Raw genomic sequence first — 144,179 nt, 5'->3', positions numbered from 1 at the left:
TATCGAGGTTTCTTGTCATTTCCATGGTCATTTTGGTTCTAGTGGGTCTTTTCTCTTATTCCTCCCCATAACTTCCTCTTCACGCCTCAAAATCCTCTCAATATTAGAAGCCTTAGCATAAGCTTCCTGAAAAGTTGCAGAAGTTGCCCCCAAGTCTGGTCTGAATTCTAAATGCTAACCATCCTCAAACTTTTGAGCCTTAGCTCTCTCATCTGGCACAACATTAGGGCAAAATCTAGCTAACTCATTGAACTTTTGGGCTACTCTTGCACAGACATAGTACCTCCCTGGTTAAATCTAGTGAACTCATTGTATTTCTGCCCCTAATATGTTCAGGGAAAAATCTATCCTTAATAGAAACCTTAAAAGCATTCCAATTAAAGTTGACCTGAGCTCTAACTATAGGACCTTGACTCTCCCACCAAGTGTGATCTGCATCCTCCCTAAATACAAGGTAGCTTGGTCTACTTTTTGAGCTTCAGGTGTCACGATAGCAGTGAATAACTTATCAAAGTCTCTTAACTAGTTCTCTAAGAGTAAGGGGTCTTCCTTTCTACAAAGATTGGAGGTTTAAGGGTTGCTAACTTCTTTGCCATAGCAGCTTGTGGGTCCTCTCCACCATTTTTCCTAATTGGTTTTGTAACACTAAACCCATACGTTGCGAAAGTTGTTCAAGAGATCTCAATCTCTCAAGTAGTTGTTCAGGGTTTCAGCCATTTGTTCAAAAGTCCTCCTACGAGATCTAGTGTATACTTGATAGGTTTGCATAAATTCCTGCACATCAGCATTGGTATTACTACATCTATTCACCCATACATGGTCTTGCACATCGTTTTATTTACTCAATACAAACTTTCATCATAAGAAAATTATCATGACTCAACCAAACTATATTTCATCATAACATTTCAAGACAACCTTTGCATGCTTCACTAACATCAATTTGACAAGAACAATCAATTATAACAAGAACTTAAACTCAATCAACTCAAATAGTCAAGTAATAAGATTCTAATTAAAACACATAAATAGGAACTTAGAGAATTTTCAATACTACTAAATAACTTCGTATACGGACCTTAATATAAATCTCTAAATCCTATGGTCGGTATCCGAGCACAACATTTTCTTGTAGTTACAACATCTAAACATACAAGAACGAAATAAACAATTAATAAGCACCTGAAATAAGTGCTTTCACATTAAGGCACATAAACCCTTTTCGATCCCACTCTCACAATTTATTTTAATGTTTATCTTAATTTAATCTTAGACCTTAATTATTTAAAAATTTTATTAACTCCTAATTTATATTTATTTATTATAACCTAAGCTCTGAATACAATTTGTAACACCCAAAACTTTGATTCTAAACTTTATAAAATATCACTTTTCATTAAAATATCTACCAAACCTTTAGGGTGTTACCGCCGCATCTATTGTTCAAAATAAATGCAAGGCTAATTATTAGAAATGAAAAAAATAGAAATTTAACTTACAAACCAAAGTATCAAAATAACCAAACTAAGTTGTCTAATTTAAACCAAACCAAAACTAAACAATCTCAAATGACAGTACTGTTATTAAACTAGGTGAACTTAAAAACTATAAATTCACTCATTCCTGCAACGTAGTCCCTTTCACCAACCTGTACAAAATAAATATGGAACAGAACAAAGAAAACAAAACACAAAAATTAGCGAAAGCTAAGTAATTACAACTCCATCCCGTAAAATAATAATAATAATAATAGTTATATTTTAAAAATAATTTTTATAACATACATACAAATATAATACAATGCAGACAAGTATAACATAATACAGACAAGTATATAATATGATTAACCATTTCAATTATTCAAGTTTATATGAGTCATACACAACAATTTTATTTATTAGAAGGGAATTGAACGTCAGTAGGCCGGGACTAATCCCAGTAACCACCTACTTCAACATGGGTCGTCACCTAGGTAAATTAAGAGTATTGGCCAATATCGTTTTGCAGAACGTCCCTAGTGTGCACACCCCTCACTAATCTAATGGGTATCCGCAATGCGCACAATAGTATTAGGAGGAAGACAATAAAGAGTTGTAACATAATAAAATCAAGTACTGTTCATCACCTATGGAGGATCCAATCCACAGGATAATTCCCTCTAATTTCCACTTTACGTGATTAATAGATTTTTAAAAGTTGTGACACATCAAACATCACATTAACATTACAGGAACATCTTTAGTTCAAATAATATTTTTCACAACTTAGCCACTTAATAAAATTATACTAATCAACGTCCATATTCTAGTAACCAATATATCCATCATTAGAGCCTCATAGATTACAATAATATGTCAACTTATAATACCGTTCGCTACTCATTAACACATAGTTATACCCATTAAGTACATTGTCAATATTAGCATAATTTTAATACGATGGTATAATTAGGTACATTAAAAAAATCCAAATTCATAACAACAATACAGTAGATACATATATATTATACGCAGGGATAATAGTATATATATAAGTAATAATAATAATTTTAGTCTAGAAAGTACTATACTATTCCTGTCACATAATATACATCTAACATAAACATAGAATCACATACCACATGTATTACACATAGCACATACAATTCCTAACGAGATTCTAGTTGTTGATGGACATTGTGAATTACCTCAAACGCTTCCCAAGTATAGCAATATCAACTAAAAGTCGCCTTCTACGAAATTTCCGTCTACAACAAATAGTATCACCTCAAGTTAGTCACTTAATATAATATCCCGGAAATAATTAACCAAAATTTTACAAGTAATAATAGCCAAAATCCGAAAACCAAGAAGAAAGAAGAAATTTTTAAAAGGAATTTACTTAAAAAAAAATGTGACCTTGCTTTGAAAGGAAACACAAAAATTGTACAACTTTATATAAGGAATGACAGCAAAGTCACACACGTGACTTGCTGCACCTTTTCCCCCTTTTTGTTTCTTTTTAAAACAAAAGATGAACAATTTTTGTTTTTTTGGTGTCTGGGCACGCAAGAACCAGAAGAAAGAGGAAGAGAAGAAAGAAAAGAGAAGAAGAAGAAAGAAGAAGAAGACGCCGGCATCGGACTCCGGCCAATCGTCGAAATCGCGGTGTCGGGTTTTAAAAAAATATTTTTTTTTTCTGGTTGAAACCTTCAAACCACAACAATGGTGATTTTAGAACTGAAATTTATAACTTACCAAAAGATGAAGAAAGAGTATTACGTGGAGATTTTTGGGTGTGTGTGGTATATATATGTATGTAAATCTAGGGTTTCACTAAAAGATAAGTATTTACAAAAATCTAATCCTTTTCCAAAACCAACTCAAATTATAATTTCAGAATTTTTTTTCTCTCTATTTTTCTTTTTGGACGAAAATATCTGATTTGAAAAAAAAAAATCTGATTTCGAATTTTTTTTTTTTTATAAAAGATAAAATCTGATTTAATAAATAAAAACAGTTTCATAAAAATCTGATTATTATGATTTTACTTGATTTTTCAGAATTTTATATTTATAAATCTTATTATAACAAAATAATTTTATAAAATAGTTACAAAAATTTGGGATTACAGTGTGTGTGTTGTGTGTGTGTGTGTGTGTTTGTGTGTGTGTGTGTGTGTGTTGTGTGTTGTGTGTGTGTGTGTGTGTGTGTGTGTTGTGTGTGTGTGTGTGTGTGTGTGTCTATATATATATAGTGGTACAACCCTAAGGGGTAATAGGGGTTGCAATAGCTTTTACTAATAGGCGTTGTAATAGCCTAACTGTCGCATAATCTACATAAAATCAATGACTCACTTAGCCGTTGCATAAAAGATTGGTCTTGAGCAACAGTTCATCTAGTCGTTGCAATAGGTCCCAAAAGTCGTTGCACTAGACCTATTGCAACGCCACCAAATGCGACGGTTCAAAATCGTTGCAATAGATCTATTGCAACGAATTTTGGGCGTATTGCAATGGTTTTCATGTGTTGCCTTTGCTCTTTAATGTAGTAGTGAGTGGGGTGAGAGTTGTGGGAGATGACAGGAAGAGCAGGGAAAGAGAAAGGAGGAGGTGGGGTGGCTGGTGCTGCGACTTTGCGGCACTGTGGTAGTGTAGGTGGTGTTCGCCGATGGGGTGGTAGTCAGGTGGCGGTGCAGGTGGTGAATGGGGTTGTTTTGGGTACTGGAAAAAAGAGAGGTAGGATGGTGAGAGGCAAGAGAGAAATTTTTGAGGTTAAACATGTCACAAATTGGGGATGGTGGGAGGAGAGAGAAAAGTTGGAGGTTCATCAACGGAGGATGGTGGGAAGATAGAGAGAAAATGTGGGGAGTGAAAGGGGAAAACCTAACGGCATTAAGGTTTCATCCATATAAGGGTATTTAGACCCAAACACAAACCTTAGGGGTATTTGAGGATTTCTCTAAATGTGAGTGGTAATTTGGGAATGACGTCAAACCTTAGGGATACCTGAGGAATTTTTCCATATTATTTTTATGGACTTTTTAATTGATGGAAAGAAAATAAATTCTAAGGAAATTCTGCTATAGGAACAAGCTATGTTAATTATCAACATTCTTTATATCATGCATGTTTCTATAACTTAGGAACAATAAGGGGAGTATTCTTTGACCTTTGTGAGTAACTTTATTCCTTTGAATCCATGTTTATGTTTTGAATATATTAATTTGCAATGGTCTTAGGCAATTAATCACATTCACTTAATATCACATAGAGTAAGATAAATCAATTCTGACATGGGTGATTGAAAAAGGAACAATTAATTAAGTTTTATTAAACCTAACTCAAGCCTTAATTTTTCATATCTATCTCTTTGTAGAGGCTTGGTTAGTTTATCATCAATTTGATTTTCAGTTAGACAAAACTCAAGTTTAATCAAATATTTTTCCACATTTTCTTTTAGAAAGCGATATCTGATATGTATATCCTTATCTCTTGAATGATGCACTCGATCTTTTGAAATACTAATGGCACTTGTATTATCACAATAAATAGGAACACAATTAAAGATTATTCCATAGTCACAAAGTTGTTTTATCCAAAGCATTTGAGAGCAACATGCAGCGGCAAACCACATATTCTACTTCAACAGTGGATAAAGCAACTGTGTTTTGTTTCTTGGTGCTCCAAGAAACTAAACTATGACTAAGAAATTAAACCATACCTGAGGTGCTTTTCCTATTTATAAGATCTCCAACATCGTCAGCATCATCATATCCTCTTACCTCGAATGTATCACTTTTTGGATAGAAAAGTCCAAGATCATCTATTCCTTTCAGATATCTAAGAATTCTCTTCACAACAGTTAGATGAGACTCCATGGGATTTGCTTGAAATCTAGGACACAAACCGATACTAAAAGCTATGTTTGGACAATGAGAAGTTAGATACAAAAGTTAACCAAACATGCCTCTATAATTTATTTGATCAACACTTATTCCTATGGAATCTTCATCTAATCTAGTTGAAGTTCCCATAGGATTGTGATTTATCTTTGAATTTTCGAGACCATATTTCTTTAACAGTTCCTTTATGTATTTTTATTGGTGAATGATTATTCTTTTTTGAGTTTGCTTAATTTGTAACCCAAGAAATAAATTTAACTCACCCATCATTCTCATCTCAAATTCATTGCTCATAAGTTTTGAGAATTCTTTGCATAATGATTCATTAGTTGCTCCAAAAATAATGTCATCAACATATATTTGAACAAGAAGTATGTCAGTTCCTTTAGATTTTAGAAACAAAGTTTTATCCACTTTTGTTCTTTTAAAGTTGTTCTCTAAAAGGAACCTAGGTAATCTTTAATTCATACCATGACCTAGGCGCTTGCTTTAGCCCATAGAGAGCCTTGTCAAGCTTGTAGACATGGTTTGGGAGATCATTTCTTTCAAATCCAGGGGTCTTTCAACATATACATCTTCATTTAAATAGCCACTAAAAAACGCACATTTGACATCCATTTGATACAGTTTAAATCTCATATAAGCAGCAAATGCAAATTAGTATTCTAATGGCCTCAAGTCTAGCAACAGGATCAAAGGTTTTTTCATAGTCAATTCCTTCTTGTTGTTTATAATCTTTTACTATAAGTTTAGCTTTGTTCCTTACAATTATTCCATACTCATCTAGTTTGTTTCTAAGCACCCATTTTAAGCCAATCACTTTTTGTTGTTTAGAAGAGGGAACTGGATGCCATATCTTATTTCTTTCGAACTCATTTAACTCAACTTGTATAGCAGTAATCCAATCAGAATCAGTTAGGGATTCTTCATGATTTCTTGGTTCCATCATTGATAGGAACACATGAAATGCAAAAAAATTCCTTAAGTGATATCTAATTTGTATACCTTTGGATATGTCACTTATTATGAGTTCCACTGGATATGATTTTTGATGTCTCCAAGGTTTAGGTTAAAACTCCCTTATAGGAACAGGTTGTTCCTCTTTAGTTCCAGTTTGTATACTTTCGGATATGTCACTTATTATAAGTTCCACTACATGTGATTTTTGATGTCTCCAAGATTTAGGTTGAAACTCCCTTATAGGAACAGGTTGTTCCTCTTGAGTTGTTCTTCACGATTTCTTGGTTCCATCATTGATAGGAACGCATGAAATGCACAAAAATTCCTTAACTGAAATCTAGTTTGTGTATCTTTGGATATGTCACTTATTATGAGTTCTAGATGTGATTTTTGATGTCTCCAAGGTTTAGGTTGAAACTCCCTTATAGGAACAGGTTGTTCCTTTTGACTTTCATGAGAGGATGAGGAGCCTTGTTCATTTGTGCCTCTTTCAGCTATTGTTGAATCAATTCCTTCATTTTCGTTCTTAGCCGAAACAGTTTCAACTCCATCATCTTGAGGAACAAGAACATCATTCTTATGAATGTTTTCATCTTCTTCATTCCTTTCCTATTTTATTCCTTCTTCCTCAATTGAAGCTGCATCTTTATCATTTGATCGAACCAAGCATATTTCAAAGTCATCAACCTGTTTTCTTGGATTAAAATCGTAGATTCACCAAAGATTATATGAACACTTTCTTCGATGCACATAATTATTTTATTATAAACTCTATAAGTCTGACTATGGAGAACGGTTCATATTGATTGATTAGTAAATCAATTTTAGATCTCTCGACTTTATTAGTTCCTTCATGGGTTACTTTTGCTAAATCCCATATTTGCTTTGCGAATTTGCATACCATGATCATATTGTGTTCATGGGGTCCAAGTCCACAATGCAACATTTTAACAACCATAGCATTAACTTCCATTATTTTTTCGAAATCAGCTTTGTCATATTCATAGAAGGGTTTAGGAATTATCTCATTCTTGTCATTAGTAGTTGTGACCACAAAATAACCAACTTCAATGACTCTCTATATCTGGTAGTTTTCGGCCTTGATATATATCTCTAATTTGTTTTTCTAGTAGGAATAGAACTTCCCATTGAACATAGGAGGTCTTTGTGCAGAGTAACCTTCCTTAAGTTTCTCGGTAGTCTTTGTTGTTCCTTGGATATTTTTCTCAATAGGGTTTCCTATTTTTTTGAGTTCTAGCTCTGATACCAATTGTTATTTTACTAGGAACAATACAAGAGGGAATGAATTCTATGTGTAGAAATAAACGTAAATTTTTGTGAATTTTTTAAAACTTAAACAAAGAAACAAACTAAAGGAACACAAGGGATTTTTACGAAGAAAAACTTCTTGGGCCCAACAAGAAGAAATAACCTCGACCACTAGGGATTTTGAACTCAAATCTTTCACTGATTAGGCCAAACAACTTTGTTACAACCTGATTCTACTCACGGACCACGCCTTGATTTCCTAAACTCAAGTTCCTGAATAATTGTTCTCTTAATAGTTGTTCCTCTGAACTTCACTTGAGGTTTTCTCACTTTAACTCGCTTCACCCAAAGCTTCTCTCTTACATACAGAATTTCACTCAAAGTCCTCTTATCTCAAAAATCAAAATATAATTATTGATCAATAATAGCTTAGTGTTAGAGTAAGTAGATGAGGAACAAATGGCTTTTATGAGATAATGAAGGTACTAACACTTTGTTTAGTCAAACTCACTAAATCACTTGGTCAGACACAAATTGGAACTTAATTAGACACTAGTATTTATAGTGGTAATAACTTGATACGTGAGATTAAAATATTGTTAGTGATAAAATCATAATCCCATGATGTTCCTTACCCGGAGGAACACGTTCCTCCTTAAACCCATGATCTCCATGATCACTGTTAAACGTGGGAGATAAATAAGTTACTGCTCCCTCAAATTTTAGCAACCACTTAAAGCATTATCCATGATCACTGTTAAACGTGGGAGATAAACATGTTACTGCTCCCTCAATTTTAGCAACCACTTGAAGTAGTAATTCTAAAATTTGATTTAATTAAAAAGTATTTTAATGAATAAAACCAAAATAAAATCCTTTTACCAAAAATATTATCTTCAAAATTATTTTTTATACAATCGAAAAGGATATTTATGTTCTTTATAAAAATAAAATATTTTCCTTAAAATCATATTTTTACTAAAATAAAACGGTTACCTAGAATCTAAGCATTAATTTCTCAATAGACATAATTAAACCATTGTAGTGCGTGCTTCATCCCAAGTCTAATTCCTTTTAATAGTTAGTTCCTTTAACTGATTATGACAACGCTAGTTCGTCTGTTTCTTATAAAGGACCAAACCCTTATTCTCATTTTAAATTGCCATAGTTTCTTACCATTCTTACTCGTTCATTTACATAGGAACTAGAAACAAAAAGTCTCACTTTGGTCTTCTTGCTCCAATGCTTCTCCAGTATCAAATCTTTGAACATCTTGACTTAGTCTTCAAAATCCAAACTTGGTTTCTTCTTTGACTTACTATTCTCTTTGTTCATTTCATTGATACCTTGAAATTCATTCACTTAAACAACTTGTTAGTCCAATACTTACTTTGCATCTTTATTCCTTTGTCATCATCAAAACTAGGGTTCAACGTACACATAATATCAACTTTTTAGATTTTTTGTCTATAAGGAATTGAAGATATCATCGGTCAAATGTCTATCTTGGTTCTTGGATACCGTGTAAAAAAGAATCAAGCACTATATTATGGGACGAAGAGAGTAATATATATCAGTTGGAACAGATAGAAAAGCATTTTATTATTTAGAATCTTGTCAAAAAATCCCGTATATTCCCCTTGGATTTCCTAAATCTCCTCATTATAATTAATAATAATTAAAGATATGGAACCCCTATAATTCGACTCCAACAAAGTAACTTAAAACGTTTTCGTTCTTATCAATTTCTTTCTTTTTCCAACCCTCAAAGCATCCATGACAACTTCTTACTCCAACCTTCTCCTTCATTGGAATACTTTATTTACATCTCTTGGACATCCTCGATTAACCTCGCCAATGACGATATAGAGATTATGTTTTACATCGCCTGATGTGAAAGATTTTGCATTTTTCTTGAAGAACATAAATTATGTAATTCAAAATTCGTAACTGAAAATTGAGGTAATTCACTCCCTACCTTACACTTACATTACCCCTAAGTATTGAAATGACATTAATACTTTAAAATTTGTAATTGAAAATTTAGGTATTTCACTCCCTATCTTATACCTTCTCATTACCCCCAAATTATTGAAATTAATATTGAATAACATAGCTATCTTGAATTACTTAAAAGTACTCGAAAAAAATCACAGGTCAATAAACTAGTTTTCTTTTAAAAAGCATTTGATATCTCTAGAATGGTTTTGTTTTAATTATAACACAAACTGGATTCACTTACAAGAGTTGGCTCAAATGATAAGCTGCTTGATACTGTTTAAAGAAGGTATTTAATTCAAGTCTCACCCTAGGCGGAGACTCATAGGTTGTGATATGATGAAAAGAAAAATACAAACAAGATTCGGTTAGAAGAACAAATGACATGTCCAAAACAATTTCTTTTCTACTTGTATCTAGTGGTGTCACAAACAGATTTGACCGTTGGGTCAACTTGATATTGACATGACTTGAACTTGGTTTGACCTATGAGGGTCATTCTCCAGACCGTACTTAAACATGACTTGGTAGTACCCAGACCTAATCGGCACCTTGCAAGATTATATTTTGACTTGACCACACAGATTTGATGCATTCAAACCCGAACCCGGTCGTATCTCAACCAAATATTAACCCATAACTCGATTAGGCCCATTAAATACCCAATTCAGTCCGATTGTTTATGACTGACTCGAATTCAACAAATTCAATTGAATCGGATAAAATAAAATTTGTCTTATTTGATCCAATTTTTCAAACGAACTTATTTTGGAAAAGTAAACCCCACAAATTATTATATAATTTGGTACCACCTCGGAAATATTTATTTGATAACATAATCTTTTAGAATATTGCAATTGATACATAAAAAATCTGTATGATAATTGATATATTGAGAAAGAGAGACAAGTGAGTTTCCTTCACTCTTCGTCTATTAATAATTGACATTACAACATAATTCTAACTCAAACATTCCAACTCAATTCCAACACACATACAAGGATCTAAATCAAAATAAATATTATTTTCTTTTTGTCAAATAAATCCAAATAAATGTGAAACTAAACATTACACTTATTAATAAACAAAAATTATAAAGCACAATTACACAATTAAATCCAAAAATCCCAAAAAAAAAAAAACATATGTACTACTGCTGCTAGATGTGGTCCCACCACCATGAAAGTGGTGGTCTGAATTGGGGAGGTATTGATTCTGAATTTCTGATGCAAGAAATTATGAGGATTAGGATTTGAGGACAATGCAAGAGGAATAAAGAAGTTTGGCATTTAAATGAAAAATTCATGAACCAAAACTTCAGATCTTATCAACATTGCAGACTTCCTCTTAACGGGATCTAAATACCATAATATGTAGGTAGCGATATATTATCTCCATAGCAAAACAACAACCGTGGTACATTTTGTTAGTTATATGTAGCAAAAACAGGGGTTAAAAGTTAGAATTGAGAATTGAAGAGGCATAAAGAAAGACCCAGATGGTCCATATGGTGATAAGATATTTACAGCTACTTCTATCAATAAGGTCATACACTATACCTAAATAATGCAATTATGTTGAGAAATGAGTAGAAAGAATGCAGTAAAACTAACCAAAACTCACATGTTTTTTTTATGGATTTGAAAAGTTATTATTTAGACACAAAACTAGAAGTATATAACAAGTTCTTGTTTTCAACTCAATTTCATGCATAAATTCAACTGAAAATTTTAGTAACTCGGTTGATACTTTCCAATTCATGACAAAGACTGTTGCATAAAGAGTCACTTGATAGTTTCCCCATTAATTCAGAAGTAATTCAAGGAAAAAATCACAACATTATACATTTGACAAATCTAACAAAAACAACTACAAAAATAAAAATCGAAAATCATTCAAGATTTGGAATGAAAAGAGAGATACAAAACCCAAGCTTGACCGGAGCTTCGAGTTTCATTGGAGCTTCGGAAAATCGTAGCTTAACATCGGCGAATACGAGAGGGTGTTGGTGCGAAAGCACAACAGCTTTAGGTGGAGACGAACATGGTGTTTGAGTCTTCGATAAAGATGGTGGTTCAGTCTTCGACGAGCGAGAATGAGGGTGGTGGTCGAGAGTGTGGCAAGAGAGTAGTGGATGGTCGAGGGGATGGTAGGCTGAGGAGAAGGAATGGGGATTAGGATTTTAGAGAGGAGTGATGGAGAGAGGATGGAAGTGGGAAAGATGGGTTTGAGATATTGATGGTTAGATTTTGATCCTTCTCAAATCAAGGGTTCTAATTCATGATCCATAATATTATTCTTTGGCCAATAGGAAAAGAGAATGACATATGGATTGATGACCTAGCACATGATTAGTAATCTTATATTCCTATAATCTTACTAATTCTTATCTTGGTTTAGTAACTTTTACTAACTTTAATTATTAGTTAATTATTTTATTATAATTTGAAATTTTGGTTAGTTTTATTGAAATTGTTATGATTAGTATTTAAGTATAACTATCATGTATTAATTAGCATATTATAACCATTACTATTATAATAATAATTATTATTTAATTAGGGTTATGAATTGAGTTTCTAAATTATAATTAGATCTTATAGCGTTACTCATACAACTATCAGTCTATAACTCAATCAAGTAATAGTGTGATTATATCTATTTAAGTGAACTTATATGTAATATTACACTGACTTAGATTATCGACTTACAATGATACATTCATTGATCTCGTCAAATAACAACTTGTTTCAATTCAAATACATGTTAATAGTGTCGAAATGCATTTCATATACTTTTGGTAAAAAAGTGTATTATTATCTTGAATTAGCTATATTATATATTGATACATTCTTTTCTTTTTTTGGCAATTCAAATTTTTTATTGGCTACCAAAAAAATAGTATACACACCAAACTACAATACTATCTTTTTCATCTCAACAAGAGAGAAAGAAAGCAAGCAACATCATCTAGAGGAGTAACAACTCTCTATCTCTAGTATCACTCCTAATAGAGACTTTGAACACAATGTCTTTGATTACATGATTCGAAGGCAGACAAGTTCCTCTAAACAATTTATTGTTACGTTGCAGCCATATCATATAAACTGTTTCTGTGAACAGAAGAACATATAGTCTAGATTTTTTTGCTCCTGCATGTTATGCGCTTTCGAAGCTGCAATTTATCTTTTAACTTGAAATCCCTGACTTTGGCGATTTATCCCCCAACAGATGTAATAGAGGCCTCCATATACTGTCAGCACAATCACATTCTAAGAACAAGTGATTCACTAATTCCAGTGCTCTATCACATAGATAGCAACTTCTGTTACATTGGATATTTCATTGAATCAATCTGTCAGTAGTATATAATCTGTTTTGGAAAGTAAGCCACAATATAATTTGGAGTAGCCTTGTTGTTGCATATAAGACTTCTCCACTTTACTGGTTCTGATGTTCCCAAGATCATATTATAGACTTTTTTAATGCTATACTGTCCCTGCAATAGCACATTATCCCAGCCTCCTAGATCATTCACAAGCTCTCTGCTGTCTATAATCTTCCTAAGGAATCATGAAGTGTTACTTTTGATAGCAACACTATTTATAGAACCCCTTTTGATGTAGTATACATTAACCCATCTAACCCATAGCTTGTCAGTTTTGAGAGCCAAGGCCCACAAGAGCTTCAAAATAGCTGCCTTGTTCCAAATCTTCGTATCTATCAAACTCCAACCCCGAGCTTTTTTTGGTTTCTAAAATTGTACCCAGGCCACAGGAGCTTTGTGAGATGTATTAACACCCCCTGTCCACAAAAATCTGCAACAAATACTCTCAACAGCCTTAATTATTTTTTTTGATAGAGGAAAGATATGCCCCCAGTAGTTTTGCATACTACTCAAAATTGTTCTTATAACCTGCAATCTTCCAGCATAAGAGAGAAGATGAGACATCCAACTCTGAGCTCTCTCTGTAATTTTCTCAATCAAAGGTCTACATTGAGCAAAATTTAACTTCCTAGGAGTGAGAGGGATACATAGGTATTTAAAAGGGAGCACACCTATTGGCAATTGTACAACATCTGCTAAATTAGCAGCTTCATCCTAAGAAACCCCAGCCAAATAGATACTACTTTTCTCCACACTTGCAGCAAGACCAGAATCTTGAGAGAAGGACTGGAAAGCATTCATGATTTTTACTATGGAGCTTATATCAGCTCTAGCAGAAAGTAGGAGATCGTTAGCAAACATCAAATGAGTTAGGTGGATTTTTTCACACTTAGGGTGAAAGTTAAAGTCATGATTTAACTTGAGTCTCCCCAAGCACCTACTCACGTATTTCATGCATAAAGCAAAGAGAAAAGGAGATAGGGGATCTCCCTGTCTCAAACTTTTTTTTGCTTTGAAAGCCTTAGTGGGGATACCATTGATTAACACTGAATATGAGACACTTCTCACACAGGCCATAATCCATCTGATGCACTTGTGAGGGAAGCCTAGCTCCATTAACATGGTCTCAAGGAATGACCACTCCACAGAATCATTGGCTTTCCTAATATCCACCTTAATTACACATCTTGGGGATATATGAGCTCTCCCATACCCTCTGATTAGCTTAGTAGCTAAGACAATATTGTCTGCAATGTGTCTCCCTGGAATGAACCCAGACTGAGCTTGATTAACAACATCTCCTATTATCTTGTTAAGTCTATGAGTAATGACTTTTGAGATGATTTTATACAAAGTAGTGCAACAGGCTATAGGTCTATAGTCCATGGCATATTTGCCTTCTTTGGCACCAAAGTAACAACAATGATGTTCACAGGACAATGTAAGTAAGCCTTTTGAAAGAACTCATTAACAGCATCATAAATGTCTTGTTTTATAATTTGCCAGCTTTTTTAAAAAAAAACAAGGCATTGAAGCCATCCAATCGAGGATCCTTAGAATCATCTATAGCCCAGAGAGCTCTCTCAATCTCTTGCTCACTAATAGGTTGGCTCAACATATCCTGAGCTTTAGGGCTTAAAGTAGGACCATCCCTAACTCTAGGTAGATCAATACCAGGAAGCTCCATAGCACAAGTACCCAGTAAATTTTCATAAAATCCCACCAACTCCTGCTGATCAATACCAGGAAGCTCCATAGCACAAGTACCCAGCAAATTTTCATAAAATCCCACCAACTCCTGGTTTCTCTAGATGTTAAAGGAACATCATTTTCAGTGTACACTATAGCCAATTTATTCCTAGCCCTTCTAATTTTCACTGCAGTAAAAAAGAGCTTTGAATTGGAATCTTCTGCTGCTAGCCAATGAATTCTAGCCTTCTGTCTCACTATGCTTTCATCAACTCTTGACCAATATGTCAACTTCTCATAGCATTCCTTTTCCTCCTGTTGCAGGCTCACATCATCTTGTAAGTGGGGCAAAGCCTATAATTCAGTGAGTTTTATTCTGAAATCCTCTATTTTAAGATGAGCTTGAGCAAAATGAGATGTATGAAGGCTTTTAAGGGCTCTCTTCACCTTCTTGAGCTTCATCCAAACTAACTTCATCTTAAATCTCTCATTACCTTCCATCCAGGCATCCCTCACCGTATCTTCAAAATCCTGGTGCTCACAAAGAATATTATTAAATTTGAAAGGCCTACTTCCTTCATCCCTATAAGGGTCCATGTCAAACACCAGAGGGGAGTGATCAGAAACTCCACGAGGGAGATAGTTAACCTTCAGTTCTGCAAATCTTTCCATCCAAAGAGAATTGGCAAAAGCTCTGTCAATTCTACTAGCAATTCTATTATCTCCCAAACCTTTATTGGTCTAAGAATAATACAAACCCATACTTGCAGCTTCAATTACATTTCCATTCAAAATAAAATTAGCCATATCTTGAGTCTCAGCTTCACTAACAGGATTACCATTTATTCTATCATCCACTTGAAACATAGACTTGAAGTCTCCTATTATGATGAAAGGTTTATGGCAAGAACTTGTCACTGAAAGTAATTCTCTCCACATATCTTTTCTATCATTGATAGTGTGAAGACCTAGACACTTATCAGAATGAGATCCACAATAGCATTTAAGCTACTAAACTCGGTAACTATCAATTGCTCAGACTGCTTCATCACATTCAAATTGACTTTATATGGTTGCCAACCCATCCAAATTCTACCTCTAGGAGAGTGGGTATAGTTACAACACAACTTCTAATTAACTCCAAACTTTCTATGAATCTTAGCCACATTGTGCACTCTTACTCTAGTCTCCAATAAAGCACACACTGTGACTTTCTGCTCACATAAGAAATGTTTAATTTCTTTTATTTTAAAGGGGTCATTCATGCCCCTTACATTCCATGACACAACTATCATCATGAAAGATAAGGGTTTGGTCCCTTAGCACTGCCAGTTCTCCCTGGGTCTTGTGAAGCACTATACTCTATCATTTTTTAGGCTTGCACCACCTGTTTACCTTTATCTTTTGTCTTCCTAGTCACCACTTTCCAAGCTCCTTATTCCTCTACTTCCTTATTCTGATCACACTCAGGTGTTCCCACATGAGTTTGAGTAGGAGTGATCAAGTTGCCATGATCTACCTCAATGACGGGTTCCCCACCTAATTCAGGATCAACTGCCAATGATGGACCACCTGCTTCAAAATCATCCTTTGAAATCTCATTAACTTCCTATGTTGGAGGCACCTTATCCATCTTCTTTACCCATTTTTGTTGTGGGGCTTTCTGCACAACTCTCTGCACGGATTTATTCTCACAATTATGCCCCTAGAGCATTACATTTCTTTTAAAATGGTGGTAGCCAATCATAGATCACTTGCTGAGTGATAGTCTTGCCATTTGGATCAACTATTTTCACCACTTTCTTGATATTGATACATTCATTAATCTTATCTAGTAATAACTTATTCTATGAAATAAGTACTTATTAACTTATTAGCTTATGGTAGATTAACTTTGTTAACATAACTTATTGATTTTGATTTTTAACAAGTTAGAATTTTAGGAAGAATTGAAGAAGTTGGGATTTAGCAAGATAAACTTGTAACGGAATGTTCACATAAGTTGATTTGACTTAATCGTTTGATGATTGATCATTATTGACTGTAATGTATATTGTTTAATTATATACTCCGTTGGAGTAACGCATAAATGCAATAAGCCCTTAGCCTAGTTTAGTAACTTTACTCATTTATATAAATTGTTGTTATGTTTATTATTGTTGTACAACATATGAACCCTCATTATAATCACTTAGGCCTCATATGAACCATATTTATACACATATGATTGTCATTTGTTATAATATCTATACAAATATATTAAAAGACATGCGAAAAAAAGCCTATGTGCCACGTGACACTCTCCTCAAATTTCTAGTGCAAATGTTTTATGTCTTTGTGTACTCCTCACTTTTAAAAAAATTTACAAGTGCAAGGTATCGAACATGTGACCTTTGAAATGAAAAGTAAGAGCTTAACCTTCATTACACTATGACTTTGTTGTTTAATGTTTCAATAAAATGTGATGAGTCTTTTAATAATTATAATTAACTAAAATACTTAACTTACAAGAGAATATTGATGTCATATTCTTTTACCATAATTTCTTTTAAGGTATTGTTTTCAAACTCAAGCCTTTCAAATTTTTTTTTTTTTACTTATCACATCGTGACGTGAATTTTTTAATTTTTTAATGGACAAAAAATACGAAAAGTAGCAAAATTAAAAATAATAACATATTTGTTTATTGTAACTGACCCGAGGCATCACCCGGGCAAAAGAAAACTAGTTATAACATATCAAGAGTCGTTATACTAATTAATAATCAATAGAGTATTAGATTGGTTTTGCGATTATTTTGATACCAATTTTATACTAAAATGTTTAAACATATTGATAAAATAGTTTGTTAATACTTTATCATATATAGTCACAACATAATACATATATACTGCGTTATGTTTGTTATTCTTATTGCTATTATTAGCATTATTGTTACTATTAGTATTTATATTATTATTGTTATTGTTATTGTTAGTATTTCTATTCTTAGCTTATTTGTATTACTATTTCTATTGTTAGCATTGTTATTATTATTCTTATTACTTGTGTTATTATTATTATTATATAATTGTTATTATTATCATCATTGCTTTATTATTATTATTATTATTATTATTATTATTATTATTATTGTTGTTGTTGTTGTTGCTGTTGTTATCATTATCATCATAAATATTTACAAACTTGTATATCAATCGTAATGCTTATAATAATAAATCATTTATATAAACCTTGAAATTGATTGTCTAGTCGTTATTATTGGATTTGGTTATAATATATAATATTATAACATATGAAGAGTCGTCTGTTATCATCCATATATTTATCGCGCATACACATATGTATACATATGTCGATCTTAATACTTTTAATAATATGTTCGTTTACAAAATCCATAACAAAAGCAAAATGACACGACTAGGAGTTAACCGAAGTTGAACTGACGCTCAATAGCTAATGAACTCGATGCTTCACAATGATTGAACTAAGGTCATTAGCGATTCAACCCGAGTATACTAGACTCTATCCAAGCGTACATGAAATCCAAATATGGCCAATACAAACCCGGTTAAAAAATGTCCACGGGTGATCATACTCGGAGAAGGATTGACTTGTAAATGGAAAGCTCAGACCTGTCCGACACCCAACATTTCCATGATTCAAATATGATCGACCCTGTTGAACAAAACTTGACCAATCACAATCTAAAATACTGACTTTCATAATCCTTATCGGTCCAAATCTGACCTAATTCACCATAAGTATATCGAGAACCAGATTGAGAACCAGTTTTCACACCATTACTTAGTATCAAAAACAAGTTCACTTTTGTGTTGCCAAGTTTGACTTTAATCGCCTCCGAGTAAACGCGTCTAGTATTGTCCTTTCCCTTTGTGATCCCTTAAAAAATCAAATAATCACAACTTCAAAATTCAATATCCAGTCAACCAAATTCCAATTTCTTTCACCAAAAAAAAAAAAAAATTCCGATTTCAAACATCTCAATCTCTCTCTCTTCAATGGATGCCATAGACTCAGTCGTCGATCCTCTCAGAGAATTTTCCAGGGACAGCATTCGCCTTGTTAAACGGTGCCACAAACCCGATCAAAAAGGTACAATTTGCTTAATTTTTTCATGGAAAATTCACTAAATTTTAGGGTTCAAATCTCCAATTTTGCGCTAATGTTGTAAGCGGATTTTTGTATCAGAGTTTTCTAAGGTTGCATTCCGTACGGCAGTCGGGTTTGTAGTGATGGGGTTTGTTGGATTTTTCGTGAAGCTCGTCTTCATCCCTATCAATAATATCATCGTTGGCTCTGTTTAGGTGTATATTCTTTCTATCTAAGTTCTTGCATGTTGCTAATTATGAATATATCTGTGATATTTGATATTTTGGCGATTATAAATGGATTATTTTTGCAGTTTTAAGAGATAAAATCATTGTTTTATGCTCATTTTTCAACTTCATATATATGGTTTAGAACGAAATTTTGACATATGTTTCAATACAAGGAAATAGTTAAAGTTTAAAAGGACAGTATGAAATAGTCAAAATTTTGAACTGAAATATGAAATAGTTAAAGTTATAATGAAATAGTTATAGTTGTCTCATGCATGAGACAGTAATAGAGGAGAGTTGTTGATGTTTCAAAGCATAGCATCTATTTTACTAGTAGGTTTTGAAGTTGTTGAATATAGTTACATCTTGGTGCCTAGGTTCATCAGATTTTATATGGTGCCTGGGTTTTACTGAAACGTGTTCTTAGTCTTGTATTAATTAGATTATGCAATGTATAAATGCTGATTGCACGAGTTGTTGTTCGTGAGGAATTTGCAAGATGAAGAACATGTTTTTTTTAAAAAAAAAAAGGTGCCCTTAGTTCTTACTTGTAATTAGATTGGTATGTACTTCATTCTTTACCACCAGGGGAGGTAATTTTTATGATGTTTTATCTATGTCAAATACTAGTATAAAGACGAGCAGTAGGAAATTCAGTAACTTGTGCTTAAACATCGTTTATCAATCCAAGCTCAAGCTCTCAGGCTCCTAGCTCGAACTAGATTTCGAGCTTGAGATGAGCTTGAGTTCAAACTCAGTAACATCAAACCAAAACCGATCAGAATCATGTTAGTGTTTGGCTTGGCTCTTGAGTCTTGGCCAGCCCTACTTATCATCGACCAATTGCAAACTTTAGGAATTTCAATTATTTTCACACGTTTTTTCTTGCACATAATGTTTCTATGGATGAGTGGATCCAAATAGCCTATAAATTAAGGATGAACCTAGTCGCCTCTTCTTTTGGTCCAAATGTCATTTAGAATGCTTCATGCTATCAATATAAGGTCTTTTTAATGATTCATTTACTAGAAATCAACAATATTTACGTGATATATTTGCTTTATTCCTCATTAATCGCTGTAATTTCCTTCATTTTTATCAAAGTTTACTATTAATCACTACTCCCTCCGTTTCTTAAAGATCTTCCCACTTACTGTTCCTACAGATACCAAGGAAAATCAAGTTGTGTGGGGAATGATGTGAGTAAAGTAGGAGAGATAAAGGGGTTAAGATAAATAAACAAATAAAAGGGGTTAAAGTAGGAGAGAGAAAGAGGGTAAAATTGAATTAATAATGGTGGACCATGTGATAGTGACATGAGAGGGTAAATAGGGAAATTTGTTTTGCCAAATAAGGAATAAAGCAAAAGAGGGAAGATCTTTTGGAAACACCCTTAAACGGAAAGAGGGAAGATCTTTAGAAAACGGAGGGAGTATATACCTATTTTTAGTAACTTAACCTCTCACAAATGTTCTTTACACATGGTATTCAGGATCAGTTATCTTCCACATGTCTCTACTTTTCTCACTGCCTGAATATGTGTGCCCAAGGGGTATGAGTGGTTAATTAAGAACGCAAGAAGTATGAGATAACTAATTCATTAAATGACAATTTTGTGCTAGTTGAGTAGATTATATTTAGCTGACAGTGAACAAATGCACATATGTCAAAGGTTATGTACTCAAAGAGATTTAACAGTTCTTTTTTGCGTTAAAAAATATGTAACATTTGTTTGTCACTTTGGATATTTGATGATCATATTAGAAAAGAAAGGGATACGAGACAGACATATTGGAATTGGATATAAATGTGTAATGTTACTGCTGTTCAAATTAAAATTTGCGGTTTATTGGTTTTTCATTCTTAGTAGTTTGGTGTATTTTTCATAGAGATCTTGTGATCTATATTGTGAACAAAGGCTTTATGTTTTGTTTTTATAATCATTGATTTCTTTTTTATGTTCTTTTAAGAAAATAAAACTGAGTTTTATCTTAGGAAAAATTTGTATCATCGATACCACACTCTAGCCAATTTGCTTTAGGAATTCTGAACTTTTGGTTATAATCTCAACTTTGTGTGGTAATTTCCGAAAATTGGCCCCACCTTAGATCGATTTGCTAAATTTATTAAAAGGGCCAATTGGCATGATTGTTTTTGGTCCTCCGATTTCAATTTGTCACTCATTTATGGGTGGTTGGGCTGGCTAAGTGAGGTGGAGAGAGTGAGGTAGGGATTAAGTTTTCAAAATAGATAATCAAAAGGGCAATAAAGCTGTGTCACATGATACCTTAGTCGAATTAGCATGTGAAATTAGGTTAAGGATCGTTTCAGAAGATACCATGCGGAATTGGGACCTCAAAATTGTGATGGTTTTTAAGCTAATCAAAAGTTGAGATCTTTTAAAGTCGAGTGACCATCATTGGAGCTGATGGTGTTAATCTAATTCAAAAACCAAATTGAGCATATACTCTTTGAAATTTTTACAATCCCATGTCTTTGTTATGTGCTAATGGTAGTCTTTGTACAAACAGTTGGTTAATCTATATAATCTTAGTGCAGATTTTAGTTAAAGATGAAGTCTTGAAGAGGAGAGAGGCAACTCAACGGAATATACATTGCTCTTTTTTTGGTATGTTTAGCTGATAGGATTTTTGTAGATTAATTTTCTACCAGGGTTATCTTTTCTCTGTAGATGTATGTATGGATCATTTGCAATGAAGTAAGATTGGAATTGTGTGAGATATCTACAATTTGGATTGATTCTTTTTTCTCCTTTATTTGCCTTGCTTGTACCATTGAGTTGGCACGTTTTGTTCTTCTTTTGGTTACCTTTATCAGAATAAACGATGTACACCTTTTAAACCGACCTAAATTTCCCCTCCCTCCCCCTCCCCCGAAAAAGAATAACATAGAGAGAAAGAGAGATGGAAAGTGAAAGCCTGAAAGGGCATAATTCATGATTCATGAACATATGGCTTTTCTCATGCCATAAAAAATTTGTAAAGCTTCGAGCATTTGATGCTTTGGATAGATGGTTTGCCATTCATCTCTTGAGTTCTCTTTATCTCCATCTTTATTATATGGGTTCCTCTAATTATCTCTCTATATTTATCTCCTTTCCTTGGTTCTTGTCTCTCTCTCCATGTTATAAAAAAAAGCTCCAATTAGATAAGGTAGATACACGTTGGGGTCTGATAAAGCCTTATAATATCATCGAAACTAGCGCGTGCGAATCATTATATCTATATGTGTGCTTTCTGGGGTTGCAGGATATACTGGAGACTTGCAGCATAAGCTTGTTTTACTACCTTATTCATTGGCTCTATTTGGTAATACTACTTGAAATGTAGCTTAAACGTATAAGGTAGCTGAAATTGATAAGTTATATATGAAATTGATAATGTAGCTGAAACTGAAAAGGTACATGTTTAGTTTAACTGTTTGGCAAAACTAGTTGCATAAGTCAATTCATTATTTAAATTTTGTAATTTTTTGTGATATATATTTCAACACTAATTGTTTTCAATGTCTTTAAAACAATAAAATAACAATATAAATATTTGAAATTATAGATTACTTGAACAAAATTACTTACATTAGGAAATTTCACTACTTCTCTATAAGTAATTATGAAATGAATTTATTTAAATTTATACTATCATATTATGCGGAGAAGCCATGATGATACAAAAAAAAAAAATACTATACTTATAAAATATAATAACAAATCATTTTCTACTCTATATCTAACTAGCAATATGGTCAAGAACCAAATCCATCTCTTTAGAAGTCCTTGAAGTTCCGCTAAATTCTGTGATTAACTTCTATGATTTTTTCGTATGGCATATAATTCAGATTATTATTGAACATATGAAACATAAGGTCATTTATTGAATTTTTTTCGTATGTAGTTATGTAAGACAAAAGTAGTCATTATGACATCAATCGGACCATTAAAATTGGGTATCCTTCTATTTTTTTCGGTTTTTGAGTTATCAAAAACAACCAAGTTCTTTCACAAAGTTGTTTGAATCAATCCAAATTTCACATAAGTGCTATATACAGCAAAAAAAAAAAGGCTAAATACAGCAAAAAAGAATAAAAAACTAACCTATTCCTCATGGGAGGGTTATGATCATACTAAACATGATAGGGGGTTATTCATAACAAATGACCCCCTCGTAGGGGGGTCTTTTATGTACGACAAATGACCCCCTAATTCGGAAAAGAAAAAAAAATGATCTCCTACTATATTTTGAATAGACAATAAATTTGAAATTATCACAATTGAGTACTCACCGGACTACTGTTATTATTTTTATTGTCATCTGGAAAAAAAAATGATCGGCTAATATTGTAATATGCTTTGCTTTGTTGGTAATCTCATATAATTCTGTTATACTATAATGGGTACTCAGAAAATAAATAAGAAGTTATAAAAGCATTTCATGTTTCGTTTAATTATATAAAAAAAGGTAAATTTAATCATGGTTAAATTCTATAAAATATTAGATGTTGTATTTCGCCTTTTTTTTACGTTGTATTTAGCATACTTCGTTTCGAAAACCTTCCATAATATCCTTTACCCATAGACAAATCATTAATGTAAATAACTCAATCCAACCCCCAATTGAAATTCATATTATTGGAGACTCAAGCCTCCTGAACTCTCGTGTTTTCGACTTTTCGCCATAACTGCTCGCCGGAAGTGAATGTCTAAGCCTCAAAGGTATGGTTGGTGGTGCCGGATTACATACTCTTATATTGCTCCAATGCTGCTTGTGCTTGATGTTCAAGGCTCTCAATAAGAAATATATATATATATATATAATATAATATAGAGAATTTCACTGGTTGAAATTCAGACGCTACTTTAAGTAGCGTTTCAATTTCAGTCAGTTTTAGGGGCTGAAATTGTATTTTGGTTGTATTCCAAATAAGTCTAATCATTTAAACTAGCTTAAAACCCTAATACCTGTTCATTTAAGCCATGTTAAATAACTTGTCAAACAAAGCCATTGTTTGGTCTAAATTAATAACTTTATGTCTTGTGGTTTGTGAGAGATTTTACCATTAACTATGATATGGTAGATAATTGCATATTAAGATGATAAATTTTGTACTTCAGAGAAATTGATAGATATTTTGTAGGAATCAGATTAATTGTGATTACTTTTTAATTTCACCAAGTTTTGATATGTTAGGCAGGGGAGGGGGGTTTTAGAGGGGGTGCAGGGAAGGAGGGGGGTTTCTAAGGGGTGGGGGAAGGGTGGCAGTTTTGGGTTGAGGAGGGGATGGTAGCCTGGTAGGGGTCTAGGGGAGGGGGTTCTTGAAGGGTGTGAGTTTTGAGGGTGGGAGAGGGGAGAGGTGGACGATCCACTAGAGAAGAGAGAAAATGAAAATTGTGAATAAAAAATAAAAGAAAATTCATTTTACCAGTTATAGTAGGTTATGACCCGTTGGACTCATTTTATTAAAAAACATACATTGTAACGCCCCGAAAATTCATAACCTTAATTAAACACAATTGCTCATACTTAGCAGCGGAAATGGAACTTAAGCTTGTGGGATATGGCCCACTAATACAATGCAACCTTAAATAGTCCTTGATAACTATACATAAATACTCGACCCAAATAATAATAATAATAATTTCTCCTACACCAGATATCGCACACTTTCCCTTGAACATGTTCCTTATTAACAGCACTTGCAATGGCTATGCTTATACCTAAAACAGAAAACAAAACATCATGAGCCGAAGCTCAGTAACATACTACCCTAACAGCGTAAATTCATTTCAATTCATTTTATTTGCAAACAGGGAGGAGAAAATATAGTAAAACATATTTCAAATTCGTAATGAAATAATAGCAAAGTAAACATTTATGAATAGCATCTCGATACTTCATAAGTTCCCATTATCTTTTCATCTTTTAGCTTGGTAACTGGCGAGTATACCATGTGATGACCCTCAAGGAGCCCAGCTCCCTTTTTGGGTACACCACTGTGATGATCCTCAAGGAGCCCAACTCCCTTTTTGGATACATCACCATGCGGTAATCCTCAAGAAGCCCCGTTCCCTTTTTGGATACACCGCTCGCACCAAAATAGCATGCGGTACCCCTCAAGGAGCTCAGCTCCCTTTTCGGATGTACGACGGGTGCGAAGGTACGTGCACGACCATAAAGTAGATAAGCGTAACATTATACTGCCAGAACCTCTTTCGCTTTTATTTATCATGTTTCGTTTGTTTTGCATTCATCGGCATAAGCCATAGATCTTTCATGAATCATACTTGAGCATCAATAACTCATAAGATCATCATTTACGAAACTCATTCGAAAACAATTTAATCCCACAATCCATATAAGATTCACATTGCAAAATCCTTAACATAATTATAAACATCATTTCATAAACACATTTCGAAGGGGATCATGGGTGTTAGCAATAGATGTTACCTGGATTCCTGCTTAATAACCTTGAAAGCCGGGGGAGGCTGTAACATCCTTTTCGTTTAATCTAATCAATTAAGAGATTAATAAAAAGACTTGTTAATATTTTATTCTAAATTTAAGTTCCTTGATCCATTTCCATCATGTGTCCAATTTAGGAGGTGTGTAGGAGTTTTTATATATTAACTTCTTTGGTGGTTGATATAAAGTCGTAGGCTCCCTTTTTCACTTAACAACTTATAAGTGTCTAAGTCGTAATTCATTATTTGTGAGCATGAACGTCTTTGTTATAACCATTTCGTATTTTATAAATTGAACATTAAGATCATGTTATACTCTTGTTAACCTTTAATTCGAAACTTCGTTCCACTAGTCATAGGGTCCCTTTAAACATATTCGTCATTTTATAAATTAAAACAGTGGTCGTTGGTGATGTTACGAAGATTCATTATTTCAACTTTTATAATTAACTTTACTTACGTTACTATAATTAATAGAATTATAATTTAACTTATCATATGTTTATACTACTAGGTATCTTATTCAATTTAATAAGTAATTATTAGTTTCAACAAGTTCTATAATAATTTAAGTTATCGTAGCCTAACTAATCATAAATTACTAATATTCATTTATTATTATTTTCAGATTACAAGAGTAAATTGATAATTACTAAGTGACGTTATTGTTAAGTTTTCTTGTCAATTCGTAATATTATATGTTTATTATCATAAATAGTTGTCGTAAATTTAATATATTAACTTAAGTAAGTCTAACAATTTCATATTACAAAATAAGGTGAATTATTGGTGATAATTATCTAAGTTAGTTTAGTTCTTGTTGCTTGATTAGAACAACTAATAAAGTAACCTAATTAATTAGCCCATTAAAGTTATTAGGTTGATGAATATTGTAGATTAGCTTTAATTGAAAACAAAAATCAGCTTGTTGGCCCAATCTAATATATTTGGGCTTAATTTATTTAAACCAAAACAAGCATCAAAACAAAGAGAGGTATGTTTATTCATACCTCTGCTCAACTGAGCAAGACCGAAAACAGAGGAGGGGGGAAAAGGAGGCTGGCGACGTGGTGGAGCTCCGGCAGCAGGGTAGCGTTGGTAGTAGCTCGTCGGCGCGGAATCCAGCGGTGGGCTTAGCTTCGTCGGAACAGGGAGGGGAGTGAGGGAACACGAGAGAGAGATGGGGCGCGAGAGAGAAGAAAGAGGAAGGCGAGAGAAGGAGGGGACGAGCGAGTGGCGGTGAGGTGTTGTGGTGGTGGCGCACAGGAGGCGCGGCAGAGATTCGGTGGTGCGTGGGTGGTGGTGGCCGGAAGAAATGAAAACAGAGGAAAGAGTGAAGGTTGCGAAAAATAGGGGTTTTGTTGGTGGTTTTTGGTGACGTTTTTTCCGGCGATGGTTGGTAGTTTTCCGGCGAGTGTTTAGGATTGTGAATGGGTGATAATGGTGAAGCAACCATGGGTATTTATAGCCACTATTGGGGGTTGAATTTTCTGAATTTGATGGGTGGATTTGATGAAGAAAATTGAAATTCGGGTGGGTTTGAATTGATAAATATTAGATTTTTAGGTGGGTTTGGATTGAATTGAAGTTTTTAATTGTAGAATTGATTGTTTGTGTATAAGAATCCGTAAGTGGAGTTAAAACTCCATTGTTGGGTATCTGGGTTGGTTTGTGAAGAAAATATGAAATTGGGTTGAAACATTGATGAAAGTATTCTGTTGTTGAGTTCCAAATCTTACCCAATTGGATTGATGAATTGAATGAGAGTAAAATGGGTTATTGGGTTGAGAAATGAATTTTATTTGAAGATGAATTTGATTTTGTGCAAGAAACCCATTTTGGATTTAGAAATCCATGGGTGGGTTTTTTTTTTTTTTTTTTTTGAAGAAGACAACCGACATGGAGCAAGGGAGAAGGAAACTTACTGTTTCCATTTTCATTTTTTTATTTTGTTTTTCCTTTATTTTATTTTCATTAATCTTTATTTCTTTTTACTTTTCTTTTCTTTTCCTTTTTACTAACAACACCAATTTGACTCAACTTGTAAGGTTCAAGTAATTGTTTTGCTTATTATTTTGTTTTCTTACTAATGTAATTATTTAATCTAACATGATTTGTTATTATTTGTAACTCTTAACCATAATGTGTATATATATTTAACGAACTATTTATCCATTACTTAGCCATAAAATAACGAAGTTTCGATTATAACTTATTATTAAATGAAAATAATTAGCCACTAATTATTATTATATAATTTAAGGAAGTTTAAATTTTCGGGATATTACATACATAGTTTGGAACTGCTCAGAAATAATCATTAGTTGGAACTGATAATGATAAAACGCGTATAATTAAAACTGTTCATGTTATTTCAATAATTTTAGCAACAATATCTCTATTATATAAGGAAAGGGGGGAGCAATGGTGTTCTCTTTTGAAATGCCTATTTTGCCCCCCTTCCCATTTTAAATTAGAAATTCACTTACAAATTAAAGAGGATACCAAAAATATAATTATAACAATCACTCACAAGTCAACTAAAATCATAAAATTGCATAATTTACGTTATGCAAATCACTAAAATGAGGAAACTTTTTAAAAACTTAAAAATTCACTTACAAACTACAACCTATAAAAATTGACTTAAAATTAAAATGTCCACTTTCTTTACAATTATTTATGAAGTACTGTACTTAATTCAAAAATAAACTAAAAAACTATAATATTAGAAATCATAAATAAAATCAATAGAATTTCTATTTTGTTCATAGAATTTAACTTTGAAAAGTAAAAAAAAAAAAAAAAAAAAAAAAAAAAAAAAAAAAAAACAAAAGAATGGTGAGAGACTTGAGTGACATAAACTAAACCGATCAAATTTTACAACTAAAAACAATTATACTTCATATGTCTAATGTTCAAATTCTGACTCTTATGTCGAAGAAAATCGAGTTTCTGTTTGGAAAAACAATTCAAGCACGCATCGCGTGCAAAAAATTCTAGTATTATATATAGCCAAAATTGTCAACAACTACCTAATAAATATCACTTTTCATAAACAACTGCCTAATATAAAACTTTTTTAATTCAATTACCTAATATAGCTATTCCGTCAACATAACACTACCAAAACCGTTAACTTTTGAATTTTCCGTCAACTTTTAGAAAATCCTCAATTACATGAACACTAATTTCAATCATTTCAAGAAACCCCATGTTGATGAACCTTAATTTCATCAATTTTTCCACAAATTCCAATTTATAAACCCAGATTTCATTAATTCCCCAAAATCTCAATTTTTAAACCCTTATTAAATCAAGGGATCATAAATCCCACCTAAAAAAATGCTCAAAACCCCCAAAAATCTGGGATTACTTTGAAAGATTCAGTTAAACTTTCACTGCATGGAGGAAGCTCAAATATGTATTTTCATCCATGAATTTTGATGGAGCATTTCTACTTAAGGAAAATTAATGAAATCCCCAATTACTTAACAAATAAGGGTTTAGAAATTGGGGTTTTTGGGAAATTAATGAAATATGGGTTTATAAATTGGGATTTGGGGGAAAATTGATGAAATTAAGATTTATTAAAATGGTGTTTGAAATGGTTAAAGTTAGGGTTCATGTAATTGGGGATTTTCGAAAAGTTAACGGTAAATTCAAAAATTAACGGTTTTGATAGTGTTATGTTAACGGAACAGCTGTATTAGGTAGCTGAATTAAAAAAGTTTTATATAAAATAATTGTTTATAAAAAGCGATATATATTAGGTAGTTGTTGACAATTTTAGCTTATATATATCTTCTTAAGTAAGTTCAGACTTATATCACAACTTAGGTATACGATAGAGCAAATCTTATTTGGCAACTATCCACGGATTGGGAAATCACATATTACTATCTTGGAGATGACTTTAAAAAGAATAAGAAAATCTTGTAGATTTCTATTAGATCCACACGATCCAAACTCCCACAAGAAATCAAGAGATACTTGAACGTGTTGTGCGCTTGAAGACGCTAAAACAAGATTTTTTTTTGTTTTGTTTACGTAGTCGTAAGACAATTGAACGACAGTTGGTCTAGTAGAGAGTGCTTATTTTTTATTTAAAATTAGGCAACGATTCAAGTTTAATTTTAAAAGAATGAATCATTTTTTTAATATAGTAATTAGTTTAATTTATTTAGTGACCAGTATAATCTATTTAGTTATCACATTCTTTACTCTATTTAATAACAGGTTTAATTCCTTTAATAACTAATTAATTTAATCCATTCGCTAAGAGTAAGACAACCTGATTAGTTTTTAAAATTGTTTGTTCTAATTCGAGATTTAAAGGAAACAAAGGAAGTAGAAGAGAAGGGGCCACTAAATTGGTGCCAGATATCTAGGCATATTTTTGGGTCAGAATGAGATGGATGAACTTGTTAGGAGAATACAGGGTTGGATTGGTCTAATTTTATGTTATTATTACACCGCTTATTCTAATAATTTGTGATTGAAGCAATCAAACAAGCTTGAATGATAAACGTATTTGCATCAATATTGATTTAATGGAATTATTTTATAATTAGAGAATATCTTATTTGTTACAATATTTAAAAAACACTATTTTTGTTTATAAACACTTTATATTAGAATATCTACATTGTCCTATATTAAGGTAAAAGGTCAAACTTCGTGTTAGTGATGGTCCCTAATGTGTTCTCTTCACCTTAAAAAAAAGTTTCAGGTCTAAGAAATTTAGATCAGGTCTGATAAGGTTTTTAGCAAGTTTTATTAGGTTTAACACAATACTCAAAGATAAGTTTTAATAAGAATTAATCAAGTAATAAGTTCAGCTCAAATTAGATCATATTTTTTCCAATGAAAAAACGCACCTTAAATCTCTTCACCTCTCTTTGTGAAAAAGTCATACACATCTAAATAGTTTCTTTTTCCCTAAATCCAACGCAGAAAGGAGGAAAAACAAAGAATCTATGATTATAAGTTTACATATATCTTGATAAAACGTACTTCTAATATACTGACAATATAATATTTCATCATAAAATTTAAATTAGAATGTAAGAATCAAATGCCCCTTCAAAAAATAAACGAACCAAATGCTGTCACGTGATCACTTTGTGATGCTTAATCCAATCTCATAATTCGGTTCTTATTAATTATGTAAGGTTATAAAATGAGATTAATAAAGTAAAGAATTATTAATGAAGACTCTGACTTAACCTCCCAAGTATACTTAACACAAAACTTAAGTTTAACAAAGTTAAGAATATGTTAACTAAAGTTTAGCTTATTGAATCGAGGATTACAACATGTAGTAACTTAGGCTATTAGTAACGTTATTATTAGTCTTAACTAACATAGCATTAATACTAAAATAAACAAAAGAAATAGAGGTTGCTTACCTCTACTCAATGAGGCACCGAGGATAGGGTGTCGTTGGAGGCGGGAGTTCAGGTGGGCGGCGGCGGCATGCAGCAGCAGGGGGAAGGGGGGCTCAAGTAGCCAGATGGGGTAGCACTGCAACAGTGGAGGAAAAAAGAGAGCAGCGAGCAAGAGATGGAAGGGAGAGGAGGGGCTGAGGGGTGGAGAGGGTGGTGGTACTGGCGGTAGGCGTTGGTAGTGCGGGTCTGGGCGCGAAGACGGGGTGGTAGGCTAGTGGTGGTGGCCGGAAATAATGGAGGTTGGTTGTTAAATACTTAAATGTTCATTATACCGTAAATGGGATTTAAGCACTAATAGTTGAGTCATCATAAATTGCTTTCTTTCTTCCCCTCTCGTTTCTCTCTTCTTTACACGCCACCCCACCGGCAGCAACACTATAATAATTTTCATTTATTGATTATTATTAAATATAAACGTAAAATGATAGTATATTGAAAGAAATTTGTCAAGGATAGGAGTTAGCTCAAGTGGGCAGAGCGCTCCCCCTTGGCCCCTGAGGTCAAGGGTTCGATCCTTACCCCTAGCATTATGCTGCAATATTTCCTTAGCATGCTATGCATGCTTTACCAGCCAATGTGTTGATGTTTTCTATAGGCTAGTAGCCTTGTAGGGGATAGTCCTTGGGCTGACTTAATTTCCTTATCAAAAAAAAAAAATTTTGAAAGAAATTTGTCGTATAAGGTATTTTTTTGAAAGAAATTTTTTATAAGGTAGTATTTTGAAAAAAGTTGGTTATAAAAAGTAACTTTTTTGAAATTTTCTCTTTTCAGATTTTTAGTGGGTAAAGGATGGTGAATTTAGACCACTATTTATAGAAATTTTAGGAAAGGAAAACATCATCATTTAGTAATTAGAAGCTTAATGATGAAATATGCTTGCGGATTAAGGTTTTCTAGAAGCCTTGGGAAGCAAGAGAAAGAGCTTGAGGAAGAAGATGAAGTGGGTGGCCATGTTGATTTTTCGTTTTTGGTATTTTTCTAATTCTTTTACTATTACTAAAGTTAGCAATTTTCCCTACTTTCTTTTAATCTACAACCAAACTAACTTAGCTTATTTTAATAAACACTTGATTTCTTTTATTTTAATAAATTAAAGGAGTAATTAAGTTTTATAATAACGTTAAACATAAATTTTAAATATTTTAATTAGCTTATTATTATTGTTCATCAAGCTTAAATTTTCGGGATATACACCACATCCGATTGCAGAAGTTTTGGGATAGAGTGCCACCCAATGCCAGAGGGGCTCCTCAAATTCCCTCTACTTACAAGGGATTTCATCAACTTATCTTGCTAAAAAAAGTAACCAACTTTTATCATACATTTATGATATATCTATTTTATATAGAGTTTTTACCCCCGTCCCTCATGATTTATTGGTCTTAATTGCGCTCTTCGGAGCCCATTTTTAGTACTAATGTGCTCCTTGTAGTGTGTTTGTACACTCCGATTGATTATTGTAGGAATTAGCATGTTTTGGTGCATTTCCTATTCTTTTATACCACTACAAGAGACGATGTATTTTTGGGAGCACGATCACTTTGCATGAGTTGGATTCTATGGTTCAAGAGCTTTTCAAGAAGTGGTCATTTGCTTAATTCTGACAAATAACGCAGAAGTTATGATATTTTGAAGATCGGAGTTTGGGCGTCAAAAGCTGATGACGGCCCGGCCGGGCGACATCCGCCCGGGTTAGTCGGGAGACTTGACTTAGCCAAATTCAGAGACTTGAAAGAAGATGATGACGGCCCGACCGAGCGAAATCCACGCAGTTTGGTTGGCGAGACGAGAACAAGTGAAATGAAGAAGCTGGAATCCGCCCGGTCAGGAGCAACGAAGAAATTGAACACCTGATGACCGCCTGGTTGGGCGAAATCTGCTCGGGTTAGTCGGGCGGGGGCTTTCAAGTCACTTTTTGAGCGTGTGTTGCCCCAGTTTTTGATGGATATATAAATACTTGTCTTTTCGGAATTAAAAGACTATGTTTTATTATTAGAGTTTCGACTTTTAGTTTCTACGCACTTTTTATTTACCTAAGAACCCTAGTATTACTTTTCCTCATTTTTTCAATGAACTTTCAATAGAAGTAGGGATTTATCAAGATTGTTTCTACAATTGGTATTCTTTCTCTTCCCTTATTATTCTTGTTTAGTTCTTGATTGTTTATTCATCATATTTACTTATTTCACTATGAGTATGGTTGTTTCAAATATGATTGAGTAGTCTATTTCTAGGGTTTAGAGGATCCATGATCAATTATGAAGGCATGTTTATAGAGTATTGATACTTGCTTGATGATGTTTGTTGATTCCTATTGAATGTATTATCTCTATTCAATCTAATTTGGCCAGATTTGATTGTTATAGTATTGCAATATTAGGCTATGCGCCGAGAGGTATAAACTTGATATTAAGGCTAGTTTCAAAAGTTAGATTTGGTATTAATAAATTGTGAGAGACTGTTAAAGTTCGATTCGAGAGAACAAATCAACCTGTTTAGCTGCATTATTACTTATTGATTGTTGTGTTTCATCCTGGATTATTGTTCGTTGGCGAACCCATACCCTAGTCTCTTTATTATTGATATTCTTGATATAGTTATTGTAACACCCCCAAATTTCTCTCTTTTGGAAAACTTATTTAATATAAAACTCCTTGAGAAACTTGAGAGTATTACCGCCACGTGATAACGTTAAAGGCTTTAATACTAACTACTAACTGGACTTAAAACTAATGCAGCGGAAATAACTGAACTAACTTCTCTTTATTAATATAAACTTTATTGTACAACTATGACAACAATAATAAAGGAAATAAAATAACAACTTCTTGACTAATTATGATTCCTCACTAGCTCCCCCATATGAAGTATGCATCAATCAACCTGTAAAATCTGCTCACCAAAAGGGTCATCACAGGGACAAAGCCATAAAACAAAACAAAACAAAAGCGTGTCGGTAAAAATACTGAGTACATGTATATGCGGAATATTAAACACTTTACTAAAACTTACATAATACTACATTCAAATACATATAACCTTCCTTGGATACTTGAAATAATTTGTATAAACTCCTTGGATACTTGTATAATATAAAGTATATAACCTTGATAAAAATCCTTTTTCCTTGCCTAGGTACCTTGCCTAAAGTGTGCACACCCCCCAAGTTTAGTATTCCTTACTGAGTCTATTACGAGGGGAACTACCTTGTCCACATGACTTATACAAAAAGTACATGGGTAAATAATATAATAGCTACCGTTCTTGCTAATAAATAACAAGCCGTGGCCTCTTTATAAATTGTGATCATAAAAGATCATATAACTAAGAAAATCTTTCGGAAATAATCCTCCTTTATAAGAATAGTAATTCTTTTAAAACTTTAGCCATATAAAGGCATGTAAAATATAGAACTTGTTCATAAAATAACCTTGAAAGATCTTATTGATCATACATAAAAAAATAACTTTCATGATAATACTAATTTGAATAGTAATAATATTTATGTTAATAATAAAAGTTGACAATTTAGTTCTTATGTGGTACTCATTCTCGTGAACCTCAAAGATATCACTCAACATATTCATACAGTACTCAAGCCTTATGTTTGTTAACAACAATACCACTCAAAGTAGGAGATTAATTGTAGTATAGCAAAGACATTATGCGCTTATCTCATGACCGATTAAAATAAAATGAACCGTAAGGCAATATTATATTTTACTAAAAAATCAGCATACTCATGTAACCCATACTATTCATAATAAAACTCATAAAGTTTATAACAAGACTCATAAATATGTATTTCAATCTAAAATAATAACCCTAAAACATGATACTACGCATGCAGAACAATATTTAAAGATCTACAAATACACGCACCTTGAATAATAATAACTTCTAGGGAGAAAATAGAGAAGGTAGGCTAAGAGGGAGAGAGAGTTTAAACTTGAGAAAAGAGATTTATTTCTCAAATTTGGTGTGAAGAATATGATGGGTGGAGACCCCTATTTATACTAGATGGGTAAATAGGATAAGAATAGGAATAGGAACTAAAAGATAGATTTTTGAGAAAAGATAATTACTTTAGCTAAGATACATTATCTTTTTATGATAATATAGCTTGAATAGAGGAATATTCCATAAGATAAATAGTCTAGATCCTTAATTAACCAAAAGATAAAAAGAAACAAAGTTACTAAATCTTGAAACAAATTAAACTCACTGGCGTGAGTTCCTTCACGTAAAGATTTTTTTTTTCTTTTTTTTTTCTTTTTTTTTTTCTAAAAATCTTTCTCCTTTTTTTTTTAAATATTTTCTTTTCTAAACCTTTTTAGATTTTCTTTAAAATATTTGTAATTTTATTTTGAACCAACTACATGTAAAACTTAGGAAAGTTAGGTCCAAATTCATTTGGGCTAAAATTTGTTTTAAATACCCAAAACCTTTCTAATAAATAATAAGTCTTTTTAGTAAATAAAACCTTTTTAAAAACTAAAACTTTTATAAAAATATAAATATTAACTTACTAAAAATACGGAGTATTACAGACTACCCCCCTTAAAAGAAGGTTCGTCCTCGAAACTTGAAGCAAGAAATCAAGAAATAAAGCATGAAATTCACATATACCACAAAATTTTGTATCAAAGTAAGTTGGCTCATTTAATAACTCATAAAATAAGTCAAAATTAGGTCAAAAATAGCATTTTAAGTTAAAAGCGCGAAACTCTATCGCATTCTACCCCCTTTAAAAGGAGTTACGCCCCCGTAACTCGCTTGACTTAAAATTATTTAACAACTTTATAATACAAAAACAATACGAAAATCGTTGTTGGAAATGTAATAGTAAAATCACTTGAGAGACAACACTTTCAAAAATAACTTTTAAACTTTAAAAAGAATAGCCTCTATTTCAAGGCATTAATAATATAAATAAATGCCTTTAATTCAATAATAAATCAACATTTTTTTTTTCAAAAGACAATAATAAATTAACATAATAAAGAAAGTATTTGAATAAGTACAAAAGATAGTTTATGATAAACTAAAAAGTTTATACAATTTGAGTAGAAAAAATTTTCAAATTCTTGAAATAATAAAGAATTACATACTGATACTAAAGATAAGTTTTGTAAGAAAACTATTTGAGCAAATACTAATATATTATCAAAATGCTATAATGTAGCGAGAACCAAAGAAATTTATAAAACCTTTCGTAAGCTTTACTCGAAAATACAATATTCAAACAGCTTTTTCCTTTTATTTGTAAAATACGTTTGCTTTCTCCTCAAAATTTAATCAGCTTCACATAACTCATGAAGGTCTCGCAATCAATATCATAAAAAAAAATTACCCTTTTGATCCTACTTTATTATAAATCAAAATCAAAACAATTCATTATTATTCACAAGTAAAACTTGTTAGTATATATACTAACACAACATATACTTGAATAAAAACATAGGCCTCCTTACTTAGGTCCTCAAAACTAAAACTCCTCGAAATTCATCTTCAAAATTTTTCTTAACGTACCATAATATATTTTCTCTCAAAAATATACAGTACTCAACTAGGACTTGAGATGGTAACTAAACAATCTTTTCCTGAAAATTCATACAATCTTCATTTAATATAAAACTCCTTGAGAAACTTGAGAGTATTACTGCCACGTGATAACGTTAAAGGCTTTAATACTAACTACTAACTGGACTTAAAACTAATGCAGCGGAAATAACTGAACTAACTTCTCTTTAATAATATAAACTTTATTGTACAACTATGACGACAATAATAAAGGAAATAAAATAACAACTTCTTGACTAATTATGATTCCTCACTAGCTCCCCCATATGAAGTATGCATCAATCAACCTGTAAAATCTGCTCACCAAAAGGGTCATCACAGGGACAAAGCCATAAAACAAAACAAAACAAAAGCGTGTCGGTAAAAATACTGAGTACATGTATATGCGGAATATTAAACACTTTACTAAACATTCAAAATACTCATATAAACCTTCCTTGGATACTTGAAATAATTTGTATAAACTCCTTGGATACTTGTATAATATAAAGTATATAACCTTGATAAAAATCCTTTTTTCTTGCCTAGGTACCTTGCCTAAGGAGGACGAAACTTCTTTTAAGGGGGGTAGTTTGTAATACTATCGCATTCTACCCCCTTTAAAAGGAGTTACGCCCCCGTAACTCGCTTGACTTAAAATTATTTAACAACTTTATAATACAAAAACAATACGAAAATCATTGGTGGAAATGTAATAGTAAAATCACTTGAGAGACAACACTTTCAAAAATAACTTTTAAACTTTAAAAAGAATAGCCTCTATTTCAAGGCATTAATAATATAAATAAATGCCTTTAATTCAATAATAAATCAACATTTTTTTTTCAAAATACAATAATAAATCAACATAATAAAGAAAGTATTTGAATAAGTACAAAAGATAGTTTATGATAAACTAAAAAGTTTATACAATTTGAGTAGAAAAAATTTTCAAATTCTTGAAATAATAAAGAATTACATACTGATACTAAAGATAAGTTTTGTAAGAAAACTATTTGAGCAAATACTAATATATTATCAAAATGCTATAATGTAGCGAGAACCAAAGAAATTTATAAAACCTTTCGTAAGCTTTACTCGAAAATACAATATCCAAACAGCTTTTTCCTTTTATTTGTAAAATATGTTTGCTTTCTCCTCAAAATTTAATCAGCTTCACATAACTCATGAAGGTCTCGCAATGAATATCATAAAAAAAAATTACCCTTGATCCTACTTTATTATAAATCAAAATCAAAACAATTCATTATTATTCACAAGTAAAACTTGTTAGTATATATACTAACACAACATATACTTGAAGAAAAACATAGGCCTCCTTACTTAGGTCCTCAAAACTAAAACTCCTCGAAATTCATCTTCAAAATTTTTCTTAACGTACCATAATATATATTCTCTCAAAAATATACAGTACTCAACTAGGACTTGAGATGGTAACTAAACAATCTTTTCCTGAAAATTCATACAATCTTCATTTCAATAAAATCAACTCCTTCACGTAATATAAACTCAATGCTTAAATCCATAATATAAAAATACTATTTTTTTTCCAAAGTCAATTACCTTGATTTACTAGTTTCGTCCCTTTTTCTCTTTTATTAAGCTCCAGATTTCTCCCAAAAGAATATATCTCTTCTATTACTAGAGTCACTTAATTATATTTCAATAAGTGATATACCCAATCCTTGTAATCACTCTATCTTTCATATTGCCAAAACAACAATTATACGCTATCATTCAAGCAAAAGTTTAAGACTACTCCCAAAAATAATACTCCTCTTGACATTCAATAATCTCCCAAAATCAACTTAGAATACATTTATAGAATTCTAGTATCTTACTTCACCTTTAAAACAAAATGATCTAAAGGAACCTGCTAAAGTTTCAAACATGGTCTTACTTCGTACTTTCTTTGCTTAACTATAACAACGATAACTCCTTTTAAAATATTTGCGATTCAGCATAGGGGAAAAAATTCCTTAATTAAATGTAGCTTCAAATATGGTATCTCATATACCTATAAGGTCCTCATAATATTCCTTATTCTGTCACCTTTCAAAGGTTATCTCTATATCATTGCTAAGACAGTGTTTACTATATCCATAAACAAAATATATAACTTATCTAAACCTTAATAATTCCTCCAAGCTAATATAAACCATTGACCTCTTACTTGTTTCCATAAATTATGAAATTCCTCTTCCTTACTCATGTCAATAAACATTAAAGATCATCCAACTATATAAAACTTCAAAGGACTAGTTTCACAATCCTCAGCACATAATATGATGTAGTGTCTTCTTCACTCCTACTAAAAAAAATATATTAAACTTCTTTCCTTCAAATGAATAAATTAAGACAATCTTCACCTTTAATGAATCTAACATACTCAATTAGTCTTACTTTGAAGTCATAGCTTCTCCTAACACTTATAAATAAATAATAATAATAATAAAAAAAAAATACCGATGCTTTATACAATGTATATAAATCACTTTGCATGAATTGGATCACATGCATACTTGTCATTTAAGACATTAAATAACCAAGTTCATCTCAGAGAAAATATACATGTCAAAAAACAAAATATCGTAAGAGATAGTAATATCCCAACTTAGAAGTAGCTTTTTAATAACATGTCATGAAAGACAGAATAATAACTCACTTCTTATAAGAAACAATATAAACTCTTTCTTTTGCTTATGAAAAATACGAAGATTTTTCATATTAACTTGACAATAAGTCAAACTTCCTTAGAATATATTCAAAATAATCATATTACAAATAGAACAATGAGCACTAAACAATTCATAAAAAAAAAAATCAATACTTTATAAAAAAAATTCAGCTTTGTAATTCGAATAATTATATATAGATTTATAAGATAAATACGGAATGTATGTTGACATAATAGTCAAAATAAAAATAACATTTGAACTATAATTTCAAATGAATCGAAAAAAATATTTGAAATTCCTATATGAAAAAAACTTTGTTTGATATTCTTGAAAAATACATATATATGTATATGACCAAAATAGTTGTTTATTTGAGTACTAGGCTTAGTGTATGAATAATTAGTCGAGTGAGTTCCCAGGAAAGAGAGGTGCGGCACAAACGGCCAACTTAAGTACCAAGTCTTTCCTTAGCCAGAACTTTCCTCAGAAAATAAATCCACATAATTATTCCGTCCTTCAAAATATAAATCAGAAAATATTTATACTTGAAAATATAAGTATTTGCTTAAAAAAGTATTTTTTTTTTCACATAATATAAAATTTCAAAAAAAAAAAAAATTGCAAAAAAATGCGAAACTCTATCTTATATGCCCTTCGTAGATCTACCCATACTCTCATTTATTTCATTTTCAAAAAGAACCTGGAAAACTGATACCACTTTGTAACACCCCCAAATTTCTCTCTTTTGGAAAACTTATTTAATATAAAACTCCTTGAGAAACTTGAGAGTATTACCGCCACGTGATAACGTTAAAGGCTTTAATACTAACTACTACTGGACTTAAAACTAATGCAGCGGAAATAACTGAACTAACTTCTCTTTATTAATATAAACTTTATTGTACAACTATGACGACAATAATAAAGGAAATAAAATAACAACTTCTTGACTAATTATGATTCCTCACTAGCTCCCCCATATGAAGTATACATCAATCAACCTGTAAAATCTGCTCACCAAAAGGGTCATCACAGGGACAAAGCCATAAAACAAAACAAAACAAAAGCGTGTCGGTAAAAATACTGAGTACATGTATATGCGGAATATTAAACACTTTACTAAACATTCAAAATACTCATATAAACCTTCCTTGGATACTTGAAATAATTTGTATAAACTCCTTGGATACTTGTATAATATAAAGTATATAACCTTGATAAAAATCCTTTTTCCTTGCCTAGGTACCTTGCCTAAAGTGTGCACACCCCCCAAGTTTAGTATTCCTTACTGAGTCTATTACGAGGGAACTACCTTGTCCACATGACTTATACAAAAGTACATGGGTAAATAATATAATAGCTACCGTTCTTGCTAATAAATAACAAGCCGTGGCCTCTTTATAAATTGTGATCATAAAAGATCATATAACTAAGAAAATCTTTCGGAAATAATCCTCCTTTATAAGAATAGTAATTCTTTTAAAACTTTAGCCATATAAAGGCATGTAAAATATAGAACTTGTTCATAAAATAACCTTGAAAGATCTTATTGATCATACATAAAATAATAAATTTCATGATAATACTAATTTGAATATTAATAATATTTATGTTAATAATAAAAAGTTGACAATTTAGTTCTTATGTGGTACTCATTCTCGTGAACCTCAAAGATATCACTCAACATATTCATACAGTACTCAAGCCTTATGTTTGTTAACAACAATACCACTCAAAGTAGGAGATTAATTGTAGTATAGCAAAGACATTATGCGCTTATCTCATGACCGATTAAAATAAAATGAACCGTAAGGCAATATTATATTTTACTAAAAAATCAGCATACTCATGTAACCCATACTATTCATAATAAAACTCATAAAGTTTATAACAAGACTCATAAATATGTATTTCAATCTAAAATAATAACCCTAAAACATGATACTACGCATGCAGAACAATATTTAAAGATCTACAAATACACGCACCTTGAATAATAATAACTTCTAGGGAGAAAATAGAGAAGGTAGGCTAAGAGGGAGAGAGAGTTTAAACGTGAGAAAAGAGATTTATTTCTCAAATTTGGTGTGAAGAATATGATGGGTGGAGACCCCTATTTATACTAGTTGGGTAAATAGGATAAGAATAGGAATAGGAACTAAAAGATAGATTTTTGAGAAAAGATAATTACTTTAGCTAGGATACATTATCTTTTTATGATAATATAGCTTGAATAGAGGAATATTCCATAAGATAAATAGTCTAGATCCTTAATTAACCAAAAGATAAAAAGAAACAAAGTTACTAAATCTTGAAACAAATTAAACTCACATGCGTGAGTTCCTTCACGTAAAGATTTTTTTTTTCTTTTTTTTTTTTCTTTTTTTTTTTCTAAAAATCTTTCTCCTTTTTTTTTTAAATCTTTTCTTTTCTAAACCTTTTTAGATTTTCTTTAAAATATTTGTAATTTTATTTTGAACCAACTACATGTAAAACTTAGGAAAGTTAGGTCCAAATTCATTTGGGCTAAAATTTATTTAATAAATACCCAAAACCTTTCTAATAAATAATAAGTCTTTTTAGTAAATAAAACCTTTTTAAAAACTAAAACTTTTATAAAAATATAAATATTAACTTACTAAAAATACGGAGTATTACAGTTATTATCTAGTTTAGTATAGTAACTAACAACACTCGTTCCCTATGATCTAGATTTGATCGACAAATAGGAAAAGAACCCTATTTTTCCCTGTGGATTCGACCCTACTTCCCTGAATACTATTTGTTAGAGGACTTTAGGATTACTTTTGATTTGGCGATACGACTTTAGCCTGTCAATTTACGCATAGTGTAGTCCATAAGCAACGAAGCATGGTACACTCTTTTTAAGTTGTACCCTTGGACTTTTTATTTGTTTTACATTATACCTGTCTTCAACTCAGTCTTAAGTTTACCGTTAATTTCTTATATTCAGTCCTCAAGACTTATATTAAAAATTTAAAAACATATCTAGCTTACGATTGGATAAAATCATAAAATGGAGAAGTAGGGTAAGGTTTTTGTAGGAAAATTCCCTCCTAAGGTAAGCATAAAGAGTTGAAAATAAAAAAATAAAAGAAAACTTAACCTTGACTTCTATAAAGTATTAGGAGCACACACACATAAAAATGGCTATCGAGAAGGCCTTAATTGATACAATTGTGTATATGCACTAGTGGGAAAAACCTTAAATGTCACTTGAGTAACATATGCGGTTTTTGTAAAACCGCATCCGAAAATCAACATTAGAAATGGGAGGGAAAGTTTGGGAGTACAATCTGATGCGGTCCACAGTTGACCGCATCAGATCAAATAAACCGATGTAGTTTTTTAAAATCTGATGCGGTTTGTGGACCACATCAAATTTTTGCTACTTTCTTCGCTGAAACTTGGCCCAACACTCCCCTTTTGGCCCAGCACGCTAAATTTGGCCCATAAAATTGCACCTCTCTTTTGGCCCAGCACTCCCTCCCCACTCCTAACCCTAAAGCTCTCCTCTACTCCTGACCCAAAATCTCTCTCCTCCCTCATAACCCTAATCTCCCTCCTCTCCTCTCTCTCTCTCTCCTCTCCACTCTCACAGCCGTCAGTCTCTCCTCTCTCCTCTTTCCTCTCTACTATCATGCAAGAACGAAAATGAGATTAGGATGAAATCAAAAAAACTCAAACAACAAAGAATAGAGAAACGACGAAAACGATGAAATCAAGAACGGAGAATGATGAAATTGAAGAACGCAGAATGAAGAACGAAGAAAATGAAGAACGAAAATAAGAACGAAGAAACAAAGAGCGAAAATGGGGATTGAAGAAATGAAGAGACGAAGAATCGAAGATTTGTACATAAGAAATTGTTTTTTTTTCCGTTTTTTCATTAATTTTACCGGATTTTTCCGTTTTATTTAGGATATAGTTTTTGGATCTGGTTTTTGATCTAGGTTTTATTTTGGTTTTTTCGGCTGTCATTTTCGTGTCGATTTATTTGGCTTTTATTTTCTAATAATTTTTCGCTCTTTATTTTCGCTTTTTCCCTCTTTATTTTCGCTTTTTCGTGCTTAATTTTTGCTTTTTCGCTCCTAATTTTTGCTTTATTTTGTTAATTAGGTATATATGTTAATTTGTTATTTTTGTATATTTGTATAATTAACTGTATTTATTTTGAAATGTTATTCCTATGTATTCATGTTTAGTTTTCTATGTATCATGTTTGGACATATTTTCAGAATTTTGATACAGTGAGAAGGTTTTCTTATCCCAAAAAAGAAGTTAATTTTGTACAATTTTAGATTGTTTCTATGTATGATATATACATATATATACATATATATATATACATATATATACATATATATACATATAGATATATACATATATACATATATACAATATATGTATATGTATATGTATATGTATATGTATATGTATATGTATATGTATATGTATATGTATATGTATATGTATATGTATATGTATATGTATATATATATGTATATGTATATGTATATTTATATGTATATGTATATGTATATGTATATTTATATGTATATGTATATATGTATATGTATATATATATATGTATGTATCTGTGTGTATGTATATATATGTGTGTGTGTGTGTGTGTGTGTGTGTGTGTGTGTGTGTGTGTGTGTGTGTGTGTGTGTTGTGTGTGTGTGTGTGTGTGTGTGTGTGTGTGTGTGTGTGTGTGTGTGTGTGGTGTGTGTGTTGTGTGTGTGTGTGTGTGTGATATTTATAATCTTGGACGTGGTAATGCAGACTTGCAGGTCTGCACTTTTTTTTAGACACCAATTTACCCCATTTGTTGCAGTTCTTATGTAAAACTGCATTAGTTTATAAGTCGCTAATGCGGTTTTACCTTAAAACTGTATCAGTAAATTATTTACTAATATGGTATCAGTAAATATTTTGGATCTAATGCGAGCCTACCTGATGCGGATCAAAACCGCACCAGTAAGTCCGATTTTGATCGTTTGGAGGTTTTCATGGAAAACTACCAAGTATGGATGGTAATTGAGCTTGGCGACTTCAAAGTTCGAAGAAAAATGATAAAGGTGAGCTGATTCCAAAACCCCTACTTGAAGAGTTTGATAAAGATGATTTTGATAAAATGGAGATGAACAATTTGGCTAAAAAAAATACTCCACTATGGCCTTGGTGATCATGAACAGAACAGAGTCATGGGATGCAAGATTGCAAAGCAGATGTGGGAACTCCTTCAAGTCACTCATCAAGGAACAATCGAGGTGAAAAGATCGAAGATGGATATGCTTATGTATAAGTATGAACTTTTTCAAATGAAATAGATAAATCCTGTTGAAGACATGCTCACTCGCTTTTCGACATCATCAACGAACTTGAGTCTCTTGGAAAAATCATTACTTTAGAGGAACAAGTTCGAAAAGTTCTAGGAGTCTTCCCCAGGATGAGAAGTGGATGGCTAAAGTTACAGCTTTATTGGAGACTAAAGACTTCACCACATTAAATGTGGAGCAATTGGCTGGTTCCTTGATGACCCATGAATTGTATCTAGGGATTTACGAGTCACACTCTGTGAGACCTAAGGCTCTTGCTCTTAATTAAGATAGATGCTCAAGAAGAGTCAGATACAAACTACGAAGAAGCCGCAATGATAGTGCAAAGATTCAAGAAGTTCTTTAACAAGAACTATAAAGGGAAGGTGACAAGGGAGCCTACCAAATTAATCTGTCATAAGTGTGTAAGTCCCGATCACTTTATCAAAGATTGTCCTCAATGAGATTTTGAGAAAGGAAAAGGAAACTTCAAGGAAAGGAAAAAGGATCAGCCAAAACCTTTTTTGAAAAATAGACATGAAACGGGCCATATGGTTGCTGCACGGGGAGAATATGATTCTGACAAGGAGCAGGAGCAGGAGCAAACAGAAGAAGATACTGCTCACCTATGCCTCATGGCCAAATCTGATAAAGAAGGAGAATTGTCAAACACCAAGGTATGTTCTAACACTCTAGAAGAAGAGCTTACAGAACTTAACAAAAGCCAACTCGTGAAATTATTACTTTTTGAAATCTTAGATGATTATAAGGCTATTTGTGTAAAAAGGAACAACTAGAGAATGCCTTAAAAGTTACTAAGAAACATTCTAATTGGCTTTATTCTTTAAAAATCGATACTGAAAAACGGTTCTTTTACCTTTTTTTATAAAAATCGAAGCATTCAAGAAGTTTTTGAAAAGGTTTAAAATGATAGCTATTTTTTAAGTATGGAATTGGCAGAGTTGAAACTCTTTGTTCCTGAAGGAACAAGTCATTCTACTAGTACTAGAATAGATTTTGAAAAACTGAAAACTGATTATGAAAATGTTTTAAGTGAAATATAGTACTTAAGTAGGAACTCGGTTCCTCTATGAACAAACTTCCTGAACTAGTAATTTGGATACAAAAGTATCAAAACAAAAGACGAGACGGACTTGATTTTAACCACAAGAAGAAAAATGAAAAGCAAAAAAAATATGTTGATCTGTCAAGCAGTAAAATATGTCCTTAATGTGGGAACAGTAGACACATAGTATCTGACTATTCCACCAGGGTAGAACGTATTGAGAGAAATACCTACCTAGTGAAGCATGTATAGAAAGTTAAGAATGATTTAAGTCCAACAACGGAACCCAAGCAGGACTAGGTTCCTACCACTGACTAGTTTCTTTGGATACAGGATGAAGTGAGGGGGAATAACTTGTGGTTCCTCGACAATGGTTGTTCTAAGCATATGACCAACGATAAATCAAAGTTTCCCTCACTTCCAGCTTATCATGGAGGAACTGTGACCTTCGGAGACAACCTAATAGGTAATATAGTAGCTGTAGGAAAAATTGGTAAGTCTCCGCCACACTCCATAGATAATGTATTTTTTGATCGAGGATTCAAAGCATAGTTTACTTAGCATTTCTCAGTTTTGTGATAAGGGCAACATAGTGAAGTTTACTAATGAGTTATGTGTTGTCAGCAATGGAAGTACAGGAACCAAGATCCTTGAAGGGACAAGGAAACGAAACACCTATATGGTTGACCTGAACCTTGTTCCTAGGAACAATCTCACATGTTTACGCGGGATTGAAGAAGATCCTCTATTATGGCACAAGCGTTATGGTCATGCCAGCTTGTCCCTACTACATAATCTAAGTGGGAAAGACTTTGTAGTTGGTTTACCAATAATTAACTCCTTGAACCACGGTGTTTGTGATCCATGTGTTAAAGGGGAGCAAGTGAGACCCTCTTTCAAATCCAAGAAAATAGTAAGCACAGAAAATCCATTGGAACTCATTCATATGGACTTATGTGGCCCTGTACGCATCCAAAGTCGATCAGGTAAGAGATATGTGTTAGTCATTGTGGATGATTTTTCAAGATACACATGGGTTATCTTTCTTCATAGTAAGGATGAGACTTTTGATGAATTTATAACCTTCCCTAAAAAGATTCAACGATCTAGTGATTTTAAATTAAAACATCTAAGATCTGACCGCGGTAAGGAGTTTGAGAACACCAAGTTAGATGGCTTTTGCAGCAATGAAGGGTTAGACCATAATTTCTCATATTCAAGGACACCACAACATAATGGTGTGGTAGAATCTAAGGAAGAATCGGACCCTGAAGGATATGGTAAGAACGATGTAATTGCAATTGGTCATCCAAAGACTTTTGGGCTGAAGTAGTAAATACAGCATGCTACCTCATCAATAGAGTCATGTTGAGGCTAATTACGTTGAAGACACCATATGAGCTCCTTAGAGGAAAAAAATCTGATATCTCTTACTTTCGTGTTTTAAGATGTAAATGCTTTGTACATAATAATGGAAAGGACAAGTTAGAAAAGTTTGATGCTAGAAGTGATGAGGCTATATCTCTAGGATATGCCTTAAGTAGTAAAGCTTGTCGTGTTTACAATAAACGACAATGTGTGTGGAGGAAAGTGTCCATATTATATTTGATGAGACTAACTCCTTGCAGGAATAGAGTTATGATGACAACTTTGAAATTGGATTGACTCGACCTAAAAAGTCTAATAATTATGATGAAGAACTAACCCCTGCATGAAAAGAGAACAAGCAAGTTCCTGATCCAGAAAATCCTATGCCTGATCCTCAGGAGGAACAAGCAACTGAAGGAACTTAGGAAGATGAAGGAACTCCTGGACCTAAGGAAGATCAAACAAATAAACCACCTCAAGAAACTCAAGAAGCAACCAGGAGATTTGATCCAAAGCCTCGGAAACACCAAAATTTTTATCCCCCAGAATTGATTATACGTGATATTCAAAAGGGAACTCAAACGAGATCCCAAATGAAGAATTTTTGTGCTTTTCATGATTTCTTATCTATGACAGAACCTAAGGATCATATGAAAGCACTCAAAGAGGCTAGTTGGATAAATGATATGCAAGAGGAGCTGAATGAGTATAGCACCTAGAGACCAAGCCAAAGAACCAGAAAGTTATCGGACTTAAATAGGTCTTCAGGAACAAGCTTGTTGAGCATGGAACAGTGGTAAGGAACAAGGTCAGAGTTGTAGCTAAAGGGTACAATCAACAAGAAGGTATTTATTTCGATTAAACCTTTGCTCCTGTTGCTAAGATAGAAGCAATTAGAATTTTGACTGCCTTTGCTGCATTTATGAGATAATTTAAGTTCTACCAATGGACTTAAAATGTGCATTTTTAAATGGCTTTTTACTTGAAGACATCTATGTGGAACAACACCCTGATTTTTAAAAATCTCGATCTTCCAAATTAGGTATATAAGCTTAATAAAACTCTTTATGGGTTAAAACAAACTCCTAGATCTTGGTATGAAAGATTGTCAAAATTATTGCTTTCACATGATTTCAAAAGAGGTAAAGTTGATACAACCTTTTTCGTTCGATCAAAACGAACAAACATATTAGTAGTCTAGATTTATGTTGATGATATAATATCCAGTGCTACTAATGATCTTCTTTGTAAGGAGTTTGTTGATCTTATGAGTAGTGAGTTCGAAATGAGTATGATAGGAGAATTGAACTTCTTTATGGGATTGCAAATCAAGCAAATTGAAACAGGAACAATGATCCAGCAACAAAAATATGTTAAGGAACTGCTGAAGAAATATAGACTGAAATAATGTAAAACCAACCACACTCCCATAGGAACAAGAACAAGGTTAGATGAAGATTCAAATGGTAAGTGTGTAAACGAGAATCAATATAGAGATATGATTGACTCTTTACTCTACTTAACTGCACGTAGACCCAATATTGTTTTTAGTGTTGGTTTATGTGCACGATTTCAATCGAATCCCAAAAAATCTCACTTAACGACAGTTAAGAGAATTCTTAGGTATATGAAAGGAAGCGATGACTTATGTTTGCTGTATCCTCGAAGTGATATTTTTTACCTAGTAAGCTATTCGGATGCAGATTATGTTGGAGACTTGGTTAATCGCAAGAGCACATCAGACATTGTCCAATGCCTAGGAATAAGCTTGGTCTCATGGAGTTCAAAGAAGTAAAAATACAGTTGCTTTGTCCACTACAGAGGCAGAGTATGTGGTTGCTGCCACTAGTAGAATAATTGTTATTTGCTGCGGTAGTATTGCTGTGGTTTTACCCATACGCAACAATATATCACGTAAAAAAAAAAGAAAAATATAAAGTAACTATATTGCTGGGGTTTCCGCCGAAAACCGCAGCAATATGGCATCAATAAGATTTTTTTTGAAAAAAAGTTGACTTTTTGACCAAAACTATTGCTGCGGTTTTTGTCAAAAACCGCAGCAATATATTAAAATAATATTAAAAAAATAATTTTTTAATATATTGTTGCGGTTCTTGGGAAAACTGCAACAATATCGTTAAAAAATGTTTTTAAAAAATATAAAATCGTGCCCAACTCCTAATAATAACTAGGGTTTTGTTATTTCCTCAATCCTCACTACTTCTCTCACACAGCCGCTTATCAGTTCTCACCCTCCCTCCTCTCACCATCCCTCCTCTCACCCTTCACCTTCCAACCTTCACCCTCCCTCCTCTCGTCATCGTCATTCATCGGACCCTCTCGCCGTTCACCCTCCCTCCTCTCGTTGTTCACCCTCCCTCCTCCCCATCACCGTCGACCATGGCGAAACGAGAAACACCATCTTCGCGGTCCAGATCTGGTGGGTTTCGTATGACATGGCTCCACCGACCATGGCGAAACGAGGCTCTTCGTCAACACTCTCGGCTCTTTGTCGCTGATGTTCGTCGCTCTTCGTCTAACATGGCTCCACCGGCCGTTCATCCTTCGTTTGTTCTTTCGTCAACACTCGTTCCTTCGTTCATTCTTTTGTCACCATCCTTCGTTCGTACTTTATAAATTTAGGCTCCATCGACCATGGCGAAACGTGGCTCTTCGTCAACACTCTCGGCTCTTCGTCGCTGGTGTTCTTTCAGTATTTTGGGATTTTTTTTAATTTTTAGTTTCTTGTTTTTTTTTCATATATTTTTTGTTTTCATTATTTTTTCTGTAATTAGTTATTTAGTTGTAATTCTTGTGTTTTTTATTTTACTTTCTAATTTCTTTGTATCATCTATGTAACTAGTTTTTTTATTTTTATATATTAGAGATTCATATGTTATTTTATTTTAAGTTCATTTGTGAATTGGTGGATAGTGTATGAGTTTGTTGTCTGATTTTAATCTTTCAAATATGACTACAAAATGCAAAAAAAAAAAAAAAAAAAATTTTTTACCAGGACCTATTGCTGCGGTTTTGGGCCAAAACCGCAGCAATACTTTCTGCCAAATAGACAATATTTACAAATATTGTTGCGGTTTTGACCTAAAAACCGCAGCAATATTAGTAGATATTGCTGCGGTTTTAAACCGCAGCAATATTATTATTACCTATTGTTGTCCCCTTAATTGCTGCGCGCCTAATACCGCAGCAATATGCCACTTTTTGACCGCAGCAATTAGCATTTATTCTACTAGTGTGCTGCATGCTGTTCCTAGGTCCTCTGGATCAAGCAGTAGGTTAGAGACTTTGGTATTAAGTTTAAGTGTGTTCTAATCTATTGTGATAATACTAGTGCAACATGCGTCTCTAAGGACCCAATTTATCATTTTAGGGTCAAGCATATACACATTAGGCATCATATCCTTAAGGACAATGTAGAAAAAGGTCTTGTAAAAGTTGAATTTTGTCCAACAGAAAATTAAATAACTGACATTTTGACTAAACCACGTAGAGAAATGTTTGAGAAAATTCGTTTAGAATTCATTAAGTGTGTTACTTCAAATAAAATCCTTAGTTACAAGATTACACTAAGTGGCCATCAATATTTTGTGAATTTATTCATACATTACACAATCATTGTAAAGGACTCATATTAGTCTTCGTAATACTCCCCTTATTGTCCACACGCACATAGATGTTGAGCAAAACTTGATGAGACTTGTGTAAATAAAGCTTGTACATGAAAATTGCATGAGTTCATTTTTTTTAATTTTTATTCTCTTTTCTCTTGTAAATATTTTCTCTCCCACTCTTATTTTCCTATTTCCTATTTTATTCTTTATTTTTCATTCCTTCTTTTCTTCATTAATTCTCCACAAAAATATCTATCTCTAAAACAATGCAACACATCACATCAGTCTAAGTTCAAAGCCAAGGTTAAAATATAATGGATTAAGAGGAGAGTGAAAAGCCGTCATTAATCATCTCACAAAACCCCATAAATCTACCCCCTCATAAAAATCTCGTCACATCATCTCTCTTCACACGACAATTCTTACTTTTCACCCAAAACCATCAACTCTCAAAACTACTCATCTTCTTCACCCTTCTCCAAGCTTCATCAATGGCTCCATAATGCAAAATTTATCGAAGAAACCAAACCCCATCAAAATTTCCCTGCTGAAAAATCTTCACCTTTGGTTGAATACGAAGAGAGTGAAAATGAATCTTCAAATTCCGATGAAGAAATCCAAGATTCTCTTGAGCAATCATTAGAAAATGAAGAAATTTCTCCAAAGAAAGAAGAAGCAGTCAATGAGGAAGAAATAGAGCAAGAAAAGATCATTAATGCGCCGATAAAAAGGGGTAAAAAATCAAAATCTTCAAAATACATGATAGGATTTTGTGTTGATCTTGCATGGTGCAAGAAAGTAAAATGGAGTGAATTTCTTGATCTTGACGTTTATTTTATTTCTCTTATTTTTCTTTCTTTCGTTAGTTTTAGTCAATTTCATATTTTTTATACGCCTTATATTTTCCATCATCAAAAAGGGAAAATATTATTGTATTTCATGTTTTGATGATGTCAAATATTAGGTCTTGTATTGTTTTAATTTGAGAAAATATAAAATTTCAAAAATAATGTAATGTTAATTTTTATATATATCTTATGGAGAAAGATTATTTATTTAATCTAGTCAAGATATTATTATTTATGCACTTTGAATTTATCATATGGTATGTTTGATATCTATAAACTTAGAATCTTTGAGTAAAAGATTCTTCAGTTTTTAGATTGTTTGTCGTTGTTGTTATTAATTGAGAATAGTAGGGGTGTTCATAAGTATCCGATTCTCCGAATATCCCATCCGCTTTTTTAGTTTTTGAATATTTCGGATCGGAATTTTTCATTTTAGGATATTCTAAAATATCCGAAACATGGCAAAATTTTGGATTTTTACAGATATTTTCGGATATCCGATCCGAAACATCCGTTTTCAGGACCGGATATCCGAAATATCTGATGATCCGATTCGGTCTGAAACATGTTTTATGAATTTTTCCTTTGAAAATTTCATTTTTTTTAGTTTTCGGATATCTGATCCATCTAAAAATTCGGGATATCCGATCCGAAAATCTTCGGATCAGATTCAGATCGCCTTTTACCCGACCCAAATTTTTTGATCGAACCAGATCAAATATTCTGAAATGAATACCCCTAGAGAATCGGTTGAAAAATGTATGGGTTAAATTCTGAAATATGATGCTTGGAATTCGCTAACTGCTTCAACTCACTTCACTAGGGAAAAAAAAGGAAGGGCTGCGAAGGAAGGGCTGCGCTTTTGATAAAAGCGCAGCCCTACTAGTGAAGGATTGCGCTTTTGTACAAAAGCGCAGCCCTACATAACAGAAGGGCTGCACTTTTAGAAAAAAGTGCAGCCCTTCAGAGTGAAGGGTTGCGCTTGTAGAAAAAGCGCAGCCCTTCTGAAGTAAGAAGGGTTCGCTTTTTCTACAAGCGCAACCCTACTATGTGAAGGGCAGCACTTTTACAAAAAGCGCAGCCCTTCTGACTAAGTAGGGCTGCGCTTTTGAAGAAAAGCGCAGCCCTTCTTAAACAAATTTGAAAAAAAAAATCGCGGGCTTTGAAATATTGAGCGGGTTTCAAATATATTATCCCTCCTTCTCTCTCCTCTCTCACGTCCTCATCCATTTTCCTCCTTCTCTCTCCTCTCTCGAGACCCTCTTCCGTTTCCTCCTTCTCTCTCATCCTCTCTTCTCTCTCAAAAACTCCCACAAAAGTGACAAAAAGCCTGAAATGATTTGCACGAATCATGCCGACGGAGTCCGATTGCCTATTGTGATACCTTTTCGGAAGCGGAACAGGCCAACGAGTCAAACTAACTGCTAAGCTGTGATGTTTAGGCCTTTTAAGCCATTCGAGTTCGTTTAAGGCTCCAAATAGCCATTTTAAGTTTTTCCGAATTTTGTTTTCCTTAATTATGTATTAGGGTTTTGTTTTATGTATTTAAACATTATTAGGTTAATGTTTGGAGGTAGTTCTTGTATTTTCAGATCTATAATTTCTTAATCTTTGTTTTGATTAATGTTCTTGTATACTTCTCTTTGTTTTGATTAATGTTCTTGTATTTTCATCTTCGTTTTGTTTATGTTCTTGTATTTTCATCTTTGTTTTGATTAATGTTCTTGTATTTTCAGATCTATAATTTCTTCTCTTCTGTATATTAGTTTTTGTTCCTTTATTTCATTTTCGTTTCGTTCTTTTTTTTTGTTTTGGTTTTAGTATTTTCGTTTCGTTTTTCTTCTCTTCTGTATAATTTCAGAAAATATAAGATTATGAGTAAAAAAATGTCAAAAAAAATTTTTTTTTTAATTTTTTTTTTGGTAGGAAAAGCGCAGCCCTACTTAAAAAGTGAAGGGCTGCTATTGAAAGGGCTGCTGTCAAAAAGCGCAGCCCTACATGCCTTTTTTAGCGCAGCCCTTCTTCATTTTTCCACTAGTGCTTGTTGAATGTAAGCCCACTAACGGCTAGGGAAGCGGTTGATTACCGTTGCAATTAACGTTGAGAAAGTGCAGCACCTTTTGGGCCATGATCTCCTTATTTCTACAAGCGCACAACTTGGTGAATGTGGAGCATTACATTTTTAGAAAGAAAAATCACAACAGCTAAACATTGAAGAAGATTTGTACGTAGAAAAATATAACTTTCAAGAATTCAAAAGTCAATCTTTAACTTAGAAACTTTTTATGTATTTTCTTCTCTTACATATCATTGTAACATTCATAATGATTGAGTGAGAGAAAAATCAGAGAATATCCTTGTAATCAAGAGAGAGAAAGAAAGAGAGAAAAGAGAAGATTTCGAGTGAAGACAAAGTGAGTGTCATCAGTTTAGGGGGAACTGAGTGACTAGGAACAGAGAAGGATCCATTAACAGGTTGTAAAAGAGAGTCTTTTGGCCTACTATAGTAAAGAGCGTATTGTGTCAAAATCCCTCGTGGTAAGGTTTTTCTTCCTATTGGGCCTAGGAAGTTTTCCAGCCTTGTAAAAATCTTGTGTGCTTTTTCTCTTTCGTTTTTTAGTTATTTTCATTCCGCAATCTAAATTCGAAAATTTTCCCTCAACTACAATTCAACCCCTTCTTGTATTTGGTCTAGTGTTCATACTAGAATAACACAAAATCGTGATTAAATCTATGTATTGGATTGATAGAGAAACATAAACTCTTTGAAGAAACCTAATTATGTTAGGACTTCTAATAGTTTCCGTCACGTTTTCATTTGTATTAGAATTTTAGAGGTTTAACTACTATAAAGAATTCATGTTATAATGGAACTTGAGTAATACAAGTCCTGTAAGATGAGAAGACTAATCATGTTAGAAGTATAATCATGATAGAAGTCTAATTTTATTAATAGTCTTTTAATGTTAGAATTCTAAAGTTTTTAGGAGCTTAATTAAGGTAGTTTTCCTACCTATATAAGATTCCTAGTTTCCTATTACTTGTAATAGGATTCTTAGTTTTATAATTATGAAATAATTTCTAATCCTAATTGTTTTCTTATAAATAGGCTACGGCTGGTCACCTACACCAATAAAATTCAAAAGTTTACTGATTAAATTTGATAGTTTTTCTTCTTATATGATCTATAAGACTAGCTTAATTAGAATATTAAGATTTCCCCCTTATTCCACCTTCAAATTAGTGTACATAACTTTCTCCATTAAAAATTTCAAGAAACCTTTTCCTAATTAAACCATATATTCTAAAACTCCATTAATAGGAACCCCTCGTTCCTCATCAATTTTTTTTTTTTAAAAGGCTTTTTTTTCTTCAACCCATCATATCCACATTTACAAGAGCAGGGTATTTTGGTAAGTTTCCATATATAGAAAGTGGAATCGAGCGCCTCCACTCATTTCCTCCTCAAAAGAACAAGAACAAGAACGAGAACAAGAACAACCATCCTCATTCTCTCTCCAAAACTCCAAACAACAACAATGGCGGCTACCTTCACAAACCCAACATTTTCCCCTTCCTCAACTCCATTAACCAAAACCCTAAAATCCCAATCTTCCATCTCTTCAACCCTCCCCTTTTCCACCCCTCCCAAAACCCCAACTCCACTCTTTCACCGTCCCCTCCAAATCTCATCCTCCCAATCCCACAAATCATCCGCCATTAAAACACAAACTCAAGCACCTTCTTCTCCAGCTATTGAAGATTCATCTTTCGTTTCTCGATTTGGCCCTGATGAACCCAGAAAAGGGTCCGATGTCCTCGTTGAAGCTCTTGAGCGTGAAGGTGTTACCAATGTGTTTGCTTACCCTGGTGGTGCATCTATGGAAATCCACCAAGCTCTCACACGCTCTAAAACCATCCGCAATGTCCTCCCTCGCCATGAACAAGGCGGGGTTTTCGCCGCCGAGGGATATGCTAGAGCTACTGGAAAGGTTGGTGTCTGCATTGCGACTTCTGGTCCTGGTGCTACCAACCTCGTATCAGGTCTTGCTGACGCTCTCCTTGATTCTGTCCCTCTTGTTGCCATCACTGGCCAAGTTCCACGCCGTATGATTGGCACTGATGCTTTTCAGGAGACTCCAATTGTTGAGGTGACAAGGTCTATTACTAAGCATAATTATTTAGTTTTGGATGTAGAGGATATTCCTAGAATTGTTAAGGAAGCCTTTTTTTTAGCTAATTCTGGTAGGCCTGGACCTGTTTTGATTGATCTTCCTAAAGATATTCAGCAGCAATTGGTTGTTCCTGATTGGGATAGGCCTTTTAAGTTGGGTGGGTATATGTCTAGGCTGCCAAAGTCCAAGTTTTCGACGAATGAGGTTGGACTTCTTGAGCAGATTGTGAGGTTGATGAGTGAGTCGAAGAAGCCTGTCTTGTATGTGGGAGGTGGGTGTTTGAATTCTAGTGAGGAGTTGAGGAGATTTGTTGAGTTGACAGGGATTCCGGTGGCTAGTACTTTGATGGGGTTGGGGTCTTACCCTTGTAATGATGAACTGTCTCTTCATATGTTGGGGATGCACGGGACTGTTTATGCCAATTATGCGGTGGATAAGGCGGATTTGTTGCTTGCTTTCGGGGTTAGGTTTGATGATCGTGTGACCGGGAAGCTCGAGGCGTTTGCTAGCCGTGCTAAGATTGTGCATATTGATATTGACTCTGCTGAGATTGGGAAGAACAAGCAGCCCCATGTGTCCATTTGTGCTGATGTTAAATTGGCATTGCGGGGTATGAATAAGATTCTGGAGTCTAGAATAGGGAAGCTGAATTTGGATTTCTCCAAGTGGAGAGAAGAATTAGGTGAGCAGAAGAAGGAATTCCCACTGAGTTTTAAGACATTTGGGGATGCAATTCCTCCACAATATGCCATTCAGGTGCTTGATGAGTTGACCAATGGTAATGCTATTATAAGTACTGGTGTTGGGCAGCACCAAATGTGGGCTGCGCAGCATTACAAGTACAGAAACCCTCGCCAATGGCTGACCTCTGGTGGGTTGGGGGCTATGGGGTTTGGGCTACCAGCCGCCATTGGAGCTGCAGTTGCTCGACCAGATGCAGTGGTTGTCGATATTGATGGGGATGGCAGTTTTATTATGAATGTTCAAGAGTTGGCTACAATTAGGGTGGAAAATCTCCCAGTTAAGATAATGCTGCTAAACAATCAACATTTAGGTATGGTTGTCCAATGGGAAGATAGGTTCTATAAAGCTAACCGGGCACATACATACCTTGGAAACCCTTCCAAATCTGCTGATATCTTCCCTGATATGCTCAAATTCGCTGAGGCATGTGATATTCCTTCTGCCCGTGTTAGCAACGTGGCTGATTTGAGGGCCGCCATTCAAACAATGTTGGATACTCCAGGGCCGTACCTGCTCGATGTGATTGTACCGCATCAAGAGCATGTGTTGCCTATGATTCCAAGTGGTGCCGGTTTCAAGGATACCATTACAGAGGGTGATGGAAGAACCTCTTATTGATCGGTTTAATGACGGTTGGAACCATTTAAAGAGGGTAAGCTATATTACTGTATGTATATTAGTATGTTCCTGGATAATTTAGAAGCTTTTGTCTGTTGTCTTTTGCAGTTTATGAAGTTAGTTTGCTGTTGTCATGTTACTTGTTACTTTAAAAAGCTTTTTGTAGTTTTTGAGCAACTAGTATGGAATGCTCTTCCTGTATTGCTTGGAAAATTCACAAAAGTGGTTTTTCGGCTATGGATGTTGTGTTGCATCATGCATATATAGCTTGATATACTAGTTGGCTTGGTGCATCTTTAACATATACTAATGAGACTACGACAGCAATTGCCAATTAGTTGGCTTGACATAATTCTTAGTCTGCCACTAGAAATCTTGCTTCTTTTTTTTCCCTCATTTGTTGAAAGTCCCTGTTGCGACCTGACATGGGAGCATTGGAGATTGTTTAGCAATAGCAGTTGCAGTTAGGTGACTACAGTCATCTTCCAAATATGAATACTCTCTGGAGGGGAGGAGGTTTTACAAAATATGAGTTTTTAACACATGAGAAACTTATATTAAACAAGGTTGAGTCACCCCATATTTTTCAAAGTTGACTTTTGTCTGATTTGGGTGACTATGCCTGTTGTATGCAATAAACTCGATGTACATAAGACTTGTATAATCCAATCTAACCCTTCCTGGCTGATTATGAAACCGAGTCGGCTAATTTGTTGCTTGATCTTCATGTGTGAGCCTGATGCCAGGTGACCACTAGAGGAGTACCTTTCATTGAGATATCGATTCGGTTAATTGGTTCCTCATATGGGTCTCAAAACTGAATTTTTCTCAGGCTCTCTTCTAACCAGTTGTTGAATTTTATGAAACTTCAGTCCAGTTAAAACTTTGATCCCGGATCAGAATTTCTCTGAGTTGTTCTTCCGCCTCTCAGTTCCACTGTTCCAGTGTTCTTGGTCCTCAACCTGTACTCTGAGCTATTTCTGCAAACACCTGAAGTTCCTGCTGCCCTTGGACAAATACAGAATGCAGCATTAGCATTTATTTAAGACAAGATGAATACTTGCTCCCCTGTTAGTTATGCTAATTCTGCATTAGTATTCTTTAATTTTAATTAGATACTGCAATCCGTGAACTCTGCAGTTTCTTGATCTCTCTCTGTTTCAATTTCTCCTATCTTATCGCCCATTTCTTTAGGCTTTCGTTATCTATCGTCTAATTCAAGAGTAGGTAACTAGGTACGGGATAAAACTTTTTCATGAAGAACCTATGTTCCCGTATTATGCTGTCCCACAAGCTTCAACTTTCTACCTTGTTTTCTATACGTTGGACAACTTCTTTTGTGTTGAACTGATTTAATTGATAAATGAATAATTTTGGATAAAGAAAATTGATTGACCAATAATTTATTTATTTTAGTTTACGTTTTGTATATACCGACTGGGCTCATGTGAGCACATTTATGTGCACAATTTTTTTTATGTGAAAACAAAACTAAGCTGTCACTAGATTCCCCATCAGTGAAAATTCTTGTCAATCTTTGAACATTTACATTTGGTCCCAAAGGCCATTACAAAAAATCATAACTGCCTCAGCAATCAAATTGACAAAATATAGCAAAAACGAAAGGTAAAAGTTGAGGCTTGAGCCGTATGCGTATCTCTGGATATATTCTTGCTCTTCTTTTTATCATTATGTTACAATCACAAACGTCTATTTCCAGCCCTATTGACGCCTTTAATAGCTTCTTTCTTTCTTATATCAAAGGATGCATCTCCATTTTTTGGTGGTGGAAAATTTTCAGCTTCTCTTTTTGTTCGGAAATTCTCCAATCATGCATTTGTGTCAACGAAACGAGTCTTTTATGCAATCATCTTATATTGCTGTACTCATCACTCACATGTCCATAATATTCATAAAAATTGCACCACTTTTTTTTACATTGAAAAATTGCACCACTTGTTTTTGTCTCAATTTGGGGTTTGTTTCATATTGGCTCATTTATACTTCAATACTTCAGCTGTCACTATGATAAATAAGTAATTCATACGTGAGATTAAGTCTTTCAAAAGATGCTTTTAAGCCACTCGTCTCTCTAGGCGCAAGTGCTAAGCATGACCTTTTTTGCCCTTTACGAAGTAATACCATTATGGTGATACTCGAATCGTTATTGGTTTTCGTCGTAATCCTCCATTCTAATAAAGTACTTTTTAAGATTGTGGATCATAGTAGTTTCCACGTTAAATTTCTAAATAAACCCCGGGAACCATCTGTGAACTGATCAAATCGTTAGATACCTTTTCTCTTTAACACTAAGCTCTGTAGAGGGTTACCCCGGCAATCGAATATATGGTGGTGCTTCTTATGATTTGACAACTTCAGCTCTTCATGCAGAAATCCAAGCCGCGTATCAAGCTATAATCTGGGCCTTACAACAGCATATTTAGAGGGTTACTTTTCATACTGAAGAGATAACAGAAGTTATCTCAAAGAGATTAGAGAGAGAAACTCTTAATCTTTATTTCATAAAATCTCAAATGAAAAATACAGCCTAAAGATTTATTTATACAAGGAGTTCTAAGCAGAAGAAAACTAAATTCTAACTAACTGAATTATAACAACTTCTAACAAACTTGTAACAGAAAGTGCCAGCTCATCAAGGAGATTAATATCTCCTGAGTTACAGCCCCCTCTCAAGCAGGACTTGGGGAAGGCAGAGAAGAAACAAGGCCTAGCTTGAAACTTAATAATTTATGATGAGCAGGTCCAAGAGATTTTGTTAACAAATCAGCTAACTGCATCTGTGAACTAACATGATGCGTAGCTATGAAGCCAAGATCTACATTTTCTCTGACATAATGAACATCAATGTGCAAATGCTTGGTTCTTTCATGAAAACAAGGATTTGCAGCTATGTGTTGAGCAGCCTTGTTATCACAAAACAAAGGCACAGGAGTAGGAACTTGAATTTTAAGATCAGTTAATAAATTGTTGATCCAAGTAAGTTCACTTGTGGTGTGGCTCATGTTTCTATACTCAGCTTCAGTAGAACTCTAAGAAATCACTTTTTGTTTCTTAGTTTTCCAAGATATGAGAGAAGTACCCAAAAAAATACAATAACCTGTGAGAGACCTTGCTGAATCAAGACAAGAACCCCAATCTGCATCACAATATCCATGAACTTGCAAGGTAGAATCAGCTGAATAGAATAAACCATTATGTAATGTACCCTTTAAGTACTTAAGAACATGTTGAGCAGCAAGAAAGTGAGGAACTCTTGGAGCACAAAGAAATTGGCTAAGTTGTTGAACAACAAAGGAAATATCTGGCCTGGTCATGTTCAAGTATAACAGCTTACTGATGATTCTTCTATAAAGTTCAGGATCAGTCATTAAATCACCATCATGTTTACTGAGCTTCAGACCTTGAGGAAAAGGACAAGCTACAGCCTTACAATCTGACATACCAGTGTTATGAAGGAGATCCAAAATATATTTTCTTTGATTCAGTAGAATACCAGCTGCATCTCTAGTAACTTCAATACCCAAGAAGTATTTGAGAGGGCCTAAGTCCATAATAGTGAATTCAGCATGTAATTTATCCTTCAAAAGCTGAATCTGAGTAAGATGTGTGCCAGCTATCAAGAGATCATCCACATAAGCCACAACTATAGTGTAAGTATTACCATGTTGTGAAGTAAACATAGAGTAATCATACACAGATTGAACAAAGCCAAGACTAAGAAGAAACTTAGTCAGTTCTAAATTCCATTGCCTAGAAGCTTGCTTCAGGCCATAAATGGAACGTTTCAGTTTACAAACCTGACCTGGTTTGATCTTGGTGTAACCCAAAGGAGGCTGTATATACAAATCTTCCTCAATAAAGCCATGGAGGAAAGCATTATTAATATCCAGTTGATGAATTTCCATGTTACAAGCAGCAGCAAATGCAAGAATAGTTCTAACAGTAGTAAACTTGGCCACAGGACTAAAAGTATGTTTATAGTCCTTGCCTTTAATCTGTTTATCACCACGAGCAACCAACCTTCCTTTACATCTCTCCACAGTCCCATCAGGAATAAACTTAGTCTTATATACCCATTTACAACCAATAGGTTTAACATTACTAGGAAGATCCACAATATCCCAAGTGCCATTTTTTTCAAGAGCCTCCAATTCTTTATTCATAGCATCCACCCATCTAGGATCAGCCTTAGCTTGAGCATAAGAAGAAGGCTCAACAGTAGAGAGAACATTTGCTAAGCTAGCAAGATGTTCAGTAGGTAATGAAGAAAGTTCAAGGCATTGGAAGACATTAAAAGAAGAAGAAATAGAAGAAGGAGAAGGAGGAATAAGAGGTTTAGAAAGGACAAAATATGTGTATTTAGTAGAAGGAATAGGTTGTCTAGAAGATCTTCTGATAGGAGAACAAACAGGTTCTGTAACCCGAATGCTAGAAGGCTGAATAACAACATCAGTAGAAGGTTGTGAAAGAAAATCAATAGAGGAAGATGATTGTGTAGTAGATGAATCAGAAGAGATAATAGAAGATGTAATAGGAGATGTATGTATGGGAGATGTAGAAGATGTTGAAAAAGTAGGGGAGAAAAAATGAGGAATATCATCATCATGTAATGCAGGATTAACCATAGAAGTGGATGGTGAATAAGAATCAGTTTGTGAAGAAAAAGATGTTTTAAAAGGAAAAACATCATCCTGAAACTTAACATCTCTACTAAGAATGATTTTGTGAGATTATAAATCATATAATTTGTAACCTTTCTGTCCATAGGGATAGCCTAAGAAAACACATTTCTTAGCCCTGGGAACAATCTTGTGAGAAGATTTGCAAGAAGCATAGCATAAACAACCTATAACCTTCAAATGATCATAGGAAGGTGGTTGTTTCATTAAGCATTCATATGATGTAAGCCATTGTAACACAGAGGAAGGCATGAGATTAATGAGGTAAGTAGAAGCCAAAAGACATTAACCCCAAAATTTATTAGGAAGAGCAGCATGAAATTTTAAAGCCCTGGCAGTTTCAAGGAGATGCTTATGCTTCCTTTCAACCCTGCCATTTTGTTGAGGTTTACCAGGCAAACTTCTTTGATGAATAATGCCTTTGCTAGCAAACAAAGAAGAACAAGCTTCCTGAAAGATCTCAGTTCCATTGTCACTTCTAATGATTTTAATAGAAGTATCAAATTGATTCTCAACATAAGCAATGAAATCTTTTATCAAAATAGGTATTTGTGTTTTAGAATGAACCAAATGAGTCCAAGTAGTCCTTGAAAAATCATCTAGTATTGTTAAAAAATATGTAGCACCTGATAAAGAAGAGTGTCTATATGGACCCCAAAGATCCACATGAACTAAGTGAAAAATAGCACCAGCATGAGAAGTAGAGATAGGAAAAGGTGAATTATGAGACTTAGCAAAGATACAAGGTTCACAACAAAAATCTGCCATAGTATTCTGTTTGAATGGAATAGGTGTCTTTGACATTTTTTGTACTGACAAGTGACCTAGTCTAGCATGTAAAATACTAAATGTAGGTACAGAAATGCCAACATGGAAACTTTTATTTAACAAAGATAGATCAACAACATATGAATTTGAAGAAGAAGAATCAGTACTGAACTTATATAAGCCATCCTGTTGATAGCCAATTGCCAGAACATCTTTAGTTGTAGGGTCCTGAAATTGGTATGAAGAAGAGGTGAATAAAGCAAGCAAATTATTTTGAAACAAAAGCTTACTAACAGAAAGTAGGTTGTGTGTGAAATCAGGTATTAACAATACATTTTTCAAGATGATTTTCTCAGTAAGTTGAACAGTGCCAGTTATATGCACTAATTTGGTAGTACCATCAGGTAGACCAACTTTGATAGGTGTATGTAATATGGTATGTGAAGCAAATAGGCTTCTATCCCAGATCATATGATCTGTTGCTCCAGTATCTACAATCCAAGCTTTTTTATCATGCAAAAGTGGCAATGAATTAGCATTGGAAGCAGTGATATATAATACCTGCAAAATTCACTGAATGATTGAAATCTGAAGCAGTTGGAGAAGTGCCTTGACCTTTCACCATCTTCATCATTTCCTTGTAAACAGCTTGGACAAGAGCAGAATCAACTTGAGTAGCTGGAGTAGAACCATTAACACCTCCTCCAGAAATGTCTAAAGGTGTATTGCCAGCAAATTCAGTGTTATGACCAATTTCTCCAACATGTGCAGCCAATTCATTTGTGGCAGTAACACCAGTAGATTTGTTTTTCATATTAAGAAACCAATCTGGATACACACCAGTCAACTTGAAACACTGATCCATAGTGTCACCAGTTTTCTTGCAATAGTCACATTTTCTACTAGTTTTATCAATCTTGAATCTCTTGCCATCTCTTCTGTCATACTGAGAAGGATTAACATGTAGTGTAGATCCTTGAGGTGCTTGTTGTCTCATAGACACAAATGCACTGGTCTGTAGTGAAGATTCTTGCTCAACATTAAGCCTATTCTGTCTCTCAACTTGTAAAAGCATGTAATATGCTCTATTCACATTAGGTAATGGATCCATACTTAATATGTTTGTTGTAACAGAATCATAGCCTCTATCTAATCCAACAAGCAATTGAATTAACTTTTGTTTCTGATCAGCAGCTAAAACTTTCTTTAAAATTCCACAAGAACATTTCTCTAAAGCACCACATTCACAATCAGGAAATCCATCTAACAATTGTATTTCATCCCAAACTCTTTTCAGTTTAGAATAATATTGTACAATAGAATCAGAACCTTGAGAGATAGATGACAATTGTTTATGTAATTCAAACAACAAAGGTGCGTCAGATTGACCATACCTTTCAATGATCTCTTCATACAACTGATTGGCAGATTGTTGAAGAATAAATCCTTCTGCAATCACCTTGTCCATGGAATTCAGTAACCATGACTGAATCATGTAATCATTCCTTAACCGTTTCTGCAGTTCTTCAGAATTAGATGGAGGTCTAAGAGTTTTTCCATCAATAAATGTCAACTTATTCTTAGCTCCCAAAGCTAATCTAATTCCACGATTCCAAGTGAGAAAATTATCACCATTAAGCTTATGAGCACCAAGGTGTTGATCAGGTTGATCTCCTGATCCTAGGAAATACTTATCTGTATATCCTAGCATTGTAGTATGAGGTTGAGAAACAAAATTTTGAGAAGCTTCTGTCATTTTCAGAATCAAGAGATTCAATAATCTTGCAAATGAAGATTAAAAACTGGAGAAAATCAACTCAGATTTGTTGATTCTATTGAAGAAGTTTTGAAATAATCAACTAAAACGTTGATTTGAATCAAGAAATTGAAGAATTTCAGCAAGAATTATCTTGATTTCTGTAAGAATTCGATTGAATACAATCAAAAAATTGAAGAACTCGATCAATATTTGAGCGTGTAGCTCTGATACCATGAAGAGATAACAGAAGTTATCTCAAAGAGATTAGATTGAGAAACTCTTAATCTTTATTTCATAAAATATCAAATGAAAAATACAGCCTAAAGATTTATTTATACAAGGAGTTCTAAGCAGAAGAAAACTAACTTCTAACTAACTGAATTATAACAACTTCTAACAAACTTGTAACAGAAAGTGCTAGCTCATCAAGGAGATTAATATCTCCTGAGTTACACATACGGACCGCTCCAATATAATTTATGCACTACAAGATAAAGAAAACTCTTCCACGACAAATTATTTTGCTTGCAAGAGAATTTCAATGGTCTCTTGTTTTGAAAGTGAATCATGAACAAGTTTATATTCCGCACAATTTGGTGAAGGATTGTGCTGCAATTTGTTCGGGATCCACTACCATTCTCTTAGGTTCTTTGTTGTTTATTTTTTTGTTTGTTTCCACCATTGCAAAAAAAAAAAAACATTTGTTAAAGAAGGGAGATTGTAAAACATCTCCCAAAATTTTTTAAAGTTTCCTTTAACTTTTTCTTTCATCCTCACTATCACGAAACTCCCTCATAAAACCACACAAACCACCAACTAAACCACGCACAACTACCAAAAAACCAAAAAGAAAAAAATTTACCCTCCACCACGAAACGTCCAGCTAGGATGTTTCTGGCATGGTGGAAACGTCTGGCGACGACGTTCTGTTGTGGAGGAGTGTATTTTTTTTGGTTTTTGCGGCTTGCTCGTGGTTGTTGCAAGGGATGGGTGGGGGGCTGCTAGTAGGGGTGAAAGGAGGGTGGGGTGAGGGTTTGCTCGTGGGTGGTGGAGGGGTGGTTGTAGGGATGGAGGTGGTGGTTTGGGAAAAAAAAAGAAAAAAAAAAGAGAAAGATAAACTTGGAAATGTTTGACGGAATCGGGACGATTTTAAAAAGTTTTGTCGCGATGTTTAGCATTTCAATAAAAAAGTGATTTATTGGGGGGTCAATTGGGGAAACAAATTAATGATTTTGCTTTTGTGTTAGGCGAGTTATGGCGTTTGGGGGGAACATTTGCAATGCTGCATGATAAATCTTTACAATTAGTGTACAATGAATATGCGTTATGAAAACGCATTCATATGATAATGGTCTTTTAGCATCATACTTTACATTCTGTATTAGATGAGATGAAGAGAAAGAAGGGTTTCCTTGGAACAATGTACGAGGCAAAGGTTTTGTTTGGTTGGATTTAAAACAATGTAAAATGGTTTTTAATGTAAAACATTTTAATTACAAAGCTATTTTTTTTTTGGTTCAGTGTAAAAAAAATTATGGGAAAAAGAAAAAAAGAAGGGAAAGGGAGAGGATGGATAAGAGAAGAGTAAAAGGTTGTTAAGGAGGAGGTAGGAAAATGTGTTTTTCCTTCTTGTTGAAAGGAAAATAATTTTCACTTATACAAGAACTCTTTCCTCTTGATGGAGAACTTGTTTTACACCCCTTACCGAACCAAACAACGAAAAATGAGAGGAAAATGAAAACTCTTTTTTATAGAATGCATTCTACACCCTACCAAATGGAACCGAAATAAAAAAGGAAAATGATATATGCAACGGTGGGAGAAGAGGAGTATTAGATATATAGATTGGGGAAACATAACTTGATTACTTCTATATATGATAATTTTGTGTTATACTAATAATGAATAATTCTACAATGGTCGCAATTGTAACTTGTGTAATATGAACCATTCATTTTATTATAATATGAACCATTCATCTATACAAATATAATAAAAGGCGTGCGAAAACAAGAAACTGTGCCACGTGGCGCTCTCCCTAGGGAGTTTTAGTTCATGTAACCCATGTACAATTAAAAAACTAAGAAATTGCATAGTGTAGGGTTTGATCCCGAGACCTCAAGTACATATACTAAAGTTCTAATCACTAGGCTAAGTTGTATTTAGTGTTATTATCATAAAGTATTATATTAATAAATGAAATTTTTTCTTATCGAGAGCATAGCCCGGGCCTAATAACTAGTTTTATTATAAAAAAGTGCTCTGGTCTCTACAACGTATTCTACTTTCTCTCTTCTTTTCTTTAGGTCATGGATAAGTTGTGGAGTAACAAATGAGACAATTAAAATGTGGTTTCAATTAGTTGAATCGGGAGAATTAATCGAGAAGATTAATTAATTGAATCATGTTAGATTTAGAATTAAGGAGTTTGGGAAAAAGTTGGGGAAGAAGATGAGGATGTTTTCAATTTAAATCAACCCTGAAGACAAATTTATAAACCAAAGTGTGTTACTTAAGCAATTATAGTGGCTACCACTTTATTCTAACCACTTAAAAACCTTCCTATTATAGATATATTTGCATATTTGCTCATATATATGGATTTAGGTCTTACAACACAAATACTCCAAGTAGCACCCCGCCAAGGGTGCTTTTCACCTTAAGAAAAGATTTATGCCTGATCAAATCCAATTAGGTCCAGTCATCAAGTAAAACTAGGTTTTGACCACGTCCAATCAGTTATAACAAGTTCAATTCATATAAATTTAGGTAAATACAGGTTAACCAAGCCCTTACCATTGGACCTTCATCTTAGATATACTTGACACATATTTTATTATTACAAATACCTGAAGCAAATCAAAGTGAAAAATAATGTCTCAACTAATTATCATGGTGACACACTTCAATACAGTTTTTTTGTATATTATTTGGGAAAATTTGTTAAAAACCACCCAATAAAATGCTTACTTTTTGAACAAGTTTCTTACATTTTTTAAAATTAAAATGAAAATCCACATATTAATGTGATATTTATATGATAGTACCACCCGTTATAGTTTAGGGGATACATGGTCGTTTATGAGACCCACAAGTCAATGTTTACACAAAAACTCCTCAACCTTGCCTCACATAGTCACAATGACGCAAAATGTAAGTTTGCAAAGAAACAAGAGTATTGTTATATGTAAGCAAATTCAACGCGGGTTAGTTATCCATTACTCTATTTAGTCTATTAGAAGAGGAAACAAAAAGCTTTGGACTCCATGAACCCAAAATATGACTCCAAACAATAATAGGTGGTGCTGCCATGCAAATAACTTGTTTATATAAAAGTCTTGGTAAAATAGCCTTATACTGTTATACAGGTAATAGTGCTATCTGTCTATCTTATCCCTAATTTTGCTAATATTTGCATTCCCCCCACCCCCGTTTGTAACTCTTATTTTCTTAGAAGACAATTATCGTGTAATATTATAACCATGAAGTAATCTAACTTTTCTCTTTCCTACCAAAAACAAAAGATGTCACAGTTGCAATAATATTCTAAAAAAAAACCATCTTCTTTAGCCTTCACCTTCAATCCATCTTCCAACAACCGTTTGACGTAAATATTATAACCAACACACTCTGACATATCAGATAAACAAAGTTCCAAGTTAAACCAGTTTTCCTTCTACCGCTTCCTTTCCGACCCCCAAGGAAAAAGTTCTAAAAACTCACATCAATCAACAATAATTTCAGCAACAATAACAATACAATAATGACTCACTCTTACAATTTTTTCCTGCTATAAGTCTATAACTACGTTTTGTAGATGTAGAGGTTGAATCCCACATATATGATTACACCTTCAGCAAGTTAGGTAGGAGGCAGGAAGGACAACAGAAAAAGATAACCCTTGCAATGGAAGCCAGACAATGTCACTTCGTCAGAAACAACACCAAAGCTTCACCATCAGCATAACTAACCATCATTTTCCAAGCCCCATATGTTCCACATCATGAACATATGACGCTATATCACATTACTTTTACAGTAGAATAGATTACAAGGAAAAACCATGCCTCCAGAATTATCTACTTCACTTGCTTGCCAACCTCTCCAGATCCGTCCTGTCTCGTCGAGACCAACAGCTAATTCTTCTGGCAGCCATAAACATAGGCAGCTGAAAAAAATGCAAATCAATCTCACAAGTAAGAGATTCTTTCACATACTTCTTTTTATACTTGCTTGCATGTCCATCTTTAGGCTTCTAAAGTTTGCCATCACCACATTTTCTTCTTCACCACAATATGGGTGGGGAGATTTTGTAAAGACCTGCAATTACTCAGAGTCAAGCTGCAGGGGAGTTTCCTCTCATATGAAGGCTTCATCTTCTCCAAATAGCAAGCCGATTACAAAAAAGGAAAACCAGTTTCTATCAAAGATCATCACTCAGAGAGCACCCTGCAACCTTCTAATCTTTGGATGGGAACCCCAATACCGTCGCTTGGTAAAGATTAACACTGCAGGAACGACTGTTATTCTTGAGGACACCCCTGAAAGAATAAAACGTATCAGAAGATCAAACAGCACCCGAATATACAAGGTCGATTATGATGTAACAGCTAAAGAAGCATACAAATTGCTAAAACATGCAAGAGAGGAAGTTGCTTGTGCTCCTCATTCGAGACCCCTAGAAACATCAATTTGCAAGTTGGCATTAGCAAACTTGCCAAATGAGGTATATACAACCAAATGGGATGTGATACTTGTTGATGGTCCAAGTAGTGATGGACCAGAAGCGCCTGGAAGGATGACAGCCATCTACACATCAAGCTTGATAGCTAGAGCTGGAAATATAACAACAAATGTACTGATACACGACGTAGATCGGGCGATAGAGAAATGGTTCTCAAGGGAGTTCCTGTGTGAAGAAAATATAGTCTCATCAAAAGGGAGATACTGGAATTTCAGGATTAAAGGTGGTCAACAATCGCACTCTGCCAGCTTTTGTTCTCAAGGATCACGATAAAAAAGGTGGCTCTTCCATCTGTCTTACCACTATATTAGTTATGGGTAAAATGATCATGTCTATGAACAATATACACGTGCAAGCACAGTGCATCATACTTCACAGCAAACAATGCATTATCTATCTAATACTTCCTCCATTTTTTTAATTGCACCTTTTGGTTCGGGAAAAAAAAACAAGAAAAGAGGAGAGGGTGAAAATGGATGTAAATGCTCTTGATTACTATGGGTAGGTTGGATGATTTAATAGGATGAATCGGTAAGTCAAGAGAGATAGGAAGGTAAATTTGGTCCAACAAGTTTACCATAATAGGAAATGGTGCAATTAAAAGAAACACCCATAAAAGGTAATTGGTGCAACTAAAAATAACAGAGGAAGTATTATCACTTGCAAGTTGCAAAGGAGTCAACAGAAGTCTGGAAGATTAGCCACCACCTAAAAGTGACAAAATGAAACCCCAATGCATCACACGAAAGGTACTTCTGAGATAGTAAATTATCAGAAATGTAGGCATGCAAGACCATTAGTGTATAAGCAATGATATACAAGTGTATTCAAACATGTGTAACAGCCTGAGAATTCAATCTAACATCTAACTTTTGCTGAATATCATTTTTACCATATTTCTGTGTTAGACCACTTGCAACTTTTGTGTTATATAAAGCACAGCATCTATGATATGTATGAATGTACTTCATCTGCCTAACATAACTCCATCTTGACAAAAGATATACTCAAAAGAGACTATGGAAGTTGACACATCTACAGGGTTCCCTTCTGTGAAGTGAAGATGTCAGTGTCTAATTATCAAAGAGATATGTGATCACAAAATATCATACCAACTTAAGTTCTTTACAGAATTCTGAATGAGGATGCAATATATTTCATAAAAGTTCTTTACACCCAACATGCTCTCAAGACTAGGATATAGAAACCTCTGCTATCATCTTCACATTATCAAGTGATTGGTTGACTTATCAGCTTCAGCTGAAGATAAATCAATAACACTGGGAACCAAGAAAGCACTGTAAGCCTCATTTATCCACAAAACCTTACCTACAGTTGAACAATATTAGGAGATATCACCAGTCTTTTGAACATCTTTGGAAATGTCATATGTACGTCGCTGCTGCATATACATGAGAAGAAAAATCATTATCCAAAAGCAAAGGCAGTGCAAGATCATAATTAGATGAAATAGAGCGCGGCAGCTGATCAAAAATATATAAAAAAAATCTCCACAAGTCTCACTTTCTCCAATCCCATTATAACTTCCATTTATTCAACATTTCATCCACCAGGGTGGGCCGCGGGGCGAGGGAAGAGCTCTTGTTGCTTTGATTTTTGGATAAACAATTTTATAAGAATAAAATCGATCAAGCAAAATACTAAAAGTTAGCAACAAACCCAAGCTCTGTAAGTTTTTGATTTATATAAGCATTGAACTATTCACTATTCTCTGGCTTAAGCTTTAGGTGGACCGGGTTCACAAGAATTTATGATTGTTAGCAAACAAGGTGTTGTAGTTTGATTAATGCGGAACAGAAAATCAATGAAATGATAAAGGTGAGAAAACTATAAAGATGAACAAACAAAGAACACAAAGATTTACATGGTTCAGTCAAATTTGACTTACATCGACAGGTGGGAAATTAGAGCTTCTTCACTATAATAGAGAAAATCGAAAAACATAATACAAGGAGTCCTAAAATCTAGAGGCTAAAAGTGTTTCATAAGTTGTGTTTATAATAATGAACACCAGGAAGCCCTTTTATAATCATAAGGAACCCCGTACAAACCCTAAAAGATAACTCTAAAACGAGAAAAATACCGAAAAACACGTATACCACAAAAACCGGCGCTCCGCCCGATCGGGCGCGAGAGGAAGCAATTTCGTCAGTTCTTCGTAAAACCTTCATAACTTTCTCGTTTCAGGGGATATGATCTATCGTTGGAAAGCTCTTGGAACAAGCTATTACCTCCAATTTGAATCACATTAAAACCATTTATAGATTGAGAGATATGTGCATTCAAATTTAGCTTGAACTGAAAACCAAGAAGTGATGCTCAACCAAAACACCATAGAACCTCCACCTTAAACAAAATTCCATAAACCTACCCATTGTAGGCAATCCAAAAAAACGAAGATCTTCTATAATTGTGTACCGGTGCGTCTTCGAACACAAAATCCGTATACAAAACCATCACATGGCCTAGATCGAGAGTATAAAGTCACCAACGCTAAGCATTCTTCCTCAAATTAACCAAACTCTCTTCAAACACTTCTTCATCTCAACAACAAACACAAAGACAATTCTAGAAACTGAATGACAACAATAATTTCCAAGTCGCAATTGTACTTAATAAACACAAAAGTACCAAATTTGAGATTAAAAATAGTATAACTAGAACAAAATCTAATGCATAACCAAAATTGCTACTTTATTACAAACTCAAAAACAATCTATCATAGACTCCAAAAAAAGAAAATCTATACGATTTCTCATCTTACCAAGAGATCTAGGGACACCAAACATAAAAAGATCGTAAAAACCGCAACCCCAAGTAACCCTAAAGTGCAAGATCATCATCAAGAACAGCGTCGACAATATTTGCAGATTGAGCATCATTGGACCTTTCTCCATTTTTCTTCATTAATTTCCAACACTCAAATTTAATATGACCCTTCACATGCCAATAGTTACAGATTTTGCCATAATTCTTTCTACCATGAGCAACCAAAGCATTTGTGTGAGCAAAATTATTAGATTTATTAACCAATTTATTATCAATTAAATCTCTCTGAGTTAAGGCCTCCTTAACATCCTCCAAACTCAAATCATCTTTACCATATAATAAGGTATCTCGAAAGTGCTCATACAAAGGTGGTAAAGAACACAACAACCTAATAGCCATATCCTCATAATCAATCTCAACATCGATGTTTTGCAAATCCACAATTATAGAGAAGAATTCATCTAAATGAGATTCAAGCGGTTTACCTTCTTCTATATGGAGATCATGAAGTCTAGATTTTAGTAGTAGACCAACCGGTTGATCGCAAAATTTGTCATATAAAGTGACTCCAACTTCAACCCCAAACCAACAACAATCATCTCTTTGGCAACATTTCTCAAAACTTCATTAGATAGACTTAAATGAATCTATGAGAGTGCTTTCAAATCCATATCCTCCCACTGATCATCCGTCATACCCGAAGGCTTTTTGGATGCACATACCAGAGCCTTGTAACAACCACTTTTAACCAGGATGGCTTTCATCTTTAATTGCCATAGGCTAAATTTATTTGCATATCAAATTTCTCAATATTGAATTTCATTGATATAATAAAAAAATCAAACTTGTTCTATAAACACCTAAGATCTTAAACAACCAAGCTCTTGATACCAATTTGTTAGAAAACAAGGTGTTGTAGTTTGATTAATACGGAACAGAAAATCAATAAAGTGAGAAAACTATAAAAATGAACAAACAAAGAACACAAGGATTTACGTGGTTCAGTCAAATTTGACCTACGTGCACAGGTGGGGGATTAAAGCTCCTTCACTATAATGGAGAAAATCAGAGAGAATAATACAAAGAGTCCTAAAATCTAGAGGCTAAAAGTGTTTCATAAGTTGTGTTTATAATAATGAACACCAGGAAGCCCTTTTATAATCATAAGGAACCCCGTACAAATCCTAAAAAATAACTCTAAAACGAAAAAATACCGAAAAACACGTGTACCGCAAAAACCGGCGCTCCTCCCGACCGGGTCGTGCGAAATCCGCCCGATCGGGTGCGAGAGGAAATAGTTTCGTCAATTCTTCGTAAAACATTCATAACTTTCTCGTTTCTTAGCATATGACCTATATTTGGAAAACTCTTGGAACAAGCTATTACCTCCAATTTGAATCACATTAAAACCATTTATAGATTGAGAGATATGTGCATTCAAGGTTAGTCTTATGCCATTCACCAGATTTCAAGTCATAAATAATAATGATGAATCCAAACCAATCACATCACACAAAAACTGACTATGGCACAGAAAACTGGCTATATCATACAAACTGGCTATAACATAGATAAATTGACTATAACCAAGGTGATTATATCATATAAAAACTGACTATATATAAAATAAAAACTTATTAACATAAGATACCTAGTGCACTTACTATGCATTAAGTCCATTCAAGTTTTTTTAGTTGATTATAAGGGACTAGCAAATTAGAAAATAAAGATTAGGATGGGATAACACTACTTAGCAAGAAAATTAGTAGGAAGGATTTTGAGTGGTTTGAAGCCCCCAAACTTTGTTGACCTAGCCGATTGTGGCCTATATAGCTAAGTTCTTTAGTGATGGGGGGTCCTTACTAGAAGGTTTTCCTACACTTAGAACCAAGGAAAAAAGACGCAGTCACGGACACGTTCGAAGGAACGGTCGCAGGAACCGCTTATAACGGGGAAATAGAACGTTTCGCGGCAAACGCTACATGAATTTTAAAAAAAACAACATTAATATGTTCTAACCTTATTTGCATTATTTTAGTTTGTGAAGTCTTATGACAACATAATATGATGAAACCTATCAGAATATCATGTTTTATCAGCTATGTAATTAAATCATAAAATATTATTGGCCAATGTTTGAAAAGAATGGATGTAACGAGGATAAAAGCGTTCTAACACGGTGGTTCGCATTACGGAATGGACAACGCAACGAGAAGTATGTGATTTTTATTATGGCGTTCCAAAACGGGATTTCGTGGAACAACAAATCTAAAATCCGTTACAGAATGGTCGTTCTGTAAAGGAACGGGAGAGTTTTCAGTTCCATGCTTAAAACTCTAAGGATGCATCGTTTTCTCATTTGACAATATTATTACTCACTCACCTAAAGATAAAAATACCGAAAATAAAATATTATGATGGACCAAACCGAAATTGCTCATTGACTATGCCGTATTTCCACTTCTTATCTAACGTGAAGCACCAAATGGCTATATTACATGGGGTCTAATGGGTATACTATTTGTCACTGAGGATAATGTTAATGTTGAATAAGAAAGGCTGTCAATTTGACTCTACTATTTATATTAAACACCCGTTTAGCGCACTCAGCACTCTGATAAGCATATGAGTACAGAACCCTTACCAACAGTTACATTTTCTTCGAAACACCTCATTAATTCCATCCACATATTTGTAGAGAACAACAATAAACATAAATGGAAAGCAAAGAGAAAGTGACGTGAGATGTGCTTGAATATGGGCTTCAAGTAAGAATTTTAACCAAAACTACCAGACAATTAGATGTATTTCAAGAAGAAATGCAACAGAACAGTCTTCTATTAGAACATATGTTATACATAAAATGATGTGTCCCCTCATTGGTGTCCAATGCTAGGATAGGGTAATCATGTCCGGATATAATGAACCTCGACACTTATTTATGCAACATATAGACTAGGTGACTTAACAAATACAAAACATGATAGTAAGTATACTGTAGCAGTTCCACATGGACCTGAAACAATTGACTAGAACCCAATTATCTCATCCAAATTACTTAGAGTAGACTTTGAGTATACCGAAATTAAGATAACCCCCTTCTGACCAGAACTCATATTAACACTAACTGAAGAAATCCCCCAGAAATTACTCAAAATAATATGAATGGCTTATTCATACTAAGCTAATCGATGAAAATCCAAATACAGCTGAACCACAATGACCAGACAAGGAAACCAAATTCTAATCATCCAAGCATTACCTCTTTATTCTAAACAAAAACCCATGGACACACTGGGTAGGGGTTAATCGGATTTACTAGATGTTCGAAAAGACCAGAGAAACTAAGCTTTCATTTTCTACAGCCCATTTCAGAGAACCACAATTGTAGTTGTAGCCTGCAGGATACCCTATATAAAGGTTACCCCCCTAATTAACAAAGTCACTACTCGCTAGTACCTGGTCACCAAAATCAGATTCCAGAAACTCAGTCAATTTAAAATTCAGAGTTGCTTTATTACCCATAAGAAGAATGGAGAGCTGAAGATATACAATGAATCAACGAAGGAGTCACACATTAGTTTACTGAGAACACTATAAAGAGGTTAAAGAGAATGAAATGTTGAAAGTACACAGCCATTACAAAAGGAATGATAATCAAGCACGGAACTTACCATCGATTTGCTGATATAAGGTTGTAACTTGATCTCAGACTTAACTTCCTTTTCAGCTTTGGGCCCGTTTTTCGTTTGCTTCTTGAATTCTTTCATGGATTCCTTTCGGCTACCTGATTGCCACACCCTACCAAAGTTTGGAAGCCAATTAGCATCGGAAACATTAGCAACTATCTCTCCTCTCTTCTCCATCTCGAGTTCCAATTTCCTTTTCTCTGCCCATGCAGCCCCTACCCTCTCAGGGTTCAATTTGTTGGTCTTTCTACTATTCTTTTGAGCACTATTAGCTCTAGGCCCTCTTGATTGCCCATTTTCTTTACATGCTTCAAATCCTTCGAGCCAAGGAGGCAGGGCCCCAGAATGAACATTTCCTTTAATGTCCTCCAATCCCCCAAACGGAATTTGAGTGAGACTCTGAGAACCTGTAAAGAGCAAAACCAGAGCATAAAATATAGAAGTAACATAGATCAATCAGGAACTATCAGCATTTGTCACAAATCCTTTACAGCAGGCCTAGCAGCATTTCCAAACAATGAGACAAAAGTTTGGAAAATCCATCTCCAAAATAAGACAGATTACCCTCAGTAGTAGGCTCTCTACTGGCAGTGCTTTGAGTCTGACAGACCTGACATGAAACATCACCGAATCAATGTACTAATTGGAAATTGGAGACAAAATTGAAAAAAATAGAAGAAAAATTTATCAAAGAACAATATGAATAAAATGTTATATTACAAAATCTTCAAGTGTTTCCATATATGTTGCCTTACAAACTAAAGTACACAAGTTAGAAGAAAGATGGTGATATTCTACCATTATTTTATAATATAGTTCGACCTTAATACATGCTAATGCACAACTTTGACCATTAATATCTTCACTTATTTATCAGCAAATTTTATAAACATTTGAAAATTGACATAGAGACAAATCTAGCATCTTACTCCCTCCGTCTGAACACTTGTCGAGACACATAATTTAAGGTGATAAACTGTTATCAAATGTTATTTTATTTAAAAAATAGATGTGATAGGAGTTGGTGGAGTATTTTTTTTTTTATTGGAGAAGAGCAAAAGTTGGGTAATTTCTTATTGATAAACGTATATTGTGGACCAAAGGAGAATAAAAGAAATAATGTAGTAATAGTGGGTCCATGTCAAAAATTGAAGTGTTCAAACTATTCCGCGACGGAGGAGTATATATTGACATTTATTTTTACATACTACCTCTGTTTCCATTTAATCCACACAGTTTAACTTTCATGCTTGCCAATGCACAAGTTTGAACATTGATAAATTTAGTTATGAATAAGCTCAAATTATAGAAAGATGATATGTTGAAAATATATGTTGAGAAGAATCTACATGACTGTTTATGCTTATGAGGAAACCACATAAGATGGACAAGTGAATTATGTGAATAGTGTTGAAGTACAAGATGTGGATTAAAAAGAAACTAAGGATGTATTAGTAGAAAATATGGTCACGGTACTACCAGAATAATTCTCGCCTAGTGCACTTGAATACTACCTGATTACTTCTACTAATATATTCTAACATAAATTTTAATATATTCAAGTGCACTAGGCAAGAAGCACAAGAAGACATTGGGTCCAGTCGCATCCTAAACCAATAGGCGTAACAACGTTCGACAGACCCGTTTCTATCTCGCTGGATTCTACCCTCCCATTGCAAGGCACAAGGTACAGCACCTTGGTGCTTTTATGCCTATAGGTGACAGAGAGAAGAGTTAGAAATTCCATAAAATTGCTTCAATCTAACATAATATAAAACCTAATCTCACAAAGAAGATAACCTAATTTGCAAGCGACTAGAGAACAAGCAATTCTGCACATCAGTCTGCTTCAGTGCTTGCGGCACTTAGTGCTGGAGGGGAACAAGTCGTTAAAACTCTTCTAATCTCTCTATCTTTCTTTGATCTTCTCTTTGACTCTCTTCATAATCCTATATTATTGTTTTTTCAGTTCTTCCTTTTTCCTTTTTTCGATCTACACCAGTTCTAAAATCTTTTTCTTTCTTTCCCTTACCCTTCAACAATTACGATGTACAATAGTGGCCCTTTTTTATGTTTTTCTCCTATTAGTTTTTATCATGAGCTAGGAAGATGAGGTCCCTCTAACAAGTGAGGCATTGATGTGAACCCCCCCTCCCCCCTTCTCTTCTTTCTATGCTTTCAAATTAGCAATAAATTATAGGGTGACCTTACGGCTGAAGTTACAGAAGCCTTTGTTTTCCCTCGTTGAATTTTACTCAAAATAGGAGCTTTTTACTGAAAGTATTTAAGAGATATAAGAAAATGTAAAGGTACGCCGGTGCAGGCTGCAGGCAACAGATGCATGCCTCCACCTTGCGCATTTCATATAGGCCCCTGCACTTTCTTAAACTACGATATTTGCCAACCTTTCACTATAAACTATACTATGCAGACCATTTGAATTTTGCACGATGAGACACAATCTGCTCCAAGCTATAAATACGGACTAGTAAATATCCTTGCCAACTCTATCTACCCAATTTGGGCCTATATATTTTATACTTTATAGTTTATACAGTCACAAACACACACTCGATTTTTGTCATCCTCAAAATGTTCAAAGTAAAACCAAAATAATATCAAAACACATTCAAACAGAATAAATCTATGTTTATAAAGCCCATAACTAGGATCCACATGCAACTTTGAGGACCAAAATATAAGCAGTCATGTTCACGTTTCAGTCTAGACCAATGAGTGCAATACTTAGACCAGGATTTCAGCACTCTTTGGTTTGGGTATTACAAGAAATGAAAAGGGAATCAAGTAAGTTGATTCCCTTACTTGTTTGTTTGGTCCATTCAATCATTCCCTTTACCTCATGGTTACCCCCAAGCTTCTTTAGATCGATTCCTCGACCCCCCAAGGGATTCACTTACCCTTTCTCTCCTCTAACTCCATGGTCACCATGACCACCACTACTTGGCCACCATAACCACCACACCTCAACAGAATACACCACCTCTCCACCCAAAACCACTACTTCTACACCCAAAACCACCACTTCTCCACCCCAAAACACCACCCCACCACCCAAAACCCTAGCCCATCCACCAGAAACAATCGTGCGAGTGTGCGACCACCGTAACCGCCTAATCGGAGTATAAAACCTGAAAACACCGCAAGACCCACCATAACCCAAGGCCAACACGCGAAAACACCACCAAACCACTCAAAAACAACACATGAGCCGCCGAAATCCCAGTGCAACCACCCAAACAACCATCTTATCACCCGAAAACACCACCCTCAGCCAAAGAATGGCAACCATCCCACCCGAAACAACCTAGATCTGCAAGAGAGATTACCTTGAGGTGAAAGGAGGCGGCAGTGAAGGAAAGGGGAAGGGAGTGGCGATGGGGTAGGAAGGGCGTCAGAGGTGAAATTTTATAGGTAAGGGTGGTGGTGGATATAGCGGAAAAGTTATGCTGGTGGAAATATTATGGTTTCCCTTTAATATATTGAAACAAACAACTTAAAAGATCAAAGGATAAACCCTCCCATTCTTCTTGTAACCCTTTTTCTTTCCTCTTAAAATCCCAGATGCCCCTAAGTTCCAGCAATAAGATTAGGGGTTCAATCTCAATAGAATCGAGCTATCTCCCAAGTTTTAGAGTTTTCCAAGGATTAGTGAAAGGTCAAGGTTTCCCAAAGTCTTACATTTCTCCTTATTCTCCCTCGGGCACTTAAAGGATGTGTCCTTCATCCTACTAATTGCCACATTAAAGGTGATTGAGGCAAGAGCTACCAATTAAAATGATACAGACACAAGTCAGCTTTTAAGGATGCATCAAAACTACGCAAGGTTCATTCAATTTATGTATCACTCGTTATCCTCCTCCTTTCTCCCTCCATTCATCACCTTCTTCCTTTTTGGGAGAGAGGAGAGTTAGAGGTGCATAAAAAAGTGTCAGACACATCTTAAAATATCAAACCCATGAAATTTAGAAACTAAACAATAAATGCTCAATAAACTAAAGCTAACCACACAAAGGCATTATAGGTGACCAAGCTTACTTCTGTTTTGACAAGACTATCAGCCGAGAATTTCATCGCGCTAGCGGTGAGGGATTGTTGCCTACTTTGGCCTGACATGAAATATAGCAAACATAATATTTTTCAGATCTCCATATAAACAACGTAAGTATTAACAGAAGTAGAACAATAAGATGAAAATGATGTACAAAGTCTGAAGTAAGCATACTCATGCATGTCAAACTCCTGGAAGGCGTATACGAACCCAGATCACATAAGAGAGAACCAACTTTACCAGCGACTGAGATATCTGAAAGATGTACCTGGTAATTCTCATTTGTAGCATATTGTAAAGGCATAACATCTTTTGAGAGATTTGATTCAAGAATGTGAATATTGTTATTGTAGAAATTATTTATGATTTCATAGTTTGTTTGGATATCATCCGAATTCCCATGTGAAGATCCATGATAAATCTCGCTTGATGATGCAGCATCCTTCTTCAGTACTTCACACCTCCTTTCCCACTGCAGAACAAATGGAATAGATGCATCAGAAAACACGCCAGCAGGTAGAAAGCTATGAGACTAAAAGTAAAAGACATAAAACATTATATTCTAAACACAAAGGAATAGGTAAATATATCTGACCATACTGTAGTGAGAAATTTACTGGAAGAGAACCATTATATTAGTAAAGCAGATCAGGGACTCTTAAATAAAAGAGCAAACTCAATTTGTCCCTATCCCTCCTTTTTGTGACAAAGGGTTACAGAGGTGTCGCTTTTGCCTACGTCTTATGCAACTATGTGATATGATAAGTCATAATCCAAATTTCAGTGTGAAGACTGGAAACACCCACCCCACACACACACACACGCACAAACACAAATGCAAGCAAGAAACATAATATCAAAGAAACAAATATCCCATCGATGTCCACATGAGGATAAGAAGAAGAAGAAAAACCAAAAGGTTTTGGGGTGGACGGGAGTGTTTCAGTGGCTCCATCTCATGAAATTTGCATAAACTTATCATTAATAGAACCAACCCAGAAGGGGGGAAAAGAGCCAAAATTGTTGAACCCTTGTTTGCATAATTGCAGCAAAAGATACAAAAGTTCATAGGTGCCAAATCACAAAATTTACTGTAACAATTTTACCACTAGAAGTTCTTTGTCATAAGCCTGCATCATGTACAATTGTACATTACTGTTCTCCACGATTATAAACTAGGTCCATTATTTTTAAGATAAGATGAGCTGATATTTCCGTCTTAAAATGAAGCCACTACAGTTACCAGATCTGAAATCCAATATTTTACAAGATAAATCATACAGATATTTCAGGTAGTATGTGCTTTGCAAAGAATTCTTCTTTCCTTGCAGTCCTAAAACTTCTAAGACATAATATCTAAGTCGATTAATGGTCTGCATTACTACCGTATCACATAATTAGTGATGAGTCCAGACAAGACTATTGTCTACATTACATATTAGTATAATACGAGTTCGGTGAAGATGCTTTCCTTATTATTTTTAATTTGACAGCTGGACAATCCAATTAACGACATTAACATGCTTAGCCTCTTAACACTGAATCAGTGTCATTGTTGACAACATTACACTAATCATCACTAACAAGTAATAGAGGATACATTGAAAATCTTTCTTCTGGAAAATTTGTCAAATTGTGTTGATTGATTAGTTTTCTCTTCTTTGCTTCCTTCAAATCGCTTGACGAGAGTGGTACCTGCTATCAAGAGTGTATAACAATACATTCACTAGAAAGTAGTGTTTTATACTACGAAAGCAATTTGAAATGTCACCAAGCAATCATTTAAAATGGATCACCTATATGGAGTAGGGTTACCACCAGACGGATTAACACCAGCCCATATGTTTCATACTTTTTTGACACTTAGCAGAGCTTAGCTTTGAAGATAGGTTATCTTCTAAACCCCAAAATCTATCATCTTTCCACATATCACAAATAATGTGTTTATGTTCATCATTAAGGTATAATAAGTCTAGTAAATAGTATTAGATAATAGGTTTGTCCACTCGGAAAGTCATCAAGTAATTTTGACTAATCAAAACAAGAGAAATCCTCAGCAGAGCAAGTCATACAAAAATAAGGACTAATCAACAAGAATTGTGCTAACTGTGCTCTTTCTATTATGAAAATGTATTGATCTCTCATATACTCCCTCCGGCCCATAATAACTACTACACTTCCTATTTCATCTGACCCACATTAATTGATACACTTCAAAAATAGCATGATCCCATCAATTTAATATTATTTCTCTCTCTTTATGGGAAACCCAACAATAACAAAGAAACATCCCTCACACTTTTACTTCAAAAATTTGAAACCCCACAATCTACTAATTACATTATAAGACCAATAAAAAGTCAAATAAAGCTCCTAAAACTCTATGCCGGTCAAATTGTATAAATTAATATGAGACGGGGAGCATAACTAGAAATAGTTGCAACTTGAAGGGAGGTCTCCCAAAAATATTTCTCTGAAATTCAAGCAAATTTTTTCCACTAAGACTCGTTTCGGTTCAAGAAAACACATTTTGTGGGGAAAAACACAATTGTACATTAGTTTTTGCTGTTTAGTTTCTTGCATGAAACATTAGAGAGAAAAGGATAGTGGGGAGAGGATGGATCGGAAGGAAAAAGAAACATAAAAATAAGGAAGAATAATTGGCCTCAATATCAAAAACCATAGTGGGGTGTACCAGAGAGCACCAACTAAAATATTCAGTGCGCTCAGTGACGCATCACCATATGTTCCTTTTGGACTCTAGCGAATCAATCTATCTATCTCCCTTTTTTTGTTTATAGCTTTAGGCCTAGTTAGAAACATTACTTGTTTAAATTAAACATGATGATATTCCTCCCTACGACCACATAAACCATCCACTAAACCCACTCACACTAACCACCCACCAAGCCCACCTTTCAAGCAACCCTTTCACAGCCAACCACACACCAACTTGCTGCTTCCCTTACCTGAAATTCCCCTACTCGACCACCCCTACAACATTTTATCATTGGATCTGAAGGTGGTTGGGCTTGGTGGGTGATTGGTTGGTGGTAAGAAGGGATATAACAGATGTGTGAAAATGGCTAATTTCCTTTGTTTTAGGTCAAAAGCTGAGAAGGAAAATGAGACTGAAACTTCACCGAGATCTAATAGAAGATACAACAATATGTCATTGAGCACACCTATCATTATGGTTGGTGTTTTCTAGTACACTCCGCCTGGTGTTGTACACTCCACCAAAGATGTAGTTGGTGTCAATGAAGCTACTTGTCCCTTATATTTTGGATATGGGGTAAAAAAATTGTAGTAAAATAGAAAAAGTGGAGAAAAAACTGTTGAAAGAACAAAAGATCTCTGTAGCCTAGAATTGGCCATGTGACATAATTAGGCTCCTTTGCAAATATCTGTACTGACAGATAATTTCTCATAAAAACACAAGCATAACATTGATTCCCTAGTATGAAACACTCTTTCTCATACCCCACAGAAATTAGACTTTCATTGAAATACTCCTTAAAATTGAGGATAAGATTTGAATGCCAACGGAAATACGTACACTTGATACTTAATGCCAAATCCCTCCTTCTCAAAGGGTGTTTCTTTACAAAGCAATCTTAAAATGTCCCAAGAAGAAAAATCTTCCTTTCCAATGTAACGAAGTTATCTGAATTATCAGATACAGAGCAAGGAAAGAGAGTATTAGTCATACAACCCCTTAATACACTGCCAACAAAAATTAAATAGAAACAGTATAATTAACTTCCTAGAAAACAGCTTCTTATTCACAGCAAACAGGCAGTAAAATAGAGTCAAATACTTCAGTAGACAAAAGAAGGCAAAGAAAAAAGATGCACAATAAATTAAAATACAACAATAAGAGAACATTAAACAACTTAGTCCTTAGATACCTTAGCTAACTCAACCTCTGTAATTCTAAAAGTATCCACTTTGTTCATGTCACCACCATACTTCCACAGAAAATGCTTCAAATTCTTCAAATGATCCTCACTCGCTAAATGCTTAATAGCATTACCACTGAAATGAAATTAAAAAAACAGAAATCGAGACATAATTTAATTCTCACTCCAGTTCAAAATTACAAAAGCTCGTCAAAAATTGCCGAAAAAAGGGTGTGATTTCCAAATTACCTGACGAAAGTACTGTCGAATTCAACAATGTCGCAATCGCAAAATATGCACCAAAGGCGATAATCGCGAGAATCCGGAGAAGAAAATACAAAGCTAGGGTTTTTCAAAGAGAATTTGATGTTAGAGAGCTTATGTTGGAAGCGAGAGAAAAGAGAGGAGAGAGAATTTGTGTGGCGTGGGAAGAAATTATGGCGTCGACCTTGATTGTGATTGATTTTGCAGAATTTGCAGAACTCATAGTCTCCTGTTTTCACTTTCTTCTTCATCTTCTTCTCCTTTTGCGAATTTTCGGTGTTCAAAAGTTTTTTCTCCACTTTATTCTTCCGCTAATTTCAGTTTTCCGCTTTTGATTTTTGTTGTTTTTATTTGCCGCTCGTTTTTGGGTTTGTGGTTTATTTGGGTCGTTGGACAAGGTGTATAAAATGGCCTAGTAGGTTTGGGCTTGTATCGTTAAGTGTATGATGAAGGTAGAGCGTATAGACCCAAACTCCTAACAAATTGGACTTCGAAACCTTATCATGGTTGCTAAACGCAAGTATGCAAGTCTCTTATTACTTGTGAAAAGTATCCGATGAGACTATCAAGTATCATATCAAGTGAACTTTGTAGAGCAAAAGGTTGGAAACTCAACACTAACCAATTCTTATATCTAATTCTTATTGATTGTCGTGTCAGTTTTTTCAGCTTTAACTAGTTATTAGGCCCGGGCTATTCCACGGGTAAGAAAATTTTCATTTATTAATATTGTACTTTGATATGATATCACTAAATACAACTTGATCTAGTGGTTAAAACTTTAGTACATGAACTTGAGGTCACAGGATCAAAACCTATACTATGCAATTTCTAATTTTTTTTCATTATACATGGATTACATGAACTAAAACTCCCTAGGGAGAGCGCCACGTGGCACCGTTCCTGATTTACGCACGCCTTTTAATATATTAGTATAGATATTATGTGACGGTCAGTCCTCGTCCCTTCCCGACTCTTCAATTTTTATTTTCTGCCTTTTTAATCTCGTTTAGAATTTGATACTAAGTTTTTCAAGAAAACTTATAAAGGGTATAAGAAAATTGATAACTGCCATCTATGTCAAACTCAAAAGAATTCATTTTGATGTGAATATATTAAATGGAAAATCAAATTACAATTTTGAAGCTTCTATTTTCCTTATTTGCTTAGCAATGAATCAAAATCCTAGAAACATATATATCTTCCTCTCTTGTTACTCTTAAGTCTACTCGTGTTGCTTTTATTCTTCTTTTTATTTATTTAGCAATAAATCAGAATCCTAGAAAACATTTGTATCTTTCTCTCGTGTTGATATTAAGTCTACTTGTGTTGTTATATACTGATTGAAGTTGTAATTAGATTTAGAGCATATTTGGTTCAAGTCATGGAATGGAAAGAGAATATTATGAAATAGAGGAGTCAATTGGTAACAAAACTCAATAGACTTATTGAGTGTTTGATTCATGCCTTGGAATGGAAATGGAGTGGTAACTATTACCACAAAAAAATAATTTTTGTTACTTGAATGGAAATAATGGAAGGTAAAAAATTAGGAGATTCCATTACCACATAATATTGTTGAGCCAAATAAGCTCTTAGTAGAAGACATCATGTATAAATCATTCTTACTAGTAGTACCGACATCATCTAGTAAAACAATGAGAGATGCTAAAAAATGTGATTCAGCTTCAAAACGGCCACATTCGATTTAACTTATTTACAGTTCTTATAAGAAAAAAATAAAGATGATTTTGAATTAGTGCGGCTGAGATCTAATAAGGATTGATAGGGTCTAATTAGTTCATATAAGATTTAGTTTGAAAACAAAATTTGACACACTCACAAAATAAGGTCTAATAAGTTCATATAAGGACTAATAAGTTCAGATAAGGTTAGTTAAGTTCATTCAAGTTCTGTTAAGTTTAAAATAGCATAAATGAGGGGAGAAGAAAAAGGCTAAAATGGCAAGACATTAGGGGAGATTGTTCACACTAGTAGGAAAATTACATTTTATTAGTTTCATGAGTTTCTTGACTTTATTGTTAGAAATTGTGTCATGTATAGTTCATAATATGCATAGTTTGATTAAGTTTTCATGTCGGATATTCTCTTATTCCATAAAGGAAAATTTGTTAGAAACAACCTTTTATAATCACGTTTTTGTGAGAAACCACCTTTTAAAAAAATTAGCCACCTTTTTGGTTCTTTTTTTTGTTGGAAGCCACCACTTGCCAGAATCCGGCGTTGACCTTGATTTTCCGGCGTTGACCATCAGATTTTCGCCATTTTTTTCCAGATTTTCGCCATTTCTTCGACCTGAGATGTCGGGGGATGCGAGGGAGGAGATGAGCCTAGCGCTGGGAGGGTGGGGATGGTCGTGGGGGGGTGTTTGCCGGCGGGTTGCGAGGGAGGAGGGGGTTGCCGGGGATGCGAGAGGGAAGGGGGGTTGCCGGGGATGCGAGGGGGGAGGGTGGGTTGCCGAGGATTCGAGGGGGGAGAAAGATAAAGGGGGAAGAATGGCGAAAAAATCTGATGGTAAACGCCGGAAAATCGAGGTCAATGCCGGATTCCGGCAAGTGGTGGCTTCCAACAAAAAAAAGAACCAAAAAGGTGGCTAATTAACCAAAAAAAATTAAAAGGTGGTTTCTCACAAAAAAGTGATTATAAAAGGTGGTTTCTGAAAAATTTTCCTGAACTCATAACCGTTTACATATATACTTATCAATTATCATGCCACATATATCTAAGAACATGTTTGGTTCAATATTTTTGAGCTCTAAGAAACAGAATTGATCAATTGAATATTCGATTTCTTCTTGTTTGGTTCAACTCCTCCTCAATTTATTACATTACTATTTTTAAGAAAATTGTAGACATAAAATCGTGTTTCCCCCATTGACTATCCAATGATGAAACATATTGTCGTGCTAATTGGTCTGGTCCAAAGGAAGATAAATTGAATGAGTTAAGCCCAAAAGTGTTTCGAAAATATAAAGTATTATTATTAAATTGAAGCCCAATTTTAAGGACCAATAAATTAGGCCTCATAATTAATTGTATTTTTTCCGGTAATTAATTTTTAGAAGATATTACGAAAATCAGATTTGTATTCCTATATATAGTTGATCTCAAATTTCAAAGCACAGGATTTACTAAAGGATCAGAAAGAATTTTAAAACAATGAAACCGCCAAGCAAGGAGTGCGCGAGATGCACACATTGTGTGCCAAGCGCACAATTTTTCTTTATCTTTTCGTGATTTTTTCGGTTTCCTTTGCCTATAAATAGCTCGTTCCTTTGAAAGAATTTTTCGAATGCTTTCCTACGCTTAAACACCTCGACATCCTTAAAAACTACACTCAAACTCATATTCAAACACGTTCCTAACTTCGAATTTCCTATTTTAAGCTTCAAGAGTGTTCATCACGCAAACTGTAAAACATGAACTAGGTGGCAAAGGTATAATTACTCAGCGTCAATTCTAATCTGATTCCTTTTTTTTTTTACTAACAATTTACTTGTCATAATGTAGATCTCAAAGAACTTAACGCGTTCTTGTACATTCCTCTCTAATCTCTCTTCTTTTTATATTTCTTTATTAGTATATTACTCATATTCATATGCATGATTATATGTTTTAATGCTTTTATCATGTCACACACTTATTATTGCTAACAAGATCTAAATAACTGCTCTAACGCCTAATAAGATAATTGGACAATCTGATTAGGTTTCGAGTAATTTAATTGCATATAATAATATGTCACCAAAATTAGTCTTTTGTTTGTTTAATGAATTGAGATATATTAATTTATATTGCATTAAAATATTATGTGGTTTTTTATTTGCATAAATCTTGACATGAATCGATACTATGTAGAGGTCATTAATGTATGGATTTGATTTTTGATCTTATTTATATCCTCACCCCCGAACTCAATCTTTGGTTCATTGACCATCTATGCAGTCATGAGGAGGTAAATCTGCATTAGATAAGTCCCTAAATTGTCTATACGATTTTCAGATATCTTATTAGGTTTATGAGTCTTCTTTCAGAGAATTATTAGTGACTTCTCTCATTAAAAAAAATGTTTTCAATAAAACCTTTACAATGAGGTAGTCAAATACGCTCGTCCCGAGTAGGCAATGAAAACACACCTATAATTTGGCAACTTCACTAGGGATTCTTATTTGGGGAGTTGACACAATAAGTGCACGTTGCTTGCGTGGCACACTACCTCATTGCGCGTTTCGCGGTTCATTTTCATTGGTTTATTTGCCGAACTTCGATCTATATTCGCATAATCATTCATGATCACTTTAGGTCATCTTTTTCAAATAAAACTCACCTAATTCAAAGATAATAATCAATCTTTTCATACATATCATCTCAGGTTGATGAGTTTGTCCTAAAAAGTGCATCTCGAAAGGTGATCATGCTAGAGTTTATTTCGTCATGGATGCCTAGCTACCTCATCCTATCATATTCTTATTATCCAACAAATCTCTCCCTACAAATCTATCCTATCATATTCCATGCTTTTCAAAAAGAAAAACATATCTTTTTCAAAATCAAGTGTACAACCTCTTCTATTCTATCTTTTGAAATTATTTATTAATCATCATCATACCACACGTTCAAAAAAAGAACTTTTTAAAATTAATCCATCATCTTTCCCAATAAAAGATAAAAATAAAGGTGTCCCTTTCAGAAACGAATTTTGAAAATTCTAAGCCCAGTCCATCCCATTCAATCCACTAACTAAACTTCTCAATCCAATCCCTACACACTTGCATTCATTTTAAGCCCATGTGCATTAGAGCCCTCATACATTCATATTAGGCCCATTTGAGTCTATGCACTCATCTTATGCCTACTTGCATTAGGATCTATCTTACGCCTAATCTAAGTCTAATCCCTGTTTGTTCCTATTTGAGTCAGAAACTAAGCCCATGTACATCCCTCACTATAAGTCAAACTTGTATGTTAATCCCATTCCAAGTCCTAACTTAGGTCCATTTAGGCGCAATACTACAAGAAAATAGGTTTTGGGCAACAAAAATATTCGTCGCCCAATGGGACAAGTTCGTTGCACAAAGGTTTGGGCAACGAAATTTTTGCACGCCAATTTCGTCGTCTTAGGCTCGACGCCCATTGTATTTTGTGCGTCGAAAATTGTGGTCGTTGCACAAACCACATCTTGGGCATCGAGTTACATTCGTTGCCCATAATGGTCTTTTGTGCTACGAGTCCGTATCCGTTGCACATTTATGAGGACAATTAGGCAACGAGTTTCTTATGTCGTTGCCCATAATGGTCTTTTGTGCAACGAGTTCTTACGTTGTTGCCCAATATTACTGAACTTTGTGCAACAATTATTGTTTTTTGTCGCCCATTATATCTTGTAGTATTACATGACATGATGTCTTGGGCAACACCAGTTTCGTCGCCCAAAATGCTTTAGGCTACGACTTGTTGTACATATTTTTCAATCAAACGCTAAATTAAAAAGACAATGTACGAACTCTATTTTGTTGCCCAAATTAGTATGGACTACGAATTAAAGTATGAGATAATAGAAGATGTATTTGTGGAATAACAAATTGTATATAATTGGAGTACAACAAAATAATCTTCAAATTTGACATTCAATGTAACTTATAATTCAAAGTAAATCTTAAAAAAAACTAATTAGCAGTACCCATAATCTACGAAGAAATTCACATAATCTAAGCCTTATAATAGCTCCCCTCTGCTAATTCCGGAAAATAGTCACGACCTATTGTTCCTGATAAAATAAAAAAGTTATAATTAGATACCCATAAAAAAAACGTTATAATTAGATACCCATAAAAAAAACGTTATAATAAGTCATGAACCATTGTTCCTGATAAAATAAAACAATTATGATAGATCTGTAAAAGGAAAATGTAGAATGCCATAATGAGCTGAAGTCTATACTCTAAAGCATGATAATTTTTTTTCAAATTACTTGCTTCTTCAGTGCTAAATCATGATGCAATGATATTAACAACAAACCCAAAATGGCAAGACTTGAGAGTGCTTCTACTGTACAAGATATATAGCAATAACACTCAGAACAAAGATGGTGTGCCTAGACTTCAAACGAAGTAGTAAAACAAAAGACTCAATCAAAGGAAAAATCAGTAGTAAGTGAGTGACAGGGGGTGATCAAGATAGATAGGAATACATTTAGGAAGAGTCTAACTCATATAGTAGGTCTATTTCACATTTCTATATAGGCCCTAGTCAAGTCCAACTCTTCCCTAATTCCATATTAGCCTAGTGCTTAAATATAGCGAAGCTATTCCTTCTTAAGTCTATAATGGCCCAAATCCCTTAAGTCTAGCACAGTTGGTCATCCCTTAGATACATAACAACACAAATCCTCGAGTTTAGCAAAGCTACTCATCCCTTAAGACCATAACGACAACCCCTAAGTCTAGCAAAGCTAGTATTCCTTAAGACCACCATAGGCAATTTTTGAGTCTAGCCTACTTAGTCTAATGTAAGTTCCAAAGTATAATTGTCTAGCCTGCTTACTCTAAATGTAAATTCCAAAGTCTAATTGTCTAGCATGCTTACTCTAAATGTTGTTTAAAGTCTAGTCTCCCTTATCATCCATACTTTCTTGTTGTCTAACGTACTCATCCTAACCATAAGTTCAAAGTCTAGTCTCCCCAATAATCACCAAAGCCAGGTAATTGAGTCTAATCTGCTTGCTAGTCCAGTCCAGTTTATATTTACATTTGCATATAGTTAGGCACATGTCTCAATTATGGTCGTCAAGGCCATAGTTCTCAATTTCAAAATCATTTCCGTTTCTCATTTCCATTTCTTATTTCGAAAATCATTTCTACAAACTTACAAGTGAGGTACATTCGATTAAGTTCAGGATTGATCAGGAGATTAAAACTTAGGAATGCCTAATGAAGAAACAAAAAGGTGAGACCACTCTAAACCTTAGTAAAAGAATTATCACAACCTGGACTTCACTTTGAGTCATGAGATTACATTTGACCGCCTTCACAATAGAGGCATTCACTTATGTATGGTCTATTCCAAACCGTGAACCTAAAAAGTCCAAAAGGTTCAATAACCTAAATTTCTACTACAAAATTCATCTAATATATATCTAGTGTTAGATCCTATGAATGTACTAGAAAACATGATCATTGATAATAGACTTCTAATACTTCCTACAGCGCGAATTTGCATCACCAAAAACCTCTTTTGTAGTGTATTCCCAATTTCATAGGCTTAGTTTTTTTTTTTTTTTAGTTTCTAGGTTAAGTCAGAGAGTCCTTACCTGAAGTCAATTATGTTATTTTTCATCGAGTCTATGTCATAAGACTTCGTTTATTCTAGCCTTTTCATTTTCATGCATATTTTTTTTATTGGCCTCAAACCATCATTTATGCTTCGAGTTCGATGATGAAACTCAAATCAAATTGTCTCCAATGACCTTGATTAATAAAAAATAAAAATATCAAAAAATGGACATACTTTAGATTATGAGTTATCTCCCTTTTCCCTCTGTCACTTCAAAAAGCCATCACTTTCCATAAGCCATCATCCATAAGTCATCCTCATGAAAGCAAACAAATTTCTTTTAACCATTATCTCAATGATCTTTAGCTGGCTAAATAGTCTATCAAATTAAAGCTCCACAAATAACTTTCATACCTTCCCATATCCCAAGCCATATAAACTTATCAGCCTCAATACATAAATAGTCAATGCCAGGCAAAATAAAAAAAAAAATCAAAGTGAGAAAAAAGAAAAGAAAGCAAAAGCAAGAGAAAATGAAAATGCACAAAGTACAATGCAAAAAAAAAAAAATGTCAAAGGCAAAGAAGAAAAAAGAGTCAAGCTAGGGGCTTGCACACATGTTCTATCCCTCATCCCAAAATCCATCAAAACCTCAACCTTATAAGCTAAAACCATGATCATTACCTTAGCCCAACCACTTGAACATATCTAAATGAGACGTTAAATCATTCTAACCTTTCATCAATCGTAACTCCCTATCCAAGATATGTCCAAGCCTGCTAGGTTGAAAACCCGAAAGGGCGATCTAGGTAAAAGTCAGGGTATAAAAAAAATCAAGTTAAGAACTACAAATGGTCTGATTTAACCTAGGGGCTTGCACACAAGTTCTACTCTCATGCTAGAATCATCAATACCTCAACCATATAATCTAAAACCATGATCATCACCTTAGCCCAACTAGTTGAACACATCTAAATTATACATTAAACCCTTCTAACCTTTTATCAACCCTAACTCTTTCTCCAATGTATGTCCAAGTCTACTAGGTTGAAAACCCGAATGGGTGACCTAGGCAAAACTTAGGGCACAAAAAAAAAATCAGTTCAAGAACTACAAATGGTTTAATTTCGCAAGGATACATAAGAATTCATATCTCGAGGTCCGATCACTTTAATAAACTAAAAATCAATCAAGGCCTAATGATTTGACTTGTAGAATTCATGCGCATACTCTTTCTCGGTCACGACTTAGACTCGAGTCTGAAACTCACAATAAAGCCTTTTCCTACCTACATCTATATGAGTCACAAAATTACACCTTTCACTTTTTTTTTTTTTTTTCAATTCAAACTCTCATAGCACTAGTGGAGAAAAACGGAAGGGTTGCGGTCAAAACAGCCCTAAGGGCTGCGTTTTTGGCCAGCAACCCTTTCCATAGCAGCCCTTCACTAAAACTAAAGAGCTGCATTTTCAAACCCCAATCCTTCACAACGAAGGGCTGCGGTTGAGGCCCGAAAACGCAGCCCTTCCAATATGGAAGGGCTGCGGTTTTGGGCCTCAGGCCTTCTTTGTACAAAGGGCTGCGGTTTTGACCATAACTGCAGCCCTTTTGACCTTTTTTTTTTTTGCATTTTTTAACTAAACAGCATGATTAACTTTAGTTTCAAGCACTAAAGAAAGGGATGAAATTACAATAGCTAATACTGACCTATGCTTGCTTAAAGCAATTGCAAGTCCAGTAAAATAAACTTAAACATTAAAAAAGAGGAAGTTATAACATCAGGAATGAACCAATATATATTTATTTCATTCGTGTTGTTGTTGATATCCCTTGAACCACTTTCATTCGAACAAGGAACAGATGAAACAGGACTAACAGATTCTAATAAACCAAAAACACTATACTTACCCTTCTTATCACTACCTTCCTTAAATCCATTATCTTCAAAACTCAAATAAAAAGAATCTGCATTACAAAAAAATAGAACTTTCCACAAACTCCCATTTCACTATCTCCAATAATCCACCACATTTTTTCTTAAAAGGGATGAAATTCTAAGCAATAACACGAATTTTCCTCCTTACCATACGAATATAAAATTCAAGAACATCATAGCAAAGGGAAGCGAAAGTCCCAATATCAAAACGAAAATGAAAAAATAAGGAACGAAAATAAATAAAGAAACGAACGGAAATGGAAAAAAAAGGGAACGAAAAATGAAAAAAAATGAACGAAAATGAAAAAAAATGAACGAAAATGAACAAAAATGAAAAAAAAAACGAATGAAAATACAAAAGAGAAAAATTATAGATCTGAAATTACATGAACATTCATCAAAACAAAGATCAAGAAATTATAGATCTGAAAAACGAAAAATCTATCACTTGTTGCTGTCGTTGCCGGAGTTCGACGGCGAAAAATATGGCCGGAGTTCGACCCGGAGAAGGGCGTCGCGAGTGCTGGTGGCGTTGTCACAATTTCCATGTAATTGTTTCTGTAAAGGCGTAGGTAGAGCAGAGGCCAAGGGTTTAGAGTGGTTGTTATGTTCATCTCCCTTCTCTTGTAATGATGCTCAGTTTCATTAATGATGGACGTGAGAGAGAAGAGGGAGGGTGAGAGAGAAAGGAGGAGAACGAAGGAGGCGTGAGAGAGAAGAGGGAGTTTAAATTGTGAGAAACCCTTAGCCCAGCAATTCTCTTTAAATTAAAGTTATTTACAAAAAAAAGTCCATAAAGGTCTGCTTTTTTAAAAAACCGCAACCCTTTATTACTATAGGGCTGCGGTTTTCGGCTAACCGCAACCCTTCACTAAAAGGGCTGCGGTTTTTGCATTGACCACAACCCTTTATTACTTATAGGGCTGCGGTTTTTGGCTAACCGCATCCCTTCACTATTAAGGACTGCGTTTTTAGAAAAACGTAGCCCTTGCACCGCAACCCTTCCGTTTTTTCCCCTACTGTAGTCCCTCAAGGACTCTAAGATAATTTCATGGTCTCTAGCCATATTTGACTTTGCTTGCATCAACTCCGCAATGAAGAAACTTTGGATGCTCCTTGAATGCTCAAGATAAGACAAGTACCTTCTAATCTAGGCTTAGAGTGCCTAATTCAAGACAATCTTACCCAAAGTGGGATCGGGATTCATTGCCGAAATAATTTTTGAAAATCATTCTCTCTCTACATATCCAGACCTCTTAATCTTGCATAACCCTAACATAACATTACATTTCATCTTTCCTAGCGTTGCATAACCCTGACCTTGCATGACGTTTCATCTTCCTTAGCTTTGCATAACCCAGATCCTTGCATAACATCTCATGCATCCTTAGAGAGTCTAACTTATCATTATGTGCCTTATCTAAGTTATTTTCACCTATCTACTAACATCTTTTCCCGTAGGTAATTAGATTAGTTGTAGTTAGCGTCTTGCATACTAACTTTGTTTTGTAGATGCTGGCAATATATAGATCAATTTTAACTGTAGAGTGTTTAGAATCATTCTTTGTATTTACACCATATACTTTGACTTTCGGTTTCTTGAACCTCAGTCAAAGTAGGGGCTTTTGTAGACACAAAATCGTGTCTCCCCATTGAATATCAAATGATGAAACATACCATCGTCCTAAATTAATCTGGTCAAAAGCAAGAGCAATCGTGTTAGCTAAGTCCAAAAGCATTTTGAAAATATAAAGTCTATTTGTTAAATCCCAAATAATTATTTTTGATTATTTATATTAATAATTCCATATAATTATTTTTAGAGGGTGTTTCGAAAGTCGGATTTTTAGTTCTAAAGATAGATGATTTTGGATGATTCAAAGGATAGATTTTACCAAAGGATCAAAAAGAATCTTAAAACAACAAAAAAGGGAAAGAAATCCAGTGCGTGCGACGCACATGCCGCACATCAGGTACACAAGCTGTGTGACAAGCACTCAGTTTTTCCTTATCTTTTTGCAGTTTTTTCGGTTTCCTTTGCCTATAAATAGCTCGTTCCTTCGAAATTTTCCGAATGCTTCCATACGTTTAAACATCTCGACATCCTTAACAACTCACACTCAAACTCAAACTCATGTTCAAACACTCAAACTCATATTTAAACACATCCATACCTTCAAATTTCTGGTCACGCTTCAAGATTGCTCATCCTGCAGATCGTGATATAAGACGCAAACGATAAAAGTATAACTCCTGAGGGTCAATAATTCTAATTTAATTCATGTCTGTACTTACAATCTACTTGTCATAATGTAGATCTAAAAGGAATTATCGCGTTTTTGTACGTTCCTCTTTAATCTCTCTTCTTTTCTATTTCATTTATTATATTACCTATATTTATATGCGTGACTGTATGTTTTGATGCTTTCAGCATCTCACATGCTTATTATTGTTAATCAATACCTAAAGAACTGTTCTAACGTTTAATAAGATAATTGGACAATATGATTAGGTTCTAGTAATTTGATTGCATAGTAACATGTCACAAGAAATTAGTCTTCTGTTTGTTTAATGAACTGAAATAGATTTATTTTATATTGCATCAAAATATTATGTGGTTGTTTATTTCCATAAATCTTGACATGAATCAATATTAAGTAGAGGTCATCAATGGGAGAATTTATTTTCTGATATTATCCTCACCACCGAGCTCAATCTTTGGTTTATTGACCTTATATGGAGTCATGATGGAAAAATCAACATTTGATAAATCCCTAAGTTGTCCCTATGATTTTTCAATATCCAATTAGATATATGAGTCTTCCTTCAAAGATTTGTTGGCGAATTAAATCTATTTCAAAACATTTCAATAAAACCTTTTACAATGAGGTAGTCAATTAAGCGCTCATTTCGTGTAAGCAATAAAATCACGCCTACAAGAGTTCGTTACCATTACTTGGTGGTGATGGAATTCTCATGTTTAATTTCCAGTGTTCTGTTAAATTTTCAAAATTGACATGTTTAGCATAAGTATGATTAATTTTAAGTTTATCATACCACTTATAGCATATGACTTTTACATTTATAAAACAAAAAAAATAATATGAAAACTACCAATTATGCCAAACATGCTAGTACATTTTCTGGTTTCTGGTTTCCACATTTTTGTTTTTAGATCTTAAACAAATTAAAATGAAAACTAAAAGATAACGAACATGCCCTTTATATAATCGTGATACCGATTAAATTGAATCACAAATTCACGCCATTACAAGCAATTAGAGTTGGGGACATGCGAGGTCATGCTAGCGCATGTTGTGGGACAACGGACACAACCTCATACCACATCAGATTGGGACCAAATCAAGTAAAGAATAATCGTGCTAGCTCAAGCGCATGCCAAATTTTTGAAAGAGGGGCCAAAGCACGTCTTCGACGACGTTGTGTCGTGCCACTGGCCCTTCTTAAGATTTATGTATGTTTTGTTTTCTGTTTTGGTTTAAAATGAGGGTGCCAAAGGCGTCGACCCGTTTGGGCTAGGCTTGGGCCAAAATTTTAAAATGATACTTATGACTTATGAGCGGCCCATTGCTCACTATTGAATCTCTCATGGAGGGTCAAACCAGTAACAAATTCGTATCTAACCATGCAAAATTACATCAATTAGAGACGTCTCTTGTATGCATGCACGAAGCCATATTGGGGATTGGCAGGTGCTTGACCCCTGCAGTCCACCCACACGGCCCATTTTTCAAAAGCTAGGCTCATGTAAATATTTTGTTTCATATATTAAATAAGGCCTATATAATCATGAAGTACATTGTTGGCTTGGTGGTTAATGACCGAGTGAAAGTTTTAGTGGTTAGGAGGTCGAGTCTTCTTGAATACAACAACTTAAGTTTGTTCTTTTAATTTTCCCACTTATTGGAGCTACTCAATTGCTCATTCTTCTATTTTTCATTTTATTTAGTTTTGGATGAAACTCACTCTATCTCTCTCTTGGTATGCATAACTACTTTCTTTCTTTTCATCTTTTCTTTCTTCCTTCTTTTCATATTTTTTTCTCCTTCTTTGTAAACATTAAGCTTGATCAAATTTTAAGGTAATTCATATGCAATTATTGATCAAATTTAAGCTTGATATTTTTTTTTATAATTTGAAAATTTTTTGTTACTTTTTTAAAACCATATATCACTTCTTGCATTTCATTATATTGATGAAATTTTAATTAAAAAAGATGCAAAATATGGAGTACTAATTTGCATTAGATTTTATACATTGTAAGTTATTTTATTGTTATATTCGAGCTTATATATTAGCTTTCGAGTTGAGCTTGTCTTTACTTGGATGGGCTTATTTATGTTTTGAGTTTAGCTTGAATTTTAATCAAATTCGGACAACTTTTGACCAAATATTAACCAAGTTGAGCTCGAATAACTCGCAAATTGAAACGGCTACTTCGTACTTCTCGAATCGGTCATTCTTCGATCTACTAAAAAAAAGTGATGATTATCTAACCTTGGTGACTATAAATTCTTGGCTAACTTTACCCTTGCTTTTACGGGCCCAATCGATGTACAGCCATACATGCAATTAATTTTAGATTTATGTCAATCAGTACTCTGTCAATGAGGAGCGGCAATCATTGATTTCCTGTGAATTCGCTGCATCAAAATGTAAGACAAACTATAGTTGTAAAATAGTAGCAAGGTGGTATATATATACAACAAACTATATAGGAGCAGGACACGACATCTCCTAGAGCCAAAGATCTGAATATATTGCTTCTGGCTTAATTGAGTTCCGACATGGTGTAATAATTACACAAAAACTTTGGTTTCTTGTATTTGATCTTTCGTTTGACGATTCCAGCACCGCCAATGCTTTCCTCTCTCTCAGAAAAGTTATGAATAGCGCCCGCAGAATGGAAAGATAGATATAGCCTCATGTAGGACATATGTATGATACTATGATAATATTGATATTGATAGGTCTCTCCTGTATTATCACCGTGATTTGGCAGTCACAACTCACAATGACAATTTATGTTATTTTAGTATTTTAGAGTCAATCAATTAAGGGATATTTTCGAAAGTTTAATTCTTCTCGTTCTTTCCCTTGCGATTACAAAAATGCTACTACATGCATACATATGACTCATATGAGTGATATATTAGAAAATCTCCTATTAATATTACTAAATACTAATTAGGAGTGCGTATAATTTTTACCATATGCCTGAATGTATCATGTATGAAAATATACTTAAATTTTTTTTCTTAATAGTTTGAGCTCCGATCCTATGTTATAGTTTTATATTTTCCATATCAATAGTACACTGGGGAGTAATAATCAATATTCAATAGTTACTAAGACATTCGGTAGTTATTATGACAAAACCTTAATATTGTCTTTTCGTTTTGTCATCATATTATTGTCTCTTGATGCCTACTTGGTGGTGAAATAATTACTTGAGAATGCCATGTTGGAGTTTACTACTATAAGAGCATTCCCAATGGTGATGGATTTGATCACCAAATTTCCCTACTTACTCATATTTTGATCATTACATGAACAAATGTATCACCTCCACCCCACTCATGAACAAAAAAACCATCAAACTCCACTATATCTCTCCTACTTTTCACTACCCCACCTCAACTTTCTCTCTCCTATTTCTCTTTTCTACTTCGATTAATAATATAATTTACATATTAAAAATAAAAATGAATCATCTATGATTACTTAAAATTATAATAATTAAGTATCAAAAATTAATTATCATTATTGGGTTATTAGTATAAATTATAGAGAAAAATGATGTATAAATATTTTTAAAGCGAGAAAGGTGAGGAGGAATGTTTTTTTTTTGTTCTGAAATATATCAATATGGGTATCATTTTATAGAGGGGAAAAAAATATGAATTTTGGTATTTTTTTTTTTTTGAAATAGGAATTTTCTGGGAAATTCCGTGGAAATTTCCACGAAATTTCCCAAAATTACACAGCAGAAGCCACGTGGCAGCTTGCAACTGGCTGGCTGTGTGTAACAAAGCCATGTGGCAGCAGTCATGAGGTGATGAGTTTGTTCACCATGTGAACAATGACATGTTTTGTCATTTGGTGATGGGTTTTATGTCACCAATGAGATGCATGTTTTTTTGGTTCAACCCAAATTTTCTGATTTTGGTGATGGGTTTGATCACCATTGGGAGTGCTCTAAGAAATAGTACACGACTGATGAGGTATATATGGAAATTATTACTCCGTATTCCGAGAAATAACTACCAAGTACCAAGTAGTACTTGGTTTAGTGATTTGGTTTATATATCACAAAAACTCCGTTAGAGGCATTTTGGGGGTTTTCCTTATCATTTTCCCTACTCCCAAGGGGTCTTGTCTGCAAACCCGAGTCGGGTTGACCTATGAGAGGTTCCGGTCTAACTAGCGCGCCTTATCTTTACCTTAAAGAACTTTCGAGAGATAGTTTCAAGAGTTTGTCTTGCAAGAGACCGCCTACATTTAAATTAAAATTAGGCAATGGTAGACCCAATATTAAAAAGAGAATTATCCTACTAATGATTAGGTTAATTTCTTTCGGTTACTACTTTAATTCATTTAGTGACTAGATCTACTTTTATATTAAAATTAGACTGTTTCTTTCACTAATTTTTGTAACTTCAAAGTGTACATTGAAATAAACAAAATCTCATATATGAACCAGATTTATATTATAATGAGTTTATCTTAATATTGAAGTAATCTTTTCTTTTTAAGTGGTGATTCCTTACTTTATGGAAGTAGCTTCTATCATGGAATAAGTCATTCTAAATTTGGCTCATCTAATACATAGCTATTGAAAAGATAAAAAATTGTTTTGAATTATTATTCATATATTCTTCCTTCGTTTCTTTATAATATACACACTTTTCTTTTTGGTATGTTTCGTTTTAATCTACACACTTTTTTGATCGGTTTATTTTTAATCTACACACTACTGTTGCATTTTTCTATTGTTGATAACATGTTCTATCTACTTTCTCTTTTTCTTTTTCACCCATGTCGTTTATTTTTTAATATTTTAACCCACTTTTAAATTTCTCTTTCCCACTTTTCAATTCTCCTCTCTATGCTTTCAGTTTCCTTCTCATACTTTTGTATTTCCTTCGTAGTTTTCACCAAAATATAATTAGTAAAAAGAAACGAAGGGAGTAGGATATTAAATATTTTGAATTTGCACCCATCAGTACAAGTAAAAAATGCATTTTATGAGATACTAAAAGCTGGTATAACGAATAAAATGATTAGTCAGTATAAAGCAAATGGAACTCCAAGAAAAAAAGTTTGAAAATGCAATACTCCAACACATGTGTAATTTGTGATATATACTAAAAGCCAATTAACCTAAAACAACGAAAAGTAGAAGCCATCAGAATAGGTTTGGATAAATCCCTAAGAAGGAGTAACAATCATTTTATTCGTTATACCATCTGCTTCAACATGGATGTAAATGATATGAGTCGAGCTCGAGTTTCGCTAAACTCAACTCGAAATCGAAAACCCGAAGTCAAGCTCGAATGAATCGAAAGTACTTCGGGAGCTTGAAAAAACAAATTTTGGTTAGACTCAAAATCCTGAACTTGAGCTCAAACTCGACTAAAGTCCGGCTCGACTCCAGCTTGAGAACACAAACTACAAGCTCGGCTCTACTCGAGGCATGATTTAGCCGAGCTTTCTAGTCGAACCAAGGCTAGCTTACTCTTCACTTGTTAAAATATCGAGCCGAATTTTGATAGAGCTTTGACTAATCGAGCTAGAATAGTTCACTAGCATGTTTGGCTAATTAACACCCCTACCCCTGAGCATTATTGCATGATATTGCATTTTGTAGAATTACATTGTTTTCTTCTTTTGAAAAAATAACCATCTCGTAAAGACGAAATATGACTAAAGTCTACCATGACAATATTTATTTTTTGTGTATAAAGTGTTAATTTTTTATTTCATGGGATGAATTCTGTGAAAAAGTTTGAAAGAACTAATTATCGAAGAAACTACAAGTTGTATATAAATTTATTTTCAAGTTGGAGTCAAGTAGGGAGTAGCTAAGCTTTTTAATTATCTAGTCGAGCTTGGGTTCACTCTAGCCTACTCAAGTCGAGCTTTGACCGAGTTTTGATCGAGTCAAACTCGAGTAGCTCACGAGTTATCTCATTGTATTTGTACCCATATACTTCAATGACCAAGTACATACATTATCTATTCTTTTGATAGGGAGAATCACTACTTTTCCAAGTAGTTCTTTTGACCAACAAGTTCTGATTGAGTCTTTCTCGAACGCTCAATGTTGACTATTGTTTTTGGGCCTATAACCAAGTAGCTTTAGTACTTAGTCACTTGGTAATATTCTTACCTTAGATTTTAGAGACCCTGAATTCAAATCTTCCTAAATGTGGTATTTTGTGATAAGGTTCCCCTTCTTCCCCCACCCTCAAAGACTTAACCTGCAAATTCTGGACTAAGGTATTTTGCATTATTTTCAAAATTTCATGAAGCTTTGCTGCCTTGGAGATTGTAGGATCTCTTATGCTGCATACGAGATTTTTTTTTTTTTTTGGAATAGTGGTTTGGTAATGTTCATATAAAAACATAATCAACCAAGAAGATCTATCATTGAAATATATTGTTCTTTTGCTGTTGGAAAATCATGAACAGATCCTGTTTTCTTGTGTGCTGTGCTAATACTAACAAGAGAAAACAGCTCTAGAAGATAGGATTTCAGATATGGTAGAACTGTAAGGCCTTTCATAGTGACCATTTCAATAATATACTCCCACACTTCCAAAATTATTGCTCTATTTGAATTTTTATAATCTCCAAATATTGATGGTCAACAATTAAATCTTTAATTATGTATTAGTAAAATTCAATTTATTGACATTGTGAAGAAACACATCGAGTTAAATCTCACAAAATTCTATATGATTAGCGGTATGCAGTGGCTAGTAGGCTAGTTGACCCGAATCATCTTGACCTGCACGACTACTGGTCCAACTGGGTTAGCCCTTACTGGAAACCACGAACCTAGGCCATACCCAGATTGGGGCGTGTGCATATGCGCTCTCTTCATCCCGAATACGTATCGGATCCATTTTAATTACCGATAATGTACGCATTTATGAATTTAAGTATACATGAATATGTGCATTTAAATTCAACTACAAAACATTAATGAATGATGATTTTCAAATCATAAACTCCCTCCATCTTAAAATATGTACCGAGTCAACTTTCTGATCTCTATACGATATCTACGGAACACTGCATTATTAAATTTCAAATATTTAATATTTATAAAGCACATATTAAGACGATTCTAACTAAATACTCCATTAAGGTTGAGGAAATTTGACTTTGAAAAGAAAATGGATGTGGGGGGATTACATTTAAAATGCTGACTACTTAGTGTATTAAGATAATTAAAGAATATACTCCCTTCACTACATAAAGTTCTTCCTATTTATTGTAAAAACAAATTCCAAGGAATGGATGATATGTTTAGATTGTGAGAAAATATGGAATTAATTAGGGTCAATAAAAAGTACGACAATGTGGAACGAAGGAGAAAGAAGCAATATCAAATTAAGACTATAGCAAAATTAGGAAGAATTAGGGGTGTTCATAAATATTCGATCTAGTCGATCCGATCCGATTGTTTGCATATCCGATTCGATTTTTTAGTTTTTGAATACTTTAGATCATATATCAGAACTTTTTGTATCGGATACGAATCCGAAATTTTCATTTTGGATATTCGAAAATATCTAAACTTTGGAAAATTTTCGAATTTCTGATATGAAATAAGTATACGTTTTCATGGCCGGATATCCGAAATATCCAATGATCCGATCCATCCAAAGATTATTTTATAAAATTTACTCCCTCCGTCCTAGAATACTCTTTACGCTTTCCTTTTTTATCTGTCACAAAATACTCTTTACACTTCTATTTTGGGATATGACCCACAATTATTTTAATCATTCTACTTCTAATGGCCAAACAACAAATAAAATAATATCACTTGTACCAAATCTAACCATGGCTCATATAATCTCTCCTTAAAATTAAATAATACTTGTTTTACTAACTACTAACTCATATCACAGCTACTTTTCAATAAAATAACAATTGATGACCAAACAACAATTTATCATCTAAAACTACGTGCCTTGATAAGTGTCAAGAGTATTTTGGGATGGAGGAAGTAATTTTTTTAGTTTTTGGATATTAGATCCGATTCAAAATTTTATTGATCGAATTCGGTTTGCATTTTTCCCGATATCCGAAATTTGGATCACATCTGTTATCTAAAATCAACAACCCTAGGAAGAATTTCATGGAATAGATTAAACAAAAGTTTTAACATTTTCATGTGGAAGCTAACGAGCATGACCCTATACTTTTGAACTCGCTTTTCAATTTTTGGTTGAGTTCAATACTGTATAACTTCAGTTCGATCATGTTTTATCTAGTTTAGTTTAGTTCAATTCAAACCTATTGAGTTCTGTTCAATTTAATTAGTTCAACTCCGTAATAATACTAATTCTAATTATTATTATTATTATTATTATTATTATTATTACTATCATTATTATTACTATCATTATTATTACTATTATTATTATTTATTTATTATTATTATTATTACTATTATTATTATTATTATTATTATTATTATTATTATTATTATTATTATTATTATTATTATTATTATTATTATTAAACAAAGTAGAGATGGCAAGTGGTGGGGGCTGGTATGTGGGCCCTAGTGGGTTGGGTTGAGATTTCACACCCCAGGACCGGACCATGAAATTCACGACTTGGGTGGGCTGGTCCACGAGCTGAAAAATCTGGCCCACATCGGTATGTTATCGAATTTTATGGTTCGGGAAGCAGTTCTGGCTGTTCGTGGGCCTAACGAGCTGGCAGACCGGCATGAGAATATTTTTTCAAAGTTATATAATCATTTATAATTGTTACATAAAATCTTTAAAATTAATTAAAATATATACAATTATTAATATTTATGAATAATTTATTTTGTTTGAATTTGATTGAATTATAATATATGAAATTTGATTAAAATATATACATTTTGATTAATATGTACACAATTTGGTTGAATAATTACTTGGGTTGGGTGGTCCTGCTCATGGGCTGGACTGGACTGGTTTTGTGGACCAGACTGGGCGGTTTTAGTAGTGGGCATTCGTGGGCTAGGCTCAAAAAATCTAGGCCAGGACCCACACACTAGTTTCACGATTTGAGTTGGGTTGGACCGGGCTTTTTGCGGGCTCAGCCCACATTGACCAAGAGGCTGGCTGGGCTGGATTGACCCGTTGGCCATCTCTAAAACAAAGTAATAAGGATAAAATAAAAATAAATATGACAATATTTTTGCTTGGCTAAAAATAACATTGTGTTTGGATAGGACTTCTTAGAAACTTTTTTTATGGTGTGCATGATTGAGAGAAAATGCATATGTTAGGATTTATATTGGCGTATAAGATTAGTTGTTGGTCCTAAATGCACATTAATAACAACTCGCAACCCTTAAAGGGTTGGGGGTTACACCACTGGAAAACTAGCACCTATACCACCACACCAACAACAGCATAAACTTTTGAGAAATTTCATACCACCACCCTCACACCACTCACGAACACCATACCACCACCAAGACAGAACACTTTACGAATCTAGTTCCACCTACTTTAAAATAGAATTTGCGGGATAGTTTTGAATCTTTTGATGTGATGGAACCAAAATTCTTGGGCATGCAGTTCCATCCTTATGATGGTGATCTTTTTTAATTTTTCCCATACAAATTTCACAACTAGGCTGGAAAATCTTGAAGTTTCATGACTTTGGTGGTGATTGACGTTGATAATAGGTGTGGTGTTGAGATCAGTGGAGGAGGTATGAGGGATAGTTAGATGTGTTTGTGCTTCAATCCAACTTATTTGTAGGAACTAGAGCTACTGTTGGGGATGTACCTATGAGTTTTCAGGGTTATAAACATATACCCCAACCCCCTTGCTACCCCCCTGTATACCCCCAACCCTCCCCCTATTGCTCTGTTTTTTATGGTTATGCCGATCATCGTTGTTTTAATCATCCTCGTGATCGTTCTACTTCCGCTGTAAGATGTAACTCTTTCTTCTTTTTTTTCTGTATGATTGTCAATTTTATTGTTTGATCGTACCTTTTTTTTTTAGTAATGTAATTGTGGGTTTGTTTATTTATTTATTTTGGCAACAATATAGATAATAAAAATATTACATCCTAGTATCCGTCTTCCTTAGCTTAGTGGCAATGTTATGGGCTTTTACAACTTTGGTTCTATCCACTTTACAAATCTTAATACATCTAAGTCTACCAACTAAACCTTTCATGTCAAGCAAAATATTTTTTTATTGAGTAGGAGCTCTTGCTTTCCTCCCTAAGGTCCATCACAAGTGTTCTAGAGTCTGTCCAGACTTCTAGCTCCCTTGGTTCTCTATTCATTATCTCTCGGAGGCTGTAGAGGACTGCCAAAGCTTCTGCCTGATCTGCTGTCGTTGCATTAATACAGTGGCCACCTCTATCTATTTCCTCATTCCTCTCCATCAGTACCCATCCAAAAGCTGCAGCACCTGAGCCATGTTGTTTTTTGTTGATTGCTTTCCATGCTCCGTCTACTATCAGTGTAAAGCTTGCCTCTTTGGTGTTCCAATTATGCCTCCAGTCTATTTGTTCTTGCGGCACTTGAGCTTTTGGGAACCAGTTCTGATCTTCTTTCTTCTCTTTTGGTCTTTGACTTAATCTACTTCTATCCTTCCATTCGCATATGATGTCAAAGACTTCCTTTGGCTCTATGTTTTTCCTGGACTTGAAGATGCATTTATTCCTAAATATCCAAATGCTCCACAGTATCGCCACAAACTCGAAGCTGCCTTCTCTCTCTGGCGTGTCATTCATCATGAAGTACCAAATCCAATTTCTTACCCATGTTTATATTGGTACTTTGCAACTCTCCAAATTTATGAGACCTAGGTCTGAAGACGCCCAGATTCTTTTTGTCATTTCACAATCTCTAAATAAATGAGTATCAGACTCTTCCTCCTGTCACAGGGAGTCTCGCTTAGGATTTTCTTTTTCCTAAGGTTTACTCTAGTGGCAAGAGCACCATTAACTAGCTTCCAATAGAAAATCTTCCATTTTGGCCAGAGGTTAAGATTCCAGAATTTCTTCCAGAAGAGAATAGTGATAGATTTATTCCAAGAATTTCTCATTATGGACCAGTATCCTGATTTCTGTGTATAGTGTCCATATTTTGAGTCTAGCCAGATATACTCATCTACACATTCCACCGATGGAATATGGATTGCTCTTATGCTCATGGCTTCCTCATGTCCAAACCATCGGTCTAGCACTTCGTCCTTCCAAGTATTCCCTCTTATTAGGTCACTTACCCACTCCGGTTGTGGTTCTTGCAACTCTTCCATTCTATCAACACACGCTACCTGTTTCCCTTCAACCCATTTGGAGCCAAGTATTTTAGTGCCTCTTCCATTTCCAATCAGTGTTCCCACACCCGGGACCATGACCTGTACACTTTTCATAATACTTCTCCCCCCCAAGAGCACGTTGTTGGAAATTTTCCTCGCATACTATTTGTGAACCAAGACTCTGAGTATTTCGCTTTAAAAATTTGACTAGCTAGCAGGTGGGGGTTATGATGCATGCGCCAAGCTTGTCTAAAAAGAGTTGCTTTGTTTGTTGCCAGTAGATTTCTCAGTCCTAAACCCCCTTCAAGCTTATGCTTCTCAAGAATGCTACGCTTTCTCCAGTAAATTGGCTTTTTATCTTTACTCGATTTCCACCAGAATTTCAGAAGAATTGAGGTGGAGAGAGCTAAGACTTTCTTAGGAAACAAGAAAATAGCCATGACATGAGATACATAAGCCATAAGAATACTATTTATTAAGATCAACTTACCTGCTTGATTTAGGGAGGAAAAATTCCAAGAAGTTATCGTATTTGAAATTTTTTTGCGGAAGATCCTGGAAAATTTGTGTGGAGTGACCCGTCACATCCATTGGGCACCCTAGATATTTACCCAATTTCTCCTTGCTGCCCACTTTCAGCCCCTTACTAAGTAGCCTTATGAATTTCTTGGGCGTATTTTTACTAAACACTGTGTACGATTTTTGGTTGTTTATCATCTACCCCGACATGGAGCAAAAAGCCTCCAGGTTTTTTTGTATACTCCAAGCATTCTCAAGTGTGCCCTTTAAAAAGAACAGGGCGTCATCTGCAAATAGTAGGTGGGACACCTCCGGGGCTCTTCTGTGGACTTTAAGACCCTTGATGAGGCCTAAATTCTGCTGCTGAATAATTCTTCGTGACAATACTTCCATGCACAGGATGAAGATATACGGGGACAAAGGGTCTCCCTGTCTTAAGCCAGCCCTTGGCGCGAAACTTTTTGTAGGCTCGCCATTTTCTAGGACTGAATAGGTGACAGAAGAGATTCATTCCATTATAATGTGTATCCATTTGTCTGGGAACCCTATTGTAGTGAGCACTTCACGCACAAAATCCCACCGAACCCTATCATATGCCTTGTTGAGGTCAAGGTTTAGTACCATGCTGAAATTTTCATTCTTCTTTGCCTTCTTCACCTTATTTAGCATTTCATGGGCTATGATACAATTATCAGTTATTGATCTTCCTGGAACGAAAGCATTTTGAAATTGCCCTATTAAAGAGTTCATCAGGGGTTGAATCCTCCTTACAAGACATTAAGCTATCACCTTGTATGATGTATTACAAAGGCTGATAGGTCTAAACTGTCCCACAGTTTCCGGTCTACTCACTTTTGGTATTAGGGCAATGAAGGTCCTATTTGTTTCCTTTAACATGTAACCCCCCTCCAGGAAGTTTTTTGTTGCTTGACACACCCCGTCTCCAATAGTGCCCCACTTTTTTTGGTAGAAAATAGGAGGAACCCCATATTAATACTAAATAATTGATAAAATCAGACAAGTCTTACAGTATGAACCCTTGATTAAAACATTCTAATTTTTGAATCAACACAATCCATATCGCCTCGTTTTCCGATTATAACTATTAATTTTTCGATAATGAAAAAAAACCGTATTTTGATCCTCCATAATATCAACAAGTGGGTATAATAAAATTATTAATGGGGATTTTAGCGGTTTCATACTAAAGGCTGCGAGCTTTATTTCTTTTGAGGAGAAGGGGGTCTCAAGGTGCGCACATTGTTCACTCGACAACCGGGGCATCTCATCTAGCCATTCTCTTCTAGCTTCACTGTCCACCATTGTCTCTTCCGGATTGAATAAGTTCTCAAAGAAAGAGGAGAATTCATCCTTGATTTTGGCCTCATCTGCAGTCCAATTTCCCATGGAGTCCTTAATAGCTCTAATTTCATCGCCACCCTTTCTCGTCTTCATACTCTTGAAAAATAATTTTGATGATTGGTCCCCTAATTGATCCCATTTGATACGCGCCCTTTGTTTCCAGAAAACCAATTTCACATCCGTGGATACTCTTAATTCCTTCCTCCTCTTTCTTTCATGACTTCTCTTATCTTGTTCCAGGAGTTCACTTTGAGCCTTTGCAAGCTCTTGGTTAAAATCATCCCATTGAATACCTTGTTCCTTTTTAAAGTCTAAGCACCAATGTCTACAGTTGTTTGCTATTATCTGCAGTTTCCTTTGTATCTTAAACAATGCCGAGCCTTAGATTTCAGAGTGCCAAGCAGTGTCTACTATACGGTCTCTTTTTTTTTTGAAGTAATCGTAATCTAGACACCAGGCTTCAATCTTATACGGTCTTTTTTTTTTTTTGAAGTAGGTTGGCACTCCACAATAATTGGGCCATGATCCGAGACAAAAATAGGGTAGTTTATTATCAAACTTCAAGGAATTCACTTCTCCAACTATCATTACAATAAGTTCGGTCCAATCTTTCAAAAATAGCTGCATCATCCTAGCGATTATTAGTCCATGTGTATTGTACCCCGTGAAAGGGAATATCAATGAGATTACAGTCCTCCTTCCATTTTAAGAAGGATTTTGCACCTTTAATGATCATGTTTCCTCCTAATTTTTGGTCATTAGATTCAACTTGGTTGAAATCTCCCAAGAGGAGTTTTCCTGGGTGTGACCAGATGAATGCTTTGATAGTGTTCCAGACATCAGCCCTTTTTTCCAGAGCTGGCTCACCATACACACACACAACATAAAAAACAACATTACATTCATCCGTAACTTCACAACATACATAGTTGGCAGACACAAACATGACAGAAACTACTATAGAACAATCCCAGCACAAAATTAAACCCCCCTGAGAGATCACTAGCATCATGTCCTGACCAACTATTAAACCCTAACCTACTTAATGTACTATCTAAGTCTGCTACCTTACTCTTAGTTTCAGAGAGAAAAAGAAAATTCAAAGCTTTAGTACTGACTAGCCATCTAAGGAACGGAATGGTCGGGGAGTCAGCAGATTTAAGGCCCCGACAATTCCAAGCGCCTGCTCTCATATCCCTTTTGGGGGCTGCTTGGGGCCAGCCACCTCACCCATTCCACTGCTTGAGTCCTCTGAACTAGTAGGGATATCATCACTCCCACTTAGGCCATACTTGAGCGTATATTTTCCCTTAAAACACTTCTGAAATTTGCATCTCTTTTTCATGGGGACCCAGTCTTCCGATTCCTCTTCAATGGTGATCAGTTTATCTCCTACTTGAGGCACAACATGTGCCTTCTTCTTTTCCTCTGTAATCTTAAGCTTGTCCCAGAAGCAACCCACCCATCCAAGTTTCTTCTTTGAAAGCGCTTTGGATCTCTTGGCTCTTTCCTTTGCTATCTTTTTCTGTGACTTCCCCTTTCTTGGAAATCTTACATTTATCTTGCTTGGTCCGCTTTGATTACCAGTAGCTTCTACTATGCCCTGCATGAGTTCTAATTCCATTAAGTCTTCCTCTCCTGGACTGAGGTCCGAGTCAGCTGAGAAGAAAGGTTCTTCTGGGCCTACTATCGCCTTTCCCTTCTCGTTTCCCACAATTTTTCCCCCTGTTCCCATCTCCATTCCCATCATTGCAGACTTTGGTCCTTCATTGCTTTGGTCCAGAATAATGAGGGGCTTGTGTTGAGCTTTCAGTATTTCAACTTTCTTCATAGCTTTCTCATAGGAACAGAAGTTTGGCCCCGTGGCCAGGTTTGATGGCTTCGAGGAGGAGGCCATATTGTTATGTTTTTCCTCTAAGTATCTTGAGGAGTCAGACTTTGAGGATTCTTTTTGGGCTGGGCCGTCCTTTCTCTCCTGTTGGTCTACAGGGGTCATGGGGTCCAAGGGGTCTTTCATTTTCTCATCTCTCCCTTGCAAAGTTAACACAAACTCCTTGGATAGAAAAGAAGGAGGGGCAGGGCTAGTCAGTGGAGTTGAAAAGGAGAAGGATTGAGATGAGTCACTAGACTCTTCATGTGGTTCTGAATCAGAGGTTTTTGGGCTTGGGTACTGGGGGCTTTCCATTAGATCACGTAGGGAGACAATTGCCATGTTTACAGGAAATATTTCTCCCAACGGTACAAAGGGGTCATTTAGTGGGTTTGTTGGACGATAAAGCCTGGAGGAATCAACTAAGCCCAACCCAATATTTTCTACCACTTGGTCATCCAGCTCATCCCTTGAAATTACCATTTTTGACATAGCACAATTTTTCTTTGGAAAAGGACAGAAGAGAGGTTTAAAAGAAGGAAAGGGATGGGTCAAGGTTTGAAGAAATGGTAGGGTATAAATAGACTTTGAAAAGAAGCCAAAATCTAACTTCTGACCCGGGGAACAAGGGAGTTTAAAAGGAATTTGCAGAGTTGAAGTGGAATAAATTTACATAGCCGCCATTTTCTGGGAGCTTTTTCATGCAAAGTTCCAAAAGGCCAGCGGTTTAATCAAGAACTGAGTCTTATCTTGCAGGTATTCATTGCGCAAAGCACTAGTTTCCAGTGAAATCTGGTTGGGGGTTTTGGAAGTAATTAATTTCGCTCCAAAGAGGGAGGTTAGAGGCCTACTCAAGGGCCACTCATCTCTTAATACTGCATTAATGCCATTACAATCCTCCTCAAGTGAGCAAAATTCATGGCCCAAAGTATTTTTTCCGAGTTTTTGCTTTTGCAGACCTAGACTGTTTACTACAGGAAGTAAATACATACCTGTTGGAGTTTCTTCCTGGTTGACTGAGCCACCTATGCTGTATTGTTGACGTTTGCTCTCTTAGACTCAGGTTGATTGACCATGCTACAGTATGGTTTGCGCTTTTGACCCACGTACCCTCCCTCCTTCCTTTGCTTGTGTTCTTCTGTATCATTGAGTTTCCTGTTTTGCTGTCCTTCACCTTGATTGCCATCCTTGGCAGTACTTGTACTTATAGGAGCAATGGGGTGTGAATTCCTTCGCTCCCATAATATCCGATTCTTTCTAGGTCCCTCATCTTCACTAGAAGATTTAGGCCTCTCACGTTTTCCCACAACAGAACAATTCCCACGGCTGGGGCTATCAGATGATGATGAAGATGTTGACCTCGAAGGAGAGCTCTGGAAATTTGCATCAAATGGGATTTCGTCTGAAGGAGGGATTGTGAGATCAATACGCGAAGTTCTTAAGACTTCGATTCGACGTAAGCCAATTAGCTTGTTAGTGAAGCATTGTGAGGGAGGGTGCCCTACTAATAGGTTATGAATATCAATGCAGACTTCGTACATTCTCCTACCAAACCTTCTCTGGGCTTCCTCCATTGAGTATGGGCAACCAGTAGCCTTATGGCCTGTCATACCACACTTTTTGCAATAAACAAATATGCCTTCATACCTGAAATCAATCCATTTGAAGTGGTCAAAACTCCTCAGTGCAGTACTTGGAAACCAGCATTTCAGAATTAGAAGAGCACCCTTATAATTCGCATTTTTCCTTGATAGAAGATTGTCCCTATCATCTATATCAGTGCAGTATAAGAAGAAAATCCTTCCAACTTTTCAACTTTTATTTTACCATTGATCACCCAAAGAGTATTGACCCAATTTTGGATTTGACTTGCCGAGAAGTTTCTATAATTTATGAAGTGTCCTACTACTGCCATCAGAAAGATCGCATCTTCCGGGTTCATGTCCCCTACTTGTGAGGGAATAACTGGCCCCATTTTCTTTATTCCAAACGGCGGGCACTGGTTGTAATCCACGAATAACGCCTCCATGCCTGAACTTTGGAGTTGACAGAAAGTTTAGGAACAGGTTAGGTAAGGATCTGTTTACTGGGTTAAGGGGGGGGGGGGAATTTTTGTTTAGCGAGGTGAAGAGATTGAAGGCTGGGAGTCTTGAGGTTTATAAGCGGGTATGAGGTTTGATAGGATTTAAGGCTCTAGGAATCTAGAGAGAGAGGCTCTCGAAGTAGAGAGAAGTTTTTCAAAGGCTTACTTCGTAAACATGTCACTTATGGATTTGTTGAATGATCGTCTAATTTTAGGTGGGTTTTTAACTTTACAAGGAGAGAAAGAGTGCACCTACTACATTAAAACAGGGTAGTGCAAGTTTGGGATGACCTGCTAGTTTCATCATCCACCTCCTACTAATGTGCTAGGACTTATTGCAACACCTACAACAGTTCCTCACACTCCTCTTTACAAACAAAATAATATCTATATTTTTGTAAATTTATTATATTTGTATCGAAAATATAATTTGCAATGAAAAATGATACTTATATATATATATATTATCCGGGGATCATCTATGACTAAAAATAAAAAAAAAGTTTTTTTTTTGTAGAAATGGCTGCGGTTTTAGCCCAAAACTGATGTAACACCCCAACAATTCTCTATTTTCCAATATACCTTTTAATATATAAAACTTAAAGAATTAACAAAGTATTATCACCCTTGTGATAATGTATTAGCTTATGCAGAATGTTGCAGTGGAAATAATAATAAATAACTTTGAAAGTAAAACTTAGTCACTCAAAAGTCAACTCCAAAAGTCAAACCAACATAAAGTCAAAAGTCAACTTCAAATGTAAAAGTCAACCACAAACGTAAAAGTCAACTAAGAAATATAAAGTCAACACAAGCTCTCTAACTTTCCGAATCTATGATGCATCATCTTCAAACCTGTAAACGACGATGCTCTATTAATCACGAGAGACTGCTCACCAATTGGGTCTTCACATGATCAATAAGGCATAACCATGATCAACACATATACACAAATCACGTAATCAACAAAGCTGAGTACTACATCGTAAATAAATATCATGCCTAAGATGATACTAATAAACATTAAGCAAGGATAAATAATAATATAATAGCATAGCAAACTACTATACTGAACTAGACTCTATAATGAATAAGTTAATTAATTTAGATAAAATAGGCAATGGAAAGCGTTGTCCAAACCAAATCAGTCTTCAATCTAGACGACAAAGTACAGGCGCGACTCCGTACTCCCCCGACCTACGATATTGATGAGGTACCTTTTAACTAAACATAGGACACAATGATCAATCCGCTCCCAAGAAAAGCCATGGGCTACTACCATATACTCTAACTCATACTAGTCTAACACTTTAGATGTGCACAAGTCTAAAACTATTGCTATTCACTTTCCACTTTACATGATTAATACTTTATTTATTTGTTATGACTCACAAGCAGGACAAATAATATAATTATCAAAGATATATAAACTTCCATTTTTATCTTAGGATTAGATAAGGTGATCATCAACTTAACAATCCGAGATTAAATCTAATATTAAATACATAACCTTATTTTATTTGTCGAGTCAAGTCAACAACTAACTAATCTTTCGTAGGTGAATAACCAACTTACCAACTAAGGCCCTCGGTCCTCATAAAGTAATTAAATAATCCAAGGGGAACAATATGATCCAACCCATGATCCAATACCAACATAATTACAAATCCCTCATGTGAATTAATAAATAAAGTTCCCAAATCTCATATGCTTGCATCAACCATCCATATAATCTGAACTTTGCAAATCCAATTAAATAGTATACAAACATAATATAATGATCATAATCAACATGCTTCACACAACGACATAAAACATGCAAATCCAATTCAATATAATCTGAACTTTGGGTTATTCTGGAATAATCCAAACTATTTGAGGTACCTTCCCAAAATAATCCAAACTTTTATTTTTCTTGCCTTCTATGATCCCTTTTGGGTCTATTATATATAGGATACTTAAAAGTTTGGATTATTTTGAGAACGTACTCCCAATAGTTTGGATTATTCTAGAATAACCCATAGGATCATTTTGAGCGAAACGGTGATAGTTTCTTGTAAATTTTTCCTAATAAATATTGTTCCCAAATTTCATATGCTTGCATCAGCCATCCATACAAACATAATATAATCATCATAATCAACATGTTTCACATAACGACATAAAACATGCAAATTCAATTGAATATCAATTGCATATGAGATAAAAATAGTTCCCTATATGATACTACATAAATCCCATCATTAAGACATGATATAATCCAACCAACACATAGGTATGTACGTACTTTGTGTAGACAAAGTTCTAGACCACTTTAACAAGCTTCAAAGTCTCCTAGAGAGAATTCTCCGCCTAGCAATAATCAACATAACCACAAATTAGTATTCTAAAAATTTTCAGCAATATTAAAATACTTCAAACCCTCTTTAAAAGTGTTTAAATACCTTTTCAATCATTAAAACTTCAATTATTAATGACTCCTAGTATAGTAGTACTATACTAGTTATTAAAAATCCTTAAAAACTCCATCATAAGCATACTTATAAAATATCCAGCAACTTATAATGTAATGAAACCCTTTTTAAACATATTTAAACATAATTGAAATCATAAGAGTACTCAATTTCATAAACTATACTATACTACTATTATTTTCCAACTCATAAAACCCTAAAACTCCATGCTTTGATACTTAAAATCTTAATTTAAATATAGCAAATAAATTTGAAATTTAATTACTTCATTAATTAAACTACATAATCTTAGATTTATATTTAAATCATCAAACTATAAATTTAATCATAAAGATATTAAAATAATTCTTAAAAATATAAAATTTGCATTAAATAAAACTTGAGGAGGAAGAAAATAACCAAAGAAGAGAGAGGAGGGTGGCGCTGACTACTGACAGCGGTCCTTGGTTGCAGCGACGACGGTCTGGTGGCTGCGTGGTGGAGCAACCAAGAGGAATAGAGAAGAAAAGAGAGAGAAAAAGAAGAGGAGAGAGGGGTGGAAGTTTTGGGGGGAGAAAGAGAGAGAAAATAAATTGTGTTTAATGTGTAGAAAATTGTGTAATAAAGGGTATTTATAGGTTCCCCCGTTAGAGGTCCAATAATGAGTTGGGTTTTGATTGGTTAGTTTAATGAAGATGTATATAGGAACTATAGGTTTGGGCTCCTCTAACCCTATATTAAAATCCTTTTACTTCAACTCCACTAGTTTAGTTATATAGTAATTTTTCAAAGTATGACTAAATAAAATATTTAATTACTTAAAATTATTAAATAATCCATTTGACTTTCAATAGTCAACATTATAACAAATAAATTATTTAAATACTAAAATATACTAATATATATATACATACATATATATATACATACATATATACATATATATACATATATATATATACATATATATACATATATATATACATATATATATATATATAATATATATATATACATATATATATATATATACATATATATATATATATATATATATATATATACATATATATATATACATATACATATATATATATATATACATATACATATATATATATATATACATATACATATATATATATATACTATACATATATATATATACATATACATATATATATATATATATATATAGATATATATATATATATATATATATACATATATATATATATACACATTAGAATATATTTATAAAATTCATAAAATTACGGGACATTACAGTTTATCCCTCTTAAAAGAAGTTTCGTCCCGGTACTTGGCACGAAAATTCACACATTTTCAAAAGTTGTTTACTCAACTTCCATTTGAAAATACTTGTACGACAACAGGTGCACGCTTTTACCAACTTTAAAGCCACTTGTGTTACTCATGAACACATTTTCCATGCGGAGAACCAATTTATTTTGCACGAACATGTGCAAATTGTCGAAATAAGCATAAAATAAGGTAAAAAGCGCGAAATTCATTAATTTACAGGAGATTATAATCTACCCTTTTTAAAAGAAGTTTCGTCCCAAAATTTGGCACGAAAACTCACACATTTTCAAAAAAATTTGACTCAACTCCATTTGAGAAATACTTGTATCACACATGTACACACTTTTACCAACTTTAATACCACTTGTGTTACTCATGAATACATGTGGTAACTTGTGCAAATCGTCAAAATAAGCATCAAAATACCATAAAATAAGGTAAAAAGCGCGAAATTCTATCGCATTCTTCCCCCCTTAAGGAAAAAAAGTTACGCCCTCGTAACTCACCTCAATGAATGACTCAGGATACTTCTTCTTCATTTCGTCTCCGGCTTCCTACGTTGCCTCTTCAAACTCATGGTTAGACCAAATCACTTTTACAATATTACATCATTATTGCGTGTACTACGCACCTTTTTATCCAAAATTCTCACAACTCTTTCCTCGTATGTGAGGCTACTATCAAAATGGATTCTTTTAGGCTCCAAAATATGACTCTCATTAGGGATATATCTCTTGAGTTGGGAAATATGAAACACATCGTGTATTTTCTCAAACTCTATTGGCAAAACCAACTTATAAGCTACCTTCCCAACTCTTTGCAGAATCTCATATGGGTAACCATATTTAGCACTTAATTTCCCTTTTTTTCCAAATCTCGTCACTCCTTTAGCTGGTGATACTTTTAAAAACATTTATCACCCACTGCGAATTCATCTTCTCTTCGCTTTAAATCAGCATAACTCTTCTGCCTATTTTGAACATCTTGAATTCTAGCCTGAATCAATTTGACATTTTTAACATTCTCCTCAATAAATTTTGTTCCTAATACTATATTTTCACTAAAATCATTCTAGCAAATCGGACTTCTACACTTTCTTCCATATAATGCCTCAAAAGGAGCAATCTTGATGCTCGCATGATAACTATTGTTATACGAAAATTCAATTAAGTCTAAGTGATCTTCCCAAACTACCTTAGAAGTCAATTGCACACGATCTCATCTTCTATTGTCTGGTTGGTCCTTTCAGTCTGACGACCATCGATTGCAGGGTGAAAAACAATGCTCATTTTCAACGTTGTCCCATGATTCAACTAGACCTTTTGCCAAAATTTCGAGAGGAATCTCGAATCACAATCTCATTACATGCTTGGTGTACGTCTTCGCAAGTTGCATCTTCTTTCTTGTCTCTTTAATTGGAACAAACACGGCAGTCTTCATTAGACGGTCGACAATAACCCAAATAGTATCATTGTCGTCTCTCGTCTTCGGTAAAGAAGACACAAAATCCATATATGGATATAGAATCCAACTCCCATTAAGAACCTCTAAGGATTAAACTTTCCCCATTAGTCTCTTATGATCTATCTTCACTTTCTGACATGTTAAACATTTTGACACGAACTCAGCGACCTCAAGCTTCATATTCAACCACCAATAAATCTCCTTAAGATCCTTATACAACTTGTCACTCCCCAAGTTGCACATAATATGGAGTATTAAGCCCCTCATCCATAAGCTTTCTCTTAAGCTCTTCAGATTTTTGTGGTATACACCACCTTTCCTTGAACCTCAAGCTTCTATCATCATAAATCTTAAAGTCGATTACAAATACGAAAATGTAATTATATAGCGAATATTTATTATAAAAAGTCCAACACATGAGAAACTATAATTTTTATTCATTAAAAAAACAGAAAAATACATAGTCGAACATAATTCCTATTTATTCAAAAGAGAATAAATTAAAAATAGGATAATATTAAAAGACAATACTTTCATAATATAGCTAATAATATATAAATTAACCATTCTAATCCTTCAAACGTGCATCTATACCACTAATCACTTCATCTAAAACTTCACGTGCAAGCTCAAATTGGTTACGTGCATGCATGATTTGCACTATGTAACCAATAGTCTCGTGTCCATCTGAATCTAAATTATATAACTTTGTTGTTAGATCTATAATCTTCTCCTCATAAATTGAAAATGCTTCTATAAGTGATTTAGTTGCTTCAACATAATTCTTTAATTGTGTTTGAGATCTTGAATCCATGGAAAATAAAGAAAAATTAGAAGACCACTAAGGGCCTGTTCTCCCCAGCTTATTTTCAGTTCAGTTCAGTTCAGTTCAGTTTAGTTCAGCTCTAATAAGTTCAGTTCAGTTCAGTTCAGCTCCAATAAGTTCAGTTCAGTTCAGTTCAGCTCCAATAAGTTCAGTTCAGTTCAGTTCAGTTCAGTTCAGATCAGTTCAGTTCAGTTCAGTTCAGCTCTATTCTTTTATAACCATTTTGTTAAATATTATTATTATTATGTTGGTATAATTTATTTTACTAATTACTATTATTATTATTATTATTATTATTTAAATATATATCATTACTATTAAGTATTATTATTATTATTATTATTATTATTATTATTATTATTATTATTATTATTGTTGTTGTTGTTGTTTCTATATATATTTTTTTATTATAGCTTTACTAATTATTATTACTATTATTATTAGGAGGAACATGGCTTAGGTCAAAGCACAAATAAACCCACTTTTTTTAGCCCATAAACCAATCAAATCGCGTCAAGACGGTTTATGACGTAATTTAAACCCAATCATTATTTTTATTACTAAATATTTTTAAATTATTAAATCTAATTATTAAAATAGTAATATTAATTTACTTCTTAGATATTATTGTTATTATATATCATCGTCAAGTATTAATATATTAATACAAATAATATAAAATAATTATTATTAATTATCATTACTATCATTAATTATTATTATTATTAATTTATGATTATTAATATTATTTATTTATAACTATCATTTAAAGATATTCAAAATACTACTATTATTATTCATTATTATTACTTATCATTATAATTATTATTTAATATTCATATTATTATTGTTTAAAATATTATTTATATATTTATTACATTCAATTTATTTCAATGTAATATAATTCAATTCAATTTAATTCAATTCAATTCAGTTCAGTTCAGTTCAGTTCAGTTCAGTTCAGTTCAGCTCTGATAAGTTCAGTTCAGTTCAGTTCAGCTCCGATAAGTTCAGTTCAGTTCAGTTCAGCTTTGATAAGTTCAGTTCAGTTCCGTTCAGTTCAGTTCAGCTATTTTATGCCGAAGAGAACAGGCCCTAAGAAATATAAGGTAGAATTTATATAGAGAAAATAAAACAAAAGAGTTGAAGTTAAGTAAATGAAATAAGTTCATGAGGTTATTTATAGAACATTATTTCGGCCAAGCAAGGAAGCCCCAAGATGTTAGTTATCACATTAAATACATAGTTGGGAGTTAAAGTATATGGTTGAGAGTTTTTACTATATTTATTGTTTTCTTTGATAACATTATTTTATGTAAGGATTGGTGGTTGAAAGTAATGATTAAAATGTACATTATATGTTTATTATTTTTCCACCCATTCAACTTTGCTTAAATTTAACAAAGTATGAACAAAAAATTGAATAAAGTAAATTGAAATAATAAGAAATTCATAATGATACATTAACCGCTCAAAAAGTAATAGTATTCATATAATTTATTGGATCCAAAAATAGTCATTCATAATACATAAGAATAAAACATAAGTTAGGAAATTCTATTTCATAACTGTGTAGAAAAATCGAACTTCTCGATCGCACTTGCAATCATAACAGTTCAATCTATCATAATCATTAGGAACGAAATAGTAATCTTCTATATCCCACATGTTGCCCTTCATATGATGCTTTTCATTGGTCTTACAAACAAAGCAGGGTGGCTTGTTTGCCATATCCGACGTGTTTCTTATCCATATAGTGTTTAACATTCTCCTAAATATCTCTCTACACGTTATAATTGACTACATCTTAAGTTGTTTAAGTAGTGTTCTTAGAATATAGTGGCCATTCTCTCTATCAGCTCCGGACATAGAAGATAGCCAAATTAAACCGAGCAAATACGATGACATAGCATGTCCAACTTTCATACCTTCGATCAAGCTAGCCACTCCATTAATGTAATTATTATGGGTATAAATTTGTACCAGAAAAAAACATATAAGGAACATTAAGGTAATAATTTATTATACATATAATACCAATATGAAACTATAAAACGTTTTCTGTTATGTGTTTATATGTATATAAAAAGAAAAGAATTATTAATGCCACAAAAGGTTTCTTTGTAAAAATTAATAATTAATCTAAACGTTTTAATTGAAAAAACAATTAAAAACACTTGTGAAACATTTTTTTTAATATAAATATTTACATGGTGTTCAATTTGTGTAGACTTATTTAAAAAATGAATCGAAACATTTTATAATCGGTAATAAATTAATAATTTAATTTTATAATATTAGTTTGGTATCTAATCGATACAACTTATTATAAATTCACTTACCAAGCCATATCGGGTTAGGACATCAGGATTTTGCACTCAAGGCATCTTCCAAAGAAAATCTTAGCATTACTATTGACCAGCCAAATACGATCGATTATAGTTTCGATGACAACTTTTTTCATGACAGATTCGTCATCTGAAAGGGTATTTAGAATCTTACAACTAATGAAAAGAAAAAAAGTATAGTTAGAATCTATAACTAATAATGTCGTTTATAAAAATTAAAATTTACAATACCTTAATTTACAATAGAACAAACCAAATGGCTGTTGAGAAGCAATGCGTCCAAGAATGTTGATTGTTATTTTATTAGGCAAAAGGTCGAAAAAATTGAGCTTAGAAGTCGACGTTTTCTTGTTGCCCGAATTGTATGATTTTATGGGAAATTTTCTCTTCATTGAAACAGACTCTATAATTCTAAATAATATGATGGAAAATCTTGGTGTATTTCATAATGTAAACCTTTAGAATTATATATATATAAATAAAAATCCAAACAAATGTCCCATTGTCATTAATTCAATTTAATTGAAAAACTTCCATAATTTAAAAAACGGATTATTTATTAAGTTAAGCATATAATATGTCAAAATAGTTAAAGGATCTTGATGATTACTATATCAAAGCATTATAAAGAAACTTTTCTAAATGCTTGATCTTTATTAAAATATTATTACAATTTACATTGGAAAGAATAAAATTTCAAACATTCCTAATACATTTATTTCAGCTTTTTTTTTTCGAATTACAAACATTATGAAAATGTCAGCACCCTACCAAAATTTTAATAGTAGTGCTTATATAATTAAGATGTGTTTAGAGACCTACAAAAAAGAAAAATCCATGTAGTTAATAATAATTAAAAGAAATAATAATAATAATAATAATAATAATAATAATAACTAAAATAAAAAAGAATACAAAACTATAAAATAATAACATACATTACTTGAATAAATAAGCACATTCCTCTGACCATCACCCATAGGTAATGACTCTGCCAACATGCACCTTAGACCCCATATTCATGTAAGCAATATTTGATTGAATAATAAATACGTACTTCATTTTTATACGGGATAGTAATTTGAACGAAGTAATATCATGTCATAACCCTGTATATAATATAATATTACGTTAATTACATAATGAAAATATAATAGATATTTAAGCTAAACATATATCAATAAAAGTAGACATACCTCTATAAAGTACCGGATTATGATAGATAAACTTGTCTGAAATATGAACTCGATTTGATTATCGCTTAGTTGAATATATATAGTTCCAGTTGTATCATAAATTGTCACGATAAATGATGAGTTGACTTTATTTAACAACTTGAAACTTTCCATATCGATATCAAATATACTCCCAATAACCCTAATTGGTTGGTCCTACAAATTACATTCAAATACAATTAAGCAAGAGACATAACTCCAAATTTAATGAGTTATAATAATTGAATTATTATAACTGATTGAAATAAATAATTAAGCACTAAAAAAAACTCACATGGGTAATATTCATCAAATTAAATATCGATGAACGTTTTGCATTTGCTATCAACAGAGTGCGCGTAATTGGTAACAAACACTGGCATATGAACTTAGATTTTTCTTGCACATAACGGTTGTTCTTAAACCTGTAGGTTGGAATTAATTCAATTTACATCTTTTCGAAGGATAATTAGCTCAATTTGAAATTTTTTTTGGACTTCTTATAAATAATAATTAAGATGTTAGCATTTTATCAACATAGATGCTTTTTTTTTTTGTCCGGGGTCGTACATATATATTCAATTTATCTGTACTGTGCAAGTAAACACCTAAAATAACAAAATAGGAACATTATGATGTACATGATAAATAATAATAAAAAGTAATATAAATTTAATACCTCCATCATTTCGTATGGCTAAGGCACATGCTAGAATACAAATTGGTTCATTTGTACTTTCCTTTTCTTCAATTACTTGACTACTAAGTTTGATCTTCATAGCTATAGAATTGACCAATAAATACAAAGAGGAAATATACTAAATACGTTTCAAAATAATACAAATTAAATAATACATATAGAGTACTTGATGCAAATATATATATAATACCTTTCATCCTTAACTATTAACTCTCATTCGCGAATGAAACGATAATTCCAAATATATCTAAAACCAAATGAAAAGATAATTTAATAACATGATTTTTTTTAATACTTGATAAAAGAAGGAATAGTTTATATACATTACCTACTACATGATTCACCTTTTCTAGTGTGTTATCGTATATTGTATCGAATCGTGATATATTGATCTTTGAAGGAGAATCATTCTTACTTGTAATGAATCGCCTCATAATTGTTTTAATAACTCATGAACAAAATGTATTAGTAAAGGTGAACAAAGTATAAAAATGAATGATTGATGTTTGAATATATTGTATTATATATATATATATATATATATATATATATATATATATATATATATATATATATATAACAATGAAGTATTTGGTGGAATGAAATCCCTATAAAAAAATCTTATTTGATTGATTTATCAGGATAACAGGAATAAAATCGTAGATCAAATGTTTAGATTCGTAATAACAAATTGCCATTAAAAAGAGTGCAAAATTTTTTCTGACTATGCAATTGTCTTACTAATATAGATAACGATAATAATATTAAATACCACAAAATTGAAAACCATAAACGATAAACAATAATGATGCAAAAATATACAAAGTAATTGAAACATAATCGAAAAATAAAAACCACATATAAAAAACGATCAAATATGTTATTCGTAATTAAGTATGTAATTTGAAATATTACATAATTTCACTAACCATTAAAAACACAAAATGCATTTTTATTGAATCTTAAAAATAATATTAGCAATCTTTTGATAAATAATATAACGACACTATGTTGGTAGATGGTATAACATCTCCTTTGTTCTTGTTGATTTCTTGAAATGGAACCTTTTCAACTTTATGAGCTTGGTTTGGATTGCAATGAAGAAAGTGTAGTACCATATATTCTAAATCCAAAATAATTCTCGAATCCTTTATTGTAGAAAATACATATTCAACCATATACCAGATATAACTATTTAATTATTCGTCCATTGCAACAACTTTGCAAACTTGGTAGAATTTTAAATGACCTGAACTACCATACTTTCCTCGTCTAAAAAATTCGAGTCTTCCACTGTAGGGTGCCAAATCTTCAAACGTGTAGGTGAATATGATTCATCTTGAGAAATATATTCGTTGTCCATTTAGCCACAAAAAATAGAGTGACCGATGTTAATGAATTCATTTATTGTGTATGAAATAGGTAGTAGTACAATGAAATATATATATATATATATATAGGATATTTATAGTGCTAGAATAGGGTTTTCATGATATATGATTCGATTTCATAACAATATTAAAAAAACAATTATAACAATCTATGTTTACAAGAATCACACAAATACCAAAAATAAACATATTGTCATATATTAAAATTTCCAATTACATAGTAACATGTTGCCTTATATATTTTAAAATAATAAATTCGAATCCTTTAAACGAAAATTTTATTTTAAATATTAAAAACGTATACTTATGAGAAGTACGGTTTTTTGTTTGTTTTATTTGGTAGGATTTTTGATGTATGAAATAGGTGGTGGTAGTACAATGAAATACTCCATCCGTTTCCTAAAGATCTTCCCTCTTTCCGTTTAAGTGCGTTTCCAAAAGATCTTCCCTCTTTTACTTATTCCTTATTTGGAACCCCCCCCCCCCTTTTTACCCTCTCATGTCCCTATCATATGGTCCACCATTACATTATTAATTCAATTTTACTCCCTTTCTCTCTCCTACTTTAACCCCTTTTTATTTATTGATTTATCTTAACCCCTTTCTCTCTCCTACTTTACCCACCTCACACCCCACACAATTGATTCTTATTGGTATCTATAGTAACAATAACAAGGAAGATCTTTAGGAAACGGAGGTAGTATATATATAGGATATTTATAGTGTTAGAATTAGGGTTTTCATGATATAGGATTCAATTTCATAACATAATACTAAAAAAATCAATTATAACAATACATGTTTGCAAGAATCACTCAAATACCTAAAATAAATATATGTTGTCATATATTAAAATTTCCAATTACATAGTAACATGTTGCCTTATATATTTTAAAATAATAATTTCGAATCCTTCTAACGGAAATTGTATTTTAAATATTAAAAACGTATCCTTATGAGAAGAATGGTTTTTTTGGTTTTATTTGGCACGATTTTTTAGTCTTATAAATTTTGGTACAATAATCAAATAGCATGTCTAAAATTTGAATAGTAACTACAAAAGTATAAACAAATAATAACAAACATATATTAAACACAAATAAATTTTAATAAAAACACCATAATATCTTATATTAAAAGTAAGCGATTAATACAAACAACTAAATGAAATGATGCACTTCAACAACATCAAAGAGTACGAATTCGGAAAAAGCCATGACGAAAAAATAAACAACTTCAACTAAACATAACAACTTGAACTAAAAAAAACAACTTGAACTTATATAAATCGTTCATCATGACGATCACAAATACTAACAACGAACATTAGATTTTGTTAGTTATTCCTACATTAGAGTTTCCATAAACTAAACAGTACTCTTTGCTTCTTTTGTGGCAACTTCAATTTGATTACGAAATTGGATAATCATACCAATATATTATATTATATTATATTATATTATATCATATCATTTCATATCATATCATATCATATCATATCATATCATATCATATCATATCATATCATATCATATCATATCATATCATCATATCATATCATATCATATCATATCATATCATATCATATCATATCATATCATATCATATTATATCATATTATACTATACTATACTATACTATACTATACTATACTATACTATACTATACTATACTATACTATACTATACTATACTATACTATACTATACTATACTATACTATACTATAATATACTATACTATACTATACTATACTATACTATACTATACTATACTATGCTATGCTATGCTATGCTATGCTATGCTATGCTATGCTATGCTATGTTATGTTATGCTATGCTATGCTATGCTATGCTATGCTATGCTATGCTATGTTATGTTATGTTATGTTATGTTATGTTATGTTATGTTATGTTATGTTATACTCCCTCTGTTTTTTATCATTCTCACTTTCCTGTGCACATCTCCCAATGCACCTCTTTGAACTAAAATCACTAGTGGAAAAATGAAGAAGGGCTGCGCTAAAAAAGGCATGTAGGGCTGCGCTTTTTGACAGCAGCCCTTTCAGTAGCAGCCCTTCACTTTATAAGTAGGGCTGCGCTTTTAGAAAAAGCGCAGCCCTTCTAGCCCAGAAGGGCTGCGCTAGTTAAGAAAAAGCGCAGCCCTTCTGGGCTAAAGGGCTGCGCTTTTTCCTAACTAGCGCAGCCCTTCCTACCTTAGTAGGGCTGCGCTTTTTTAAATAAGCGCAGCCCTTCACTAGTAGGGCTGCGCTTTTACGAAAAGCGCAGCCCTTCCTGCACAGCCCTTCCTGCGCAGCCCTTTATGTTTTTTCCCTTCTGGGCTAAAGGGCTGCGCTTTTTCCTAACTAGCGCAGCCCTTCCTACCAAAAAAAAAATTAAAAAAAAAATTTTTTTTTTTGTCATTTTTTTACTCATAATCTCACATTTTCTGAAATTAAACAGAAGAGAAGAGAAACGAAACGAATAAACCCAAAACAATAAAAAGAATGAAACGAAAATGAAAAAAAGGAACAAAAACTAATATACAAAGAGAAGTATACAATAAGTATACAAGAACATTAATCAAAACAAAGATGAAAATACAAGAAATTATATAGAAAGAGAAGTATACAAGAACATTAATCAAAATAAACAAAGAGAAGCATACAAGAATAACATTAATCAAAATAAACAAAGAGAAGTATACAAGAACATAGAGAAGTATACAAGAACATTAATCAAAACATATAAACAAAGAGAAGTATACAAGAACATTAATCAAAACATATAAACAAAGAGAAGTATACAAGAACATTATAGATCTGAAAATACAAGAACTACAACCTAATAATGTTTAAATACATAAAACAAAACCCAAATACATAATTTAAGGAAAAAAAAAAATTTCGGAAAAACTTAAAATGGCTATTTGGAGGCTTAAACGAACTCGGATGGCTTAAAAAGCCTAAACGTCACAGCGTAGTGGTGAGTCTGACTCGTTGGCTCGTTCCGCTTCCGAAAAGGTATCACAATAGGCAATCGGACTCCGTCGCCATGTTTAGTGCAAATAATTTCAAGGTTTTTGTCGCAAATGTTTATGGGAGATTTTGAGAGAGAAGAGAGGATGAGAGAGAAGAGAGGATGAGAGAGAAGGAGGAAAGGAATAATGAGGGACGTGAGAGATGAGAGAGAATGAGGGATAATATATTTGACAAATCCCCGCTCAATATTTCAAAGCCCGCGATTCCGAAATTTCAAATTTTTTCAGGAAGGGCTGCGCTTATTTAAAAAAGCGCAGCCCTACTAGTGAAGGGCTGCGCTTTTTTAAATAAGCGCAGCCCTTCTGCTTAGTAGGGCTGCGCTATTTTAAATAAGCGCAGCCCTTCACTAGTAGGGCTGCGCTTTTACGAAAAGCGCAGCCCTTCCTGCGCAGCCCTTTATGTTTTTTCCCCTAGTGAATATCTCTCATTATATATTAGTAAAAACTATAACGATTGAATATTAATAATGTAGTAATTGAGATAAATAAAACAAGACCCTACATGACTATATTTTTTCTTATAAATTGAAAAAAATTGAGAAGATTCTTATGAATAGTGCCAAGATTTCATAGTTTTGCAATTGTAAATGAGTTAGGCTACATAGAGTTGATAATTTTGATTTGGATACTTTCCAACAAATTTAAGGATTAACATCCAAAGCCAATTTCAGTCAATGATGGAGTGTGTTTAATTTGACAAGATCAAGCCTGAACCTCTAACAATCAGGAGATGATGGTACCTTCATTTTTGTACCCGTATACTTAGATGGGTCTGCCACTGCCTTCATCTTCTCTTCCACACGAAATCTATATATCTCTGACCTCTCCATTATCTCTAATATATATATATATATATATATAATATATATTATTATATATATATATAATATAGGTTTAAGTTCATATGAGAACCACCCTTATGGTGAGAACCGTGAGAACTATCATTTTTCCTCATTTTACGAAGATTTTGATCATTTCATAATATTTTTGCTCATTTTTTGTTTCACTTATTTTATGGTTTTGCGCATTTAACAATTTTATGCTCATTTATCAACGTTTTTGCTCATTTTACGTTTTGCTCATTTTACCTTTTTTCTCATTGAACTTTTTTATGCTCATTTTACGTTTTTCTTCGTTTACATTTTTGTTCATTTTACGTTTTTGATATCTTAATGGTTTCTACTCATTTTATGTTTATGCTCATTTGTTACCTTTTTTTTTTTTTGCTCATTTTAGGAAGTTTTCGCTCATTTTAAGTGGTTCTCACATTCTCACCATAAGAGGGTTCTCATTGGAACCCAACCATATATATATATATATATATATATATATATATATATATATATATAATCTAATATAATCATAATTTTTTGATATATAATATCTAGAAAAAGTACATAAAAATATTGTAAAAATTAAATTTTCTATAGAAGTTACGTAAAAGACAAAAAAAACAATATCCACGATCCAGACTGAAAATCAACCTTTCAAAAAATGCGGACCAAGCAACTGTTTATTTTTTGGTTTGGACCAAAATTTAAACATTCAAAAAACATGGACATAATTAGGGCCCTAACATGTAGGTTCGCTCTTAGGTTCCAAAATCTCATAAACAGGTCTGATCCTTGGTGTTCTCCATTGCTTTCTCCTTTCTCCACCCTTTCCTCTCCCTTTCGCGACAATCGATCAAACAGGTGCATTTCATCCATCTTCTGCAATAGCGGATGGAAAGGCAATTTCAAGTTCTCATCATAGTGTTCTGGGGGAAATCAAAATTTTTGAAGGAATTGGAGCTTAATGGAAACAAGAGGCAAAATGAATGAGCAATAATATTCAGCGATGGAATGCGAATACATTACATAACTTGCCCCTTTTTTGTCAATAATGGCGTCCCATAGTAGCAAAATCCTCTAGTGTTACATGCATAAGATATTTGACAGGAAAAGTGACCCTTTTGGTATAGATATTACAGTAATGAGACACATCCCCTTTGAAAAAGCATAATTCTTTTGAGTGTTCTTGAAAACCGATAAAATGAAGTGGCATTCCGTGAGGAATCCCCTTCTCATAATAATTGAGCACGAGGCGAACCTGACGAGTGGGTTATGAAGATAATCACATCCGCATTTGCTGAAAACACGATTGCTACTGCTGTGTAAGGATAATTATAATTGAAGAATTTGATCTCAAAATCAAATCGTTCCATTATTTCATCTATATTTGATAAAACAAGCACACCAAATAGGTCTTCAAACAAATGGGCTATCGTAACTGTCAAAGTCGTCACCAAATCCCCTTCTTTCTTTGAGTATACAACAAAACCAGCACAACCATTTTTTTGTCCTTCTGGACAGTCTGCCAACTCTTCCTCAAAACAAAACTCAACCTTTTTCTTTACATATACCTTTGCCACACTAGAAGCTATTATTCTGAATAATTTCTGCCAATGATTATCGGCTTCATATTTTTTTTTTCTCTTAATTTTTTTTAGATTTTTTTTTGAAGCTTTTTCATTTGGTTCAACCAAAACATTGCTATTTTATGGGTTGATTTGCGGCGAGGATCTCTCTTCTTTGGGGGATTTGAGGAATGTGATGGTGTTTACTTTTGTTCGTCAATTACGTGATTTATTTTACTTATTTTTTTTAAATATATATATAGTATATATTTTTAGATAATTTTATTATTACTTTATGTAATACTCCGGTTATTATTTGGAGTATATCGTACCTATTTTGGCACATTATATTTCATACTAAGGCACTGATCACTTCGTCTAAATTTGTTAATATTATTAGGAGTTATTAGAACTCATTCAAAACTAATTAGAACTATTAAAAGTTATTTTGACTGCTGGACTTATTTTCATCGAACTAATTATTGTTAGCATCCCAATGGACATTAAATTTTGGAAAGAATCGAACAAACAAACTATGCTTATCCTGGAATTACATTTACTTAGTGAAGTATTTTATATATAGTTTGAAACTAAAATTATGATAGTGAATTATATATTAATGCTAATTATATATGCATACATATTTGACAAATGGAAAGATAGAGAGATTTCCATGTTAATTGGAAAGAAAGACTGATAAAACTCTTTTCAATGGAAGGACCATCACCAATTTGGATTGCTATTGACATAGTTTTGCAATTGTAAATGAGTTAGGCTCCATAAAGTTGATAATTTTGATTTGGATACTTTCCAACAAATGTAAGGATCAACATCCAAAGCCAATTTCACTCAATGATGGAGGGTGTTTAATTTGACAAGATCAAGCCCGAACCTCTAACAATCAGGAAATGATGGTACCTTCAATCTGTCACTGCATTCGTCTTCTCTTATACACCAAATATATATATATATATATATTATATATATATATATATATATATATATATATATATATATATATATATATATATATATATATATATATATATATATATACATATATATATGTATACATATATATATACATATATACATATATATATATACATATATACATATATATATATATACATATATATATATATATATATATGTATATATATATATATAGATTTGGGCTCATGTGAGAATACCATAATTATGTGAGAAAAACTACTTATGTGAGAATAAATATGAGCCCTTGGATATTTTAATCTAAAGGTTGTCATTTATTGGGTTTTTAATTGGGTTTCATTAATCCCAAAAAAAGCATCGTCATTTTCGTCACAACTTCTTCGTGCAAAGGAAAACCCAATTCCTCTCGTTCTTCACCGAAATTCGAGATTTTCGTCCTCCATTAAAGCTTCAACAACATTCAAAACTATCAATTTGTCCTCAATGAAAGCTCGAACAAGATTCAAAGTTCCCCATTGAAGCTCGAAGAAGATTTAAAGTGATAATTTTTCGAATTTTTTAAGCTACCTTTGATATTTAATTTTCATCCTCCATTGAAGCTTCAACAACATTCAAACCTAACAATTCCTCCTCAATGAAGGCTCAAACAAGATTCAAAGTTTCCCATTGAAGCTCCTAGAATATTTAAAGTGGTAATTTTTTGAATTTTTAAAGCTTAAATTTGTAGTTATTTCTAGGATTTTAGGGTTTCATTTTTATGAGATGATGTTAATTTGCAATTATTTTTAAATTAATGTAGTGGCTTTAGCAAAGTTTTCATTTCTTGAATTAATTTTTGAGTAATAAAATGTAGTATATAAATTGGGCTTGTTCTTGAATTACATGGAGGAGAAATTCGATCGAACAATTTCCTTATAAATGAATTTCTTGATGTTGTTACATTGAAATTAAGCATGTATAATTTGTGATGTACTTTTAGGCAACTTGTGATGTGCTTTTACGCAACTCATGATGTATATTTAAGTCTACTAGTAAAGCAATCAAGTTAGAGCCTTAGTAGACCTTAACTCCTTGAGTTTTTCTTCACCTGACTTCTATTGAACTAGATTATATTTACTAATTAGGCCCTATTCACTTCAACTTACAAGAAAAATATCAACGTATAAATGAATAATGATCAGTAAAAACCAAAATATAATTCGATTAAGCTGTTTTTATTGATTGAAACTCAATTAACTAATTTAAGCTGACTATTGAAACAAATAGTTGGTGTATCAAACTGCTCTGTGGTGATACTCCTGTGTTTATTAGTGACTTTTCTTGATCAAACCTCATTTATGTTGATCAAAACTTATCTAGGCTTATCAAAATTGAATTTCTACTGAATATAATTCATAGTTTACACTGCTATACTCATTTTTTCATCAACTGACAATATACAGCAGTTGTATTATGTAGACCTTTATTTGTACATAAGTATCATCGAATGTGTTTAAATGATCATGTATTATGTGTGCACTTCAGTGCTTTTCTGATCGGGAACAGGGAAGGGAAAATTGTTTCGAAAGTTATGTGCCATTCAAAGATCCCACATGATAATTTCACAAATTCTGTTATGAGATCTGTCCGTCTGATTAGCTTTTAGTTAAGGAAAATACAATAGAAGTTACCGATATTTTGGCTAATGTCTAACAAAGGATATGGCAGTACCCAATTATCTTTCCAGTTGTGAATTGTCTTCCTGTTTCCCACCTTTCATTGAATCCCTTTGATAAAGATGGATCTTAATTTCATTAGGTTCTTCCATTGCCAAGAACTTGATTGAGAGGGTACATAGTCAAACAACATTTTATTTTTCAGGTATTTTTTCTTGACTTATTGGACCCATAGGTTGCTAGGATCCATTAGAATTCTCCAAAATAACTTCATTTGCATTGCTTTATTATTAACTTCAGCTTTACAAAGTCCTAAACCACCTAGATATTTTGGCTTGTAGATTCTATCACATCCAATTAGACTAGGGGTAGAGGCTGTTGGATCATGATATATTCCAGAAAAAGTTTCTACATATCTTGTCAATGTTTTCTAGGGTGGAGGTTGGCAAAGTGAAGCTCTGCATTCGGTTGTTCTCCCTGCCTGGGACACGGCATTGGATTTCCACTTGGCTAGTTGATTACCCCTCAAAAACAAAAAAAAAAAGAAGTAAAGTAACAGTATGTCACTTTTTTACAAAAAAAATTAATAAGGTTAGAAATATTACATACTCGTTAGTCGTTGAGCTCTACTGATCTATAGACATCCTCTATGTTTTATAAGTAATATCTACTATTAACTATTTTAAAAGTAATAATTATAGAAAATTATATTTCGGAGACACTTATACTATGTTGTAACATATATGAACTAATATAAAAAATTAAAACTAAAACTAATATATTTGATGGTTGTATGATGCAGAACTGCAGAAGTTGTAGATGTTGTTCGTAGAATAATTGCTGCTGCTCCAAGTTTGTGCGTCATTGTTGATGGAGGTAATACACAATATGAAATTGCTTTTTCCATATACTCGAATACAAAGAAGCAGTTTATTAACAAAGTAATTTCTTGATTTATGACAGACACCGGAGGTGGTGGCCCTCTTAATGTTCAAAGGTTCATCAAAGACTTGATTGCAGCGGGTGCCAAGGTTGTTTTTCTTGAAGTAAAAAGCTTTTTTTAAGTCACTATATTCTTAATAAAGTGAATTCGGCATAAATATATATTGTTTACGCAAAAAATAAGGATAAGAAGGAAGAGGTTTAATTATAGAAATTACACAATTAACAATTATATACTAATAATTGGGATTAACTTCTCTACAGGATCAAGTACAGCCAAAGAAATGTGGCAAGTATTTTAGCAATTTAAGATTTGCAAATGCAGGAATTTGGCACTCCACATAGATACTAATTCACATCTTGTGTGTCTTAATTATTATCTTAGGTCATATGCGTGGTAAAATGGTTGTACCAGCAGAGGAACATGCACTTAAAACCGCAGTAGCAAGAGACGCTATTGCCGATTCTGATTTTTTCTTAGTAGCAAGGACTGATGCAACAGCACCCCATGGCCTTCAAGAAGCTATTCAGCGTGCTAACCTTTACAGATTCAAGCTCTTTCTTTAAGTGATGAAACCACCCCATTTAACTCTTATAAAAAATCTTTGATAAACGGCTTCAATTCAGTAAAAGTCACAACATTTTACAACCCCATAGATTAGGCATACATGTAAAACTAATTCCACAATGATCAATGCATCCTAGTAGTTATGCTTTCAATCGTGATGTACTTTCAAGCCATCAGTGATGTACTTTCAAGCCATCGGTAATGTACATTCAAGCAAATGATCAATAATGATGCCATATAACAGGAGAATCAATGTGAAAACCAAGTGAAAGTAACATTCAAGGACCGGTAAACAAAATAGACATCGATAAATCAGAATAGAATTGCTGAAAATAATCTGGAAAAGGAACACAATAATTTTAATTGAAAGACACGATAAACAATTTAATTGAAAGAATCACAAGAATAAATTAGAAATGCATAAACCACATTTCAAGTTTGTGTATGATACTGCCCAAAATCCAACTTCTATGGCAAAGATCTAATGTACATGAGTTGTATTGGTACACCAAAGACTAGAAAGCAAACACTTGCCATGTATCATACACCAAAAGGTGGTAGACTAGAGGCCAAATCATATTAAGCTAGCTAGCTCTTAGATATCGGCTACACTTCTCGAACCTACAACTTTCTTGTATTTTAAAGAGACCCTCATGATTATTACCTCCTTTCATCCTTTGTACTACTACTCTTCTAAACTACCAACTTTTCTAAACTTCCTTGTGTCATGGTAGTTATACTTTCAATTAGTGATGTACTTTTAAGCCATTGGTGATGTACATTTAAGTCATTAGTGATGTACATTCAAGTCATTGGTGATGTACCTTACATCTCATAGAATTTAGTTTCATTGAGCCAAGCTCACACCTCATGTATGTATTATAGTTGTACCTTACATTTCAAAATGAGTTATATATATATATAGTTTTAATTAATCATATTTTACTAACTCTTATACTGAATAATACAGTCAACTTTGATATTTTTAGTGCATCATACACATTGAAATTGGTTCTAGTTTCTTCGTTTGAAATCCCCTCACTAAGAAAACGAGCAAGAAAATAGTCCTTGACGTACATTGCACAACATATACACTATATTAAAGCTTGATTATCCCCTATTATAAAGGGAATTTTTCTACCATACACTCTTGACAAATGGTTGCTAAATAAGGAAATTTTCATGCTGCATACAAACACAATCCTCACACAAACATGAACGAACTAAAGTGAACTAGCACAAAACTTAAATAAAAAAGAGGCAGAACTAAAAATAAGCTAATCTTCAATCCAACCACTTTCAAAAGATGAGATTATCCATCATTTTGAGAAATAAAGCTTAAAAACATAAAGTTGCTCTAAAACTCGAAATATAGAAAAATTTTTGGGACATTAACTCCTAATGGAACATTTGATACTCAAAAGTTACAGGACTTGATAAAAAAAAGGCTGAAACCCATGTCATCTGATTCCTCAGCAGGCTCTTCCTTCTTCTTCCTCCTTGGCAAGCAGCCGCATCACCACCAGAAGCAGCAGCACCTGCACCTGCACCTGCAACGGGAGCAACAACAACAAACTTGGTAGGATCCTGCAACCACAAAATACATAAACACAAAGTTCAATTTACATGATAATTGAATTTGAGGTGACTTTGAGCGTGGCATAGGACAAGCTAAGCTATGGCTTGCAGTTAGCACATCCATATACAATGAGAAAAAACACAATGATAAATTTCTATGAAGCCACCATCAGACCATAGGTTTGATCTAGAATGATTACTTTCATACCATCAATGATGTACATTAAAGCCATCTCTGATGTACATTATTCAAGCCATGATGATGCAATCAGTATACCAAGTTCTTTCTATTGCACTCCACTCTATCATGCCTTAATTAATGTGAACCAAGTAAAAGTAACATTCAAGGACTGGTAAACATAATAGCGATCTCATTTTCCATACATGATTTGCAGGTGGTAGGTTTTTGACATAGCAGTATAAACACCAAGTAGTTGCAAGTTGTCATAGCATGTATGTGAGAATATATAACAAAAGTTGGAAAATTACCAGAGGTGCAATCACAGGATGTAAAGCAGTTATTGTCCTGATCATGTGCTGCCAACATCGGCAGCTGACCACTATCACAGAAATATCTCCATCTATTACTAGTTGATCTAACAGTCACTTTGCCAAAATAAAGTCCAAGCGGAAAAAAGGGTTAGCATCTCATCTCACATCTCAGAATTAGAAAAGAAATTTTGTAAGACATTGTTGGTGTAGAGAGGATTGAATTATGGACACTCAAGTTCAGATAATAAGCTATACTATGAGGTATGTAAGCATGTAACAAACAGAGTTCTTTACATCCTATTTAGTATCAAGCTTCCTGAAATACTAAAATTAAATTTCCAAACCCAAACTACGACCAAAAGAAAATCTTATTAAAGAATAGATTAAAGTCTCTCACTCTATTTGTCACCGAAGCATTATACATTTCCATCTCTACAATAGTAGATTATCTATAATATCTTAGTTTCTCCATGTGAAAAAGAAAGCAGAAATCTATTGACGGATACAGCTCTACAAGTCATAGGTTTTTTTTTTGAGGGGACAAGTCATAGGTTAGTGTATCTACATGTTGCACTTTGTGAAACGTTGAGACTATACTATCAATTTTTGAGCAGCGAAGGTTGGGAAAGCAGCTATAGAGGGGAATAAGTGTTTGGGTTTGACAAAGAGGTTCAGACACTTTTAATTTTTTAGAAATATAGAGATGTGCTAGAGAAGCAAAGCCTCTAGGTGGACGTGCTATAATAGTTGCCAACCTTATGGTGTCTGCAGTTAGCACCTTTAATTTAGGAAATGCAGGTTTCCATTCAACCGAATGATTCTTATCTTGGTCACCACTTGATGCCATCATCCACTATCCTTTCAACTTGGAGATGCCCTTGAGTCTTTCAAGGCTCGGGAATAAGGGAACAGAATATGGCTCATGCATAATGCTGACACTATCATTAACATTGTTACTACTTACTACTAATATTCTTATCTATGTATCCACATTATCTAACACCTCAAGGAACATGTCCTTTAGATGAGGGAGCCTTCGTAAGGAGCAGAGGTATGTGCATCTTTTACAATATAATGTTTTTATTTGAACCAAATTTGGAAGCCTGCAATGGAGATTATCATCCATCATCCAGCTTGGTAATCTCACCCCGCCATAACCCCATATTATTAGGTATCGGAGGTTGGAATGGGGTTCACGGCCTTCTAGTACTAAACCCAAACTATGTCATTCGGCTGCCTATACACCTGGATGCACCAATTTCTAATGAAAAAGACGGCGTCGTGGATGCCACAGAAGGACATTGACCTATTCCTCAAGTACATGGGGTCCATGAAGGATCTGATGGATGAAGAGGACTTGGCTGTGACGGCGGACTCTTCATCAAAGGTTGATGAAAACGCCCCGTCCTGTGCCGGGTTCATAGCGTCAGACGTGCCACCTGACCCTGAGACTGAGAAGGAAGCTCCAGCCACTTTCTTACCAGCTGTTGCGTCAGAGAAGGAGGGAGCTGAAGACGCCTCTGTCGTTTAAGTTTTAAGCGCTCTATATCATTCCCTTGCCATTTAAACTTTTAATCAAACTCTGCTTTAGGTCACTCGAAAGAGTGACTGTTTGTACTGTACTTTTGGGTCACCCATGGGGGTGACCATAACTTTTTATCGTTTTAAACTCTTTTGGGTCACCTACGGGGGTGACCATTACGTTGATGCTTTTGGATTTTAGCAAAATTGATCTTATGTCCTTGCTTTATGTCTCATGTATGTGTCTCAGTCGTTGTTCTGACGTTTCTAAAGGATGGTCAGGCGCTCAGTAAGCCATCTTTGGTCGTTCAGACGTAATGTTTGGACTTAGTAAAAGCCATCTTTGGTCGTTCAGACGTAACGTTTGGACTAAATGACTTTAGAATACATATAGGAAATATATAAAAACTTACGTGTGTTTGCAAAGAGATAGACGAAATGTCGTCAGCAGTTATAGCTTTAAAATGACTGTGCCCCTGTCATAACGTCAGCTGAGGCAATAGTGGATCAAAAGACTTTACATGGTAGCAAAATGAAAATCTGCCTAATGTCTTGTAAAAAATCGCCGGAACGTTAACAAGATGGACGGGAACAACTTCCCTGCGATTCAACAATACCTAGTGAGAGAACACTATGGTCGCTAGCAACTAGCGACACATATATACTAGCATTACCATCTATCTATATCTTTTTTTTTTTTTTTTTTTTACGATTGGGAAAACAAAGCTTGTTACTTAGCTTAAAAGTAGTATCGTTGAGGTGTGTGGCATTCAGCTACGTGGCACGGAGCTTCCGTCACGTCGGACCAATTGGTAGGCTCCGTTGCCTATCACTTTACTAATTTGTATGGTCCTTCCCATTCTGTCCTAGCTTACCAGCGTTAGCCTCTTGTGCGTTCTGGAATACTTTCCTTAGGACCCAGTCACCTTCGACGAAGGATTTGGCTTGGACTTTTTTATTAAAGCTCCTCGCTACTATTTGCTGCTGGGCCGCCATGCGTACCAAGCTGCGTCGCGCAACTCCTCAATGGTATCTAGGTCGTTTATCAGTTCATCGTGGTTCAATCGCTCCGTCGCTAGGCTACATCTCGCAGTTGGGACGCTCACCTTTGAAGGCAGGACAACCTCACAACCATAGACTAGTGAGAACAGTGTTTGTCTAGTCGCTGCCGGTGTCGTGCAATTGCCCATAAGATGAAGGCAACGCCTCCGCCCATTACCTTTCTTGGCTGGAGTCGCTTCTTCAAAGAGTCAATGATCGTCTTGTTACTGGACTCAGCCTGTCCATTGGCTTGCGGTATCTTGGTGTTGACGTTAGCAACGCTATCCCATTCATCGCAGAAACGTCTTGTCTCGTTGCTAATGAACTGCGACCCTTGTCGCATACTATCTCGGACGGACACCAAACCTGCAAATATGTTAGTGTATATAAAAGAAATCACTTCCTTATCGCGTACCTGTTGAAAAGAACCTGCTTCAATCCACTTAGAAAAGTAGTCATTAGTGCCAACATAAAGACCTTCTGACCTGGGGCTGGAGGTAATTTCCAACTATGTCCATGCCCCACTTCATGAAAGGCCAAGGTGTTAGAGTAGGATGCAAAAGTTCACAGGGTTTGTGCGTCATACCTGCATGTCGTGACAACTATCGCATTTGGCGACATACCTTATTGCGTCCTTCCTCATTGTTGGCCAATAATATCTCATGCAATACCTGTCTTCTGTGATAAGCTGCGTTCCTCCTGAGTGATTTCCACAAGTGCCTTCATGCATGTCCTTCAGGACTTGCCCCCATTGATCCTTCTCCAAACAGCGCAGGTAGGGGCCCGCGGCAGATTTTTTGAACAGTACTCCTTGAATGAGTATGTATCGCGACGCCTTGAACCGAATTCTGCGTGCTTCCCTTATCTGTTGGGAGTACATTGTTAGCAAGGAAATCATAAAGCGGTTTTGTCCAACTGATACTTACCCTACGTCAGGGTCGCTCTCAGATCGAGATTATCATGTTACTGACGACCTCATGTTGTTTGAAGCTGTTCAACCGTCGTCGTGACAGCGTCCCCAACGCTCCTAGCGATAGCAGGATTTGTCAAATGAACAATAGGGACGGACGTAAACGAAACGTCCCTTAAAGAAGATCCGAGATTGGCCAATGCATCTGCTTGCGTATTCTGGTCCCTAGGTATCTGCAAAATGTCAAATGAATTAAACACTTTACTTTTACTCTGAGCTATTTCTAAATACATGGCCATTTTAGAGTCTTTTGCCGCGAATTCGCCCTTGACTTGGCTGACTATCAGCAGTGAATCGCTGAAGACTTTCAATGCTTTCGCTCCCATGTCCTCTGCTAACGTCATTCCTGCTATGAGCGCCTCGTACTCGGCTTCGTTATTCGTCGCTCTAAATTCACAGCAAATGGCTCGTACTATCTTGCCCCCTTGTGGCGACTTTAGCACAATGCCTAGACCTGCACCACGAAAATTAGAAGATCCATCAACAAACAGTATCCAAGAGTCGTCGTTTACTTGATTAATCTTTGCGACTTCGTCGTCCGCAAGCTTTTCTAGCTCTGGGCTAAAGTCCGCCGCAAAATCTGCCAAAGCTTGTGACTTGATAGCGGTTCTTGGATGAAACTGAATGTCGTACGCACTGAGTGCTATTGCCCACTTGCTCATGCGTCCTGTAATTCTGGGTGTCGCAAGACAGACTTGATAGGATAATTAGTCATAACGATAACAGTATGTGTTTCAAAATAGTGCCTAAGCTTTTTAACAGCTACGACTATGGCTAAAATGAGCTTCTCTAATCAAGAATACCTGGTCTCCGCGTCTAACAGAGACTTACTGACATAGTAGATTGGTAGCTGCTGACTTTCCGCTTCTTGCATCAGGACAGCGCTGATGAATATAATGGCCGTGACGCTAAGTAGCTCTTAAGTTTCTGCAGCGCGTCTTCGTGTTGTTGCGACCACTCGTAGCCCTTATTCTTTCTTAGGAAGTCATAAAATAGGTGGCATTTTTCAGACGACTGAGATATGAATCGATTCAACGCGACTACACGACTGACCAACTTTTGCACCTCCTTGACTCTTCGTGGAGATTGAATGTTGATGATGGCCTTTATTTGATCCGGGCTGACTTCAATTCCTCGTTGCGTAACGACATACCCTAAGAACTTTCCTGCAGATACTCCAAATGTGCACTTAGTAGGACTTGATTTCATGCCACACCTTCGTAGGACGTCAAAAGCCTCCGGCAAATGCTGGATGTGATCGTCTGCTCGCTTGGATTTGACGAGCATATCGTCTATGTATACTTCCATGGTGTCGCCCAGTTGATCTTTAAACATTTGGTTAACCAGTCGCTGATATGTGGCACCTGCATTTTTCAGACCAAAAGGCATAACCTTATAACAATATATACCTTTATCAGTAATAAACGCTGTCTTTTCCTGGTCGTCCGGATGCATCAATATTTGGTTGTACCCGGAATATGCGTCCATGAACGTTAAAAGCTCATGATTTGCCGTCGCGTCAACCATTGCATCTATATGAGGGAGAGGGAACGGATCCTTGGGACATGCTTTGTTCAAATCTGTGAAGTCGATGCAGACTATCCACTTTCCGTTCTTTTTGCTGACCACCACTACATTGGCTACCCAATCTGGATACTTTAGCTCGCGGATCTTTCCGGTATCGATCAGCTTTTGAACCTCGTCATTGATGACTTGATTCCTTTCAGGCGCGAATTCGCGTCTTTTTGTGAGCGGGGACGACGTTCAGCTTATGCGTAATGACGTCAGGACTGATTCCTGTCATATCTTCATGGGACCAAGCAAAACAATCTTGGTTAGTTTTGAAAAAAATCAACTAACTGACCTTGTATCTCTTGCGACAACGCCGCTCCGATTCGAACGACACGATCGGGGATGGATGGATCGAGAATCACTTCATCCACGTCCTGCTCGCTGGGCGCGTCGGGTGCTGACCCATCCTTTAATTGCTAGATAGACGCTTTCGGGGGTTTGTGCGACGAACTATAGCATTCTCTTATAGATTTCTGTTTGCCCTTTATTTCTTGGACGCCCCACTTGGTGGGAAACTTCAGCGATTGATGATAAGTTGAGGGGACGACCTTCATCTTGTGTATCCATGGAGTGCCGAGAATGATGTTATACGCTGACGGCAGTCCACAATGTTGAATCTGGTTGGCAGGTTGACGCCTTTGGCTAGCGTTGGCAGTGTGATCTCTCCGACAATATGTTGAGCCTCTCCACTGAACCCTACCAAAACAGTAGATTTTTTAGTAATATCTTTATCGCACAAACCCATACCTTCGAGGGCGCTTTTGAATATGATGTTAGCTGAGCTTGCCCCCATCGACTAACACTGGCTTCAACAAGCAATTGCTGACAGTCAGGGATATGACTAATCCATCGTGATGCTCCACGTCGCAGACGTCGCCGTCGTCAAAGGTTATTGCCATTGCTTCAAGCTTGCGTTCTTCAGCTGATATGCAAGATTTAAAAACGGCGGGCGAGGGGGTACCCTCTCTTGCTAGCCTTTTGGCTGCGGAATACGTTAGTCCACATACATCAGACCCACAAGAAATAACATTGATTACCTTTACGTGCGTGGGCGACACAGGAGGGTTGGACTGCGCGGTATTCCTACCGAAGGACGCTTTACCTTTATCGCTCAAGAGGTCTTTAAGATGCCCCTTATTAAGCATGAACGCAACCTCTCGTCGCAGCGCAATGCACTCCTCCATCTTATGGCCATGGTCATGATGGAACTGACACCACTTGTTTGATCTTTTTGCGCTTCCGGTCGGTCGCTCTTTTTTGGCCAACGAACACGTGCTCCGAGTTTGGATAAAGCATTCACGACGCCTCCGACATCGACGGAAAATCTGATGGAGTCTAGATCGGGGAAGGTCGGCGACTCCGTCCTTGCGTTGTTACCTACATTTTCGACAACGTTAGTAACATTGTTTACCTGGTTTGAACGGCTATAAGGGTGGCTTCGCCAATTGTACTTTTTGGGGACGAAAGCCTTCCGGCAGCAGGGTCTCGGTGCACGTCGGGTGATATGGTGTTGAGGATGGCATCGTCTTCCTCCAATCTCATCTGTGCTAACGCTCGCGACTTGACTTCCTCGAACGTCTGGCACGGGTACTTCGTCAAACGTTGTATAGCTTTGATCGCAAGATTAATCCTTTCCTGAAAATTCAATAGCAGTCTTAGTATCAAGATCTTTAATGCTAATCATTTCTTTGTTAAAGCGATTATAATAATCGGAACAGATTCTTAGGTCCTTGAACGACGCCATATAGGTCCCTCGTCTGCTTTTCCAGGCTACGACTGCCTTCGAACTTCTCATAGAACTTATTGACTAGGGTGGAAAAATTGCCGATGCTTCCTGGCCTGAGAGATCCGAGCCACTTCAGAGCGGGACCGATGAGCGTGGCTCCAAAAGACTTGCACATGCAGGCTTCAACCAAATGCCAAGAAATTGACGCTTGCCACATCCGCTGCTTGTATTGCGCGACATGCTCGCCTGGATCGGTTGAACCATCATAACTAGAAGCTAAGGTAGGCAGGTTGAGCTTCTTGGGAAGCACGACCCTTGATATCCTATCGACGAAAGGCGATTCTACATATCCGTCGGGATGCTCCACGATGCCTGGCGTTGGGGCTCCAGGGAGCTGGGACATGAGCTTCATCAAGCGCTTATTTTGCTTTTCGATCTGGGCCATGCGCTTTGTCATAAGATTCGCTTCTCCTTCGCCTTGGTCGTTCTCTTCATTGTTCAAGGGCTCTTCATCCTCGGGCTCTTCGTCGTTTTCAGGCTCCTCATCATCTGACTCAGAAAGATTCCCCATCAATGGGATGTCGTTCAGATTAGCACGACGTCGGACCTTCGAAGCTTTGGACAATGCTAACTCTTCTTGCAATTTCTGGATCCTCTCCTGCGATGTCGTAAAGTCGGTAGCTAGCCGCTCATTAGCTTGCTTCATTTCGAGCATTTCTGCTCTCATTTGTTCGTATTGTCTCTGTATCTCCTCGAGGTTAGGTGTTTCTCCCATTTGATGGATTTTGAACAGTAGATGGTCTGGTTATGCCCCACGGTGTGCGCCAAATTGTTTATGCTAAAATTTATCACTTACGACAAAATTAAAGTTTTGGGACGATTTAACCAGATTATGTTAAAGACAACGCGACGAAAGGATGCAAAGGGGATCAAAGGGGATGAACACACAAAAATGGTGACGCGAAAAACCCCAATGAAGGTGGGTAAAAAACCGCGGGTTGTTGGAGATCCACCAAAGTAATATAGTTCACTATCTTTTCTTAGTGACTGACTGTCGTTACAAGAATGCTTAGATCTCTCTAGTGTTCTTCCAATTATGTTGCGTAAAAAACTCGTCAATGACCTCTCCCTTCCTTTTATATGCCCTCTTTTTCCCTTGGCTTTTTTCCAACAAATACAAAAATGAATTCACTAATTATTACATTAACTTTGCGCTTCAATCATGGGAGATCTTCTATGCTTACGCTCAAACGTCTTGATTTGTGCTCTTCAACGGCTGAATTTATGGCTCATAACACTCCTTCCTTATTTAGCTGGACCGTTACCATTTAATGCTCTGGTCCAATCTCGCGTCCTTCGCTGGGTCTTCGGGTCACATTAACTTTGTCATCATGTCAGATGGCATCATGTCATCGAGTCATCGCGTCGTTGCGTCAGTGTCATCCTGTCAAAAAATTAAGCCATAACAAAACTCAAATCAAATTGTTTCCAATGACCTTGGTTAATAAAAAACAAAAAATAAATCAAAAAATGGATATACTTTAGATTACGAGTTATCTGCCTCTTCCCTCTGTCACTTCAAAACGCCATCACCTTCTATAAGCCATCATCCATAAGTCATCCTCATGAAAGCAAAAAAAATTCCTTCAATCATCATCTCAATGATCGTTAGTTATCTAAATAGCCTTTCAAAT

The 144,179-nt window shown here is 34.3% G+C and overlaps 5 protein-coding genes and 1 pseudogene across 10 annotated transcripts; 4 read left to right on the top strand and 2 right to left on the bottom strand.

The window, feature by feature from the left end:
• Positions 1–18,451: 18,451 nt before the first annotated feature.
• LOC104908018 (protein transport protein Sec61 subunit gamma) lies at positions 18,452–21,789 on the top strand. Of its 3 annotated transcripts, none has more exons than XM_010697065.4 (3): positions 18,452–18,802; positions 18,899–19,014; positions 21,584–21,789. In XM_010697065.4, exons 1-2 carry the CDS (start codon positions 18,709–18,711, stop codon positions 19,012–19,014), a joined length of 210 nt encoding a protein of 69 aa, XP_010695367.1. In that variant the 5' UTR covers positions 18,452–18,708; the 3' UTR covers positions 21,584–21,789. The 3 variants fall into 3 exon arrangements, with proteins under 3 accessions (XP_010695367.1, XP_048500461.1, XP_010695366.1); XM_048644504.2 differs by lacking the exon at positions 21,584–21,789 and adding an exon at positions 20,522–20,889; XM_010697064.4 differs by having other exon boundaries at positions 18,459–18,802; positions 21,589–21,789.
• Positions 21,790–54,928: 33,139 nt separating this feature from the next.
• Positions 54,929–57,251, top strand: LOC104908017 (acetolactate synthase 1, chloroplastic). The gene has a single exon (XM_010697063.4). It carries the CDS (start codon positions 55,017–55,019, stop codon positions 57,012–57,014), a length of 1,998 nt encoding a protein of 665 aa, XP_010695365.1. The 5' UTR covers positions 54,929–55,016; the 3' UTR covers positions 57,015–57,251.
• A 10,579-nt stretch (positions 57,252–67,830) lies between these two features.
• On the bottom strand, positions 67,831–84,061 carry LOC104908016 (TITAN-like protein). 4 transcript variants are annotated; one of them, XR_007274259.2, is made up of 9 exons: positions 83,685–84,061; positions 83,445–83,571; positions 79,708–80,005; positions 79,521–79,591; positions 76,029–76,074; positions 75,450–75,871; positions 70,315–70,384; positions 68,866–69,150; positions 67,831–68,782 (listed from the first exon to the last, which is right to left on the bottom strand). XR_007274259.2 is itself a non-coding variant. In XM_010697062.4 (8 exons), the coding sequence occupies exons 1-7, from the start codon at positions 83,948–83,950 to the stop codon at positions 70,331–70,333; spliced, it is 1,284 nt and encodes a 427-aa protein (XP_010695364.1). In that variant the 5' UTR covers positions 83,951–84,060; the 3' UTR covers positions 67,831–68,782; positions 70,315–70,330. The 4 variants fall into 4 exon arrangements, 2 of the variants coding, with proteins under 2 accessions (XP_010695364.1, XP_010695362.1); XR_002041436.3 differs by having other exon boundaries at positions 70,315–70,387; positions 83,685–84,060; XM_010697062.4 differs by lacking the exon at positions 68,866–69,150 and having other exon boundaries at positions 83,685–84,060.
• LOC104908044 (glucuronoxylan 4-O-methyltransferase 1) lies at positions 68,305–69,258 on the top strand. Its single transcript, XM_010697094.1, has one exon. It carries the CDS (start codon positions 68,305–68,307, stop codon positions 69,256–69,258), a length of 954 nt encoding a protein of 317 aa, XP_010695396.1.
• A 20,671-nt stretch (positions 84,062–104,732) lies between the features above and the next one.
• LOC125497726 (uncharacterized) lies at positions 104,733–107,069 on the bottom strand (annotated as a pseudogene).
• Positions 107,070–132,197: 25,128 nt separating this feature from the next.
• LOC130591427 (petal death protein-like) lies at positions 132,198–133,584 on the top strand. Its single transcript, XM_057394743.1, has 5 exons — positions 132,198–132,217; positions 132,878–132,951; positions 133,039–133,106; positions 133,282–133,306; positions 133,403–133,584. Exons 1-5 carry the CDS (start codon positions 132,198–132,200, stop codon positions 133,582–133,584), a joined length of 369 nt encoding a protein of 122 aa, XP_057250726.1.
• Positions 133,585–144,179: the final 10,595 nt, after the last annotated feature.

Source organism: Beta vulgaris, chromosome 5 (assembly GCF_026745355.1).
Source record: "Beta vulgaris subsp. vulgaris cultivar EL10 chromosome 5, EL10.2, whole genome shotgun sequence".
Classification (NCBI taxonomy): domain Eukaryota; kingdom Viridiplantae; phylum Streptophyta; class Magnoliopsida; order Caryophyllales; family Amaranthaceae; genus Beta; species Beta vulgaris.
The sequence above is the reverse complement of the archived record's forward strand: the minus strand, read 5'-3'. Positions and strand labels throughout refer to the sequence as shown.

Bases quoted from the DNA above. Each gene is read 5' to 3' on its own strand.
- LOC104908018 (XM_010697065.4), top strand. From the start codon at position 18,709: ATGGATGCCATAGACTCAGTCGTCGATCCTCTCAGAGAATTTTCCAGG. The intron at 18,803-18,898 runs GTACAATTTGCT...TTTTTGTATCAG, and splicing joins CCACAAACCCGATCAAAAAG to AGTTTTCTAAGGTTGCATTC.
- LOC104908017 (XM_010697063.4), top strand. From the start codon at position 55,017: ATGGCGGCTACCTTCACAAACCCAACATTTTCCCCTTCCTCAACTCCA.
- LOC104908044 (XM_010697094.1), top strand. From the start codon at position 68,305: ATGCCTCCAGAATTATCTACTTCACTTGCTTGCCAACCTCTCCAGATC.
- LOC104908016 (XM_010697060.4), bottom strand. From the start codon at position 83,950: ATGAAGAAGAAAGTGAAAACAGGAGACTATGAGTTCTGCAAATTCTGC. The intron at 83,572-83,684 runs GTAATTTGGAAA...ATTTCATTTCAG, and splicing joins TTCGACAGTACTTTCGTCAG to TGGTAATGCTATTAAGCATT. The intron at 80,006-83,444 runs GTATCTAAGGAC...TTTGTTCTGCAG, and splicing joins CAGAGGTTGAGTTAGCTAAG to TGGGAAAGGAGGTGTGAAGT.
- LOC130591427 (XM_057394743.1), top strand. From the start codon at position 132,198: ATGGATCTTAATTTCATTAG. The intron at 132,218-132,877 runs GTTCTTCCATTG...TGTATGATGCAG, and splicing joins ATGGATCTTAATTTCATTAG to AACTGCAGAAGTTGTAGATG. The intron at 132,952-133,038 runs GTAATACACAAT...GATTTATGACAG, and splicing joins GTGCGTCATTGTTGATGGAG to ACACCGGAGGTGGTGGCCCT.